We start from the raw sequence: 142803 nt of genomic DNA, 5'->3' as shown, positions 1-142803 counted from the left end.
GCGGATGAACGACTGCACCTCTTTTAAATTCACTTGTGGGCCCTTTGGGAAGAGTCAAACAGAAGCAGCGGCATTCAGAGCAGCAGAGCTGGGCTGGGCTCCTCACAGTATTTCTGTCTAGCACATAAATGGAGAGCAGACCCCAACAGGTCAAGTACAGCTGTTGTCTGAGTGCTCGCCCTGCACCTGATGCTAATGGAGCTGTGTGCATCAGTGGAATGTGGCCCACAGCATTGCATGGGATTATCTCCTTTTAGAAGCCTGGTGAGCAAATCAAAGGTCAGAAATTCCCACCCCACCTTCCTTAGATGTTAAGGAATGATGTTATTCATAGCTGGCATTATCTTCCATAATACATCTGTCATTATTCAGACTGGGGCTGGCCAAGGCCACACTGTGATGTGTGTCCTCCAGCCACTGCCTGCCCCATTCAAAGCCAGCTCTTGAAGGGCAGCAGTGGGGATGTTATTGGAGAGCAACTCCCCGGAGGGGCCTGGGTTTAACTTCCTCCGGGCTCTGCCACGTCTCCAGTAAAGGCCTTCATGACAGGCTGGAACATGTCACTCACACCAGGATTGTCCAACCTGGTGTCAGCCCTTTCTTTGAAGACTATAAAATGTTTTTTATGGTTATCAGATACTTTGGGGGGATTACTGGCACTGTGTTGCATATCCTTTCTGTGGTCTTTCCACCATAGTGTAACAGAACAGCTGTTTTCCTCCTTTGGGGTCTGAGTAATGGGATCTTGAGTTCTTGTCTGGAAGCCACCTGACACTTTTTGGTCAGAAGGGCCACAATACAACAGTGCCAGGCCAATAACCTTAGCGCCACAATCTGCTGTCCCCTTGTCACTGCAGGCATGTGGGAGCAACCAGGCTTTCTCCCATGCAGTCAAGTTGGATCATTTCTGCTCCAGTAAATCTCACCTAAAATCACTAACATTAGATGAGACACAACATGCAAGTATGCTAGCAGGCTTAATATCCTCTATATCCTCTTGTCATCACGCTTTGACCTAACTGCTAGAAATAAATATTTTGCCCCAAGAAATCTGTTGCTTGATGTGCTCACAGTTTTCTACCACCTTTTGCCCAGGGCAAGCTGATGAGGCGTTGGGTCTCTGTGTTGCACAGCATGTCCCAGATGGACCGAGCACATCTAACACTGCCACTGAGATGTAAGAGTGGAGCTGTCCCATGGCTGAGGGCAGGTGATTCAATGGGATCAGAAAAAACAGATGACGGTGAGCCTGGCAACTGTGCTCTTCGCTGATTCCTCAAAGTTGTCCTGTAATTCTTCCCACATTCAGAAGGAGTTGACCAAAGCCTTTTCTCTTGCCTTTGCTGAGTAAGCTACACATGAAGGTGGCTCCTTCTACCTCCCCCTATTTCCCAAGACAAACATTTCCACCTTCTTTACAGCCAGGTGTGGCAAACCACCTCCAGTGCTGAGCCAGCATGGCTGTGCGTTCCTTCCCTTATCACTGCTGTTTGCCCAAGAGCCTCACCTCGAGCAAGGAGATCTGCAGGCCTCCAGCTGCGCTGAGCACAAAGGTCATTGCCTGGCCCAGGCTACGGTCTAATGAATGGAGTTTAGAGCTGCGCCAGGCTGTCAGGTTAGAGCAAGGGATTCGAGCTTCAGAGCTGCTACATCAGCCCAAGCCCCTCCACCAGCCTGTGTTCCATGCACAGCCACATCAAGGTTCTTCTGGAGGCTTTCAGGCTGAAGAAAGTGGTTAGCAAATGTCTGGATTTGGCTTTTACTTTGTGGAAACGTTGCCTACCTGGGCATATGGGAAGAGGGATCCAAAGAAAGATTTGGTGGAAATCTCCAGGACTTCTTGGCATAACTTAGTCAGGACAGGGGCTCCATAACTTAGTCAGGACAGAGGCTCCATCAGGACATCTGGGCACCATGAGACCTGGACCCGATGGCCGTTGTGTAGGGCAGCGTGTCTGCCCACATCGTACGTGTCCATGGCACAGTCAGAAGGCTCTCTGTTTGAAGAAATTGGTGGAAACCATGACAACAGACTGGGATCTGAGTACATGGAATCTCAAACTAATTATAAATGGAAAGCCATCCTAGGTGCCAGCCTTTGTACTGGTGCTGGTAACTGGTTGGAGCAAAGCACTATTGTGTTCAAGAAACGTTTAGATGTTGGGACATAGTTTAGTGGGGAAATATTGGTGATAGGTGGGCAGTTGGTCTAGATGATCTTGGAGGTCTTTTCCAACCTTGGTGATTCTATGCTTCTATTCATTGCTAGCTTGAGCTCTTCAGTTTATCAAAGAGGGAGGTAAAGAAAAGATTTGATAATAATCTTTACCTACATGATGAAAAGATTTCTCGCATCAAAGAACTCTTTATGGTATCGGAGAAGAACACAGAAGCAACAGGCCTGGGAGATTATTTACAGTTTAAATTTATCTTACTTAAAGGTGCATGTTTTAAAATAGGGAGCAGCTGAAGTGAGCAAGGGCTTGGGCTGTGCTGGCAGCCCTCGCTGCGAGCTTTGCACAGCTGTGCATGCCGGGACACAGGAGACAGTGTCGGCAAGTGCCCAGGACAGCTGGTGTGGCAAAGGGTACAACAGAGACATGGGAGCAGGGAGGCTCATGTGAAGGACAGCAGGGGCTGCAGACTTGGTTTGGGGATGTGGAGAGTGTAGAAGGCAGGCGTTGGGCTTGTACCTCTGGCTGAGCATGGATAGGATCAGGCCTTTGTTTTCTAACTTGGTCTGTTTGCCTATGGCAACAATGTAAAAGATGTTTCCCTACTGGAACTGACATGTAAGCCTTCATTTCAGGCATTTCCAGTTCAGTTCATTATAATTTTTCAGCCAAGTTGTAAGAGCACAACCTTTCAAATTAGTTTCACAGATCAGCAGTCCTTAAAGTCTTGATTTTTTTATTTTACTTTTTAAATCAAGTAGTTTAAATGAAACATTTAAACTGTTATAGCTTGGTACATACCACTGTATGAAGTCTGTACCTAATGATGCCGCATAACCAGCTCTTGCTTCTTTCCAGCTTTGAGACTCTCCTCTAAGTGTTACTCTCTCTTGCCTGACTGGAGAGATGCGCTGAGTGTTTTCACAGAAGCATAATTCATTCTCTTTGGTTTTCTCCTGCAGTTTCTAAGCAGAAGCCAGGCTAAAGGACAGAGTGAAATAACAGCCCTTTGCCTGTGCTGCTCAACACCAGCCGCAAAGCAGGAAAAGGGATTTCCGTTCCTCCCTCCCATGGCACTCTGAGTGTCTTAAGAGTAAGCTTAAATCTACTGGGACATGATCGTGGGCTTCCTATATCCACATAAGCTCAGCACCAGTAATTCTGACTCCACCTCACTCCCCTGCAAGTAACATGTTCTGCCTCTGCAAAGCTGTATGTAGCTGCTTCTAGACATGTGTTTTCTGCTCTGTATTTTCATAGCACATTGCTCTGCTGCTGCACTGTGTGCACTCTGGGATCTTTTGCAAAAAGCAACGGGATCCAGTCAACTGATGTAAACCAAATAATTCCCATGATTTCTCTTGCCAGATCCCATTTATCCACCAGTGTCTGTGAGCTAGACCTCAGTATGTTCCAAGTGGTCAGGAGCTGGCAGGAAGCACCAGCAATCACAGCAATCCTCGCAGCTGAGTTTGCAGCAGGCTCTTTGGATTTCTGCCTTTCAGTCAAACAGGGACTTCAGAGTGTGGTTAATGGGGTATTTGAGAAGGAAAAAATTGAAATCTGACAGATGTTTTTCACTGAGCTCTTCTTGAAGCAGCAGACTGCTGGGGCCAAGCCAGTGCTGCAGACCTGGGAAAACCTGCAGCACGTAGTGCTTTTGGATGTCTGAGGTTGCTTCCTTCCAGGGGGATCGTCCTGCAGCACAGCCCATTCCTGCATGCTGTGTCCTAGTGCTCATTCTGGGATGTGTCATTCTGGGATGCGTCCTTGGCTTCTGCTTCCCTGACCGCAAGATTTCACACACAATCTGAACAGCAGGAAGAGCTTCCCGCTTTTCCCAAGATGAAAGAATGAAATCTGCTCATAGATAACTGAAAGGCAGAGGGAGATCTCCATGATGTGCTCAGAAGCACAGACAGAGAGATGCACCACCCTTCTCGAGGCTAGAGGCGAGCTGTGAACAAGGCTGGCATGTTTGTAAGAGATTTTAATTACAGTTGCTGCACATTTGATTGCGCACGTGGCACGGTGTGAGAATGGTTCATACAGGTGTTAAATGTATCTTTAGAACACGAGGGAAACATTGGTATTTTTATTGAGAAATCTAGAGATACATTGGCTTTCATGATAAAGCAAGGATCTCAGCATGTATGAGACTCAAAAGCATGAATGGAGGGCACGTGCAAAATGGAAATGAATGCATGAGATTAATCTGCATGCATTTGAAAATAGTAACAGTACATAATGCTGTGCACAGCTAAAATCTATTTTAAACTGTTTATATAGTACAGAAGTGTATGTTCTCAGGGCCTCCAGTTTGTCTGTGTGGGTTGGTCAAAAAGTTGTGACATGCTGAGAAAGGCATTTGAGTCTTGTATTCTTTTTTTTTTTTCTTAAGCAGAAAAAATGTGGGTTTAAAAGAGGAGAACCTGCAAAATGCTTAGAGGTCATAAGACAGTTGTTGCCTGTGCTCTCCAGGACATGCATCAGCCTCACCAACCTTTGAGCAACTGGATCTCAAAGCTACTGACCACCTCCCTCTCTGACATTCCTCATGAGCTTTTTCACTCAAGCCTTCTCTTTTTTTTTTGTCTCTCGGAGGATGTGGGCAGCTCCATGTCACATCCTTCCATGGGCTTTTCTCCCCCTTCCAACAGAGAGGAGTGTTACTGAAGCACCTTGCAGATCAGCACACTGTACACTGAAAAATAGCCAGTTCTGCAGAAACATGCAGAAAGAGGCATATCTTCACATGCTTTAGAACATTTCTTTTTGCACCATGTGCGTACTGTGATTTGGTATCATCTCATACTGGTGCAGGACTAAAAAACTAGGCAACCTGAAAAGTGAATATGTGGTTTTAGATCTCATGCTCTTTTGTATGTACCACAATAGCAATACTGGGCAAGCCCATGAGATGTCGACTTCCCAGCTGGAGAAAAGTAGCACATGGCCATTGGAGGAACAGGAGTCAACATGGTGTCAGGTGGGTGCGAGCTGGAAGTATAAGAGCTGGAGATATGAGAGGTGGAGCAGTGGCTGAAAAGAATCTCTTACAGGGAAAATAATGGTGTACTAATGCATGTAGGAGAGAAAAATCTATATGGCAGAGAAAGGGTAAGTGAGCAAAACACTATCCTACCAGAACCTTCAGCCATGTTAACTACTGCTGCACTATCATATCAAAAAGCTAACTGGGGAAGATTCCAGCCTGCCTGGTGCTCTGCAGGCCACCATGTCACCTGGCCATGCAATTCAGCAGCATTGGCTCTGATCTACTTTTACACCAGCTTTGCATATCCTTCCCGAGGATATTGGCTTCAAACTCGTAAGTCTTTCAACCTTTAGCTGCAGAACCAATCTCTTCTTTTTCATGTGTGCCTGTTAACACTGGTCTGCATCCACAAAATTAGTGAAAACATACCCACCACTGACAGGCCTGGAGCATCTCCCCTACCCTTTCCTTCACTTGTTAGATGTGCCAGAGGTCATGGTCAGCACCAAAAGAAATTGCTTGATAGCCACACTCAAGATACTGGCATGCATACTCCTCACAAGCAAACAGTAAAGGGCAGCCCTTGGCCACCAGACAGCGACTGGATGCTTGGGATGAGGTTTGATCAATGCAATGCTGGATCAATAGTGAGCACGCAAGAAAGCAAGCAGCAAAATGATGTGGCAGGGAATGCCATTAAGAGGGCCTGACAGATGCCAGCAGGAACTGATTCAGAAGGAAGATGCAGCCCCACCCATTCTGCCATAAGCAAACTTTTGTTTTCCAAGTGTCTTTAATAACATATGTCGAAATGTCAGGTGCTTTGTAGCAGGGAACTGTGCTGGGGACACCAGTCACTTTAAAGTGAGATAGCCCACACTAACTAGCAACAAAAGTCAAATGCCAACAAGTTGCTGTTGAGCAGAACGGGTATTTTGATATAATGCCAGAAAGTGCATCTCTGTCCCTGAACAGAAAATGATGGGGACATAGAATTCAAAGAGATCCAAAACAAGCATGACAGCAACTAACAATAAGGACTACCAGACAAGAAAACAAACAAATGATTAAGAAATAATCATACAGAATTCCACCCTTTGTTCTTAAATTTATCTGTACACAAAATAAGATGTGGAATTTCTTATACTTCTATCATATAAAGCTCTCTTACCATCATATTGTGAGTGACTCCAGCCCTTCTCATTCACTCCTTTTCAGCCTGCTGTTGTTCACCAAACCGATGCTTAGCCTTAAATTAGAACATTATTTCTGATCAATCATGCCATCATAAAAAGTAAGACTTTCCTATGTATTTACTTATTCATCTTATTTGGACTCTACTTAGGGACTCCACAAGAATTAGAATGCCTGATCTATAGCAAAAGGAGCTGTTTCCTCTCCATATGACATCACTACACATTTCATTGGATTCTAGTGTCTGAAACATTTCTGTAAGGATTGGCTTGGACATAATGGTAAGCTCCTTGCATTTGGTCTACATTTAACTACAGAGAGGCACTACTGATTTTTACTTTATTTTAATGCAGAATATTTGGTAAAATCCATGAGCTTTGAGGGTTTCTTTTAAGCTAAAAAAATAACAAACAATCCTAGAACAATTAAAGAAGCGCTCAGAAAAACAGCAGAATATTTCTATTTATTTCTAAACACAACATTTCAATCTAAATTTTAACTTTCCTTCATGTACTCTGGCTTGCTTTACCTCACATGGGAGTAGCACAAAGCACAGGAAGTCCACAAGCCGGATAATCTGCAATTACAACTGCTTCATTCTGACAGAGCTATGCGAAGCATCCCACACACAGCCAGCTCTGCCTCTCCACCAGCTCACCATATCCGCCCCGCATCTCTCTGCTGCCCTGCATGTGTACGTGTAAATATTCCCATTGGTGTGATAAGCTGGTTTCATGCAGTGAATAAACTGCAATATCATTCATAGCAAATGGGGAAATTTTCTTTTTTATCTTCATAACAAAAATGCCAACTATGGGGACTCATTCTTTTTTTCCCCCACAATGGGTTCAATTTCCTAATGGTCTGTTTCCTAGAGTCTTAATCGCAGAGCAATGATTTGGGCAATATAGGAACCATGCTGCAGCGTAAAAGGCGACAAAGCAGCCAGAGGGAAGGTCATGGTCCTCTGTGCCGCATGAAGAGCTCAGTTCTGCTGGCAGCAGCAGCAGAAGGTTCAGAGAGCAGCAAGAACTCAGCAGCCGAGAAATCCACGTTATTGGAAATTCCCATCCAGCCAGGCGTGCAGCAGTGCCCAGTGCAGGGACACGACCCTGGACAACAGTCTCCAGTACCAGTGCTGAGGTCAGCAGCAATCCGGAAGCAGCATCAGCCAGGAGAAAGGCTGCTTGTTCACTTGGCAGTCTTCTTTCTGATCAGAACAAAACCATATTCTGAAAGCCACCTGCTTCCAAACTGCCCACCCCTCCGCACAGCCCCATAACCCAGCCAAGTACTGCTGCAGGGATTCTCGGCTGCTTCTCCTGTCTCTCAAAGGGAAGGGCACACACCAGTCACCCAGCCTGACCTCTGTAATATTTAAACCCCTCTAACTCCTGTGTGCTGTGCGCACATGGGTGACACGGGAGCACTCCAGGGCCGCAGGCTTGCTGCCAAGCCACAGCAGCTGCCTTCAAGCAGCAGAAGCTGTGTGGGAGCAGGAGGACGTACGTCCTCAGCCGCTCCTGTTTCTCGCGGGCGCGCGATGAAGGGAGGCACGGACTCTCGGCCTTCCTTCGGGACGCGTGACGTCAGCAGAAAGCCCTCGCTCCTTCCCCAGCCCCGCCGGCACCTCAGCGCGTGTGAGCCAGCATCCTCGCAGCCAGCTCCCAGCAGCCCTCCCCCGCGCAGTCCGCTTTGCGCACAGCCCCGCGCCCGTTCCAATTAAAGAGAAGCGCTCTTCTCTCCTCCCAGCCCGTTCTTTCAATCCAACTCCCCCGTACTCGGCGCGGCCCCGCTCCCTGCCCTCAAGCGCTCCTCCCACACTCCGCACGCCGCCCCTCCCCGCCTCAGCGCGGCTATCGATGCCGCACTGCCCGCGTTATGTAACGGCGCGGCGCGGCCATTGGCCGCCGAGGTCGGGCGGCGCGGGCGCTGAGGTGGGGCCGCGCATGCGCGCCGCTCGCTCCCTTCCTCCCTCCTCCTTCTCTCGGGCAGCGGCGGCGGCTGCAGCGGGGCCGCGCGGAGCCGTCTCCTCCCGCTCGCCAGGGCCCCCAGGCCGCGCTCCCAGCCGGGTGAGGGGAGCGGGGCGGGCGGGGAGCGGGGCCGGGCGGGGTGCGGCGAGGCGGGCCGGCCGACCGACCGGCCTCGAGGGGACGGGGGCGGCGGCGGCCCGGACGCGGAGGCCTCCCCGCCGCAGGCCTCGGGCCCCGCGAGCGAGGGGAGCGGAGCGGGCTGCAGCCGCGCGCCGCCTTCCCGCCCTCCTGAGCGCCCCGGCCGAGGGGAGCCGCGGGGAGCCGCGGGGCCGGCGCGCTGCGGCGCTGCGGGCGGGCCGGTCGGTCGGCCGCGGGGCTGGGCCCGGCGCTGCTCGGCGGGGCGGCGGAAGCGGCTGCGGCGCCGCGCTCAGGGCCCCGGAACCGCCCGCTCCGCTCCGGTTACTGCAGGGAACGGTCTGCGCGGGGCACCGAGCGCAGCCGTGCTCTCGTTCCGCGGCGCGTCGCTGTGCGCTCCCGGGGCCTGGTGCTGCTTTATTTCAGAACGGCGGGCCGGCGTGCTGCGCTCCGCGAGGGTGTGCCTGGCGGCCGGAGCGGTGCCGCTCTGCGGTGCGGGCACGTTGACGGCTGTGGGTGTGCGCGGCTTCTTATCTTCGTTATCGAACTTCAGAATAGATTTTAGTCGCTTTCTTAGTATGCTGACGGTTCGGGTAGTCTCAATTCTCCAGTAATTAAGGGTTTATTCCACGTGTTCCGGCTTCATTAACGTAACTTGCAGCATTTAAATGCTGCTGTTTTTCTGTTTTGCAGGCATCGTAGGGAGGTTGGTATGTTTGAGCAGATGTTTTTGTTTGTGTTTCCTTGTTTGTGTCATAACTCAAGGCATCAGCTGTCTGATGCAGAGTCGTGTGACCGAGCTGCTGCAACGTTCAAGTTATGCTCTTTTCAAGGGACCAACATACAAAGTAACACGCAAGTGCTGCTTGGGGGTTTCTGTCAGTAGCCCCTAAATTTTGAAGGATTTCTCTAATGCCAACAAAATAGAACCAAAATAAATTCCACAGTTCCTCTTAGTGCGTGCAAAGCAATTGGCAATACCTCTACTTCTTTCTCTCTTTTTTTTTTTTTTGTAATGTGGTTGTGATGTTCTTGTTGAGCCAAACTGTACATGAAGGGAGTGAGGCCCTGGCCAGGATGTTTCAGAGTCACTAATATCTGCTGAAACTGAAACAAAGGCTGATATTTTCAGTTTAACTTACCACTGCTTCTTGTGGAAGCTGTGAATGCCACGTGTATTTCTGTACACTTGTTAATAAACTGGTGTTTATCAACTTAATAAAAAAACTGGTGTTTTCTTGTGTTCAGACAGATTTGATTAGTCACGTAGAAGGCTAATAGCTATGGAGTTACTTGGACTTATGAATTTCTTTGGAGAAAGTGATGAGAAAAGCTGAGGGAGCACTGAAGCTGTAGTGTGACTCTTCTCCAAAGGGCTGGGTAGCGGTGTTATACACCATGAAAAAAAGAGACCGCAGCCTGGGTTTGCAGTGGTCGCAAGCTGTTTTGAGTCAGGATGGTCCTGCTTGGATTTGAGCGCTGTGATGCTTTGTGTCCAGGAACTTATGCAATACTAGTGAATTTCCAGATGCAGACGAAGCTTCAGAGAAGCTTCCATTTATAAGAGCTGTGCTGTGCTGGATCTCAGTCTGCAGGAGGGTGAACAACCTATTCAGTGGAAGGCCTCTGTCCTTGTGGGAAGGACTGTGTGGCAGACCAGTTGTGTCCATGTCCATGCAATGTGTTCTCCTCAGCAGCAGACGCAGTGCATAGAGGGGCGATAACCAGTCAGCCAACCTGTTTATAGCATGTAGGCCTTACTAGTTGTCCTTGAAAAATCAGACTTCAGTAGCTGTCCTGAGCTTGTATGGTAATGAGCCTTGCTTTTCTGTGAGCCCCACAGCTGGATTAGGTGTGGGGCACGAGGGACTGTAGGAAAGATAATAGCTGGAAGTGGGCTGCTGCCTTACGTAAGTCTGAATTCTGTTCTGTTGATGTGCCTGAATCCTGCCTGCTGTCTGCTCTGGGGGTGGGCTGTGAGCTGAGCTGGGTGTCCTTGTGGGCTGTGTGCAGGTGGAGTGCTCCTGCTGCAGAATATGCTGCTCTCCTCTGTGAAAGGTTTTTGTACCTTGTTTCTGTTTGTGGTGGACCTTCTAATGGCAGGTGGCAGTGGTGTCAGCTTCCTTTGTGCTTCTGGGTCATGTAGAATAGTGGCTTCTGGTGGAGGCAGCTTTATGTCCTTTCAAGAAATATGTAGGCATGCCTGTAAAATCAGCTGAAAATTCCAAAGGTGGCCACCTCTAAAAACAGCCTTTGATAAAGAAGGATGATGCATCATTCTTACCATTCCCAATTCCAAAGCAGATTATAAACAGGTACACCAGAAAACAGCAATACAGCTTGGGGAATAGTGATAATTTCCTTTTCTTGAAACCTATTCCAAGTTTCAGAAATAAGAATTGTCTCCGTTAAACGTTTTTCAAATTTATATGTTGAAGCTTTTTAAAGGAAGAAGCCTTAGAATGGACTAGAGAACTATTGTGTCTCTTCAGAAAACTACTGAAACCAGAGGGTCTTCACAAAGTAAGGAGCTTGAACAGATGCCTGTTGTCTATGAATTATGGGAGTTGTGGGTCAGAGTGCAAGGGCAGAGCACATGACTACTTACATTGATAGTTGCGACTTCTGAGTCAGATAGCAGCAGTAGTTTCTCACACATGCAGACTAAATGTCTTCTTTCTGTTTGTAGATATGGCTCGTGGACAGCAGAAGATTCAGTCGCAGCAGAAAAATGCCAAAAAGCAAGCTGAGCAAAAAAAGAAGCAAGGGCACGATCAGAAGGCTGCAGCCAAGGCTGCCTTGATATATACCTGCACTGTCTGTAGGGTAAGAGAAACTGAAGACAAAGTATTACTGTACACAGATGTGTCTCTAGTAATTGAGATATGAGAAATAGTGAGAAGCTGTGTAGTGATCTGTTTCAGGTAGTTTTATTGCCTTTTGAATTGCAAGGATCAGTGGGCACTGTTAGTATGCTTTGCCTAAAGTGTAGGAGGTTTGAGAATACTTCCTGATCAACCTCTAGATAGGCCAGTTCCATCATACAGAGAAGATCTTTCTGTCTTAACATCCGTGGTTATCAATGGTAGTGTAAAGAGGGAAAAGTGATATTACGTGGTGCCAAAAGTTTTAGTGCAAGTTCAATATACACCAGCTTCTATTAGAATAGATGTCTTAACAGGAAATCAGAAACTGGAGCACTGTTTGGGTTATACTTCTCTTCTGGTTGTTTTTTCTGTACATGTGCCCATTTGAAGCTGAAGTATTAATTTGTCACTTTCACTTTAATGGTCTGTTTTAGGATAGATTTGTCACTTTGAGGGTCTTAATTAGGGTTCCAAATTACGTTCACAAGTAAAATAAAACATGGGGGGATAACAGGTTTTGTTGCATCCTGTAGCTCTTGTACTGTGCATTAAGTTAAATGTCTCTCTCTAATCAGACACAAATGCCGGATCCCAAGACCTTCAAACAGCACTTTGAAAGCAAACATCCTAAGACTCCACTTCCTCCAGAACTGGCTGATGTTCAGGCATAAAGATATCTACAGGTCATTACTTTTATCAGATAATCATTTAAAAATTAAGGTATATTATCACTTGTTTGTTTGGTCTTTTTTTTTCCTCACTCATTTGGACTTGAAAGATGCTTTATTTTTTTAATATAGAAATTAAGTATAGCTTAAGTTTATGCCCCTGACCCATTCTTACATGGTTGAAATGGTTGTCATTGCATGGAAGACCTTTTGAAAGGAGGTATTAACATTTGAAATGGTCGTCCTTAAAGTTGTAGGAATATTTTATTCTTCAGTTAGTGCTTTGAAATGTTAGCTTCCACAGTTCTTGCTTGGAACAAAATATTTATGATAAATGTGCCTGTTGTTAGAAACCATGTAATGAAAGCAGAATTGTTTAGCATATTTCTAATGATTCAGCCTTTTTTTGTTCCTGAAGTTATGCAAGTGAATGCAGGGGTTTTTTTTTCTGTATTCAGATACAAGATTGAACCTCTATTTTCTCTCTAGAAGGTTTCTTAACAGCCAGTTGTTAGATTGTAATTGAAAGAAGTTACAATTAAAGGCTGAAATAAGGTGAAATGCAGAGTTGTGGTATTTCTTTCACTCTAAGGTAAACAGCGTTGTGTAACAGGTCAGCTTAACTGAGTTATTCTTATTTTTTATAGGTGAAATCATGGCACCTATTGACTCTTCTACTGTCAGACCTTACATAACAAACCTGCAGCTGCTTTTCTAAAACTGTTGATCAGCAAAAATGAAGGGGCTACAGAAACATTCATATTTTTATGCTGTTCCCTCTTGGGCTTCATGCAAAGACAATTGTGGAAATGTACAGTTGTGCCCTCTTTGGAAATCCTGAAAAATCAGTCCATACTTGTTATAAAAACAAAAAAATTTTTTACAATTGTAATTATATTGATGTTCATATTGTGTAAAATAACTCATTTAATAAAGTAGTACTTTGATTTTACAGTATCACAGATTAAATGCTTGTAGAAGTTCTGTTTTAACTTTCTGCATTATCTGCCTTATAAAACAATAAAAGACAAAGTGGAATCTTCCCCATCCTGCTAAAACACGAGCAGTATCATTCCACTGAAAGTAATGTACATTACAGTAAATTAATTTTAACGTGAGAGGGAAGCTGCTCGGATTGACTGTTCGGTGTGGTGCCTGCTTGAGCTCAGTCACTGATGTTCAAGTTACTGACTCAAGAGGCACAGCAAGCTCCCAAGAGGCTGCAATAGTATTGTGAGACTTTGTTCTACGGTTTTGTCCTGTGCATTGGAGTCTATTTTTACAAGCCATTTCAAATGGGATTCCTGTACTGTGAGGGCTTGAGCTAGTTCCTTAGAGTCTTGCACTGAAGAGACTCTAGTGATCCTTAATAGTTCGTAGTTGGCCGAGGAAGCTGGGAGGTGGTAAAGTTTAATGCTTTTGTGTATACTGGCTTAAAAGATGCTCGCAAATATTAGTTTAAAAACAGTTCTACTCTTAGTTGAAAATTTAATTTGAGAAGATTTCTGGAGTTACTCGAGCAGTCAGCCACAAGTGTTCATTCTCAAATGCATCTGGTTATTTTAGTAGCGGCTCTTGAAGAAATACGTAAAATAGCCGTTAATAACCTTTATTTGCAACCAGCCTAAAATAAGCCTGTTGGAAAAGAGCCGAAATAACTGAAATGATATGGCTAGCTTAAAAAATTGCATGTGATTAAAGTTGCATTGACAAGAAAAAGCTGGATAATAACTCTCCAGCCAAGAGCATTTGAGAAGCTAAACATAATTAGCCTTTAAGTGTTCTGGGCTCAGTTCTAATCCCAGATGTACGGTGCAGAAGTAGTGGAAAAACATCTGATTTGTTCTGGAGGATCTGCTATACAAAAAAACAACCTATCTTTGGCATTTGGAGGGGGCTTATTTAAGAGCTTTCATTTAGAACTCACAGTAAGAAGCACCACTAGAATTGCTGTGATTTATTGTGGTTACAGGAGAAGTAACAATTCTGGCAGTCCGAGTAACCCTTACTACACAGCAGGATTGTACATCTGACCCTCACATGGCTTCCTAAAGTCTAGGACCATAGTCTCAAAGACTCATTCACTTAAAAGAATGCACTTGGTATTTTATTATATAAAGTCAAAGCCTTCGTCTTCGTCCACTCATTTGCTTTTTAATGAACTACTTCTGTGAGACTAGCTTCCTGTCCTCTTTGCTGTGACAGTTTCTGTGTAAATACTTATTTTGACACGAAGTTTTTCTGTATTATAGTCACTCCAGGATAACCCGAATACCACTTAACTTTTATAGATAACATTGTTCTCCTCTGTGAGTAATCCACTACTGCACTTGTACACCTGACATCAGAATGTAACCCTTCATTTGATTTTCTTTGATGTTATCAATAAGTATATCCCTACAAACTGGTTCCCACAGAGTAAGAGATCTGCTGTATGGAGGAGAGGTACTTAAATGTTCTGATGCTGTAGTTTGTCTAAAATATGCCAAGTGCAAATGGATACAAATGTTTCTTGCACTGTTTGGTAATTGGTAATCTGGTTTTACTCTGGAAAATGTTCTGGGATGTATCCCTGTAGTTTCATCTTGAGGTGAAGTATATGTTCTATTCTTTCAATTCAAATTGTGTAGCATTAAATAAAAAGATTTTGTTTCATAAATGCACTCTCTTAATGAGCGTTCAAGAGCTGGAAAGCTGCATCGGTAGCAAGATGGTGAAGTTAGAATTGTATTTTCAAGACTGTGTGATGCTCAATTAGAAAACACCTTATCAAGTAATGTTTTTTTTCTGTGTAGCTTCTAGAAGGCAAGAGTGATTTTCAGGTTGTTAAGACCCCTCGTTACAGTAGCTGCAGTCTCAAATACAAGAACAAGTGAAATCTACAACTGAATTGTTCTAAAGGTTTTATGAGTGTAGTGGGGATGCTCTACTAAATGAGGGAATAGTTCTTATCTAGGATATCTGTGATATTCCTTTTACCTAAAAAAAAAAACAGAGGAAGGACTAGGAGCCCTTCACCTTTTCCTGATCTGAAGAATGACACCCTGTTATCTGGCTAAAGACACAGTTGTGCATTGTAATGTGTCTGATGAAAGATAATAAAAATAAAATGTAAAATGTCATATTTTCTGCCTGCTTTTAAAAACAAGTATTACTGCACTTACAAAATTAATGTCATAGCTTTGGACTGTCCTGGGGCTTGAAGCCACCTAACTTTAAAAGAGAAAAAAATCGGCATGGAAAATTTCCCATGTTCCCATGAGAAAGATTCATCTTTGTGTAGTGACAGTTTTTAGGTGAAGTATTGGTATGGATATCAGCTGTCACGGGTGCTTGTGGAACAACGTTAAGAAATGATTGGGGATTTTCAAAAGCCTACATCTCTTTTGGGAATCTCTGAATTGCATCTGAAATCAAATTTTAGCAGGGCTTCAAATGTTTGTAAAAAATTCTGTCTATTCCAGAGAGTGTGTTAGCTTGTGTAGTTGCAGTGAGGTCATCTCAGAGTCTCGCAGTGATCAATATCAGCAGTTTTGCATTTTGCCTTGCCTGGACTCACAGAGGTAACGCAGAGGTACAGACACTCAGATTTAGCCTCTCTATGATATTCAGGTTTCTTGCTGTCAAAATGCTGTGTGAAAAATCTGAAATAGAAGTGGAAGGCAGTTGCTATGTATCCTTAAGGAAAGAGCTGGCTTTATGCAGTGCTCTTGGAACGCCCCTGGAGACGATCCCCTGTGGTTATTTGCTGTTAAGCTGAAAACACTTCAGCTCAAGTAAAGCTTATGACCAGGGGCTGTTTGCAAACCACATAGTAATGAAGGAATGTGTAGCATTTCTGTAAACTGCATTGAAGTATTTTCCTATCTTGATAAAATGAGGTAATGGATAGAATTTCTTTTATTATCAGATACCAATAGGCTTGAGATGTGTTTTGTTTCCTGTTTTCACCGAAGAAAGTTGGGGTGTATCTGGCTTTCCTAAAAGGATAGTCTTCCTGAATGCTGACCGGCGAGGTCAATCAGAATTCACAAAGGCCAGCTTGTATTTCTGTCTGCTCAGCCCTGTTCTGCTGTATGTAATACTGGGGCCTTGATTTATATGTTTAGAACCTGGCAGGTTTTGCAGTGGACTTGAATTTGGCCCCAAAAATCAGATTTGAATATGTATGCAGTGTGTGATTTTCCATATTCTATAGAGTCATCAGAGATGCTGCTGTAGTCCAAACAGTGGAAAGGTGTGAAGTTCTGTCTAGAATTTTCCTGTCAGTGTTTTCAAAATTATTTGGAAATTGTTAATGCATTCTCTACTGTCTTTTTTTCATGTGGTTAAGGTACAGTAGAGACAGTGTGAGGGAGCTGTGTTATCAGGGTAGTTTTCAAAGGTAGAATAGGTTGGATATATATGTTCTACAATTCTCTGATGTGGCTCTTAGCAAAGGGGTTTCTGGGAAAGGAGGAATCAGCATTTGTCCCAGCACCATTATCCAATACAAGTCCATTCAAGCAGCCTCAAGTTTTTCAGGAAGTACAGCACAACTATCCTCTGAAAAATACTGTCCATAGCATGTATAAGGATCAGTACAACACTGATGGGATGGTGAAAATAGTTATGTTCCCTGTGCTTAGCTGTTCCTAAACTGTAAATGATGCAAATATAAGTAAATGTAGGAGGTCTTTCAGAGAAGTAAGAGCTAAGGGAAATCTCAAAAAGCTGCATAGTCCATCTCCTTGCTCTGAGATTGGGTCAGTTCTGCCAACACTAGAACAATTCCTTTTCTTTCTTGTTCTTAAATGCTTCCAATGAAAGGGATCCCATGACTGTAAGCGGTGTGTACCACTGTTGAACCCCACAGCTGGAGGCTCTTGCAGTAAAAGTTTATCCCTGCTAGTTTGGTGAATTATTTACTGTTAGTGGCAATAGATGTGACAAATAGTGTCCTCATTTGAACACCGCTGTTATGTCCTAGTAGTCTTCAGTAAACCCAGGTAATTCGTGTTCTTCACAGTACATCTTCTAAGTCTAGAAATTGTGCTCTCCTCTGGGTCCTTCAGTCTGACCATGTTCTTAACTCATGCTGTCCAAAATGTGACCCAAAGTGTTGACAGAGGCCAGTGACAGTGTACAACTGGGACTTGCAGACATCAGTTCTATCAACACACTGGAACTGTATTTGCCTTCTTCCAAGTGCATCACGCTGGGGCCACCCTAATAATCTCCACTTTCTGTCTATGTATTTAATGCATACTTACTGTCTTTAGTGGGCCTCAGACAAATCTACCAAGACAGCAGCATCCCAGTCCTGTCTCCTGTACTGTTTGTAGCTCATCCAAGTATGGTTTCAGTAGGAGGTCTTGCGGAGGTCCTCTTTCAGTCTGCAGTCTGAATAGTGTGTGGACATGTAGAATGGGATAGATTCTACACAAAGCCCTTCAGTTTTTTGCTTGAATATCTTCCCAGGCTCCCAGCCAGCCTTGGTACTGACTCTCCAAGAGCACTGGTGGTCGGTATGGATCGGAGCTTACAGCTTCACCTGTGAGGACTTCACCCAGTGACCATGTCAGAGGCCATGCATCCATGGCACCAGGCCTATTTTCACGTGAGATGGATGTCAGCAAGGTATGGCATACCTTGTCCCTGACAAATCTGGGTTGGCAGACTCTTGCCTACTTCAGTTGACTTGCAGAGTTCCTTGTTTCTTCTTATATCCCTTGTATTTATCCCTCTGCTATCTTTCTCCGTGCTCTGTGTGAGGAAGATGAATGGTCCACGTTCATATGGGTCACAGCTGGAGTATTGTATGTCAGGTGAATCACCTATTCCCAACACAAATACCATCTAAATCCTCCGAATACTTTAAGCCACTCTTTCCATTTCTTAGCATGCTTTCATTTTCTTTCCTTGCCTATCAAGTGATGTACTTGATCTTAATTTTATCTGGATATTTATAGACTGTTTGTAGCTGCCTTTTATAATCTTGGCTGTTTTATATTTCTGATGATGAAGCTCTTTGCCAACCACTGAGCTGCCTACAGACACATTACCCACCTGCCTGTCAGAATGCACAGAGACTGTAGAACACCCAGATTTTTGAAAGCACTTCTCAGTACCTCTTAGCCTTTTGTGTAATGGGGCAAAACCCAAACCTTCTTTGTGTCCTACCTGGTGCTTGCAAAATTAAAGTATACCTGGAGGACAAATGCACATTAATTACACTTTATATTCTCAGACCTACCAGATGGGCCTTAACTCTTAGCTTCTGCCTTTTGTGCCTTCAAGTTTAAGGAGCCACTACCGGCTAATCATTTTTACTCTCTTTTGATACACGTCTTTGCTTTAGTTGTAAACAACCACTGCATGTTTTGCAATAAAATGGTGCTTTATTTTGAAATATTGTGGATCTTTTGAAGAGTGAAAAATGAGTGATTCTTTCCAAATGAAAGAATAACTGAACATTGATGTCTTCTCACAAGAACAGTTTAAAGTGTTTATGTTCTGCTGGTATGGGAGTTCTTCTCACAGTCACAACTATCTGTTACAGTAATGCTTAACACAATGGCTCTTCCTGATTTTGAAAGTCATGCAGTTCAGATTTTGTGCCATAGGACTGTGCATGGTACAGGAACTGACTGGAATAACTGCCTATGCCATTGAACTCCTCTCCCTCCACACAGGAACAGGCTGAAAAAATAATTTGAATTTGTGACTGGGTTCTGCTTGCTGGTTTTTATTTTTAATTTAGATGGTAAGTTTAGATTATGATGTACAAAAACTGCTTAACGCTTCTAAAATACGTTTTCCAAAAGGCGTCTGCTGCAGTAGTTGGCTTGTACCAAATCAGGCTAAAAGGTAGCATTTCTCTTGAGGGCTAAGAAATACTGCTATTCAGGATCGTGTTAAGAAATGGTACAGAGCTGCTTGGTGCCGCTGTAATAAATCACTCAAAGAATTTGCTATTATGCATCTGAAAAAATGTGACACTGTTTGGTTCATAACTTTGCCACTTACTAATGAGGAAAACTTTCCAGCTTTTAGGCCGCTTTCTAAGTGGACAAAGCACGCCTATGTTTTCCTCACGTACAAATTTAATTCTGTGCTCTGAAGTTGGTAGGAAGCTAGTTTTGTTATTTGATAGACATTCATAAGCATGTGCAGAAGCCTACTAACTTGATGCCTTACTGGGGTCAGTTTCACTGACTTCCTGCCCAACATGGCAACACAGTTATTGTCGGCATAAGAGATGCACCAGGCTAATGTAAGGATCACATACAGCACAAGTGCCGGATATGACGGGCTTCACACGCTGTAATTCATAAAACCATAAGATGTTTTCAAGCTGCAGTCACTCAGCCCTCAAAATTTCATCTGCTCTGCCCTGCTGTTTTATCATTAGCCTTTTCATTGGAAAGGCGGTGTGGGCAATGTGACTGTGCAGACCTCACAGATGCTGATGCCCTATGGACAGAGATTTGGAAACTGCTGTCTGAGGCACTTGCGAAATTAATTGTCTCTCTTGCCTGCTGTGTGGCTCTGGGTGTTTTCTCAGGGCTCAAACATCTCTGTGTCACTCCTCCCATTTCCCAGCTGGGATGAGTGAATGGGGAGGAGTGCAGTCGTGTCACAATGAAACTGTCCAGCATGAAGCTACTGACTGCTAAAGGGGGTTTGATTGCACTGCCTATTTTTAGCTGGTGGTGGCCTGACTTCACCTTTCACTGCTGCAATGGGGTAAAAGCAACCTGACTTTTGCAGACATGCTTTCCTCTTGAAATGAGGCTCAAACAAATACACCAGTCATGTCCTGCTTTCCCTAGACCCTGACTTTTAAGCCCATTGGCTGAATACAGCCAAATCTGGCAAGAAGGGAGGTATTGTAGAGGCAGCTCTGTGCTGTGAGCTTTGTGAAAACAGGCAGATGGACAGAGGAAATGCTCTCTATGTCATTACTGGAGAGAGCGCAATAGAACTGCACAATAAACTCCCACAATGCTGGGCACCAAACACTTGAGAAATGCCAAAACCACAAGCAACATTTCCACCAGCGCTTGCATTTCTTGAGTCGGGAAAGAGAACACAGGGCTGTGCACCTGGTTCCAAGCGCCTGCACCAAATGTGTTCAGTGTCAGAGCTTTGGCCTCCTTCTTCTGCTGCCGGCTGTGTGCCCTGCCATCACCTTTGACCCAAATAGGGTATTTGGTGGCACTGCCATGGGACGGCTCAAACTGGCAGTCTGACAGAAAATGATCCCATTGACTTTGCTCGGCAAGTGAGATAAGTCAGTCCTGGGCAGAGCCTGCCAAGTCCTGGTGCAGGGGAAGCAGGGTGAGCTTGGCTGGTAGTGTGAGATAGGAGATGAGGAGCCTTTCCTCTTCACCCTGGCATGTGAACTGTGGCTGAGGGGTTCCAGATCTTATACTGAATGTCCTTGTACTGTATCTTGAGCTACTTGAGCTTTGACTGCTTCCCAGGGAGTCTGTATTCCTGTACAAGATCAGCAAAGAAAACCAGCTTTTCCTTGATCACTGCTTTGTGTGAGGGGAGGAGCAGAGGGAGAGGTTGGGTTTCAGCAAGGCTGCAGGAACAATTCACTCTGCCTTTGCTTACATGGGATGTTTGAACACTTGAGACTGGCTCAGAATTGACTGATTGTTAATGATGGTCAAGGTCCATTTAAAGGCAATAAACTAACAATGTCTGGAATTGCTTTATATGGCACCTGCAGCAGATACTCAGCAATCACTGACACATCATTCCCCTAGCTAATGTGGTAATGAATGTGCCAAATCCTTGATTGATTCCTTTTCCATCCCTCCCTGTTGTGAATTTGCCTACACCAGATCTCCACATGCTGTGCTGACAATTACCCAGGTACTCATCTATCTGCATACTCTTGAGCGGACTTATTTAGAATTGGTGTCTCAGGAAGGGAAAAAGCTGGACGGAAATTTAAACAAAGCTGATGCTGAGACTTCATTGTCAGCAGGGATGTTTATGAACTGCCTTTGACCAGAATTTGACTTCAGCAGGTCAGATACTGGAGAGCTGGCAGGGAGAGAAAGGAAGTCCTTCCATTTCCAGTGAGCTCCAAGGGAGGAAACGAGCAGAAAAACTCAATGAAGCAGTCACTGCTCAAGAGGAGACCAGAACAGAAGAATTGGAACTGCAAAGAATACCATCAAAAAATGAAGGTAAGCCATGAACCCAACAGCCAAAAAGAGTGCGGCATCCTGGAAGTTCTTTACAAATGGCTATGATTCTTAAACAGCTACCAATCTTTACCAACAACTCATTGGCTTAATTGCTAAAACTGATCATGACAAAATACTGAAACGTCATTTTGAAGGTTAGCATCCAGCTTCTTAAAACTAATAAAACCATTAATGTGTTCCTGGAGAGTGAATGCAAGACCTGGTGGTTTCTTCTTCATCCTTGTTTCCATCTTTTCAGCTAGTTTTCTAGGAGAGCTGTACAAGTCTTTTCTCTTCAAAAACATGACCCAGCTACTGTTTTTGCTCCCAGTAAATCCTCTATCTACCTCTTAGCTATGGAATAAATTGCAGTCTTGCTCTCTTCCATTTCCATTTGCATGTCTAGCTCTGCTAGTATGTAATATCACCAGCTCCTGAGCCAATGCTCACCACACCACGCTCACCCCAGGTGAACCCTGCCCTTCTGACACCCTGCAGGTCTGCCTTGCTGAATTTCCAGCACCTCCTGCCCAACCTGTTTGCTTCTCCCTTTTCCTTGGGCTTCAACTCATTTCAGCTTTCATTTAATGTCCTTCTGTCTAGAAAAAAAACAAGCCGCTGACTTGCCTTTCTCCTTGGCACGGTGCAAATGAGGACACGTCTGTATGAGTGGCCATGTACCCAGCAAATGCCCAACAAGCCGGGGAGCAGCGCTGTCCAGGTCACCCCTGGGCTTTGTCCATCAGGACAGGAAGCTCATCTCTGTTTTGCAGCCCTCACCCTTGCCTTTTGTGGCAGCACTCAGCAGCCTCTCATTTATTTAATGCACTGTGCTCCTCTATACCTGTCATTGTAATAGGAGACCTTTTCAAAGGTTTTGCTTGCATTTATGTTCTGCTTTCTCCTTTGTTTTCCAAAGTACTTTTTGTGCATGAACAACTGGGTGCTACACTTGCTCGACTTGTTTGTGGCTCTGCATGACCGCAGTTCACATATCCTTTGTTATGGGGCCATGAGTAAGTAATCAGCAGTGCAGGCTAGGTGCTGATTCAGCTCAGCCAGAGCAGGATGAGCCCCAAACAGCGAGCTTCCTCTGCAGGTGGCATCTCTTCCTGTACAGATCCTTTCCCTTTAAAAAAATGAGAAGCTGCACATGATCACAATTTATAAAGTAATGTTTTCAGCCTCAGGCTCTTGCCATTTGGGCAGAGCTACAGGGATACTCCTCCAAGAGGCTCTCAGGGTATTCCCCTACTATGCTGATGTATATTAGCCCAACAATAACCTATTGAGTAATTAAAACACCCACAAAAGTCGGAATACAAAGCTTCCTGTTTCAATCTGCATTAAGCCAGTTCACCAGAGTGGCACAATTAAAATCTTTGGGCCAAATCCTCCTTGTCTTCCTCATGTAAGCAACGCTTTGAGAGCAAAGGGATGAGTGAGAGCAGGATTTAGGCTGTACATTAATAATGTATATCCTTCGGCTGGCAGGGAAGGGGCTGGCAGAACAAATGGAAGCACCCTGGGGTAAGAGGAAGAAAGCTTCGGCTCTTTGCTACCAATTGCACAGGCATGAAAGTATGTTTTGTTCCGCTATTAAATACGGAGATTTGGGGTATAATACTGTCTCCTTCCATTTTCTCCTCGTGGCAAAGATGAAACTGTCCACAGCTAGAATTGTTCTATTTGGTTCTCACATGCCAGGAGCATTCATTTTGACCTGCAGCATCCAATCCTCCCTGGTGGTTCCCTCTGGAGCTGCCCTGGCAGTAAGGAGACATTTGCCTCTGCTTTGTATCTTGTGGGGCTTTGCTTTTCCTTGGCCTGGATGTGCTGCCTTGTGTGCACTGTGTTTATTGTTTTTACGGGAGGAATTCTAGACAGACATTATCCAGTGAATTCAATAATAGGAGAGAAACAACACAGCAGCAAATTACCTCAGATTCTGCACAGTGTAATAACACTGCACTTGTAGCATCCTTCCAGCCATTTGGTAGTGATTGCTGTAGTTAAAACAAATTCATAATGTTCTCGTCTAGCTTCTTCCAAGTACTCCTCCCTATTCATTACAGGCTTTTTCTCTGGATGGTTTTTGTAATCTTATCATACCTGGTGCTTTTTGTGTCTCCAGAATGAAGCCAGAAACTCCTGTGTTAGTGCTGAAGGTTGTCACAGGCAGGTGTGTCATCTGCTCACCTCCACTTGTCAAAGTAAGGCTCAGACAGGAGCCAAGAGCTGCTGTGATCAGCGCATGGCCAGTCCTTTGGTCTCCAGCACCTGATGGTGGTTACCACACTAAAACACAGCAGGTGTGGGGGTCTCCATGTCTGCACAAGCTCTAGGCAACGCTCAGGGACTCCACCAAGGTCCTCTGGCCCCCTCCAGGACCTTTGGCCTCCTCCAGATGTGGCAGGGGACAGGGAACAGCTGAGATAGAGGAAAGAAGGTGACAATGGATGAGGAAAGGGGTGATGGCTTTACTTAAGTGATGCCTTGTTGGATGCGTTTCATTTCTAAAAGCAGTGCTGCTGAACAGGGGAGCGCCTGGGTGCTGTAGGGCCATGGGGAGGCAGTGCCCAGCCTCACACAGTGGCACAGAGCTGGGGACATCCCATGGCTCTGTCTGGGGAAGGCAGAGGCTGTGCTTGTGACTGATCTACTAACTAGCACAGCTGGGTTAATTTGTTCCTGATGTAATGTTTGTTTCCAGTGATGCTTTCTGCTCTTACTACTAACCAAATCTAACTCAGTAGAGTCCCTTTTCTGGACCTTACCACTCTAAGATTTGGCCAGATTCCTCAAATGTCACAGCATATACTGTGGTGAGTAGCATTATGCTGGCATTCTAGCCTGCTCTCCTGTGCTTCCGTCTTCCTCAGCTCCCTCCCCTGCTGGGGAAGCCCTCATTGTCCCATTCCTTCTGGGCTATCTCACCTTTCTGCACAGGCTGCTCAGGGCCAACTCTTCCTCTCTCCTTCACACACCCCTTGTGCTAGGGATGTTCCTGAGCTGCCCCAGCACCCTCCTGCACAGGGTTGCCTGCTTCCCTTTCTCTCTGTGCCTCAGGTGCCCAGAAAATCCCCCTTGATGAAATGTGTAACCTAAACCCTCCTCGTCTTCCTCCAGAAAGCCACTGAGCCTGTGGTGCCACACAGCACTTCCTGCAGCAGCAGCAGCAGCCCTGAAGCAGTGCAGCTTTGCACTGCAGAGGGGAAGTAAGGAAAGGACTCCACCAAGCCGGAACAGCGAGAGGAGCCCGCACAGGAAAAGTGATTCAGCTGCATGCAGCTCCCTGCCATTACTCCATACAGTACGATTGAGTACCAGAGTTCACTCCTACCTCTGTGAAAAGTGCCACAGGCATTTTATGGAAATTTCTCATCATGAAGACACCAAGAAAGCTCCGCTGAGGTACTACAAGGGATGCAAAGGTGACTTTAAAGCCAGCAGAGCATAACCAAGCATTATTTCCTGGCCATCCCCAGGAAGAAGTGGCTCAAGATGTCACAGGACAAGGCATGAACCCACCACACTGCTCCTGTGTGGGGTTTGGTGGCTCTCCCCAGCTTTAGCTGTAAGCACAAAGAGGTTCTTTGGGTTTGCATTACTGCTGCTGAGTGACGAAGCTACTACTGGAGCTGGGAACCCTCAAAATTCATCCCCAAAAGCACCAGGACACTTTACTCCTGGCTGCCCTGCCCCAGGTGACAGCCCCTGTGGCTGCTGGGAATGTGGGCTGGGGCACTTTGCGAGGGTGGTGCATAGGGGAATCACATCCTGACAAAAAATACAGTGGCTCCCCAGAGGATTGCCGGCTGCAGCATCCGTGCCAGGCAGCCACACGTACGCTTGTTGCTGCAATGTCCCGAATGTCACCATAGAAACTCCTTCTCCAGGGCTGGAGATGCACACACTGCACTGGGCTGTGTTCCCACCTCTAGCACATACCTCCCCAAGCCTCTCCGCCATGTGGTGGGGCAGGATCATTTCGCAGGGAATTATTTAACCTTGCATATCTGAAATTGTCTAGAATTTAAAATGCTAAATCAACAGAAGCATTTTAGAAGTGCAAATGCTGTGGTTATGTAGGGAGGTGTAGAATAAGAGTCTGCCTGCTGCAGTGTTTCCAGGCTGTAGTTATCACAGAGCCATGGAATGGTTTGGGTTGGAAGGGACCATAAAGCCATCCAGTTTGAATCCCTAACCATGAGCAGGGATACCACCCACCACAACAGACTGCTTAGTGCCCATCCAGCCTGGCCCTAACGCCGCCAGGGATGGGGCACCCACAGCTCCACTGGGCAGCCTGTGCCAGGGCCTCACTGCCCTCTGAGTGAAGAATTTCTTCCATATATCCAATCTAAATCTCCACTCTTTCAGTTTTCAACTGCTGCACTGATCTTGTCACTAGAGATCCTGGTAAAAAGTCTTTCTGCACCTTTCTCATACGCTCCCTTCACATACTGGAAGGCCACAGTGAAGTCTACCAGAGCCTTCTCTTCTCTGGGCTGAACCTCCCAAGCTCCCTCAGCCTTTCTTCATGGGAGAGGTGCTCCAGCCCTCTGATCATCACTGTGGCTTCCTCTGCACCCACACCAAGAGCTCCATGTCTTTCCTGTGCTGGGGATCTAGGTCTAGAGGCAGTACTGCAGGTGGTAATAAGGGCAGAGCAGAGGGAAGAATTGGCACTTGCATGACTGAATTCCTAGCCAGTTCTTGGGCAATATGGTGTCCCACACTTCCAAGATGGCTCCAGTTGCAGAATTCAGTGTGATTAAAGTGCCTTGACTTCTGAGTGACCCAACCAACAGGCAAGAGAATATGTAAAGTGAAGGAAGACAGGTAGAAGTGAACACACTTGCCGTGTGAAGAAGGAAAGAACAGAACCTGTAGGGCAGTACCCGTGTCAGCACCACAATCTCATCCCAGGCTGCACTTGCACAACAGGGCTGTCACATGACAGCCCTGAAGTGACCCTTTAATTCTGCCTCCCTCTGTTTAATTACTTTTCTTTATCTCTGGATCATATCAGCTCTCTGGCCTTCACTTCCATGCCCTGTTCCTCCCTGCCTTCCTCCCATTTCTTCCTGCCCCCCAGCACAGCCAGCCCACCCCATGGGAGTGCTCAGTTAAAATACAGCAGTAAATCATCTAGCAATAAGCCTGGGCCTTGCTCCAGTGCCTGCTGTAGGTCATAAGCTTGGCATCTGGCACAGCCAGCATCCCTTGTGCTTGCTGTGTCCCCATGTCCCTGCCAGCATGGGGCAGGGTGCTGGATAGGGTTCTTTCTATTTTGGTTCCTCACCATTCTCTTGTTTTCAGCTTTTCCTCTGATCACTGTGGACCTATGGAGCATAAACTCAGCCTGACTGTGCCTCATCCTCCTCTGCCATAGGTCACAGACCACAAGGCTTCTCAGTCTGTCCCCTGGGATGTCTGAGCATGAGCATCTGCATCCCCAGCAGAGGCTGCACCTGGTCCCTGGCCTTCCCGCAGGGCCCTGCTGGGGCCAGCCCTGGCAGAGCGGCTGCAGGGGATGAGCCACCCCTCTTGATGAGCCACATAGATGCTAGCATCACTGCACATACCTTGTGTTGCAAACAGAAGTTTCTGTGCACCTAGCTTCCCTCTCATCGGGTACTGATGAGGTTTCTGTATGTAGCCACGGTGCCTTGTGTGGCAGATGGTGCTGGGTTAGATTTGCATTATTCCTGTTCTGCTGATTCGTCTCTCAAATGTGCAAACTCATGTGCTGCCTGGCTGTGCTTGCTGCAGGGACCCCACACGGACTCTTTCAAAACAAACCTCCCTGGCTGTTTTCTGGGGGCTGCAGCTTTGTCTGAAATTCAGGGCGAGACCTTCTGCTAGTCCTGAAAATCAGTATTCAGCCCAAGCGCTCCCTGACCAATGAGGCAATTGGAACATATTGATTTTCATTTCTGACTAAATGGAACAGGCTTCTGTTCTACCTTGTAATTCCTTGTCTGGAGACCAGTGCCAAAGTTGGGATGCCGGTAGTGGATCAGCACCAGGACTGGGGCAGGCAAAAGGGCACAGGTAGGGCACGGAGCTGTGGGTCCTACAGGAACACGTCACAGTCCCTTGGTTTTGAGCTTGTTGCAAGTGATCATGGTGTGTTTCTGTAGTAGCTTCAGTTCTGTGCTCTACCTGTGCCCTAGGGAATTCTGACTTGCCTTTCTCTTCTGCCATTAAAATGGAAGGAAAATTAATCCTTTAGCAGACTGCTCTAGTGTGTTCCGTCAATGATAATCTCAATGTCATCACCAGAGGGAAATCAACTTTTTACATGGGTAAATAGTGATAGAACAAGGGGAAAGGACTTTTAATTGAAAGAGGGAAGATTTAGATTGTGTGTCAAGGGGAAGTTTTTCACAGAGATTGTGGTGAGGCCCTGGTACAGGCTGCCCAGAGCAGCTGTGGATGCCCCATCCCCAGAGGTGTTCAAGGCCTGGTTGGATGAGGCCCCTGGCAGCCTGATGCAGTGTTTGATCGAGCGGTTGGCAGCCCTGCCCATTGCAGCAGGTTGCATCTAGATGATCCTTGAGGTCCTTTCCTACCCAAGCCATTCTATGATCTTGCTTGCTCCCCCAAGAGAAAACAGCACACGTGACAAGGCCGACCCATTCATGGTGGCACTGCCACCGCACCTCACTCTGCTTCATCCCCAAATGCCCTGGCACTTCAACCGATGTGCAGGACCATGTCTGACAGCCCATGAGGAGCTTGCTGAAAGCTGTGCTTGCAAGACAAGGAACAATGGCAATGGTGCAGGGGAACCCCATCCTGTCAGAGCAGGAACCATGTGCATGCTGTGAGTAGGCCATGTCTGCTCCTCATCAGCAGGCCAGACTCATCGGAGGGACATGAGGATGTGCCCTACAAGCAGTCCGCGAGATCTAGTTGCCTTCTGGACCAGCTTGAATCAAACTAAAGTGACTAGAAACCACATAAAATATTAAAAAAGGGAGGGGGAAGGATCCCAAAAAAGGGCCTGTAGGGTTTTCCTCATCATAGAGGGGAGAGGAGGTGGCACCTGTATTCTGCAGCATTGTTGTTCTGCAACCATGCAGGTCCTTCTCCTCCCTATGGGTTGTCATCAAGGAGTCTGAAAAAAGCATGGAAACCACTAAAATGAAGCCTTCTTTCTCCAGTCATAGCTGTGGATCTGATACTGGGTCCTGTCTCTCCCCAAATGCCAGATGGCCCTGGTTTCCCTCAGAATAGAAAAAAAAAGGCATCACTCTGTGCCCTTAGAATCATAGAATCATTTAGTTTGGAAAAGACCAGTAAGATCATCTAGTCCAACCATGAGCCCATCCCCACCTGCCCACTAACCCATGTCCCTCAGTGCCACATCTACATGTCTCTTGACCACTGAAGAGGGATGGCAGCTTCACCACATCCCTGGGCAGCCTGTTCCAGTACCTCATCACTCTTTCTGAGAATAAATTTTTTCTTAATATCCAGCTTGAACCTCTCATGGTGCAACGTAATGCATTGCCTCTTGTCCTACTGTCCTTCCAGTGCAGGGAGTTGTCCCACGGTCAGCCATCCACAGCCTTGGCGCTCTTGCTGATACTGAAGGGTCTCACCACCCTGCTCATGGATCCAGCACAACATTTCATTCTCTGAGGCCATCAATCCCTGCCCCAGCAAGGATGCAGCAGGGCCTATCTTATGCTCTGTTCCTGCCTCCTGGAGGGACCTCAGACCTGTCCCTTGTTTCCCACCCTGTCCCTGTCTCCATACTTTTTGCTCCCTGGCAGGCCCAGGCCCCGCTTCACTGCTTGATTCATCACACCCTTGTGTCACAGCCCTTGTGTCACAGCCCTTGTTTTGTTGCTGCTGCTGCTGCCATGAAGGGCGTAATCAGCCTTGCAGACCTCATCTAACCAAGCTGTCCCAGAGCTACCGCATACTGCAATTAATTAATTAATGCTTGAGTAGTGGCAACACTCGTAAGCATTGGTCTTGTAAATAGTGCATAAAAATAGCATTTTCCCAGTCTAGCAACCAATGAGAATATTAGAACTCTAACTCCTATATTTTCAGGCCTATTGAAACTGTACTGTAAATTGATGGCTGCCCTTCAGGACCTGGGAACCACTACAGAAGGGTCCTTTTCTGAAAACTTTTGTTAGAAGCACGTACTTATCCTCCCCTTAGACTCTCCTATGTTTTCAGCTTGAATATTGATGGGTAAAGGTGTGAGCTTTGGATGCTACTCAAGCAGGCTCAGCACGACACACAAGATATAGATGCTGACTGCAGGAAGAGCTGAGCACCTACCACATGCTGCAAGTGGACCGTACCTCACCACTCATTTTCCTGCCTGTGACCCCTTGGTGATGATGTGCCATGTACAGACACCAATCATGCTACCAGCATTCAGCCCGCCTCTCTGCTGAGGTGGCAGTTCTTCTGCAGGCCACCCAAGAGACATCAAGCTCCCTGCAAAACATCATAACCCCAAGATGCTGGTGGTTGTGCTAGGTTTGAAGTGGAGACCCAAACATCCCAGGCATAAGGGTCACCATGAATCTTTTCAGCTTTCCCTTCCCTCCCCTCCCCTCCCCCCCTTCCACCTCTTTTGAAAGCCTCATTTTGGCTCCTGGCACAGCAGCTCACAGTCATTTCAGGATAAGCATCTATATGTTATCGTTCACTCCAGGTGGCTCACTCTGAAAGGGAGGACAAACTTTTGCATTGAGAGACTTGTGTCACGTGCCTTGAAAGCCAACTCTTCTTCTGTGAGAAGGACTTGAAAATCATCTGAGACTGCTTAACTTGGATTGCTTAAGTCACCACCACTTTAAAAACAAGTAGATGTGCCCATTTAAAAGGAGAGTTTTCCTAAATACATATTTTTAAAAAGCAGGCTGTACCTGGAATAAAGCAAGGTACAGATGCTTCAGAACTCTAGAAAGTCTCCATGGGCAGTGTATGTATTACACCCATGTTCCTGAGATTATTAGCAGTTTTTCAGGCTGAGCAGCAAAATAAGAGGCAATCTTGATGGAGTGTTGTGAACTGCAGATGGACATCAAGGAAAATCTCCATGGGCATCCTGCATCCAGCAGCCTCTGCCTCCTGCCTGAGAGCCAGTCCCTTCCCTCTCTCTATTAGACATGGAATTTAATTGCTGCCCATCTAAGCTGAGTGAAGGCAGCCTGTACAAATGCTGGCTTCAGCCTCTGCAGAGCCAGCAACACACACTGCTGCATTCAGACATGAACCAAAGGCAGAAGCCCTTATCCCAGCTTTTATCCCAGCAAGAATTTTGCCAAGTACTTCCTAAAACCTTCAGTGATTGTACCCAGTAAAGTTCTGCAAGTAATCCACATTAGGATGAAGCTAAACTGAAACACAGGTGAAACACAGCGGTTGAGACTGAAGAGAAAATGGAACTGGGGAGAGAAATGCAAAAGAGAATAGACAGAGTAAGTACAGGCAGATGTTGTCATGATGAATCCCACATGGCTGTAACAAAGTGGTCCTGAGGTTGTTGTGTTAATGCTTTAAAAGCCCAAGGGGATCTAGACGAGGGCTGTGTTCTCTCCAACCCACCTGGGGGCACAGATAAAATTTCTTCTCATTCAAACAATGATAAATAATTTCATCCTGGTGTGAGTATGGAAAACTGCGTCTCTCCCTGTGCCAGGATGAGGACAGCACAGTGTTACACAATCCCTGGTAACTGAGCCAAACACTCCAGGAATTAAACTTGCCAATGTCCTGGAAAGCTGGATTGTAGGGAGCTCACACCCAGTACTGAGAAACATGCACAGGACTCCAGGCTGTGGCTCTCATGTTTAGTTCTGTTGTTTCCAGGACTGTTGCTGCATGTAGATTACTTGTGCTTGAGACTGACCACCACCCAGTAAGTCCAGGGCATCATGAGTGGGGAGGCAGGCCATTAAAGTGAGGTTGCTAATTACAGCTGGGGGTTAAAGCCATTGCTCCAACACATGTGTTTTAAACAGCCACTGAGCACAAAAATTACAGCTCTGAGTATTAGCGGCCCACGAAGCCATAAGCATCCCCTGCAGGAACGACTGCCATTGAGAAGAGGTGATGTTTTCACACAGATGGTGGTGATGCTCTGGAACAGGTTACCCAGAAAGGTTGTGGATGCCAAATCCCTGGAGGCATTCAAGGCCAGGCTGGATGTGGCTCTGAGCAGTCTGATCTAGTGGTTCATGACCCTGCACATAGCAGGGGGGTTGAAACTAGATGAGCATTGTGGTCCTTTTCTATGCCATTCCATGATTCTATGATTCTGTGATATTGATTTTCTAGGCCATTCTATGATTCTGTGATATTGAAGCAGTTTAAACATGGGGTGCCTGTGGAACAAACACTGACTTGTATACTGCTGATCTGCCCAGCTCCCTGAATGCTGATCAAGGCTATGTCCATTGTTCCTCAACCCTACTATCATGTAAGGAGGACAAGTGGCATTCTGTTTCTCTCCTAAAGAGAGAGTGTCAGCATGGTCCATGTGATGCAATCCATGTCTGACTGTGGAGCCGGGGGAAAGGATTGGGACCCTGCAGCGGCTGGGTGGCACAGAGTGGAGCTGGTGCACCAGAGCACAGTGTGGTGTCCACACCAGCACCCAGAGCTGGGGCTGCCCTGGAGTGGTGAGGCATTGGCACAGGCTGCCCAAAGAGGTGGTGGGATCAGCATCCCTGGAGGTGTTCAAGAGAGATGTTCATCATTGTAGATGTGGCACTGAGGGATGTGATCAGTGGGCATGGTGGAGATGGGTCAATGTTTAAACTAGATGATCTTACTGGTCTTTTCCAAACCAAATAATTCTATGATTCTGCTTGGAGATGCTGGTCAGGATGATGAAGGCAGTCACCTTCCTTGGATGCCCACGGTCCCACTGGGGTCAATGTGGCTTCCAGGATTCTCCTAGCCACGATTCCAACAGTTGCCTGAGGGTTTGATTCCAAAGAGTGTGCTGCTTTCTACTTGGAGAAGACAGGAGGGGTCACAGCTGGCACCCATCGACTCAGTCATGTATCTCAAGAACCTCAAATACAGAAAATTCAGCTTCTGTCTCTGACTGAGCAATGGCTGGGACAGCCCAGTGTAGGTGCCAAATTGCCCCTAAGTGTTTTGACCTTGGGGTAGGATTTGCCTGTGATTTCCCTCAGCTGTGAGTGATTTTAGAAATTGGTTGGCTCTCCTGAGCACCTTCTTCCCTTGTGGCAGCATCCAAGGCAATTCTCTCCAGCCAATCTGCAAACAAGCTGAAGTACCAAAGCACAGAGTCCTGGCTGCTGCTTGCCTGCCTGGTCTCCATCCAGAGCCTGAATACGGTCATCTTGGGATGAGGAGGCAACCCCATGGTCTCAGCTGTGAGCTCCCACGCCATTAATGAAATTTCTTTCCTATTACCACTACAGTGTTTAGATGTAGACCTGCATTAATGTTCTGCATTTCAGTGCTAAGAGAAAAGGTCCCTTTCCGGGCATTTAGCAATGCACACACACAAGTGGTTGTATAATGCTTTACGTCATCAGCGTACCAACTGCAGCAATCAGGTATAATGCTAACAACTGCCACAAAATGTAAAAGTCCTGGAGTGACTGGGCAAGCAAACAAGCCATCATTACAAAGGGTTTCAATGGAGGTGAGTGGTGTGCTTCAGCAGTCCTCTCCTGGGTCCCTGCTGGGGTTAGGGCCTAGGGACAGCAGCAATTGAGTCACTGCACAGTCTGAAGGGGAAATGAAGCCCCAACCCCACCTCAGCTCCCTCCTTGCAAAGCAGTGACTGTGTACCAGCTGTGGTATCTACCCATAGGTTTTCATCACCTTCCTTGTCTTTATGCCAAGGTAAATTTGGACAATTTTCGTTTATGTAACTGGCTATCTCCAGCGAATGAGAAATAAACTGGATTTTACCTGGACTTCCTGCCTGAGTGCTTGGCCACAAACTGCTCTCACAGACCTCTAGGAAGAGGCTTTTAGGTGATGCTATGCTCCAGCAAACTCTTCCTCTGCCTGGCTTACTTAGTGCTGTTCCTGGACACCAAGCCTGCAGTCAGAGCAGCTCTGCAATCACTTGCAATCAACTGACCTAAATCTACTGGCACTTGCTGAAGCAGGTGTCTGAACCTGAGGGGTGCAGCTGACAGCTGTTCACCCTGGAGACTAATGGCCAGGGACAGCACATGTGGAAGTCCATAAGACTTTCCCATGGGCATCCATTGCAGAGCAAGTGAAAAGAGAGGAGAGGTGATGAGAGGTGTCAGAAAGGCAGGCAGCCCTTTGCCTCCAAGGGAAAAGGTCTCCCCTAAGAGGATGGCAACACCTGGGGCAAAGGGGAGGTGTCTTCTTGCTATAAACCTTTCAGATGGCAGCAAGCAGGCTGGCCCATGAATGTGCCTGGAGGATGAGAGGTGCAAGCTTGAGCACCAACCACAGTCATGCCCTCTTTTCTTCTCATGTCTGTTAGGCTTCTTTGTTCCTTGTAAAATGGAAGCTTTGGCACTGACTGTCCTGCGTGGCCTAGGAACTTCTGTGATGTTGGCTCTGAGGATTTCAGTAGCTTCTCAACTGGAGTCATTGCTGGAATGAAGGGGCTGTTGGTGCTTCACACAAATCAGAAGAAATTGTCTCCAGTGAGGTGAAGCAAATGCACCTCCACTCAGTCTGCTCTCAGTGTCCCGTTACAACACACAGCCTAGTCAGAGGGTTGGTGTTCCACCCTGGGTCCCACAGAGGAGATTGCCCCAGTGCAGCCCTGCAGAAGTTGTGCCAACATGAAAGCAGGTGAGCTGGAGAATTATAAAGAAATGCTATGAATTCAGAGTACAGGATCCGAGCTTCTACTGCACCCACATTGGGAGCAGGATGCCACGGTATCATATGCCTCACTTTTTGACAGTGATATAGGAGCAAAGAAGTGCAGAATCACAGAATGGTTTTACTTGAAAGGGACCTCAAACATCATTCCAACCCACCACCATGGGGAGGGCTGCCAACCACCAGACCAGGCTGCTCAGGATCCCATCCACCCTGACCTTGAACACCTCCAGGGATGGGGCACCCACAGTCTGTGCCAGGGCCTCACCGCCCTCTAAGTAAAAAAGTTCCTCCTAACATCCGGTCTAAATTTCCCTTCTTTTAATTTAAGACCCTTCCCCCTTGTCCTATCACAATCTGCTCTTTCCCAAGAAGGAATCCCCAAACCTCTCTCTGAGATCTGTTATTTGTTTTCTGTGTCCTGTGCAGGCAGTTCAGCAGTTCTATCAACAGAAAGAAGGCATCCGCCTGGCAACATCCCAGGCAGACTGAGGAAGCAGTGCATGTTCACAGCAAAAATCCTTATGCTGTGGTTACTTATTAAGCTATTCCAATTTATTTCATTCTGGTCTTTACATCTGCAGCTTTTGTACAGGACTACAGACATTCTAATGATCCAAATCTGTGAGTGATGCTGATGGTTGGACTAGAATGGGCACTCAGTGTAATGTAATTGAAGCACAAAATGTCTAAAATTATGAAAACCATTTTATAGTTTTAGCCTTCTGCGTGCAAAAGGCCTTAAAAATACATTAAGTCCCACATGACATTGTGCATTTATCCAAAAGTCCTAGGTCATAAGTATATGCAAGAAAACAGAGAAGGTGATACATCTTGTAAGACAAGAGTTCGTTTTGCTTCCCATAGCCATCTGAAAGGCAGGTGGGTGATTTCTGCTATGAAATAGGAGCCTGTGAGTCTCCGTGGAGAGGACCACCCCAAGGATGAGTCATCCCACCTACTCCAGACACCTCGCTGAGGAGGCAGTGAGTCATCCATGAGTGCTTCTCTCTCTCCATTGATTGCAGAGGAGATAGAGACAGCTGACACATCAGTCTCTGGGTGACTGGGGCTAGGTGAATTCTGCCCCTATTGAACAGTTTGATTCCACCTTGTCTGTGGTTTACTGCTGAAATGAGGTCCAGTCACCTTAACTCAGGTGAAGCTTATACTTGGGCATCCTTGTCTCTCCTTTGCAGAGAGGGCATGATTCTTGCAGTCTCTTACCACCTCCCATGAGAAATGGGCCATTCTGCCTTTAAACCAGGGTGGCTGGCATAGCAATTAACGAGATTTGAATTTCATGGTAGCACTGAGGCTGAAATGGTTCCTCTTCTCTGCATTGAACTCCTGCTCACAAGTTGTGTACGAATGTGAGTCTCTTCACTTCACTCAGCCTGATGGAGTTTGGTTCTGAAGAAGAGAGCTCTAGAAGCATTTGTCAAGCTGAAAGCATTTACTGGAGAGATCTGCTCTCTACTGGAGTCTCAAAAGCCTTTCTAAACTGCAGATGCCTACTGAGAACACAAAGGAAGCCTTCCTGTGGGGCCATTGTACCTTGTTCACCCTGGCTCCCATTACTTTCAGTGAGGTTTGTTAAGGGGCGGGCAGAGGACACAATACCATGTGGCAAACACATTCTGCTACACGTAGACTCTTTTCATCTACATGTTGCTTATTTGGCCTCCATAGAGAGCCAGCATCATGCCCACAGGTCTTTATGGGCTCAGTGTGTTCATTTAGGTCCCTGTAATGTGTGGTAGGCCCTGATTTTTCCTTTTAACAAACTTTCTTGCATTTATCTACATTGAGTTTCCTATGGCCTCGTGTTGCCCTTCAGCTAGCTTGCTTTTGATTCTTCAAAGCTCTTCACTCTTGTGGTCTCAATTTTACTTACTTGAATACCTTCTTGACATCTATGGATATATTTACTTGACTTTTATCATCCATCAATCACCAAAAAGAAAAAAGTCTAAGTTTCAGAAAACCTGGTTGCACAAGTGACAGAATGCTTCACGTTCTGCGTGGATAATATGGATACTGCCTTTCAACTGTGCTGATAATTTTCTTACTCTGATCCCCTAATTCAGGCCCAGTTAATTCTGTCATAGAGCTTATCAGGGCTTGTGCACAGTGTTGTATCTTGTGGACCAGCAGATATCATTCAGAGGTTCACATTGTTTTGTGCTGAAGCCTCTTAAGGAGGTTTATTTTCTTTTTCAGGATCTTTAAACAAAGGGGGACTGAAATGAACATTTCCCCTTAGCATTCACATCTCCACTTGGACATGCTCGTATGTTGACTTAAAGGTCATGTTTACCCTTCAAAATGTCTGCCCAGAGTTCTGCCAAGTGGCAACACAGCATCGTCAGCAGAGGAGAACCAAGTCTGGGGAATAACTGTTTTGTTGAAGGATGGCACATGCTTGTTAGAGTGGTAATTTGCAGTGGTCCATAATCCAGTAATCAGATGGTTAATTGCTGCAGTTCTGTGCAAGAATTAATTGGGACACCAGGTGCTTGCAGAGCATGCATTAGGTAGAAGATGCTGAGAATAAGATGCTTCTGTGTGATTGCTGCTCTAGCCCCAGACTGTGTTAAATTCATTAGGCTGGAAACAGAGTGGTATGGAGAACATTTAAGAGGGTGAGAAGACGACTGGCCTCCGGGCTGCTCAGTTGTTGTTGTGAGCTGTAAGGGTGTCTCCCCTTCTCCCGTCTGTTCAAATAAGTGTGAAACATCTGTGAAACATTCTCTACAATATGCCAGGAGTTTTTATACAAGTCTTTCATGTATCAAACCTAGCTGCATTATTTCCCACGAACCCTCGTTTGTACACCTCAACAGCCAAATGCCAATTACACAAAGGGAAGCTACCTGATTCATCATTAAGCCTTTCATTTTCTGACAAGGCCAGCAAGTACTGGCGTATTTTCCAATAACCTCCTCATTCCTAATATCCTGTTCAAGGTATTCATACAGCTTCCAGTGCCCGTGAAATCAGGAGCTATAAAAAATAACCAGAAATCATGCTAGTATCTGTCACTTGCTATTCTTCTGTTTTACAAGCCTGTCATCCCGTTAGGGAACATAAGATACTCTGTGTGATGAGTCCAATACCAGAAACAGACAGCAACTTGTCAAAATGAACATTTGCAGACAACCCACAGCACAAAAATGTGTTGGGTTTTTTTTTTTCTGAAGTGTTTGAGAACACTTACAAATAACAATTACATTCAGGAAAGCCTGAGAGTAGCATTCAAACCAACCAAGTCTAAACATGTATTTGTGACTCAGTGAGCACGATTTCATATTCCAAGTGTGATGTGTGCATGTTTACGTACAGCATTAACCATACAATTTTTTTACCTATCAGTGCAATCAATTAACATATCAGCCTTTTGTTTTATTTTCTCTGTTTCTCTGGTACTATAGGATCTGGGGTGACCTTTATATGTGTACATCAGGTGCTCTTGGAACCAACCTCAGGCATTGAGACTGACCAGTTTAACAGCCATTAAAATCCACCTTCTCAACGTCACAGTCTTTCAGGAAAGGTCCCAGGCCTGTATCTGGTCCTGAACTGCTCCTAGGAAGTTTTTTGGAGAGTGCTTGCTTCAAGCCCAAGCATGCTGGGGAGTATTCAAACAAACAGCCATTTGATAATTTAGCACTTTTACTCTAAAATATCCAATAGATTTTAAAGTAACATATTTGATCTATATAAAACATATTATTTTATATAAGGCTCAAGAAATATTAAATATTACTTCTTCTTTTAAAAAATACAACAGAGACTGTCCAGTTCCAGGGCCCAGGACATCCCCTTGCAATAGCTCTCATGGCTAAATGGCTCAGAAACCTGTGTCTTACAAATACCCCAAAAAAGAATTTGCCGTGGAGCTTCCCCCATGAAGAAGTGAGGCATAAGGAGCTGAGTCTAGCTCAGAGCAGGAGGAGCATAATTTCCATTTGGTCAAGGCAGAAAGCCAGACTGCTCTAAGGTGCCAGTTCCCTGGGTGACAAAACAACATCTGAATCTCTTCCTAAAACCTGCTCCTCTTTCATGGTGGGTTAGCAAGACCTGCATGCCTTTAAGACCAGGATTTGCTGTTGAATGCGGGGCATTTGAAAGAACTGAGTGCAGACCTTTTGCTTAATGTTGTACAGGTAACCAGATGCACATCAGTGACAAGAATCACTGACAGAGGGTTGAGGCTGAGGGGGATGATTGTCCCCTGCTACTCCACTCTGACAAGGCCCCCACTTGCAGTACTGCCTTTGGCTCTGGGGCCTCCAGCACAGGAAAGATGTGGAGCTGTTGGAGTGGGTCCAGAGGAGGGCCATGAGGTTGCTGAGAGAGCTGGAGCACCTCATCTACAAAGAAAAAAAGTTTGATTTCATCATGTATGGAGTCAGGCCACAAAGATGGGATCCAAAAGCTTTGCTTTCAGATGCACTTTTGTTGCTATCTTCCCTAAGGGGATAAACATCTTCCTGTCTGTCAGACTGTGGTTATGTTAAATGCTTTAAAACCACGTCTCGTAATGAACGCCACTGAGAGCATCAGCTCTGTACAACAGATGGCTGCAGAACAGAGAAATGCAGGGGATGGTCCTGAGCTGTGCTTTCATACTACCTGCCTGCAGCTGACTCCCAAATGCCCAGTGCATCATTTTGACACTGAAGGTTAAACTTCAACCAGCGTAACACTCCAGCAGAGATCCTGCCTTCTTGAGATTTAAAGTTTGGAACTGTGATTTCACTCCTCATACATGAAGCAGCTATTTTGCAGCTGTAAGTATATATTCTGCACTACTCATGACAATCTTTTTAGTTAGTATCATTTGGAAGGACTCCTTTCTGGGCATGTTGGAAACCTAAAGATGGGACAAAATCATCTGTCTTTCAGTAGGACACAAAATGAGCACCATTTCAGAACTGGTTCATAATGTTTGTGGAGGGCTCAATTCCACCACCGTTAGTCATGCTGAGTAGTTTCTTATTCCACAAGTAGCCTATTCATCTTCGTTAGATTAGTCACAGCACAAGGAAAGCAGAACTGGACTCTGAATAATTGCAATTAATATTCTGCTTTAAAAAAAATGCACTATCAATTAATATTTCCCAGTTCCACAGAATTTGGCAAATATGTTTTCAGTATGCATAAATCTTATTCATTTTGTACATTTTCTTTCTATAAAACATATACTGATGCTTTGGCAGGTTCCACTGAGCTCTTTGGTATAGCTTTTTGTCTAGTCATCATTCACTGTATAAACTAAAGGGAAGTGTCAGCCCAGAGCAGGCATACCTTTACCCTGCTATAGTTTAGAGCACTTGCAATTAGGGCCTCATTTCTAATGTACAGAATTAAGAAGATTACATGACTGATCTACTGACATTTAATAATATCTATGTAGGAGAGTGTGGAGTTCTTTCATACTGTCTTATCTGTGCTGGGTGCCAAGTTCTGTTTACTCCTTATGGTTGAATACAATGCAGTTTTGCAATTAGTAAATCAAAACTCTCCTCCACTCTTTCATGCTGCGTTGGTTCTCCTTCCCTGTAGGCCGTGGCTCCTTCTGGTAAATATGTTGTTGGTAAATACATCGCAGCATATCAGCATACATGTATTGCTGCATACAGGTAAGGGGGTGTCGTGAAGAGACCACCCCCAAAGCATACTTGATGGCATCGGGATCAGAGGGGATGACTTTGCTTCAGCTGTTGACTGAAGGAAGGACTTATTCTTTTGGGTAGAGGATGGAGTCCATTGGTTGGAGATAGTTCTCCCCAAGTACAGCAGGCATTGGCCTACAAAAAAAAGGCAGGAGGTTGTTCCAAAGTTTAGCCCTGCTGGTCCCATGGCAAGATAAGGATGTGAAGGGCTCGGAATCAGAGCCCATCATAAGCAAGAGTGTAACCAGCTTAGTGAAAGGTTCAGCACACGTTTCCAGAGGGAAATGGAGGGACATTCACCTACCAGCAACAAAGCCCGAGGAGATTGAAGAGGCTGAGACACCCAGGTAAAATCCGAGTTTGAAGTCCACCAGCTGCTTAACTGCTCCAGCCTGGCAGAGGCATTCCTGAGCCATTTCTAAAGACAGATCCATGGTGTGACTCAGTACCTCAGGAAGGAAGCGCACTCTGTTTGCCTGACATGCCAGGTACATGCCAGGCCTTACTGGCACCGAGGCAGGTTTCCAACGGCAGTTATCTTTAGCTGATGAACGTTTCTGGCTAGCCGCCAAGGGAGGCTTCTGCAAGAGCCTCTGAAAACATCTGAACGTGTTCCATCTGCTGGCCCCTGTATCTACAGTGCTTTCAGGTGCCATTCAATGCGGTCCAAGTCTGCGCTCATGTCTAAAAGCTTGCCTTTAACAGGCAACAAGTGAGCTATAAAGGTTAGGGGAAAATCTGAACAGGGTGTGTCTGCATCTGGCCATGCAGAATGCTTAGGCAGTTCTCTGCGTTACTTCTCCTGTTGAAGAGTGCACTTGTTTGCCTTACTCAGAACACCATTTCTGTTCCCTGCATAAATGCATCCAGACACACACAGTCATTCCCTCTCATACAAGTAGCTGATCTCTATGAGGTTACCTGGAAATTAAGGAAAAAGACCAAAAATGACAAAACAGACAGATGGCTCACCTCTATTCATTGCTCTGGGTATTAGGGTGTGTTGGACCACAGTCACCCTGAACACAGAAAGCAAGCAAAAGGAAAAGGTTTGGATGTGCAAAAGAGGTACATTCAGTTCATGGTACTGCACTGACTTACACAGATGACTTTACAAAGGAGTAGCTTTTGGGAAAACAACGTCAGCATCCTTGAACACTGAAAATTTAAAATCCATGAGCACAGAAGCTAAAGAGATGATCAGACCTTTTCAGCCAGTCATCCAGAATGCAGTATTAATTTGCTGCTCTACCAAACCCTGAAATGCCATCCTTAATAGATAGGGAGTGATTTGCTAAGTTTGATGTTATTTGCCTCTGGGATTTATAGAGATAACAGCAAGATGAGATAGAAGTAACACTTGAACCTATAATATCTTTTCTCTCTGAGCATTTGAAAGCACTTTACAAATAACAGTGATCTTTCACTGATGCATTGTATGCCAAGAACAAGATCAGCTCAGGAAGATGGACAAAGAACCACTTCTACTCTCCTGCTTAGCAGACACAATAGGGAAGAAACAAGAACAACCCTTTCTATGACTGCTTTTCTTCATAAGTATTTGTTTTAGAGAACTGCCTGTAAAATGATTAAGAATAAATGATGCACAGAGATACTATTTTTCCTTGTAGAAAAGATCTTCCCATTGGGCCAGTACTGGCACTCTATAACAGCAATGCTTTCTATAATCCCCAAAGCTGCATTTTCGAGTTGCTGACACTGAGCAGCAGATCTGATTTGTTTCACATAACAAAGACAGTATAATTTAAGTTGCCATGTGAATCGAGAATTAATCCCACACACAAAGAGATATGCAATACCTTTTATTTAGCTTTGTGCACTGAAAGTGTTCAAAATACTGAAAGCTACCAGTGAAGAAAAGATACATATTGTGCCATTTCTTTGAACACAAAAGACATTCCTTTAGGCTGTGATTTTCAGAATGGATGAGTCCATATAAAATATGTGCTTATTTTTATAGGTTTAAAGAAAACATCTGCAATGTGGCTGCATTTTTAGATCTTTTATCTTATTTGGCATTCACACAAATGGAGGGGTTAATGAATATCCAGTCTGCTGATGTATCTCAGGAGAAGCATTCTATTGTAGCAATGGAACCTCAGCAGATATCTCAGTCACCTGTGAGCATACACGTGCAAGACTGAAGATCTCCATATTCACTCTCACAAGGGCTGCCTTTAGAAGACCTTCATTTGGGCAGTGGTTAGCCAGCATTTCCGAATGACCCAGTTCCTTCCTGAGAAATGATTTCTGAAATCACTTCATGCAGAGGCAGTGATCCTTACATCTTTAAAAACACTTCGAAAAGAACACCAAATTCAATACTGCATTTATCTGTCCAGATTTTCTGTGCTGGCTCATAAATGCCATACACTGAAGAGAAAGTTCATTCCTGGCATGTCTTATCAAATAAGGGTTAATGACTTTTATGTTGGAAAAAACATCTAACAGGCAGCTTCAAAAGTCTCTCCACCAGCCCATTCCTTGCCCATTTTTACTTTAGGAATATTAGCCTTTGCCCACCCTTCCCACTGACAATAAGGGGAGGCAACAGGGAATCTCACAATGGGGACAGCCTGGTTGGAATTGCTCTCCTTTGAGCAAAATCCTCTCTGAACCCATAGGAGGACAGGCTCTTCTCCTCAGATGTTCTGAGAGCTTCATTACGTCATTTCCTCTCCTGGAGCAATGCCAGTGTTTCCCTTTCTGCCTTCTTGAAAGGATATTCCCTATGTCTAGCCCCCCATAAGGGAGGTGCTGGTGACTGTGCTGGGTGAGGAACAGCGTGGCAGTGATCCACAGCCATAACCTTCTGCACAGGTGCCCACAGCACTCTGCAGTGTCACAGGGAGCTTTTGTGGGGTGCAAATCCTCCCTGAATCCCGGTTGTCTTGCACAAAGGTTTGCAGGGAAGGAGCCCTCTGCCCCCTCATCATGCACAGACGCTCTGACTCACCGGACTCAGGATTCCCATCTGGATGTCTCTTTGAGAGATGGGTCCAAGCCAAGAAGTTAGTCTATTCTTAGCCCTATCTCCTATAAAGATAGTTTTCCCCACAAAAATCTTCCTTTCAGGCATCTCAGAGAACACCTGTCTCCAAGCAAATACAGCAGCAGGAGCGGTATGAATCCTGTTCCCTGCTCATTTTAATGAGGTGTTAATATCAGAGGCTGACACAGATTATGTAAGTGCTAACACTGCTAAGCAAAACCGTGGAAGAAACAAAAATAAATGGAAGTCAAATAAAATGAACCCTATCACCACCAGTGCCAGCTGCAGGAGCAGGAATGGTACTCAGAGGCAGAAAAACATTCTTGCATTTCTTGTGCCCCAGAAAGGATGCCAGCTGCTCGCCAGCTTTCCGACCAGCACCCTTTCATCTCCACCCCCACGGCTCGGCCTGGTGACTGAGCCACAGAGCCACACCACTGCCACCTCCTCTGCACCCCTGTCCCCTGATTCCTGCAGGAGATTGGCACCTGGCAGCAGCGGAGAAGCAGCAAAGAGGGAAGCCAGAGGGGGCAGTGTATATTAAAAAACAGCCGCAGAGCCTCTGAAGCAGTACGGAACAAGATTGTGCAATCAGTGGCTTGTGCACCCATGTGATCTTGTCGCTGCGAGCCAAGGTTTTCAGAGGGAACTGAAAGGAATGAAACACCCACTAGATTCTGCTTCGGATCATCTGAAAAGCTCAGCTGTTTCCCTCAGCCTCTTCTCTTCATATTTTACATTTGCTCATCGTGCTATTTCTCCACAGAGCTCATGGGAAGCCAGGCTCATTGCCAGATCTGTTTGTACACAGTCCCAGGGTAGGTTTGGGTTACTGGCTAGCTTCCTTGTCCTGGCATTCCCTGCATCTTGGGGCTGTGAGCTTCCAGCAAAAGGCTGCTATGGCCAGGCAGGGTCAAGCAAGCACAGATGGGATCAGCTCTGGCTGTAAATGTTTCTGCAGGCTGCTACCCTCTCAGGGTGATGGGGATCACCTGGAGAGGTAATGTTCTGCAGTTCCATAGGGTGAACAAAATATGAAGGCTGAAAGAGGAGAGAAAAAAAAGGAGAAATCTTCCCCACTACATAGTTAAGACAAAGAAAAATAAGTCTGTACAAATAGGGGAAAATCACAGCGATACATACCTGTGTGTCTAGTGGTTCCTGTGCTGGGCTTGTGAGTAAGAACATCCAGGTTCACTGAGATTCTTGTCTCTTGGACCTGTGTGACAAATACCTGAGTCTTTCCCTTGTGTAGGGAACCTTGTGTACCTTGTGTACCTTACATCTTACTCCAGCTTACGATGGGATCTCTGTTTGGTGCTGTGTCTCAGCCAGGGTTATCCTGTGGGACTGTTTGCCACCCACACGTGCTTCCTGTGGAAGCAGCAGTCAGTCGAGGTGCAGGGACACACGAGGGGCACAGGGAGTGGAAGGCTGCAGTGCTGGGCCAGCAGCTCCAAAGCAAAACGACAGACTCCTGGAGAGAAATCAGCTCTTCCAGAACCTGATTCTTCTTTTCCTCGTGCAGATGTCTCAAGATCAGTAAAAAAAAACATTCTTCTCTCTTGTAGCCTTCTTCTCTCTGGCTACAGAGGGAGCCCATCTATCTGAGACAAGAGATGCGGTAAGCACTGAAGTTAGGTGAAATTAATCCCTTTGCATCTTTAGAAATGAGGACAGTTCCACGCAGGTCTTGACATAGGGCCCTTACGTGTGGAGACAGCTCTGTGTGAGACACCCCTGTGTGCAACTTCATACCAATGTGCATGTGAATCATCCTTGAGATGATGTGAACAGTTCCCTTAATCCCACTGTGGGACAGCTGTAACACCATATCATTTTAGTACCTAAAACTGAGTGAAAACGTCAGATTCCTCCTCAGTATTCACCAGGATAATGCCCAGAATACTTTGGGAGGAGCTGCAGAGCCTCCGTGTGACACTAGGCCTCTTCTAGAAGTCAAGCATGTGCCACAATTTCTTGTCTCCTTTTTAGCACAAACTGCCCTTGATTAGTCATCGACCTGGTTTAGAAATTGCACTGCTACCATACAAGAAGGGTGTAAGTATTTAAATATAATAGGCTGTGATCATTTTAAAACTGGCCTAGATCTAAGCCCACAGGGGGCAATAACTAATTTGATGGAAGTTGTAACTTCTAAATAGATCTAGCTGAGACCTCTCCAGAGTTCAGCTGTGGGCTTCACTGTTCCAGCACTGAACCTGAGCTGAGTACCCTGACTGTTCCACAGCTCTTTGTGACAGATCAAGGCCCATCTGGGGCGCAGCAGAGCAGAGCTTCCCAATGGGCATCCTTGCCCATGGGAACCATGAAGCACATAACAGGGGGCAAGGAACTATATTTTTGACTCCAAAATCATTGAAAAACTGCGTTTTTGCACAATTTGGAGTCAAACCATATGCAGCTCCATGGTTTTGGCTGTGTTTTGCCTTGGTTTTTTTCCAGCTAACTTCAACGGTTGCTGATCCAAAAGGTAGGAGTAAGTAAAGTCACCGCATGTTTTAAACCTTCTATAATGGAGTATCTTGTGCAGAATGCGAGTCCTGTTTTTAATGTCATAAGTGCTTCCCACCTTTCACTTCTTCAGCTTTGACAAAGTACATCTGCACACTCAGAACTAAATATTGGCCTTTTATCAGCAAGTGTAGCATTGTCAAGCAAATAGATATGTGTATCTGTAGTGAGTTTGTTTGCATTAGCAGATACTACTTCTTCACATTAGCTGGTACTCCTGCGGCCTCTCAACCAGGAAATCACAGGTGCTGTCTTTGTATAAATATTGAACAAAACTTTGTCTGATGGTTGATGGCACTTAGGTGCTGCTGAACTAGAAGTGTCACTGTTCAGATGGTACCAGAACTGAGATTTCCTTGCCCATCTCTGATATCTGCTGAAGTGGAAATCAGCTGTTGCCTCAGGCTTTTTTTCAGATTTCATCTCCTTCAAATCTCATCTCTTTCCTCTCCAAAAAAGATTCTAATGAAAGCTTTGAGTGAGGGTGTTATTGCTACTGTATTTGCCTCCACATTGCCATTTCTATATCATACTGTAAGTGCTATGAAACAATGGTAAAAGGAACAGTACAGCAAGTGCTAGTGGTACTGAATTCTAGGATCATCTTTATTCATCACAGACAGTAATAAGGCATTCACTCTGAATCCAGTGCTATACAACTGACTGAATGCCCAAATGTAGGTGAGGCTCACCTGTAAAAATGCAATAAATATCAAGTACAACCTATTTGCTAACCACCTTTCTTCCATCAAATGAAAGCAAAAATGTTTATTAGTTCATTTATTACCGTCTTCCTCACAGCACAGCCAGTATTGCAAAGTCTACAATCATTATCATAGAATGATGATCATCATATCATAATGATATCATCATTATTCATAATGAATTCCACATTCCCCTGGATCCTGCTCATTAGAACTGTATCATGCTCTTTCTTGCCCGGAGGATAGGAATAATGTTCAAATCTTGAACATCTCCCCCAGGATTGGAGAGGAGGAGGGATGTGGCTTGCTTTGTGTGCAGATAGGGTTAATTTTTTCCTCCTTCCTGCATTCTTTCGTGCAGTCATCCCAAGGGGAAGTGTCATATTACCTCACCTCTCATTCCTAGGTTTCTAAGTTAGACCTGGATTTGAATTTCTCTGGCATTAGAGGAGTTGTGTTCAGTATTCTTGTTTGGGTCCATCTTGCAATGGAAGGTGGTACGTTCATAAGAAGGGAGTTTGATTTGCTTATTCCAGTTCCAGCCCATCTCATTTTGAGCAAATCCTGATGTTTAGTCTCCCCCGCTTTTGTGCAGCTGTGGAATATACTGAGACAAATCACTGCCTTAACGAGGAAATAAAGCATTGCCTTCCCATAGGAGGATTTCTGAAGACAGAAAGACAGGCTGCTAACACTGCAGCCTTGCCCTGGCTTGTCTACACATGAAAGTTGCTTTAGAATAAGCTAAGGATTGAATGTAAAGCAGGATAGGCATTCCACAACTGCTGCGTGTGTTGCTGAGATCTCAGCAGAAGCAAAGAGTCAGAGTAGCTGGCTTCATGCTGAATCAGTGGGACTGCCCTGAGTCTTCTTTAGCTATGTCCAACAGAAAGAAACAGGCAAGGGGTTTTGAGGACTTTGTATGCAGGATAATAGACACAAAAGCATAGTGAATTATTTCAGACTAGTCAGAATTAAATAAATAATTGGGTTGGGGTTTTTTTGTTTTGTTTTTTTGTGGGTTTTTTTTGTTGTTGTTTTGTTTTGTTTTTTCCCCCAATCATAAAATTGAAGCAATGAGATGTCTCCAGAACTTCTTTCCTTCACCTTTCAAGTCCTTGTCTTGGAGTAATATGAGACAGCAAGAAGAAAAGGCAGCTTCAGACCACTTTGTTCTTCTCTGGATAGCTTCATTTCCCCTTCTGCCCCTCCATCCCTTTCTGCTGTCTGCTGCAAAAGAGGAGCTAGGCAGCCACATGGATATAAACCCCATCTTGACGATGCTGGCTCCTGGCCTTTCCCAGTGCCACCTCTGCCTCTTGCAGCAGTGGGCATCTTTTCTGAAAATAGATTCTGGTAAACAGTTGGACTGCCTGAACTGTGAGACTCCCACTAACACATCCGATTGGCTGATAGTAACACCCAAATGTAATGCTCCTTATTGTATCCTTGGTTGCTTGCTTTGGATAAAACTTTCTTCTGTGTTAACATTGTTCTGCTGCACATCACGGAAGCAACACTTGGAAGTGACACCTGCTGGTCTTATTTGGCATTAATCAAAGCCATAGGGGCAGAATGGGCCTTAGGTACTGGGGCTGTGAGGGGAAGAGCAGGGACTCTTTATAGCCTCTGCACATTGCTGCCATGTAAACATTAAGCCAGCATCCCTGCAGTAATGTGGACACTGTCTGGGTGGGCCATGACCTGGATTTGCCACAGCCCCATGCTCCTTGAATGGAATGGTTTCCTCACTTACCTCCTATCCAGAACTTGCTAGAAAACGTCATATACTTCCAGAGGGAGAGGGCAACACCAGTAATAACTCATGGGGCAGGTGAAGTGGGAAGGAACACACACCCCTCTAGCACTTAAACTGATTTTATTTGAGTGTATGACAGCAATCTGAAAGCACCAGTTTCACCCTATGTAACTCCTATAATGAGTACAAAGGACAGGTCCTCACACGTGCCAAGGTCACTGCTCGGTGCCCTTCTCCTCCTGAAAATGGGATGGCCATCACCTTCTTGGTCTCCTCCCCTCTCAGGTCAACGCCCTGCTCACCAACTTAGCCTGCCATGTCCTGGTGCCCACCAGCTGCTCCAGCCCCTTGTGCTGACCTTTGTTGGCAGTGGGCCCTGACCTTCCCAGTTCAAGGCTGGGGAAGCTTTTGGAAGGGCACGAAACCACAATGGCAGCCAGCACTACCCTACCAGGTCCCATTCTTCCAGGCCAGCCCTGAGCATGACATTGTATTTCATGGCTCAGACTGCCAATTAACCCAATTAATCAGCACCCCATGGAGGTGTTAATGAGGGCTCTCCAAGTCCTTGTTTGATGGTGTGCTCTCTGCTTCCGTGAGGGAAGCAGTATTGCCTGCCCACAGTGGGTGAACATCCTTGGTTCTGCCCAACTTAACAGATTACTGAGGTTTTGCTTTTGCCCAAAGGATAAAGAGCCAGAAGGTCTGTGGCTGCTCTGGACTGAGAGCTTTTTTACCTTTCATGGTAAAAGTGAAAGCCAGTAAAGAAACAAAACATGGGAGCTGGACACAATGGCAAAAGACATGTTTTATTTTGGGGAGATAAGCTGATTTTCACTAAAATTAGTGCAGGTAAGACTTGAAAGGAAAGGGTTTTTTGATGTGAAAAAAAATAAGGTTTCATTTTGAATGTGTTGAAGTACAGTGTTGAAACTAGTAAAATTCAGTGAATTTAGCATAGACTTACATATGTTTTTAACAACCCCACCACGCTCTGCTGGCCCCTGCAGTGTGATGGACTCCCCATTTGGCTGAAGTAAAATCAATTTATACCCCCCAAATTTAGGAAATAGGAAATATTTCCCTTGTATTGAAAAGGATGTACTGTTTTGTCTTCCCTAGAATATAATCAGAGACTAATGAACAAATAATACCTTAGAAGTGTTTTGGACATGCTCTTCTATTCCGGGACGATGGACTCCAAGGCTATGTCTTTACTGTGAAAAAAATATGTCTAAACACAGCAATAGGACTCAAGTTCAGACAGGCTTTCCTGCTGTTCTGCCACAAACTGACTAACAAAGCAGAGGTTGTGTTCAATTTTTACAGTATTTGCAGAAAGTCATTTAAAGATTATTTTGGGCTTCCAGGGAGAAGCTGCATTGTATTACCTGGGCCTCCTTGAGTGAAGCATCTCCAGTAGTGAGCAACAGAGTGAAAACTGTATTTAAACAGACATAACATCTTTGAAGGGAGATGAAATAAAAGCACAATAAATCACATCAGGTTGGTGAGTGTGAACAACAAACACTCCCAATACCTCTCGCTCAGTACACTGGCAGTTGTCCTGATATGTTCTCTTCTAGACAGCTGTTCTCTCTGTGGCAGGCAGCTCCTCATCTCTCCTCTCACTGCTTTCCCAGGTACTTTTCCTCCACTCAGGAGAATGCAGCCATTGAACATGCTGATATCTTGCTTCTGTTTTCTGTAGGAAGAATGCAATTCTTTAGTCAAACACATCAATTCTATAGAGGTAAAGCTTCAAAAACAGACATACACACAGTGCTCCAGTGAAGAGTTACCATCTGCCTTCCCCTCTCCTCCTCCTCCTCAAAGGAAGGAAGAAAGAAATTTCACGGGAGCTTAGCTCTTCATTACCTGCTAGCTCTGACATTCATGAGATTCCCTGCAGGAATTTTCTTGCTATCCAGGCAGGATGAACACCCACAAAAATTGGCAAGGAGATGACTTTTAACTTGTTTTCAAAAGCTGACTCTATATCAAACAGACAGTGTTTCTCTGGTATCAAATTTTGGTTTTGCTTTCTCCTGAAAAATAGAGAAGGCAAGAAGCTATCCTACTGGTTGCCTTGAATACTAGCAGAAATATGATGTTTCAAGGATCAAAAGGAAGACAATTTTACCTGTCAAAGCCTGAGGTTGAAGCTCTGCTTTTGCCTGATAACATCTTCTGTAAGTCCTGAAAACGCAAGGCAGAGCTTGCTTTCTGTATAGTCTGCTCCCCTGCCACTACTTCAGAAACATAGGCTGCCTGCAGCAGGGAACACCCAAATGGCAAATTCAGAGCTCAGCCACTGTGCCAGGAGAGAGCTGGTATTGCTACATCAGTCGTTAGTGTGCAGAGTTACACATCCAGATTATATTTTCATGATGGAAAAAGTTGAGTCTAGGTGCAGAAGAAAAAAAAAAAACAAAAAAACCCAGTAATTTAGGGTTTTTTTTAGATTGAGAAAAGTTATACCAACTTCCATTAGGGAGAGAAAAGAAAGAAAGAGAAAAAGAGAAAGACTCCACCTTCCTTCAGCCTGTGTATGTTGAGTGAGGGAATTTACTTGCTTTGCAGAACTGTACAGGCAGTGCAAGCCAAGACTTGAGATAGACTTGACAGATGACTGAGAGCAGAGAAGCAGCTGGGAGAGAAAGGACTGCTGTAGAAGTGTGACTGAAGAGTTACTCAGCATAGGAAGGTACACGTATTCTCTACCATTATTAATGTCAACAAGTTTTCATTTGTCAGTGTAGGGTATGGACATTACCAAGAGTTGCACAGTTCTTACAAAGTTTACTTTTGGGCTTGAGTAACTCAACAGATGTGAATTTTGGAGAGCAGTGAGAGGTTCTGTGTTGGCACATAGGAAATAGTATTTTTGGGAGACATCAACCCAGATCTACTTGAACCTCGAGGAAAAACAAAACTTGCTGTACAGTTCATACACTGCTGATAGGGAATTTGTTTCTTTAGCGTGGCCCCTGTCTCAAGCTCAGCAAGCAAAACACAGGGAGGAACTTGCGCCCAACAGAAGTACACGACTGAGGCTTTTATTGCTTACTGCAAATTTTCCACAGCTCGAAGAAACAGTTGCAGTCTATTGCATCAATAGGAGTGCAATTTACATTGGAAAGTGAGAATACAATGTTTATTCCGGGGAATTATCTTGATGCCACTTACTATCTTGAAGGTAGTACCCTTCTAGTCATAAGCAATAATTAGCAACAACTCATCAACTTTAGTACCTCCCATGGCAGACAGGAAAACTGTGGCTGTTGTCTCTACTGTCTGCAAGTATAGAACACAAATAAAGTCCTGAATATTGGCAACAGTGGGAGGGAGAAAACTCTGATGTTTCCACAGATAAACACCTTCCACTGCACTGCAGGAATCAGTTACCTTCCACCACCCCACCCTGATGAAGATTTCTAAAAGGCCACACATGAGATTTTTACTTACGTTAGAAAATTCTGCATTTTGACAATCTTTACTTCAGGTTCAAGATGGATTAAAAAGTGGCTTCTCAGCATCCCTAGACTGGACATGGTCTGGCAGTAGGAAGAGACTCCTCCACTTTAATTCACCCACTGTGAAGTGTTGGACACAAACTCCAAATCCACATACATTTTTAACGGTAAAAATCTGCATTTCAGTACCTGCTGAGAATCCACGTAGAACAGCAGAAGTTTTGCTAATAGCTGTGCACACAAATTCCCTGCTGGATGGAGAAACATTTCATACCAGCAAATGGAGGCCTGCTGCTGATACAGTTGAACCATCTTTTTAAAAAACATGAGCTATCCAGCCAGAAGGCTCTCTTGCTTGTATATGTTGTGTCTACCTTGACTGTGGGTTCCAGGAGAGGTGCCAGCAAATCTGTGTCAGTGAGAATACTGATTTTCCTGCTCCCGAGCCAGTGGGGCTGTGCCACAAAATCTTGGTGCTCAGGTCCTGCCTACCACGGTCTCAGTCCACTTCCACTGCTCTCTGAGCAGGTTTTACAATGAGTGATGTGAAATGTCTCACCTCAGGCAACTCATCAAAGCATCCCTCAGATTGATGGAGCTGCTGGGAAAACCAGTATTCCGCAAATTAGACACCTACTGTAAAGAGCAGTGTTCCTCAGTAACAGACATGACGAATGCTATGAGTAATGATAGATCCATGTGTTAGCAGTACCTGGTGTCAGCCACCTACTGGCTCTTTTCTTCTTTTGATAGAGGCTTTTCTCCTGTGGTTATGTACGAGATGTACATTTCGCATGTGAAGGTGGTTGTCTCTGCAGAAGCAAAAGGAGCAAAAGGTAGAAGCTGTAGGGTCCTGACTGCAACTGTGAAACAGACTTGGCATTGACCATCAAGCTCTTTGCCTCAGTTTCCCCATTCATAGTATGAATAATGTCTATGTTGTAATCATGCTGCTAGGCAGAGTTCATTCTCGCACAGTGGTGCTTTGGAGATGCCAAGCATCCCAGCAGATTCCGGTACCATCAGTGTACCAACGTTTCTACACAGTGAACAAAAGCAGGCACAGATGCTAGCATAATGTTATGTATTTTGGTTCAAAATGAAATACAAATCTTGCCTTCTGTCCCTAGATTTCTTGTCAAACATTCATTGCTTCACATGCTGAAGCAGTTAGCAATACAAAGCATATTTCTATCCTACTTTATTTTATTCTTTGAACAGAACTCTGCATAAAAAAAGTGAAGAACCATGATTGAATCTTAATACAAAAAAAGGGCTTAAGTTACATTCTCCTGGGATCATCTGTAGCAAAGCATAATAAGTTTCTCAATATCTGACCTAATTATATCTGTCCTTCTAAGTTTTGTTTCCCATAAGAGCTGAATGTCTATGGTTAAAAATAACGTTTGAAACTCCTCCAAGTTCCAACAGAACTTTTTCAGCCTCTCTCAAATTTAATATCTATTTTAAAGGTTTAATTTTTCATCCAACATTAAAAGTTACAGTTTTGAGACTGGCATTCTACTCTGTTATCCAGCTCCTAAAAATGCTTTGGTTAGATAAGCTCAAAAAATAATAATTATATTACACATGTTTATTTCATCGTGTCAGAGAAACACTGCCACTGTTGAAACAAGTGACATGGAGGCGTGGAGGGAAGGATGACTCTGATTGAAAAGAGATTGGCTGTGCTACAAATACATCTCCTGGGACACGCTGAGGTCTCTGCCACACAGCGTCGGGCCATTCTGTGATGGCTGTTGGCATGATTTGTCCCTGGGCAGGAATGACCAAGGGTGATGCAGGTCCAGGCCCCTGCAACCTGTCAGTTCTGCTTAGAGCTCCCTATATCCATGCAAAAACTGCTGAAATTTGGATGTTAGAATCCTTTGCACACTTCTCTTTCTGCTGGCCCTGTTACTGGGGGGCTGGCATGGACCCAGGGCTGGGAGTGCCCAGAATTAGGATCTACCTCAGGGGACAGCCTGACACTCCTGGGGTACTGAGAGCCCAGAAGCAAAGCATTCACCCTGCTGACCAGCACCAGAAGGCTGAATTCCTAGCATATGCCAGGGGTGGTGAAATCAGGTGCAGTGTGTTTAAGAATACAAGCAAAATTATAACTAATCTTGCTGCATTCCCAGTGGGTTGTTAATAAATAACATTACACAGCAGCCTTCCACGTGAAGAAGACAGGAAGGAAAGCAGCCTACAAACAGAGATCCAGGCAGGACATAGACGATACAAGTTCTGCTTTCTCTGTTAGAAGACCTTTTTGGCTTGCAAGGATGTGGAAGGAGAATCTGGAGATGAGAGTGAGCACTGCAGGCAGTCCCAGACCTTGCCCAACAGTAGGAGTCCTGCACACATCACCCTGCACTGGCCAGAAAGACTCATCCCAGGACTTCATACATGGCACTGCCTGGCCATGGCACATGCAGGGACAGAGCTGCCTGTGCACAGCTCAGCTCTCAGAACAGTCAGCACCATCTGTAATTGCCCAGACTTCTGCTTCGGGGATCTGATGGCCTTAAGTGTCACAGCACACAAATGGGAACTGTTGGAAGAAACAGAGCAATGTGAGACTCAATGTGATTTCAAAGATATGCGAGCCTGGTGTTTTTCCTAGTTTGTATTGCAGGTTCAAGGCCGAGGCAGGCTGCCTGAATCCTCAGAAGAGGCAGTTTGCTGTGTGAGGGCTGTGCAGAGGGGCGCAGCAGCTCCTCAGCAGATTCTGCAGTGAGGAGGCCAGTCCCGTGAGCTGCTAGAGAAATCCCTGTGGGCTGAGCTGGGCTGAGCACTCCAATCTCACCGACCTTGCTGTAACCAAGAGGCCTGTCTGCATGTGCGGAATGCAGCTTCGAGCTCGGCATCCTAATTTAGCAGAAGCATCTGACTTTTCCCTAAGAACTCAGTAGACAGGACCATACCTTTGCTGTGCACTGCCTGAGGACAGCATGTGGCGGTGAGTACCCAGCATCAGGAGCCACCCACCTTCTGCCAAGGGGAATAGGGGCAGAGCCACCTCCAGGCTCTCAGGAGCTCCAGCAAGTGAAAGTTGCTAGCTGGGGGACAAGGAGCCAGGCTCAGGCTGCTCCTGCCACAGGAAAGGGGAAGGAAGGGCAGCACTGAGGCGGAAAACCAGGCCTGCTGCCTCTGTTGCAGATAGGAAGAGAGAAGGCAGAAGTAATGCTGTGGGATGGGGCCCTGCTTTTGCCCCACACAGCAGCTGCTGCCCAGGCTGTCAGCACTCCTCCTCCAGCAAAACCATGGTGTTACTGCTGAAAGTCTGGCTCACACCATGGAGCCCTCCTGCTCTTCCCCGTGGTAGCATCTCATGGTGTTTGTCCCAGGAACAGGAAATGCAGAGCAGAGGAGGAGAGAAAGGCATGCAGCAGAGAGAGGAGTTCCTGACATGGGGTGGCAGCTGCTGCAGTTTGGGGCCAGAACAAGTCAGTAATGCAAGGGAGAGACTCTGCAGGTGTAGTACACACAAAGTGTCTCCGCTGTCTGTTTTCCAGCTGTTCTCCATGGGCAAGGTGTTGAACTGAGTTTTTTGACTATTACTCATCTCTTTGGTTTGAAGAGTAAAGCAGAAATTAAGGATCCCAGGCACTTCTTAAAGTTCAAATAGCCTTGATTTTGTAAAACTGTTCTTTTTCATGTAGATATTTTCTGATAAAAGGCTGGTTTGTGAGCACTGAGCACAAGACATTCTTTGATGATATATCACAGTCACTTTGGGAAGCAATAGATGCAAAAACTGCTATTATAGAAAAGCCAGTATAGATCTATCTTCATATAAGAGGGCTATAATTTTACTGCTATTAGGCATCCCATATGGAGAAGGAACTGAGGAGAGGGCATCTTTTTCCATAAAATTTTAACATTTCCAAAAGCAGGACAGTCTTACGTGACGATGCTGATCCGCAGGAATAGGTGCACACAAACGTTCATTTGCTTCTAGCAGGAATGTCAGAAACTCATTTCTAAGTTGGGCACTTGCACCTGCATGTGTAATGTTCCAAACATAGTAGGTACTTCTGCTTGTTTTCCTATGTTTGACTTCGAAAATCTGTTCCTCACTAGATTGAACTCAATTACTTCCCAAATATCCTCTTAAATCCCAGTTTTCTCGTGTTGTTCATAGAGGATTTCTGAAGGATCAGTTCCATTGTTATGTTTTCCAATGTTATTTGTTTTAATTGTTTGTTCCATAACATTTTTCTGTCCTCCCTTTCATTTCTATCTGATCCCCCGGTAAACTTTTATAATCCTGATGTGCTGTTTTCATAGTTTCTCCAACGATCTCTTTGAAGAGACCAGACAAGCTAGACCATCCCTGGAGTGATGTAAAACATTTGCCTAATGTGGACATTACAAGTGCCAAGAAATTCCTGCTTTAGTGTGAGCATTTCCATCCTGCATTCACATACATCAGCAGCAGTCAGGGAACAGTCTGCCCTCACTGGAGACTCCTCGCTCTCATAGAGGCATTCTTGCCCCTCGAGGTCACAGCATCTGCCTCTGCCAGTCCCAGCAAAGGGCTTTCCACCCCCAGATGTCACCTGCCAAGAGCCCATCACAACAGATTCTTTTCAGCAACCTATGAAACAATTGAGATAGCTGCTCTTGGTTTATTTTTGTGGCTAAATAGTGTCCAGATGCCTCTTTTCAAATAATGGTATTCTTTTTATTTGGTGTCCAGAGAACCCAAGCAAGACCAAAGCAAAGAAGGTCTAAGCAGAGAGGCATAGAAGTGGGATCCTCTCCCATGGCAATTCTGGATTTCCAGCAGAGCTGCTCCTCAGTTGCTATAACAGCACTTACACAATTGCTGCTCCTCTGCTCCACCCTCTGAGGAGATTGCAGCCACCTGAGCTCAGCACCCTGCCTCCCTCATGCGCAAGGGCTGCACACAGAGCAAAGGGGTGGTGTTGTGCCGTGGGGATGGGGAGAACCATGCAGAGCCCCTTCCTGGGCAGGCACCTCTCTTCCTTCCTTCTCAAGGGGAGAGGAGAAGAGAGAGTATCAAGCAGAGCACACTGCAGTGGTGTCTCGATACACAGTCAAGATGTGAAGGCAGATGTAAGGCCTTGCAGCCCATCACACAGCTGGCTGGGAGACAAGAGTCTGCCCACGGTGCCCTTTGCAGCCCATCAACCCTATGCAGAACAGGGGTCCTCCTGTTTCCAGCTGCTGTGGGTTTGCTGAAGGGAATGAAGATTTGTTCTCCTACCTCTATTTGTGAGAGCGTTCAAACACAAAAGTTAAAGCCAAGCTTATCCTCTCTTTTCTTTACATAAAAGCTCCCACTCAAAGCAGACGTGTTCTGCAAACTATTATCTTCTATATTGTTCAGAGTGGTTCTAATTTTTCCCACGTTGCTCAAAGCTCTATCCTCAGGTGACTGTTCTCTGAGCTTCTGCAGCTCTGCTTTACTTTTCAAATAAGATTTATCCATTAAAAAACAATTCCACTGCTTTTTGCAGCTATCATTTTGTCACATATGGATTTATTCAATAAATGCTTTTAATAGCAACATTTCTAGGCTTTGTTTGTTGAGAGCTGTCAGGCTTTTACAAGCCAGGGTTGGCACAGGAGCTGAATAGCCTCTTTGTACCCAGGAGAGTTCCCTGCTGGTCATGACAGAGGTCCTGCACACACAACTAAATGAAAGGAAATTAAAAATATGAGTATCTACATAATTCACAGCCGGTAAATGGTGCAGAATATCAGGCTTCCAGCAACATCCGGACCTCGGCAAATCTTTTAATAAAAGCTGAGATGTGGGATTTTAATCTGCAATTCCAAGATTCACCCAAAGATCTAAAAGCCTAACAGAAGTATGGGGAGGGGGGAACTATATAAAGGCCATCAGGAAGAGCAATTTCAGCCTATCCAAGGGCACTGGGAAATAACAGCTGACAGGACAGAAAGGAGAGGTCAGGACCAGTATGCCAAAAATCTTGGGTTCCTGGGTCAGCCTGGAGTCAGGCAGCACAGCACTGCTCCTGTCCATCGGCCGCCTGCTCGGAGCACGGGTCTGCAGCACTCTGGTCTCAGTGCGTGTGGCACCCACCCCAGCAGCTCACTCACGTGTCTGCTGAGGAGCTGTAAGAGAAGAAGGCTGCTCTGAAAGGGAGCCAGTCTCTTCCTTCGTTCTGTTTTCCCCATCCCTTGCTTTTTTCTGAGTTCTTCAGATGTCCGTTGCTAAATCCTTGGCCCAAATTCTGCTCCTTGAAAGTGGTGCAGCACTATGTTTTGCTATGGTGAAATGAAAAAAGCAAAGAGAATGTATTGCCTAACACACTTTTGTAGGTTTCCAAAAATTATAAACTGCTTTTGGTGCCTCTTTGGCCTTCCTTCGATGAAACGTTTAATACATTCAGACATCAGGAGGATCTCTTTTTGCTCCTCATCCTCCATAGTCCCCCTCAGTCCCACAAGGACTTACTAATTACATTCTCTCAGTACCCTGTTATCTCCCCCTGACTATCTCTCTCTTCTGTGCTGCAGCTTGTGTACATTGTTGAGAGGAATCAGAGAGAGCAAAGAACCAAATAAAAAGATCCCTCCAGGAATACAGCGTTCGATTATACAAAGAAAACCCACAGTCAGATTGCTCATCCTTATTTCCCAGAGGATGCCTCAAACGTCTTTGTTCCTTGGCTTTTTTAAAAAGAATTTCCTTTTCTGGTAAAATCATTTTACCTGTGAACTCCAGGCCGGGCTTTTGGTCACATTTACCCACACTCCCATTACAGCAGTCACACCTCGCTCTGCCTCTAACAAACAGCTTTGGGTTGCTTTGTGCCCAGGCTCCAGGACCTTCCTTCCATCAGCTTTGGAGTTCTGGGGGGAGCCCAGCTTCACACAGCAGGTTTTTCTCACCAATGACAAAGTGCCATAAATGCATTCCTGCTGATAAAAGTGATGATGAGATCCCCAGAGAGGTCAGGAAAGGAACGAGCATGGGGCCCAAAGTCCCCTCTCATCTCTCACAGTGAACTACCTGCTTCATGGACAAAGAGCACCTTCTGCTCCCAGGGTTCAGCCAGAGCCATCCTCCCCAGTGCCAAAGTTAATATAAATAACTAACTGTATAACTCTCAGACATATAAACGAGAAGTACAGTAGCATACATAATTCACCACGCATTACAAGCTGCTTTCCTGAAATCCACAATTCCTATTACTCAAATCGTGCTATATGTGTTTTGATATGTACAGTATTTTGCTTTCATGTAAAAGCTGTAAAATGGAGGCAAAAAATCTATCTACCCTTACACTTTTTGCTGGGAATCTGATCTTACCTCTGCTTTGCTGTCCTCCCAGCTGTCTGGGAAGTGTATTGTTTACACTGGAGCTCTTCCAAGATTAATGGCATCATCTGTACAGTTTTAAAAGCCTAATCTTGCTAAATCTCTTTGTATTGAGAATTGATTGTGCCTGATTTTCATTATTTTAATTGTTTAATGTATTATAATTAAGGCTCAGTTAGACCCAACAGATCTCAATTCAGCTCTCTATCCGTCATATCCATCTGCAAGCTGCGGGAAGCACAAGACAAGAAGGGTTGATCCCATGCTGGTTGTTCATTCCAGAGACCAGGTACTATTTTTTGCCACTGACTTATGTTTAACTGCAGGCAAGTCATCTGTCTTTCTGCTTCTCCAGGGGCCTCCAGCTTGCTGTGCTGACAGCCTAACTGGGTCTTGGTACAGGCTGACATCTTTACACACAGTGTTATGGCAATAACAATGACAACCCACAGCCCTCCCCATATGCAGCTGCCAGCTAACTGGAGCAAGCTCCTGTTTATGTACAGTACAGGAAGAAAGACCCCAGACACAGAAGCTTCTGAGTATGCATGTAGCTTCAGCATTAAGCACAGACACCTCCCTTCCCTTCCCACCCACCTCTTATCAAGTTCTGGAAAGATTTAGTGCAGGCACGTGTAGACGGATCCCTTCTGCCTTCCATGCATGATGCAGCCCCATCAGAGCCATGCCAGCCACATCCTGAGCACGCTACTGCTGCCAGGTCCACTGCACAGTCAGTGGTGCAGCCTCAGTCCTGCTGCAATCTTGCACCAGGGAGAGAGCCCCTCTTAGCCTGGAGTTAAGAGCCAGATGCTGCTTCTGGAGTGAGCTGGAAGGAGAGCAAGTGGGTGTTACATTTTCCTTTCAAACAGTGAAGGAATTCCATAGAACTGTAGATTCACAGAATGGCTTAGGCTGAAAGGAACTCAAAGACCCTCTAGTTCCAATCTCCTACTGTGGGCAGGGTTGCCACCCACTAGATGAGGTTGCTCAGGGCCTCATTCAGCCTGGCCTTAGTTTCCTTCAGAAAGTTGCCTATCTTCTCTTCCCTATTACCTTAACTCAGCTCTTCGATCAGCATTTACCCAGGATGTATTAGATCCAGATTCAATTCACTCCATCTTACAGAAGAGAAATCCATTTCTATACGATACACTCTTGATACTGGGCTCCACAAGGAGATCTTTAGCTAAAATTTGATCGGACAAGGGGTTCTGCCCTCAAGTTGTGACAGGGGAGGTTCAGGTTGGATATCAGGAAAAACTATTCTCAGAAAAAGTAGAGAGGCATTGGCACAAACTGCCCAGGGTGGTGGTGGAGTCACCATCCATGGAGGTGTTCAAGGGATGTGGAGATATGGCACTGAGCGATGTGGCCAGTGGGCATGGTGGGAATGGGTCAGTGGTTGGATGAGGTGACCTTACTGGTCTTTTCCAAACCAAATGATTCTGTTATTCTATTATTCTATATTTGTACAAAAATTAACAGCAGAATATCGATTGCTGAGATCAATCATGGATGCTGGCCAGGGTTACAGCCTCGTGGTGTCTTATCCAGTGAATACTATTGTGCAAATCAAATAAGCTCTGGTTAGCTTTCCAAGGAATATCAGTGTTCCATAGCACCTTCCTAGACTCAGTAAACAGTATGGAGAAAGACTGAAACCAACATACAGATAACAAATCAAACCTTAATTCATCATAAAAACAAGATGGGAAGAGACAAAGAGATGCAGAAATCTGCCATTTTCACCTCCACGCAAAAAACACACAGGGTAGTGCCTCTCCAGCCTGATAAAAGGCGTTCCCTTCAGCACTGCAGCCAGCACAATGTGTGAAGCTGCTTACTTGACATAAAGGAATGTGTGCTCCAGAGAAGATGCAAGAGGTGTGATGCTGGAGGAGCGCATGCACTTGATTCAGAAAAAAGCACACACAAAATGAATTAAAATGAATTAAATCCTTTCAAACATTTACAGATAAATAGTCTATTAGAAAAACATAATCAAAATAATATACTGCATATTTTTGTAGCCTCATTTGGGGATCCTTTTCTATTCCCCAAATATTACATAGGGTCATTTTTTAGGTAGAGATACTTTTTTTTTTTTTTTTTTTTTTTGTAATTTATTTTTTTCTCCGAAGAAAAGGCAGTTTTAAATTACACGCATGACAAACTCCTAAACTTGAACTGGTTTTCAGAACAGCAAAATATAATCAGAGAGTTTGCAGCGGTGAGGCCAGCAATTCGCACAGCCAGCCCTGAGCACAAGCCTGCCGATGAGTTGTTCTTTGTTCTGCTGTCGGCAGAGCTGCTCAGCATTTCTGACTCAGGTGGGCAGAACGCCGCACACCCCAGTAGCCATGACCACAGACTGGGAGGGACCCAGAGGGAGCTATTGTTGCCAAGGGAGCATTTGTCAGAGCAAGAAGCTGGCTGGGGAAGGGAGGAGCAGCCCAAAAGCACCCAGCAACGCTGGTCTGTGGGAAGAAGATCATGGGGGGGGAGCGAAGGGGGGTGAGGAGATTTTGGTTGATGCATAAACACACCAAGGCATAGAAAAAGGGAGCTGAATGCGGCATATAGCCAAACGGATGTCTTGCAGAGCTCTCTGAACATCCCCCTTGAGCTGCTATTTCTTAGGTGAGGTCACCTTGGACAGGTGACACTCCAGAGATGTAAACTGTTCTGTGAATGCAGGAGTGGTGCCAGGGGCTGTGCGAGAAGGGCATGCCCAGCAAACTCCCAAATCCCACACTGTGCAAGTGGCAGTAAAGGTCTTCAACTGACAGCTGAGGTACAGGGATGGCAGCCTATTTTCTCCCCCAGAATCTGGAGGAAAAGTCTTCCCCAACTTTGTTCCTGCCTGTTTCAGGGTAAGGTCTGCCATTGCAGATCAAGTACATGTGCACCAAGAGCTTAAATCTTTCAGACAAAATCAAACTCTTAACCATGGCTTTTTTTTTTTTTTTTTTTATCACCACCTATATCTGTAGGAGACAAAATAAACAGCCTGGAGAACTTCTTGTTTTGTCAAACAATCATAGAATCCTTAGAGTTGGAAGGGAGCTCTGAAGGCCATCTACTCCCTGCAATGGACAGGAACAGCACAGCTAGATCATGTTGCCCAGGGTCTGATCCAGCCTCATTTTGAAAGTCTCCAGGGATGGGGCATCAACCAAAATTTCTGGGCAAATAGTTCCAGTGCCTCACCACCCTCACTGTAAAACACTTTTTCCTTACATCTCACCTAAATCTACCCTCTTTGAGCTTGAAGCCATTTTCCCTTGTTCTATCACCACAGACCCTACTATGACTTGCTGGTAATAGCTGTATGTTTGGTGCTAAATAGCTGTTACACAGCTAACAGCTGTTATGTTTGGTGCTAAATAGCTGTAGCATAGACAGCACTGACTCCTGGATTCAAGTACGCTCCACAGAGCACAGAACCTCCTGCTTGAACAGCAGCCATACTCTTCCAGATATCTACCCTGTGTTATGATCTGCTTATTAATTCCCCCATGTGCCTCTGCTTTCTGGTAGTCACAGGATACAGTACAGAGTTCTTCTGTAGTTGTGATTTTTATTACTTCTTTTTACACAGCTGAATTCTGAAGCTAGAAATGCTTCAGACTTCTTTTATTACCCTCCTTCCTTTTTGTGTTCACAGTAGCTGGAACATTTTCTACACTGCATTTTAGGGGTTTAGATTCTGTCCCCAAATCTTACCCCTCCACCTGTTATTGCGCACTGGCAAAAATGTCCGTATTTTCCTTAGAAGAGCAGCCAACCTCCAATTATGAGCTTTCCTGGTACAAAGCACCATCTCTAAAAACTGGGACTGGTGAGCACCTCAGTGCCCAGCCTAGCAAGTCTTTTTGTTGGCTGTAGTCTCCATGTGTCTTTTTGCATTTGCAGGCATGCAAAAGTATCACCAGCCACAGAGATACTTTTCCTGTGAATGAAGTATGAGGAAAACAAGGTTGTAAAATCTGGAGCTGACCAACACACTTGGTGAACTTCCTGAGGTATTCACAGCATTCTGAAGTTCTTGTGCAACTACCAATGCTGCTTGCTTGCTGCTTATCATGTTGTAGAGATCATTTGGTTACAGCCTAGCAGCTCTCTTTATTAGCCTAGCCAGAGGCCTACCAAGTTCGAAAAAACGTGAATGCTTAACTGAGAAGTGAGGCATTAACTATTTGGGAGGTAACAGCACCCATAAACTTGGTAGTCTCCTTCAGCAGTTTAACTTACTTCACATAAAAACCTCAGTAAAACACGAGAATCCAGAAGTTAGGGGAGAAAAAAAGTGTAGCTCTCCTTTAAGACCTTATGCCTGAAGTTTTTACTTCAAAATTTTTCCCCAAAGCTTATGGCTCAGTCTGTGCTAGATAAATGACAAGAACGATTGGTTTGGTAGCTCTGGCCATGGCCTGCAAGAGACGGAGAGGGATCTCAGTCCCTTCTTCAGTCCGGGGTGTCTTCTATACAGCCAAAGGCATTTGCCTGAGAGCTTTGTCCCCACAGAAGCTTATTCTGCAGGACTGGGAGTAAATGTTGATTTGCTGCTGACCTTTAAACAACTGTAAAAGGGTAACAAGGCCACACTGCAAGCACTTCCACTAATTTTATACTTCCTGGGGTTTTACTATTATGTAAAACCAGGCAGGTTTCACAAGCAGGGACACTGTGCAGAAGAGCAGCTTTTATCACAGGACATTACTATGTGTGTACATATTCTCTGTTTTGACATGGACTCACTTGTGCTGTCCTGTTGAGATAACTGCCCAGGGAAGCTCTTTTAAAACTTTCTCATCTACATAAGGTGTCCATCTTCAGGAAAAGTCCAAAAGGAGACAAGTGTTTTTTCTTTGTTGCTAAGCTAAACTAATTTGTAAAGAATACAACTCTCACAGTGTTTTATAGAACACTAAAGACCCTACAAGACAGTCTTACGCCTCTATACTGTAGAGGAATATACTGAAAACTTTGTAATGTTGGGTTGGATATACTATTTGACCTGTGAGTACAGAGTTTAAAATAAGGAAAGAAAAATGCATTTAATGCTTAACTAGAGTTCTCTAGATCCACCACACAACTGGATCTTTAACATGTTGGGTAGCTGGCAGTGGGCACAATAAGAATAGACAGATATTTAATGAGTGTGTATAGCAGAGCAGGAGATTCTCCTCTCAGGATGGCAAGGGGTCAGTACCAATTAGTTTTGTTACAGCTCTTGACACGAGCACATCTTAACTGCCCAGCTGAACTTTTTGGATGAAGAAACAGCCATTAACTGGCTCCCAAGAGAATATATCTGAGACCTCATTACTAAATCAGACAAAATCCGTATGCTGTTAAGTTACAGGAGTTGATACTGAGCCAGGAGGATCAAGGGGGAATACGAAGATAGTAACAGACTCCGGAGATTCTGGGAGGAAAGAAGGTGTTCAGGAAGGGAAGGAGGAAGAAGAGGAAAGACAAGACAGCCGAGTTGCTCTGCAAGAAATAAACCAAATGAAGTGGGGTTTGATTTATGTTTTCATGAACTTGTATTCTTTGTCTCCTAAAATCTCCTTTGCCATAATAACCTTTCATTAACTTGGCTTAGTAGCTCAGTGGGTAGTAATGGTGATAACAGGATGGTCGGACTAGATGATCTTGTAGGTCCTTTCCATCCTAGTGATTCTATGATTCTGATCGAAGATTCTCTTCTGAAACCCACCCTCTGTGTAGGGCACATGCTGTGCTCAATCAAAATCGTTGAGCATACTCTGGCTGGCTGGCTGGCTGCTCTCAACTGCTATATAAAGGCTAGCTTCCACCTGCCTTTCCACAGTGCCGGCATTTAATTATGCTCCTTGTCCTCTGTACAGCTGTAGTTTTTCACAGACCTTATTTATCTTGAGATTGCAGCTCATCTTTCAAATCTGTTGAAATTGAGTACCAAAGTGTTTGAGGGGAACTGCTGAATGTACAGAGAGATAAACAACACAATCTCATAAACTTAATTTCAAAGGCAACCAGGCTAAAAACTGCCAGTTTTTAATTTCTGATCCTGTTCATGCCAAATGTTGTCTAACATTCAGCAGCAATCTGTGGCCCTGAGAGCCTCTTTCAATACCCTATCAAGAATATAAAATAAATTGTGATAAATGTAGTCAGTATAAAACAAAATGAGTTGAAATTGGTTGCTGGGATGCAAAACTGAAGTTGACAGGCAGTTGAGAGGAAACTTGCATGAAAATGCTTATTTCATGTATTTCTTTGGGGTTTAGCAGCCTGGAGCTGTCAAGATGGTTTTGCACATGCTCAGCAGCAAAAACAAGGGAACAAAGAGATTTTAACAGTGAAAAATGTAAATTCCTACAGTATTAAGCGAACCTTCATAGAAATGCTATTAATGCCTGTAACTCGAATAAAGTTCCTTAAATACACACTTAGGGGCCCAAGCTTCCCTTGTCGAACTGCATTCTGAATTCCTACACTAGCCTGTTATGACTATTTTACCAAAGGGTTGAAAAATCTAAATAAAAGGTATCAGCAAATTCTCCTTTAGCCATACCTCCGAGACTTTTCTACTCTAGAAATTGTAGGTCACAAAATGATGTTTGAGATGTCATATATTCCATTTTAGTATAATAATAAACAAATACGTAATTATCCGTAATTCCTTGGATTGCCTTTTAAAAACATAGGTTCAACACAAATTGCCTGTTCCTTTCAAGAGAACATGTTTTCAGTAAGAGTACATGCGCTTAGTGAGAGTTTGCATACACTACTGTAGTTTGCAGCTACACTACTTCATTCTCAAGTTCCTTTATAGATCCTCAAGCAGTACCCTATGAAACTTGCAACTTACATTTTTATGAATGACAAGCACATCAGCGTTTTTTTCTGATGCCTCCAACTCTAGCAGCCATCATATATTGCTAAAGAATGTAAATAAAATAAACAATTTATCACTTTAAAATATCAGACAAACTAATTCAGAATAAATGCGTACAAGATGAGATTGACTGCAATTAAGTGACAGAACAGATACGAAACAAGACAGTATGGAGCCTTCTTCCTGACAATCAACGTTAAAATAACATTAGCTAGTAAGCTCAAATAAATAAAAAATAAGTCCAAAAATAAATCAAAGTAAGTATAATAGAATGATGTTAGTCTCAAGTTTGCTTCAAGACATCCTGTCTCTTCTGGTAACACTTTTTAAGTATTATCTTGCTCACTCAAGAACAGTTACACATAAAGGAAATGAATAGACACTGAAGAGAGTTCCAAGTCCCCAGATCTCAATGGCTATTGTTTGCAAAAAGCAAATATCTGTTTTCAGTTGTAAACCAACAGAATTACTCAGGATTTAGTAACCCAGGGTGAAATTTGGGCCCATGTAGGGTACCAGGACAAGACCGATGTGTGGTGAATTCATCAATTCTGTATCACATTTACTTGAACTCGCACCTTTGGCCCCAGAGAACCCAAGTCCAGTCAGTGCTCCCAGTACACCATAGAACAGTGTGCTCATTTCAACACCATACATCTTGAAATAGAGAAGAAAACCTACGTGATACTCTCTTTCAATATATCTTCGGAACACACAAAACCTCAGCATTAGCCAATCAGTTAGAAATGAGAACATAATAAAATCGTGATATATAAACCACATACATTTCAATGCAGGCCTCTGTTTAGGCAAGTGGTTTCAAACACTCACACCAAACCTTTTTCTTGTTGTTGGTTGAAGATATTCATTTGATTTCTTCACAGCTCTGAAAAGTGCAGTAGCATCCCTAAAACAGTCCTTAGTTACATCTCAAAATAGTCTGATTAATCAATCTTATTCAGAAGTGTTGTACTTTCTTCTTCCGCGCAGCTTTTCGGTTTGCATTTAATGATCCAAAATCAAGCCAGGTACAACACAGAAACAAGCTGAATTTTCCATGGGAAAGTAAATACACGAGCACCAAGACATTTGTTCTGAAAATAAGTTCTCAGAGATTCAAGAATTTGTAATTTTTATACTCAATGTGTCGGTGCTCAAATGCCACAGACACACTCACACGCCCATGGAGCTACACTTTACACACAAGAGCCTTGTCAGCCAGGCCTCTCACATTAACCCCCAGCTAACCGGAAGGACACATGCAATCATGCACTGACTCCATGCACATACACATCAGTCCATATCCAAAAGTGTTTGAAGATCTAAATCCAGTGTACAAGATTATGGAACGAGGACTTTGATTCTTCAGCTAGATGCATCATCTTTAATAAAAATGGACTATGGATGGAGAGGTGAGGGGTTTAGAGAGGTTTTCAGCACATCGTTGGTAAAGCAGAGGGAGAGAGCACGTGAGACCCAGCAGTTGTAACTGCTTTCCATTTGGTGATGGAAAATAGTACCCTTATCCACAATGTATGTTTTTATCACTGGCACCTGACACAGTCAGAATCTGAGCCACTTTAGACCATCAAAAAAAGAAAGAAAGAAAGAAGCAAGCAAACAAACAAAAGTCTAAAATTCATCCTTCCTTCAGTAAAGTCTCTGTTTGGTCAATCTACAAGAATGCCCGGAGGACAAAGCGTGTCAGTTGATTCAAGAGCCCAAACAGACTACACAAGAGAGGAATGAAGCATCTCATCTACTAATGCCATCAATAAAGCTTAAAGTTTGACTTGTAAATCACAGGCTTCGGATATGGAAAGAAATGAAGGTATCTAGGACAGATTCCTAAAACTTTTGATGTAAGTTTTAATCCAGAGAGGTGGTAATTCTCTGAAGATTTTGCTTTTGCTAACTGGATGGCAAGGAGCTGAAAGCCCTACAGAAGCTAAAAAAGATGGCAAAAGGATACCCCTATATACAACATCATAACCTGAGAATCGGCCATAAAAGCATGCAACAAATTCACAACAGCAAAGATTTTGAGCAGCAGCTGTTAGAAAAGTGGCTCAAGACAGAAGGACCCCACAAAACAGAGCTGCCATCTTTCCTTCCCACTCCCACTAGAGGCCATAGATTTGCAGGATCATCTCTCAGTCTCCAAGAAGTGCCCTTTGCTAGGCTGCCTTTCCTCACGTCCCTGTTCCAAGGAAAAAAACAGTCAGTCAGAACATCTCCATTTTCTCCAGCAGCAGCAGCAGCTGCCTTCTTGCACCAGATCCAGCAGCACTGTGCCTCCCAGCCCAGCAGCATTCACCAACTTGTAGGAGCTATTCCAGCTGACTTCCTGGCTGGAGTGAGGGTAACCTCCCCCAAAATCCCCGCTCTACTGAGCAGATAACCCTCCCTTGCTACTCATCCACTTTTAATCAGATACAGTTAAGCACGGAAGAAATGACTAAACACTTCCAGGGAAAAACGATGACAGGGAAGAAGAAAGAACTGAACGCTGTGCTCCAGGGAGAAGGAAAGATATCTGGGGCTGTTTTCATTTTTCCCCACTCCATTTCTTTCTCTCATGTAAGAAGAAAGTGAAGTGAGAAGCGCTGTAAATAAGCATACATATATATACTTTTATATGCTAATGTGTCTAACTCCACAAATGAGTTCTAGCTCCCAGCTGCTGACAAGTATGCCTGAGAGCCTGAGATAGTGAAAGTGCAAGTCACCGAACAAAGAGCTGCGTGGAAGGCAGCACAGAAAATGCTGCTGAAGAAAAGGGAAACTGCTTAAAGCGTTCCTTTTTAAGAGGCTGAATTCCTTGATCAAAACGGCAGCAAGAAGACAAAAACTAGCATTCCACACTGGGGGTAAAGTGCAGGAAATATAAGAATAGCAGACAGCAGGAGAGTATCTGTTTGAGAGATGGCATATGCAAAGGTGAGTAATGCCTAATTCCTTGGGTCGGTTTCAAATGGCAGCGTTAGTGAAACCCAGAGAAGTGGAAATGGTGTTTGGCAAAAATAGCCCACTTAAAGGTGAATGAGTGCAGAGCCTGTCGACGCATGGGGCTGTTAGCAGACAAAACTATGCTTAGTGGCTATTAGGGGTGTTGCAGGCAACGTTCCATTCAGTCCAAAACCAGAAATAATGGAACGAAGTGAATGGAAAGGCCGATGTTTGCCTTCTGCAAACCTACTAACGCTGCCTCCAGTGCTGCAGCCTGCCTTACAGGGGGTTCTCCTATACCTCCTGGAGATACCAAAAAGAGATGTTTACCTATGCTTCATCTGACATGCACTCCAGCAAGAATTTTTTATGCGCTTCCAAGAATTATTATTTTCCTGGTACCAGTTAATTTTTTATCGTGTTACCACAAAACATTCAAGTACCTCTGAAAGTGTATATTCTATATTTGGGTGGTTGCCATTTCAAAGAGAATTTTCTACAAAATAAAGGTTTAAAGCTTATGTTAAAAATGAACTCTCAAACATAACTTGAAGCAAGTTGCAGCAAATGCTGTGCCATCATACCATCTGTGTTCATGTACAGCTCTCAAGCTCTCCTCCTATTGCTTCCTAAAGCAATAATGATAAAAAAATAAAAACAGATATGATGGAGAAGCACCGTGTGTGTTGGAATACACGATGAACCTGAGCTTTACCACGCTTGTTACAAAAACGAACTCCTTTGTATCTGCATACTGCAACAAAGCATCCCCAGGGAAATAAAAATGAAGGTTATATTCTCCTTCGTGTTTAGATCAGTGATCTTCTCACCTGTCCCAGCCAGCAAAGTCTGGTGAGCCCTGCTCTACCCAATACCATTCTGAACACCGCTTTTTTCAGCTCCTTTCTCAAACATCCCAGCAACGTTCCACGTGAAAGTGAGTGAAATTCTTTCAATGTTGGAGTAGATGGAAGGCACCAGAACGGTTGAGAAAGGGGGGAAAAAAGCACCCCAGTGTTAAATCATCATCTAAGATAACAGAAGTTGCTGTAACAAACCTCAGTGTGTATCTTAGGCCACAAGAAAGGGCAGTAAGAGGTCCATATGCCAGCGCTATAGGTAAAACTTCACTGTATAAACGTAACAGTTTTTATATTGCACAGTTTTAGAGGTAAATGAAAGTCCTATTCTTAAGAAATCAATTGTGTAATGCAGAGCTTAATATAGAGCCTTATCTGACATTTAGCCAAAACGCAGGACTGTTGTTTTTAAGATTCAGAAATAAAATTCCCATCCTGGCCATTTGGTCATACTTTCAGCCTGCAGAACTGCACCGGTACAGAGGGAAAGGAACAGAGTGCTAGCGGCAGGCAGAGAACCCGCACACACTGTGCTCTAGTAGCGCTCCAGCCCAGCCCTGTCCAGTTACTTGTCGAGAACACAAGCGTGCTCACAACTTCCTCTTGCTTTCCGAGAATCACCTCGCTCCTCCTATGCTATTCCCACGCGCTGCCCTACCGAGACATTTTGAGGACTCTGCCAACACAAACACGCGTCTGTCCCGCACCGGTCGTTCGCGTGACCGGTGAAACACACGGCCGAGAGCCAGGCCGGGGCGGCGGGGCGAGCCGCGGTGCCGTTCTCCTCCAGTCCCCGCTCCGCAGCTGAGATGCGGCACTCGCCCACGTGACCGCCGTGCGAGGCTCCGTGTCACATCTCGCACCGAGAAGGAATAGGGTGGAGTGCTGGCTGGAATCTCCGTAAATACGAGAGCCCGGAGGCAGTCCACGAGAGGGGATCTCCCTCTTCCAGCGGAGATGCTTCTGCTCCGTGACGGCTTCAGTGCGGGTGTCTAAGGGGAAACCTCCCGACCCCCCGCACACGGGGCGGCCCTCCGCACAGCCCCGCGGCCTGCCGGCCTCGCACCCCGTGCCGCTCCCCGCACGGCCACCTTCCGAGCCGCGGCCGGAGCGCGGTGTTACTGCCGGCAGCGCGCGGCACGGCTCGTCGCGCAGCCCGAGGGGAGGCGGTGAGGGCTGAGGGCACGGCGCGCGGGACGGAGCAGCCGAGCGAATGCGGGCTTGCAGCACCTCGGTGAAAAAATCAAGAAGCGTTTCCGGCACGGGCAGCGTGCAGCGTTCCAACACCCCTCCTCCTCCCCCTCGGCGTCCGCACGCCGCAGGCCGCGGGGCCCGGGGCACCCGACCCCGGCGGGATCTGCCCCCTCCGCTCCGGGCGCCGCGGCGAGCGCGTTGCGACTCGGCGACTCGCGCGAAGCTCGGGCCGGGGGGGGGGGGGGGGAAACACAAAGGCGGCACAGAGAGGGAAGGAAACGAGGGGGTCCGGGGAACGCCCACTCGAGCCGCAGCCCCGGCGACGGCTCCGGGCCGGGCGGCTCGCCCCGCGCCGGCGGAGTGACAGCGGCCGGGGCTGAGGGGCGGGGCGCGGCCCCCGCGGCGGGGGAAGCGGCGAGGGGCGGCGGGGGGAGGGGGACGCGCGTGCCCGCGGGCGGGGCCGCGGCGGGCCCGGGCTCGGCCTCCGCCCTGAGCGCCGCGCGCCGGGGGAGGCGCGGGCTCGTGCTCGCGCCCTCGCCGTTGCCATGGCGCCGCTTGACGTCACGGGCGGTGCGCTGCCCGTGCGGTAGCGGCGCGGTGATTGGCGGAGACGCCGTGTGTGGCGCTGGGAAAGAGGCTGCAGCGCAGCGAGCCGCGAGACAGGCACAGTCCGCGCCGGCCGCCCGCCCCGAGACACCGCGCCTCGCTCCCGCCTCGCGCAGGTAACGGGGCCCGCGCCCGCCCGCCCGCCGCCCCGATCCCCGGGCCGAGGCGAGGCGGCCGGCCGGCGGGCAGCGCCGAGCCGCTACCCCTCCTTTCGGGCGGCGCCCGGCGGGGAGGGAGCGGGGCGGGGGGGCTCGCGGCGGGGGGCGGCGGCAGGTGAGGGCGGCGGGGGCGCCGCGGAGGGGAGACGGCCGGCTCGGTTCGGAGGGGCGGGGGCCGCGGGGTGTGGCTGCGGGGGAGCGCGGGAGCCCTCAGCGCGGCCCCGGGGGGGTGCAGCTCGCGGCTCCCCCCCCATCCCCCTCCTTCCCGCCGCCGCTCCGGAGCCGGGCCCGCGGTTCGCCCCGCGCTCGGGACGGGAAGGCGGCATCCTCCTCCTGCCGCCGCTCCGCCGCCCCCGGCGCTGGGCGGAGGTGAGCGGGATTAAGGCGCACGGAGGTGGGCTGGGCTGCGGCGCCCAGCCGCCATGACAAAGGCGCGGGCGCGGCGCTCGGCGGCGGGCGGATGCGGCGGGCGCGGCGCGGGGAGGAGAGAGGAGAGGAGGGGCCGCCCTGAGGCGGGGGCCGCCCGCCGCCCTCCGCCCTCCCCGCCGCCCGCGGCTCCATCTTACGGCGGCGCGCGGCCCTCCCGCAGCCCCGGCGCTCGGCGGCGGGCCGCTCGCGGCAGCGCGGGCCTCGGCGCTCCTTAAAATGGCTCCTGAGCGCTGGGCGGGTCGCCGAGCGGCGCTCCGGGCTCCCGCCCCGCTGTCGGGAAGGGGCTGCCGGAAGCGCCGGGTGACCGAACGGCTGGAACGCGCTCGGCTTTTGCCGTCCGTGGGAGGCAGCGCGGCCGTTGGTCGCGGTTTCTTGGTGTAAAAATGACAAAAGGCTGCCGGGTAAGGTGCGGGGTTTTGTGTGTGGAACGCGTAAAGCATCCTGACCGAGCTGAGATGAGCTTTGAAGGATGATAGATCCCAAAACGCGTTGCCAGGGCCTCCGAGGGGACCGTGCCAGGTACATAAAAGGGTGGGGGTGGGGAAGGACCGTTCTCCCCGCCCCCCTAAACAGGCACCGGGGTCTCTATGAGCAGCCCAAGCCTTGACTGGATCCTGGTTACAAAGCATCCCCACCAGCTCGTGCTAGTAAAATACTGACATCGACGTAGTATTTCTTCCCAATTGTAAAAACTTCTTTTTGTCTCTGAAGAATATCTGGGTCAGAAGGCCAGCAAAGCCCAGCTAGAGAAGGGAGGCTCACACTGCCGGAGGTGCGGTCCTTCACACTTAAGGATCTGCTGTGCTCTGACTTTAGCGTGTCAGATGTGGGGTGTGATTGGCAGATCCCTCTTCCAGTCCTTTCTGGATGGAGCAGTAAGATTCCGATAAGGAACAGAACTGCGTGGTACTGCTTGCCTAGCCTTCTTTTTGTCCTTGTGACAAAGATACTGTTGGCTATTTTCTTTATCAATTTAGTTGCGTTCATAATTAGGTACAGTTGACACCACAGCTTGAATGCGTTCTTAAGAGAGAATGATGGCAAGCAACTGGGATCGTGTGTGCATTTAAGATAGGAATTATTTGCTTCCTGTTTCTTTGGATGCTTTTGTTTGCATTTCATAAATAACTTAAACCATTTAACAATATATATATATATATTTTTTTTTAGAAAGAAGCAATGACTTAAAGTTTTTTTTGTGTGTGATTGAGTGCTTGTGTGCCTCGCATTCCAGAATTCAGCTGTACTTCTTACAGTTCCAGGCTACTTAGAGGATGGCTGCTCTGCATGTGAAGTTGAAACATCTTTGTCCTTAACCAATGTCTTAATAATGCCTCACTATTTTTCCTCTTTAGAAATATCAGCATGGATAAAAATGAGCTAGTGCAAAAGGCCAAACTGGCTGAGCAGGCTGAAAGATATGATGACATGGCGAGTTGCATGAAGTCTGTGACCGAGCAAGGAGCCGAGCTGTCCAACGAAGAGAGGAATCTTCTCTCTGTTGCCTATAAAAATGTTGTAGGAGCCCGTAGGTCATCTTGGAGAGTCGTCTCAAGTATCGAACAAAAGACGGAAGGCGCTGAGAAAAAACAGCAGATGGCTCGAGAATACAGAGAGAAAATTGAGACTGAGCTAAGAGACATCTGCAATGATGTGCTGGTGAGAAATAATGAAACTGTTGATCTGTTTTAACTTAGAGTTGCAGGGTGAATGGTCCTGGGTTCTGTTAAGGCTGCCTCTATCTGGCCTTTAATTAAAGCTGTGGTGTCCTACGGCATTTCTAAAGGACAAGATTTGAAAACTGTCTAACTCTTATTTTCCTCTAATATATCAATTCTCTTATATTAGCACTGGTAACCATATTTCCATATATCTGGGGAGACACGTTGAAACCTTGTGTTAACTTCTCGTAACTATTCCCTTAGATGCAGAATTTATTTGAGACTGAAGCGGGTCATGTTTGATTTGGGGTTTTCTCCTCCAGCCCTCCCCCACACAGTGTGTGTGTCCCACATCACACTGATTTCTGTGACTTTAAGATGCTGCACTGGTTGTAAGAGGTAGTTCTTACTCTACGGAAATTGTGCCCCTCCCTGGGTAAGATGATGTAATGTTAGTTATGACTCAGCCATGCAGAAAGCTGTCTGCAGGAAGAGGCAGTAGCAATGCTACGATAGCCTCTTAAACTTTAGGCTTTCAGAAGTAAACAAAAAAGGGGGGTTCAAAGCTAAGCATTTTCTGTGACTTGTAGTTATGTTCAAGTCTACATAAACTATTGCTTGGTAGATACATATTTTCAGTGGGAAACGGTTTCATAAAGTCTGAACCTTTTTCAGATGCTTATTCCCCATTGTCTGTTTTTCCGACTGCTGGTACCAGAAGTGCTCCAGCGAGCACATGAGCAGAGGGCATCCTATCCTGCCAGCTGTGAGGCAGCTGTTGCTGTCAGCTGGACATGGGCCCTCCTGGTGTATCATCCTGTGTGACAGGGTCACATACCTGGGTGTGACAGTGGTGTGTGATAGGAGGGAAGTCTCAAGTAGCTGAGCATGTGCTTGAAGACCTGATGTCAAAGTAAAAGTTCCATTAATGGATAGCATAAATTTCCTATGTTGTGTAGGATAACTAAATGCCATGGGTGCTAATTGCCTCTAGAAGGCTGGTTCTCCAAGAGAATCTGGAAGTCAGCTGGGGTAACTTTTGAGACTTGGCTTCCAGCTTAGGTTGGCTTCCGCGATTCTGGTAACGCACCCTGTTTCATTATTTTGTGAGAATAACTCTTAAACTTCCTCTGTGAAAATGGAAGTGCCGAACTTGCATGTAGGGGAGAAAGCTGGCTTACCACTTGTGTGAAGTGGTAGCTCATCTGTTTAGGTCTAGAAAATAGAGATTTTAATCTGATGTTGTAATTCCTTATTTCTTTTCAATTTTTATTAATTTATTTTATTAATGAGGGTGGGTGCTTCAGAGTGATCTGAGTTTCTTTTGTAAACTAAACTTGTGTTGAAAAAATAATTTCAATTATGCCGTTGGGCTTAGAAACCCTTTTTAGCAGAACTTAAAGTGTTTGCAATTAGATTTTTTTTTTCTGATAATGGAAACCAGATGAAGGCAAAACTAGCTTGCTTTTATTGTGTGTGCTAAATACGAGACTAAAACAAAAGAAATCCTAGTTGTTGAATCTGCTGCAGTAGCTGACGTATCTGGGAGAGGGCAACGCAGGAGGGGAATCTTGCTTAAATCTGTTTCATCTCAAAAAGACTTGAATTTCTGTGTGTGTGTAACTAGAGAAGTGTAAAGCATTCAAATAAATGAATATTCTTTGACTGTTACTACTTCTAGGCACCTAATGTCTTACTCATTTTCAGTGTTGCCAGTCCAGTTTTTCTTAATAGATTAAGGGAAAATTGCTGTCCAGATGAAGCAGTGCCTCAGGCAGTGATTTACAATAACTAAACCTAAATCGAAAGAGTCATTTTAAAATGTGGGGGGAGGAGTGAAATGTGATATTCAAGTGATACGATTTTAAAAATGCTTACAAACAGCATGCACTAAACTTGAGAATTGCAGTCAAGGACTAGATTATATGTTAAAATGTTTCTTAGTTGAATTGTCCTATTCACATATGTTCTTGCCTAGAAATGCGACTGACTGTATTGCTTTACTTGAAATCCACTTCGCTTTACTGGAGGGGCAAAAAAAGTAGGACTTCTTTTTCTCTGAACAGGAGTCTGCATGCTGCCATATGCAAAGGAAGAACTAGTTTTTTTTTTTTTTTTTTCAGAAGATTCTCTAACTTTTGCATAGTGTAGTCTGGTGCATAACAGCTCACAGGAGTGAAGAGTAATGCTTAGCAAATTATGGTTTTTACTTAGTATGCCATTAACCAGAAGTGTTGAATTTTCAGAGTTTTCAGTCATGAAGCCTATCCATTTCAGTACAAGTGCAGCTTGAAAACTTTTGTATCCTTTATTAAGACTGTGTATCTGTTTGAGCTGTTGTCTTCAATCGCTTATTGGGTTCTTAAGTAACATTTAATGCCCTGGAGTGTTACATCATGGCTGAGCGTGGAAGTGACTGCTGTTCAAACTTCTTTGTTGAGGGGAGGAAAGCAATTAAGAGACTGTGACTAGTGAGATGCAGCCAGGGCTGGCTCTTTTGCAGCTCCTCGCTCTTCCCTCATTTGTTGGAATCAAACCCCACTGGGTTGAAAGAAACAGCCCTTCTAACCCACTTGGTGCGGAGTGTGTACCAAACTGTGTCTGGGCTCTGTTTCCAGCTCTGCCACTAATTTAGGGGATGAATAAATAAGAGTGGTTAATGCTGGACTTCTTTCTTGGTTTGTAACTATGAGATGGAGTGATTAAAAAAATATTGGCTGTTACAGCTGTTTTTTTATGCTGACCTTGCTACAAAAAGTCAGCGTCCGTGTCTTTGTCATCTCCTAAATGTTCCCGTCCTTGAGCTTGATGTGGAGAATCCTTACAGTTTTCTAAGCAGGTGAACTCATCCTCCTGTTTGGTGTTGCAGAGACATCAAAACTCTTGATCCAGCACCAATTCTGTCAGATGTGTGCTGTAGTATATTTGGGCATATTATAATTAACTCCAGTTTTTCGGTTGGTGTAGTAGCACTGGTAAACTGCAAATAATTGTGACCTTGTGTGTAATGAAGACTGAATTTCCAAATACTTCAAGAATAGTGTGGGGGAAAACATCTACAGATGCTGCTTGAGCATGGCAATGCACGATATATTTACTTGAGTATTACAGAAAATTTCCAGCCTCAGTAATTTCATATTGATACAGGAAATTAAACTCTTAGTTAAGTAATTTTCCTCATGTTAGCTAAGCGTGTGCTTCACATCCCGTTTCACTTTCTGCAGTAGAAAGTATGTCTGAAATATGTCTGTATAATAACCTCTTATTTGTCATATTAAAAAAAAAGATGTTAATTAACAGGTGTGGATTTTCTTCAAAATGCTTTTTTGCAGTTAGTGGGAATCAACTGTAGCTGAAGTGATTTGCATTACACTTACAGTAAGGTGAGTTTTCCAGCTAATGAGGATTCTGAAATACAGAGAATGTATAGAGAGATCTTTGCATGGCTGGTATTTGATATTTCTAACTGCTTGCATGTTGGTTTTCAGGAGATCTGAAATATTGTAGTCTTTCAGGTGGCTTCTGATGTGACTTAAATGTAAATGAAAAAATGTAAAACATGACCAGCATTTTTTGGTTACTATAAATGCAGTTCTAAATGGCTGCCTTCTGTTCTATAGGCTGGCACATACAGCAGTAGTCCCTTGCATTTCTTCCAAAATGTCTGGTGTGATTTGTCTTGTTTGTACCCCATGCCCAGTCTTCTGGGTGATCTGTCTTTCTCCCCCAAGTTCCCTACACTTGCATCTTAAGTGGATCTTTGCTCGCTGTGAACAGCTGCCCTTTCACTATTTCTTTTCTGTTTGGGTCCTTCCTCTTACTGTCTGAAGTGCCTTCCTGAAACTGTCTCCATAGGTGGTACATGACATCCCCCCTCCCTGCCAGAGAAGCTTAAAGATAATTGTGCTGTTCAGGACCCTCTAAGCAAGATGCTGTTTGCTTTTGTTGCCAGGTTATTATTTCATAGACCCATTTGAGTTGGAAGGGACCCTTAAAGGTCATCTAGTCCAACTCCCCTGCACTGAACAGGGATGCCTACAGCTAGAGCAGGTGCTCAGAGCCCCAGACAGCCTGACCTTGAATGTCTCTGGAGATGAGGCATCCACCTCCTCTCTGGGCAGCCTGTTCTAGTGCCTCGCTACTCTTACTGTAATAATAATAAAAAAAAATCTCCTTTCTTATGTCCAGTCTAAATCTCCCTTCTTCTAATTTGAAACCATTTTCCCTTTGTCCTTCTTCCTAACATCATACTCTAAAGCATAAAATGGTGCTCCTTGTCTGCCTGTTTAGATTTCTTTACGTTTTCTAAGTAGAGATCTGTAATGGTGGTTATTCTTGTGAGAAGAGAAAGTGAAGTTAAATCTCAACTAAATGACTTCAGTTGTGCAATTCTTTCACATGTACTTTTTCTTTCAGGGTAGTTGGGGGAAGGCTTAAGTAACCAGTTTATGGGACTGCAGTTCACTGGGGGCTGAGAGCAAAATTCCATTTGGAATGCATCTAAATGGCTTCTTAAAGAACATAGCACAGAACTAATGCTTGTTGCTGTTGTAATAACAAATTCCTCAGAGACTATTTTCTAAATGCTTGCAAACACCTGGTATGTTACTGTTTTAACATCTATAAAGCCTGCTCCTGTGTGGAATAAGGAATGTCCTCCCTCCTGCAGGCAGCCATATGCTTTTTGATGCTTGTAGACAAATGTGTACATGTGGGCCATTCCTAAAGCTCACGGTGTCCTCCTGATTGTCAGGGAATGTGGCTAGCCTACAGAGTGGTGGTAACAAGCAGAGGTGTAGACTGATTATATTACACAAACTCCAGATGCTTTCATGGCATTTTTTTTGTTAGCACCCCTGCAATATTGTCTAAATTAATACATTTAGTTCAGTGACTCCTTCAGACTTAATTTTTTTGACTCTTCGAGAGACCTGTGCTATGTAACAGATCTGTCTTGGGGTGGGAGGGAGGGGTGTGGAGGGGGGACAAAGTTGGGAAGTTCAACTCTGCTCAAAACAAGTATGCCTTCATCATTTGTCAGTCTTGTCCAGTCAGATTTGGAGTATCTTTGAGGATGGGGATTATAATAGGCTGTCCAGAGAGGTTGTGCAATGTTTGGTTATACATACAGTTAAAACAAAACCATATCCATCTGTGAAACCAGAACTCCTTGCATTCCAGCTCACCTGCTGCCTCTTGCACTAACAGACCTTCAGGAATAGTCTGCCTCCCTCTTCCCTAGGCAGCTGTCCAGTCTGCTGCAATAAACTCTTGGTATTCTCCAAGCTGAGCAAACCCAGCTCGCAGCCGTTCCCCATGTCATGTGCTCCAGCCCCATAATCATCATGGTGGTCCCCACTGGGCTTGTCTCAGTATGTCTGCCTTGCACTGTGGAGCTCAAACCTAGCTGTAGAACTCCAGGTGTCCTCTCCTGTTTCTAAATTTAATATTGAAAAATGTTAACTGGTAACATGTTAGTGATGTGTGTGAAAATAAATCATTATTTGTGTTCCAAAAATTGCTTATCTGAATGATTGTTTTTAAGATACTGCTGGGCAGAATATAGGTAAGGTTTTGTCCTTCCCAGGATGATCAAAGCTTTTAATCAACTCTCCACAACCAGGTTTTTAAGTTAAGGTTCTGCAGATATAATTCCTCAAGCACATTGAAGTTAAGAGGCTGAGATGATTTGTATCAGCCTCATGATTTCACTTTGTTAATCCTTTTAATCACTTTCCTGGTTGTAGTTACACCCCTTCAGGTGTTTCTGGTTTTGTCATCTTTTTTTTTTTTTTTTTTTTGCAGTGCCTAAACTAAGGCAATTTCTTTTGTGCTTTTTCTTTTTCTGAAGCACGGGTGCTATATTGTACTGTCCCTGCCTATAGCAAGGGTTTGTAACGAAATGATCTTACGTGTTCCTTCCAACCCAAACCATTCTATGATTGAAACTGCTGAAAAGCTGTTGAATTAAAACATCCGTGGATCAGTTCAAATGAAACTGATTCTTAGTTATCAGTCATGCAAAATTAATCTGTTGGTTTCTGTTCATTTTATGTTGTTTGTGTAACTATCTGTAAATAGATGAAACTTCAGCTCATGTTTGAGAGGATTTTTCAATTCCAGCTTATGTAAGTAACTTACTGGTGGATGGGTCCCAAGAGTAAAGGTGAAGCTGTACTTAGTAGTCTTAACAAGAAACATGTCTATAATGTTGTGGGGTTTTTTTTGTGCACCTATTTATCATAAAATTGGATAAGTTGTTTTGCATAAATGCTAACAAAGACTTAAATATGCTATTGTTGCTGATACTTGTATTTGCTGTGCACGTGTGTGTATACATGTATTTGTGTCCTCCATATAATCTTGGATTGGTTGGATGTAGAGCAGATCTTAATGATAAACAGCATCTTGCTGATTTCACTTCACTTTGTGTTAATGCTTAATAATTTACGTTAATGCTTAATAACTGGCTTTGATTTCTTTCTTTAAAAAATGGCAAAACCTAAGAACTACATGTAGTGCTTGTACTGTTCAGTAGCTTCCAGTTAACAGCTGATTTACTTGAAATCAATCTTGAGTGTTCATATACTTTAAAGCACCAAAGTAATAAGCAGTAAAATAAAAATTGATCATGATTATTTTCTGAACTTGTTTTTTTTTTAACTGAATGCTCTTGTGTAGTTGCTTATTTTTGATTGAGGTCTGACAGAAGACTTGCAGTGCCTGTTCTAATCAGCAGTAGTAAGTCATGCTGCTGCTGAAGAAACCAGGACGTTTTTAAATCAGATTTAATGCAGATGAAATGAAATAAAGTAGCAAGGTTTATTTCTGGATGTTATTACCCCTTGTAATTATGCAGGTAAAGAAATATTTAACAGCAGGAATCCCAGTTCTTCAGCCTGTAACTGATCAGATCTTCAGTCTCTAATTGATTAGCTTCTCCTAGGGCAGAGCAGGCTTACATCACTGCAATGGTATTTTGGTAGTAAAGTGCTTTTATTAGCATTGTATGCTATAAAGAACTCCTGATAGATACGTTGCTTAGTGCAGTACACTGCAGGTTTCGGGTCTCCTCAGAGATCAAGTTACTAAGTATAAGTTGTTCTTACTTCTGTTTCTTAGCAAGGATAAAGTGTTACATCATGTTTCTAGGGGCTGTTAATGGTATCTCTTCAGAGACCAGAACTGCAGAATCTCCAGGCAGCTCCAGCAGTGTGTTCCAGTTTGCAGTACAGCCATGAGAGTTTATGTAGACATACCTGTCTAACAGAAATTCTCATCCAACTCGGGTGGTTCCAATTCTGGATTATCACAAGTTTCTTAGGAGGAGTTCTGTGGCTTTTTGATTATTTGTTTGTTGAAGAGCAGTGAGAAGTGCTTTTGGCACCTTACTGCTTGATATTTCAAGTCCATTCAAAAATCTGCCAAAAGCACGGGGAAATGCTGCAATTGGTTTTGTCTCATTGAGTATTAATGCCTATAGCAATGCCTTAATAAAACCTTGGAAAAATAATTAGGATTAAAGTAAATTCCTTATTGGCTGCTGCTTTGTATACGTATTTTCTCAGATTCCACTAAATTGGAAAGGTGTTTTCACTTAAGAATCAGAATTCAGTTCGTTTGCTGTTATGTGTTCTTCAGCGTGCTTTGGTAAAAGCCTGTGGCAATTAGTATGGGTGAGTTAGGCTTCTGAATAACCTCTAAGAATATGTCCTGATACGAAATACATCTGTTTTCTATGCCATCAATTCTAACTGTAAGACAGTGCTAGAAGGAAGGAGCTAGTGGCAGGCATGAAGGTTGAGCTGAGGAAGGCAGGTCCATAAGGAGAGCTCCGTGTTTGGCTGTGGAAGCCTGGTGTGAAAGATGCTGCTCCTCATCGCTGCAGTTCCTATGCCTTCCTTTCACTGCAGATGGGCAACGTGGCTGTAAGTGCAGGATCTTGGCGCTGAACACCCCCTAGGTGTTTTAGTGCATACACCTACTGACTGACTTAGTTCTAGCCCCCGGTGCACATGTGAGCATGAGGATGATTTTTTCTGGGTGTCCTACTTATTTCTCCCTTGTCTTCCTCCGCTTGCCCATATGTGACACTGCTTTTGTTCTCTTTTTACAGAAACACATTTAGACTGTTCTAACAGGATCTTCTGCATGAGCTAAAATGTACTGCTGCTCTTCTACACAGGATTCCTTTTTCTCCATTAGTCCTTTAGTTCTTTTTTCCCCTTTATTGTCTTATTACTCTTTATTGTCTTATTACTTATACTCTTATTACTCTTTGTTTCTGTGATATTTCCCCTTCTAGTTCTTCATCAGATAAGCATTATGCTTTGTCATAATCAAGTGTACCTTTTTCTGCTCACCAATGCCAGAAGTCCCTATGCATATTGCATATCCCACCATTGCTTGACCTCTGCAGCTGAATCCCTGCCTACAGGATGGTCTGTGCTTTGTCCCATCATCCCAGAATCTGAATTTTTCCCCTGCTAAGACTCATCGTTCTCACCTCATCTTTTCTCTCCTTGCCTGATTCAAGCTGCTGCTTGCTTCCTGCGTGGGCAGCCAGTTTGATAGAAAGAAGGGATAATGGGTACAGGCAGCAGACTTGTTTTCAGCTGTTCCATCAGATCTCCAGTGCAATAGCAGCTACTGGTATTTGTCAGACTTTAGCATATACCTGTTCTGCTGAGTGAATGAGTGGGTAAAAAATCTTCAGCTGGCTTTAAACAAGAGACTTTGTTTTTGGCCAGAGTAGAAGGCTGGCAGCAGAACAGTCCTCTTGTGGTGTTTGTGGGTTGTTTTTTCCCCTGTCTTTCCCCCCCCCACCAAGAGTTGGAGGCCATCCATGAGGCAGCAGTCCCAGAGCCCTGATACTCAACTCTGAGTAGAACTGTCATCAAAAGCATCCTAATAGGCTGTTTCAAAAATGCTTGGGAATGGACTGTTTGAAAACGTCCCTCTTAAAAGTAAGTCATTTTCCTCTGATGTTTAGATAGGTGTGTTGAAGTAAAACTGCTGGCCACAGATGGCTTGGTTGAGTCCTTTGTAGTGAGCATGTGTAGTGTAGCTAATTGCACATAACATTTCATAGCCTGTGTAACTTCCCTGGCTGTGGTGTTGACAAAAAACATGCACAGAAAGCCGAACACTCGCTTATTATAGGAGAGATAGGTGTCTTGAACTTGTCCAACACACGTGATCTACTTCAGTTCTGTCATCAAAATAGAAGCATGTGAGGAAATAAGTGCAGAAAATCTCTGTAAGCTACTATTCTAGTTAGGTAGTTGAATCTGCTCTAAGTACACATAGTTCTTCTTGCATTGTGTGCACCTGAAATGTTGATCCAAATTAGTATGTTGAATGTCTGCCTGTATGTACCTGACACTTGACAGCTCTTGAAAATACTTGAGCTCAGCTGTGCAGGTAGGGTATAATGCACCAAGTCAACATTGTACAAACATTCTGGATAGCTTGTGCCTCAGACTACAAGTGAATAGCTGCTTCCCTGGAGCAGTGGAACAGTAGATGGGCTTGGTACTCTCTGGGTATCAGCTGGTCAGTGTATCAATACTGAAAAGTTAAATCGTAGGATTCACTGAGCTTCAGTTGGCTGTAATTGTGTTGCTTGTTCTACCACAGTGCTTCAGCTGTATGTTGCTCTTCTTAACAGCCATCCCATCTTTCTTGTTCTTTCCCTCCTCACCTTTTTGTAGAATGCAAAGTAAATAGCTACCTGGATGGTGTAAAAAGTGCAGTGAGGGCTTCTGATTCTTGCTTGGAAATGGTAACTTCAGATCAGTTCAAGGGTTTATCTAGTGGTCCTCTGGGGGGGGGGGGGGGGGGGGGAGAAAAAGAAAGGCAGACTTGAGCACTGGAGCTAAGCTTTTTTTTTTTTATAATTGAAATTGGGAAGTAGATTTAAGAAAAGTTATGCTTCCTCATGCCCAGATATGTCAAAGAAGCTGCAGATACTGAACTGTGGCCACTTGTGTAGAATATAGACCTGGTGAAGGTTACTACACTCTTTGAAACCACGCTTAGCTCAGGAAGTCCCTACACATGGATGTAGGCCAACAGCAGCATGGTATTTTTCTAATGGAAGCTTCTCTGGGGCATTGTTAGAGGTGAGGTAGTAGAATAGTTCTGTTGGCCAGTGCAATCATGCTGGTGTTCTTGTCATGTCCTGAAAAAAATATAATGGCATGTGGTCTGCATCATGAAAATATTAGGCCACTGTCAGTTAATATGCTGTGTCAAAGAAATGGGTTTTCAGGCTGTGCTTAAAAAAGATATGCAGTTTTTTCATGCCTTCTGGGTGACTTAAAAAAAAAAATAAAGAGCTCTTCCCTATGCCACATAACACAAATTGATTACAATTAAAATTAGAGCAGAACTGATAACCATTTAAATTGGTTAATACTTCTAAATTTATTCCTTTTAGTTTTTGCAGGCAAATAATTTTTTTCTTTGCTCTCTAGAGTTTATTTTTTTCACCCAACTACCTGTCTCACTAAAAGTTAATTCTCAGTAATTAGAGAACTGCTTGTTCTCAGTACTTAAACTGTAAGTTACCTGCTCATTTATAACTGTATTGTTGTAGAATCAGGTGATTTTATTCTTACGGCTTGTTTGTCAGGAGGGGACTATCTTAAATGGAGAAGAATGAGCTGTTGCAATCTTCAGGCACTTGAATAATTATGTAAAGTTCCCAGGTAATCAGACTGCTGAAACTGAGCTTTTAATAAAGGGAAATACACATTATATATATATATATATATTTGCTGTGCAATATATTATATATATAATATGTCATATTATTATATTATATATTATATATATATATATATAATATATATATATATATATTAATATATATATATATATTATATATATATTATTATATATTATATATATAATATATAACTATAAGTAATGGAATAAAATTGAGGTATTGGTTTTCTTTAATGCTTGTATAGTGGATTTGGGAATAGTCTTCTGGGCCCAAACAACTCATTTGCCAGAGATACAAATACTTTCAAAAGGATATTTTGAGGCTGTAAGGAAAAAAAAAATCTATTCAAGTCTCTATGGGTTGGCTTCCTGTTTTCAACAGAAGTCCTCACCACAGCTTGACAAACTGAAGCATATATGTAGGTCATTCTGGAAATAATGCCTCCTATTTAATTCCATAGAAAATACAACAGATACAAAGAGCACAATAGCAGTGCTTGATAGAACAAATTCTCAGCTGCAAAACAATATTTTTCAACATGATCACTGCTGTTAGCCAGTTCACCTGGGTGAACTGCTAGAGCTGCTCTTCATTTTGTGGTGTGACAGCTGTGCACAGCCATCCAGAACATGACTTGTCTTTCATGTTGCTGTTGCCACTGCTGAAAAACCCGCCACCTCCCTGTGCTGACATCCCACTGTTGGGTCTCCATGAACATTCAGCAAGTGTTGGTGAGTGTCATTGTGTGCCATTTTTTCTGCATGGAGGAATTCAGTCATATGCCTTTGCTCCATGCACACTTCTGTGTCAGATGCTTTTCTGTCAGACTGCCCCTCTGCTGCCATCTGTCACACAGCAACAACATCTAACAGTGTACTGGTGGGAAGGTTCAGCCTCTGCTGCTGTAGCATCAATATCTGCTGATGTCATGGGCCAACATAATAAAATGGGAAGCATTAGTTTTGGAGCGCCCTCATAGATTTGCAGTCAAAGCTGGCAAGCTTTTTGTAGAGGGTGTTGTTTTTTTTTCCTTTTAAAGACTGAATCACTACTGTTGTACTTCTCTAATACTGAGCTTAACTCTTAAGACTTGCTTGCAAAACTGCAGGAACAAGTCCGTAGGGGTTTCCTTCAAAATAGGCTCAAAACTCATTGTGCTTATGATTAATGTCATTGAGTATGTCCTGCTCTAGCTAAAAAACTTAATTAAGAAAGTGAACTCTTTCTAATTTAGTGTTTAATATAAGCCAGAGTTGAAGTTCACTGGTGGAATAAAAAAAAATTGTGCTGGTACAGTCTGTTACATCTTTTGAGACAAAGGCTTTCTCTGCTGCATACTTAGTGAGGGACACACTGCATTTGTGAGATTGCTTATCTGTGGTATGTGTGAGCATAGCTGGCATCTTTGAGCCTGAAAGCACTGTCTGTCCCAGTCCAGCATACCAAAACCTATTATCCACAATTGTGATTGCTACCAGTTGGGAAGTACTGAAGCTTGAGCTTTTCATTGCTAGCATACCAATAGGAGTTGATATTCAAACTTAATGCATATATGTTTAACAGACGGAAAAATAATTTTTCATTGAAAATCATCTTGGAAAGAGTGCTTTCAACTTTGCTATGAAAAGTATTCAAAGCACTTGTACAAGCTGTTACAGGTTTTAGCTGCTCTGAGATGCTGCTGCATCTGTCTGCTCGACTGCAATGCCACGGTTCGTTTTACAGCAGTTAACTTTTGCTGTCATATTAAAAGCTCAGGCAAGTACAGTTGAGGAGTCGTGGGTTTGGAAGAGGGGTGGCTTTTCCTTGAGCAGGTATTTCTGCTAGATTGTTGTTTTGGCATTGCAGCTGCCTAGGGCATTGTAGTTACTGCATAGTAATACATGTATAAAAAATGGATAGGAACTTGGCACAGCAGGTAGAATGTCTTAAACGAACATGAGAACCAGGCTACCACGTAGGTGTAACATACCCTTTCTCTATGGACTTCCCTTAGTGGTTGGGATGCCACGTGCATTGTGGTGATGTGGCTTACCTAACAAGCTTCTTAGTTACAGATGAGCATGTTGGAGCTGTTGTGGACTGGTTATTACCACATCAGTGACCCATACAGTGATCAACTCTGCTGATAAACAATGTCACATCAACTGGTGAGGGAGAAGAAGATAGCCTTTTATTAGAATGGTTGAGTGCAGCATTGGTGGCACTATTGAATTGGTTCTTGTCTTATCTGTAGGAATCTTATTTTGGGGCAAATACTGAGATATGGCTTCCTGTGGGAGAAAAAGTTGCATCTTACAAATCAGCTTTGCAGTTAACTTGTCTTTTAAGACAGAATTCCCCAGAAGCTGGAGGGGGAACACCATTGAATAATGTCAGATTATTGTGGGTTTTTTTTTTACCCCCTCTTGTTTTATGGTGTATTCTGTAACTGCATTCTAAAAGGTTACTTATTTTATTGGTCTGATGTGTGACTTCAGTAGCCACACCATGCAGATTGCTGCTGTTACTGCAGCTCTGGGATGACTGAGCATACTTCAAGTCTTCATGCTAAATTTAAAGGTGTTCTGTGTTTATAACTTCATGCCTGTAAAGGGGAGTACATCTTGAAATGAAAAGATCAGTACAAGTAAGAGAAATTGAATGTATGTCCTACCTGATATCTAGGTAGGAGAGACTTCCTTCACCCAGGTAGACTTGACGTAGCTTATGCTGTGTGAATGAACAGCTATTCAAAGAGATTTTCCTAGGTCGTCAGTCTTCAACATTGGCTTAGAACACTTCTTGCCATGATTCTTACTCATTCTCCAAGCAGCTATTGCTCTGCTAGCATCTGTCTGATAATTAAGACTTGATTGATAGCCCTTTCTCCTCCATGTCTGCTTGTATGATTTAACCCATTGAGTTAACTCACTTGAGACTTAAGTGAATTTTAGGTCTGGAAACTTGGTTGCTGCAGTGGGACTGAGCAGAGCTGTACTCTTCAGTCAGCTTCCTTTGCAAATGGAGAACTTGTTTCTTGATCACTGCAAATACCTTGTCAGGCCAATTTACGGAGTGTACAGAAGGAGGGCAGCTCCCCAGGGTGTTGGGAGGGTGGGTGCAGTCTGCACCTGTCTTAACTGCAGTCCTATAGAGACAGCCTTATAATAATAAGCCTTACTGTTAGTAGTTAAGAACCCTCAGTTGTCATTGAAGCCTCTGCCTTGGCAAGGACGGTTGGTATCGTAGCTGTGAATGCTGAAGTCCTGTAAGGATAAGAGCAGAGCTGTAAGTAGTTACAGAGAGCCAACGTGTGCCCTGCGTACCTGGCGCCAGTTCCCCTGTACTGCTTGCGCCAGTAGTGCTATGGCAGCAGAGGCACTGAGCCCTCCTGGTATAGTTTGTGCCCTCCAGAAAGATGCCTCTGGCAGCTTGGCAGCCTGCTTGGCTCTGTAACTGTGCTTCTGCTGTCTTGCTCGTGTCACGTTCCCTTTGCTGCCAAAGGATCATCTGTGCTGTCATTCTAACAAGAAGCAAGAGCACAGTATTTCTTGATGTTCTCTTGCACTGTTATAAAGTGAGGTTATGGGCCAGCCCCGGCCATGCTGAAAATAGCAATTAGTAGAGATGACTCTTTCCCCCCATTATGTTGAAACAAATGAAGCCCACTTAATGTGGGTTATTTTAATCTAACCGGAGCATAAGCGTGGCTGAACCTTGTCTAACTTCTGTTTCTGGAAGCCTGGCTTCTTCATTGCCCTGTTTGATGACAGAGATCTACTGTAATAGGTCACTTCATTTTGACAGTTTTCACATGAGTTTGAGTCTACTAGGCTAAATATTCATGATCTGTAGAAATAAATGAGCAGTACTTAAACTTGTTCTCTCTCGTTCTTTCTGTCTCTGATTAAGTTTTCTGTAGCTTGATGTCAGCTGGCTTATTGACCAAATCAGTGCTGCAGATGCCATCAGAGTGCAGTGGTCACAGCCTGCTGTATTCCTGTTGTACCTATCCCCAGAGCCTATCACAGGAGACATGCAGCTAACACAAAGGTTGCTATCTACAAGGAAATGCTGTAAGGTAGCCATAATTCTGTGGGGTTGAACTGCATTACATCACCCATTTCTATGGAGTCACTGGAAAGATGAGCTGAAAACAGTAAAGGAAAACTGAAATGCCGTTCATCTAGCTGAAAGTGGGGGGTGAGGGGGAAGACATCCAGAAATTCTTAGAGAAAAATAAAACATTAAATTGTTACATAGCCTTAGCAAAGTTTATGTAACAGCTTTTGATTTCATTTTGAGTACTCAACAGCTCTTCTGCACTTATTCTGGTTTTTAAATAACTGGCTTTTCTTTCAAAGTCTGACTTCAAGCACTCACTATCAAGAAGTTTGACAGGCTTGTACCTTAATTTGACTAAATGTGTTGGAGCTAGTGATTTTTTTTCTTCTTTTCATCATAATAGAACTCCTGCTAAATTACATGACTGCCTCAGCTGGTAACTTGCCATGTTAATTTAATAAGCAGTTAGAACAATCTAGAAGAAAAAACTGGTCTTAAAAAACTGGTGACCTGTAGGGGGGATTTGGTGGGGTGACTCCAGAGAGCTGTGTTTACTGTGGAAGGGATGGGCAGCTCCTGTTAGGGCAGCATGTAGTCACATAGCTGAACAGCTGTTGATTCAACTGTCTAGAAAGGCAGGAATCCAGATTCACTGTGCAGTTTCTCTTTGATTCTAGTGTAGAGTTCCACTTAATACTAATTAAAAAACAAACCTCATTAGCCTGGCCTAGTTACCATTGCCTGTGTATGTAAGATATTTGGGTCTCTGATTTGGGAGCTGATATTTTGAATCCTTTTATCATCTGTGGATGCAGACTTCATTCCATTGTGTACACTCTGCCCAGACTCTTTGGATTACATTATTTTTGTCAGGGCCTACAGAAATCCTTCCTTTGGCTCTTCAGCATTCATCTGTTAAATGAACCGACTTCTTTCCTGTTATCCCTATAGAGTCACAGCATGGAACATTCCTTTTAGTACCCAGAATTGTGATCCAGAACACGTTTTTTCTTAGCTGAATATGCTATGTAGGATGTGACAAAAATAGGCAGAAGTAAAGCTGTCTTGACTTTGAAATAGATGGTAGCATAATCAAACTGTTGGTTCAAAAGCTATGAAAGTATGCATGTTCAAAACGCTGTTCTTTGCTTCCATTTTAGTCTCTGTTGGAAAAGTTCTTGATCCCTAATGCTTCGCAAGCAGAAAGCAAAGTTTTCTATTTGAAAATGAAAGGTGACTATTACCGTTACTTGGCCGAGGTTGCTGCTGGAGATGACAAGAAAGGTATTGTATGTCAGTTGTCACTACATTTTTGTTAAACTGTATTGCTTTTAGTGGACAGCAACGCTACTGTAACTTTTGGAATACTTCATTACTTCAAGATGTAAATTTCTTTAGTAATAACCTTCCTGTTTTCTAAAAAAAAAAAAAAAATCATAGGCTGCTGTCTTTCAGATGAGTTATGAAGGTTTGTGTACCTCTGCAGTTTGAAGCAGGAAGCAGATGTGCAGTTTGCAGTCATAAAATCTCAAAATCAGATCCAGTGTATGCATACAAGAATGTGCCTTATCACTGAAATACCAGTTCATGCTTTTTTTTTCCTGGATATGAGTATTGTTTTTATCTTTTTGCAGGGAGTCGCTGTAGCTTTCTGAAATGCTTTTTAATGCTAGTTCTCCCGTGTTTCTGCAGCACGCAAGAAAGTCTGTGTAGGTTCAGTGAGCAGAGAGACTAGAATACACCTGGGGAAGAAAATAATTAATAAAACAGATGTTGGTGTTAAGTAAACATCTTCCATAGCCATGGTAGTTTGATTTCTAAATGGTTTTTATTTCCTAGATTTGTTATGTAGCTTGTCCTAATAGCAGGTAAGTTGCCTTTACTCAAGTTTGGTAAGTAAAGTTAAAATACTGTACTTAACTGCAGCAGTTAAGCCACCTGGTGTATTGAAGAGGCACCTAAATAACACCTTGTCTTTGTGCAGTCACCTTCAATTCAGGAGAATATATTACGTAGCACTGTTCACAACAAACTCCAAGCCATTTCCTGGAGCCAGTCTCCACAGAATGCTGGATAATAAAGTTACAAAAGCTAGTAAGATAAGACTTAGTAAACTAGGGTTTGATTTGACTTCTGGTGTTTGCTGCATGCAAGCTGACCTCGTCTTGGTGACTGCAGAATCACATGTGTAACAAATATGTTTGTTACTGTGTACCATAGCAGATGTATTTCTGATCAGTAAGCTCTCATTTACAAACTAGAAGGTATGTTCTCGTGAGGGTAGTTGCTGACTATAAAGTTAGACTGTGAAAATCTTTGTTTAATGTAATTTTAAACTTCATTTTTCTTCAGCTCAGTTTCCTAGCTCAGCAGTTACCAGTGTATGTTCTGACTTGCCAGATGAAGAAAAAATTTGGAAAGCCCATCTGGCTCGTAGTTGCTATGGCTCCTCAAGTCTTTTATCTTGGAGGTCTTTTTTCTGCATGTTAGCGGTGATGCATAACCTTGAAAAAGGACCAACTGATAATGACTGTAGCAAATAATGGCCATTTAGTTAAGCAGATTTTTTTTACAGCATCCATATCAAGCTCTCAGTTATAGGAATTGGATTTTTGCCTTCGTAAATCAGCTTACTGTGTTGACCAGGGTTTTCTTATGGCAATCTGGTGGGTGGGAATGTCAAGCAGGTAGCCTCACCCTGCTGCTTCAGCCTTCAATTTTGGAGCTGTATAATGTTATCTGAGGAGGACAAGGTTGAAAATCCTGCAGATTTCTTACACTGGATGACTCACTTCAAAATAAACAGAATAAACCTAATTTTGCTATAAATTCCATGAATCGGTGCTCTTGCCTTGTCAAGTAAGGAAAAAAAGCAGGCTTCTTGGGAGCTTTTCCTCAAACATAAATATCTAACATAAAATGCTGAAGTTAATTGAAGCTGCTTATTTTTCATGCTGCTTGTTTTGGCTTTCATAAGCAGCACCATTTTCTAAGACTTTCCCAATATGGAAATAGTGAAACACCTCCCACCGTTTCTAAATTTAACTTCCTGTAAAACCAGTTCTTCTCAACCATAGTGTGCAGAGTGCTGGACGTTTTCAGGGCAGTACAGCAGTTCTCTGACTTCTGAAGTGCTCACGTGATAGCAGTGAATTAAGAGGGCCAGAGCCCTGCATGAACGTGCAGAGAGGAGTGTCCTCCCTCTTCCATGATGAGAACAGTTTGATGCTTTAATGTCTGTAAATCTTCAAAGCTGAAGCAGTATATGTTGTGTATCAGAAGTACTCAGAATCTGAAAAGAAATACTGATATTTTTGAGTACTTAACCTAAAGATCTTGTTTCTGAATACGTGTGACTGGCACTTAGAAATCACTCCAGATGTATTTCTGGTTTGATCCAGAAACACCAGGATGTGAATCCTTTTTCATATGAATCAAATTACTTCCTGCCTACCTCTTTCTCAGATATGTAACAGTCTTTGAGAGTGTAGAATAATGGTCCCTTTGTTCTGAGTGTCTATCTCCTGTGGTCATCAAGGGCATAGTCCAACTTCTGAGCTATGCTGGGCCATATTTACTTCAGGTTTAGGTATGCCACACACTACCTTTGCCAGACAGTTTGAATGAGGAATCACAAGTGACTGTTAAGGAAAAGCATAGGGGTTGTCATTAGGATTTCCTGTGACTCGAATGTGCATCTCTAATGCTTTGCAGTATTTGAAGACATTGAAATTGCATTGCATCAAACCTGTGTAGTTAAAGCTTCAGTGTTGTATCTCTTTCCTGTAGACTGTGGGTTTTTATGTTTGTGAAACACTGTAAAAGTGTTGTAAGCACCTGAGCTGTTGTTAGTACAGGCAGTCACAGTGTAGCAGAGATACTGAAGTCTGTGACATAGCAATAACTAAATTTTTAGATGATTAGAAGAAGTGGAATATTTATTCCATTTATTAAATTACAGATTTAAGATAACGTAAATGCTCATTAACAAGTGTTCACTCTTAAGATAATTTATTCACACAACCACAAACCGATTTTATGTCAGAATAAGTATTTGAATTACTTACTTGCTGTGGGCTTTGTTTGTTTTATCCTAAAGGGATTGTGGAGCAATCACAACAGGCGTATCAAGAAGCTTTTGAAATCAGTAAAAAGGAGATGCAGCCAACACATCCTATCAGATTAGGTCTGGCCCTAAACTTCTCCGTGTTTTATTATGAGATTCTCAATTCCCCAGAGAAGGCCTGTTCCCTTGCAAAAACGGTAGGTCTGTGGGGGATGGAAGGGGGGAATTCCACTGATTTATTTTTTTATTTGCATAACCTTTTGTTGCGTGGCTAATGAGCTTTGGGTGTCTCTTTCATCTCTAGGCTTTTGATGAAGCAATTGCTGAACTTGATACATTAAGTGAAGAGTCATACAAAGACAGCACGCTAATAATGCAGTTACTGAGAGACAACTTGACAGTGAGTATTGTTATATTTTACAGACTGTTGGTAGCAGAACTGGTCCTTACAGCACTGAGTTGTCCTGTTCACCCCTAGCTATGGAATTGTCTGTCACTTACAGATGAGTTCACATTGTGTTTCTGAGTGTATATCTTTCTCCTGCCCGATCTCCTGTATCTATAAGCTAACTACCATAGTTTTCTAACAAAAAACAATTCAATCAAATGTTTCAGTCTTTTTATTGAAGCAATTTAGCATGTTCAAATGACGTGGTTTGGAAACAAAAGTTACCTTTCTATTGTAACAGCACTAGCGAACACAGTTGCATTTGCCACTTTGAAACTTCAGTGTGATTTCATGTAGCTTGTTCAGTGTGCTTGCACTGTATGAAGACTTCATAGCAAATCCATTTAGGGGCCTATTGTTGTGTAATTCTGGCTTGTTTTTAACTTGAGTGAAGCTGAAATTGGAATTGTTGCAAGTCAGGCTGTTTGCAGGGCAGTCATAGGACAATCTTATTCCTTTTTACTTGGACTCAGCTATTTGTGGTGTAAGATGGGGGCTGTCACTCTGTCAGAGTAAACAATCTTCATCTTGTAGTGTTTTTTTAACCTACCTCAAACTGTAAAAACGCAAAGATAAACATCTAAGTGAGACAGTTTAGATAAACAGCAAGCATGCAGTGCTGTAATTAATGACATAGTTCACTTCCCAGTCATCTTGTGGAGAAAAGGGAGAACTACAAGCAAGAGTACAAAAAAATAAGAAACTCCTCTTTAGTTGCCAGATATAACTCCTTGTTCATGTGTTAAATGCATCTAGTGCTGGAGACCTTTGCAAATATCTGGACTTTTCTTACCGTAACCAAAGTGAAGTTGTTCAGTTGCATAAAACTGGAGCTGCCATATTTTCTGTTTGTAAGGCTTTATTTGCCTGTTTCTTGGAACCTTTTCCACTAGAATGGCAACATGATATATTTCTGGAGAACTACTTGCAATAGTTCCAGCTGTTGCTTACAAAACAAATGGCAGAGATGTCTCCCTTACAGACACTGAGAAAGATACAGAATTGGCTTCACTCTGTCTGTGCTGTCCCTTGGGTGAATTGCTCAAGAGCTCTCCCTTGAATGAGAGATCAACTGAAATAGAGAATAGAAATGACTTTAATTGCCAGCTTCCTAGTGAAAATGACATACTTCTTGCCATAGCAGTTTAAGACAGCTTTGCCTCGTCCTGAAGCAGAAGTTGAACTGAGTTTCCACGGTGTACGTGTTACCTTAGCAGGGCCTGAGAGTTGATGTCAGGTTTTATTATAAGGGAGATTTTTCTAGGTAGCTGCAAAATTCCATATCCCTGTCAGATGGATGCCTCCTGTGTTACATGCTTAGTGTGATCTGCGTGAGTATTGCTCTTACCTTAATTCATGTTTTTTCCACAACTTTTGATGTAACTTCTGACAAAGACTGCAGTGAATATCCTAAGTGTAGAAGGGTCTGGTCTGATAGTTATGCAAGTCTTTCTTAGATGCAGGCTTTTGACAGCGATTTGGCATGCTGATCACTTACGTGTAGTAACAGCTTTCTCAGTTGTTAATTCTTTCTAGACTGAGTTTCATCTGTCTGAAGAAGTCTGTTGGGGAATAAAGGCAGAGAAGTGTTCAGAGGATTTTTTTAACGTAGCAGATCAAATTTGTTTTACTGGGACTGCTATATATTTTGTCTTTGAGTTATGAAATTGTCTTGTGTGTTTTTGGGAAATGGGGAGTATCTTTGCACATTCCTGTTCCCCTGAAGGCTTTTCTTCCCAGCTGATTATTTAAACTCTGCTTTCAACTAGCAATCCTCATACTAGACTGGCTCTTCTTAGTGAACAAAGGTACATATGTATCTCTAGACATTCTAGAGGTAAAGCTTTAGAAATGAAGCATCTGATAAATTTCTGATTTAAATTTTTCTTCCTGCATTTCATAGAAATGCATGGAGTGGTGCTGAAATAGTAATGGATTTGAATGTAGTGTAGGGGTTAGAAACAGGCAAGTGTGTTGCTGTCTCAAGTAGACTGTCTTGTTCTCAATACCTTCAGTAAGAAGTGTTTAGGGCAGCTACTGTGTGTTCTTTGTAGTAAGAACAAAGCTATTGGGCTTGCACAAGATTTTCTATTGTCCTGTAATTTTTGAAAAGGATGAAGTGTTTCTGGTGCTAATTTTCCTTTTTTAAGCATCATATGAGACCTGCAATAAGGTAGATCCCAAACCATGCTAGAATGTGAGTAGACAAAGAATTAAGTTATTCTTGGGTATTACTGCTTACTACCACAGAGTGTGAAGGACTCAGTTAAGGCTGCTAAAGCTCCAGGGAAAGATTACAAACAGCATTAGGCTGGTAATAGTTTGTTCACATAATAATGATTCCTTTGCTCTAGGTGTTGCCTTGGAACTGATACTTGGTTTCCTAAGTGATGCTTAACTTTGATATATGGCTCCTTAACATGTTTTATGGAGCTGAAAATAGGATTTAGTGTATACAACATATTTAGCCAGATCTATCGTGTCGTCTTTCTCTGCCCTCCAGGTTTGGAAGCACTGCAGACTTCTCTTTAAGCAACTGTTTATATCTGTAGCCAAGGGATAGTGATTTTAGTGAAATGTGCTGTGTAGTTTTTTTTTTTTAATTAAATACAAAACAGGCAAATCTTTTAGATGCCTATTCTGAAGGAAAAAGTAGCATTCACTCTTCTGTTGGGCACGATGAGAGACTCTTGCTGAAACTTTTCCTTCAGAAAGATGTGTAAATCTCACTTGAAGTCTCAAGGAAACAAATATTGTTAGTTTCTTATTCGTATGCATCTGTTCTTTATCTGGCTTCTGCCTGCTTGTGGTTGTAACATTCTGAACCATGTGAATATGAAACCTTGGTTTTGACTGGTCATGAACGTCCTTGTTAAAAGCAGTGTAGGGTTAGGTCACCTAGAACTAGATCTACATGTAGAAGTAATAGCCATTCATCTTTCCTGCTGTCTGCAAAGAGCAATTTGTGGATGTGCTTTTTTTCCCTCATGGCACTTAATATAAACTTACAGTATTATTAACAAGAAAGCTAGCTTACCAAATGATGATTGCTGGTTGTGCAATATGTAAGATATTAATATTTACTCTTTTCTTTCCCAAACAGTTGTGGACATCGGATACCCAAGGAGATGAAGCTGAAGCAGGAGAAGGAGGGGAGAATTAACCAGCCTTCCAACTTCCGTCTGCCTCATTCTGAAATTTACACAGTAAACCATTTGTCATCCATGCTGTCCCACAAATAGTTTTTGTTTACGATTTGACAGGTTTATGTTACTTCTATTTGGATTTCTATATTTCCCATGTGGTTTTGTTTAATATTAGGGGAATAGAGCCAGTTAACATTGGGGGAATTTCTGTCTTCATCTGAGGTGGCCAATATAGGGTTGTGAAATTTTTATACGAGTTTTACATGTTTGGCATAGTACTTTTGGTACATTGTGGCTTCCACAAGGCCAGTGTTAAAACAGCTTTCTGTGTCAAGTGAGGAAGACTGCTTGCATATTGGTCTGTTATGGTGGAAAAAAGGGATAATTGGTTGCAGCCACAGGTGTAGTTAGCATGAATAATCAAGTTGGAGCACACATGGCTGTGAATAAACTGATGTCCCATAGATATTGCATGTCAAGTAAACATGTGAAATCTGTGGAATATGCCAATCAAGTGTACATCTCTGATTGCAGCTGAAGTGTTCCTTAAGACAGTTTGATAACCCAGTCAACTTTCTCTAGAGAAGGACAGAGAAACGGTTCACATTCCATTATTTGTAAAGTTACCTGCTGTTGCTTTCATTATTTTTGCTACACATTTTATTTGTATTTAAATGGTTTAAGCAACCTAAGAACAAATGTACAAGTAAAGATGCAGTAAAAATGAATTGCTTGATATCCATAATGACACTGTATATCGAGCACAGCAGTAAAACAAAAACCCATGTATTTAACTTTTTTAGGTTTTTTGCTTTTGTGATTTTTTTTTTTGATACTTGCCTAACATGCATGTGCTGTAAAAATAGTTAACAGGGAAATAACTTGATGATGGCTAGCTTTGTTTAATGTCTTATGAAATTTTCATGAACAATCCAAGCATAACTGTTCAGAACATGTGTATTAAGTTGATGTAAGTGGAATAAAAGTTTTATGAATGGACTTTTCAACTACCTTTGTAGATTTCATGTGATCTCTTTCCACTCTTTAAAGTAGTAGCAGTATTATTATATATGGATTAAATATGGAAGTAATTCTGTTAAGGAGAATCTTAACGCACACTTAAGCATATAGGTGACTTCACGGGAGTCAACACTGAATATTTCACATCAGATTTCTGACTGCTCTAACTTGCAGCTTTTTAGGTGGCTATTGCTTTCTGACTGGCTGGCTGGTATTCTGGGGAGGTCTTAAACATACAGTCTCCGTACTTTGGGTCAAATGCATATGCAGTTATTAAAGACCTGACCTCTGGATCAGTTCCAGTCAGTGGAAAGTCCCCCAGCTTCCCTTTCTGAGCTCTTCAAAGGACAACTGAGCAGGAGCCTCCATAGCATTCAGGAGGTTCAGACTTCCCTGCTCAGCCAATAGAAAGGCTCCATGGAGTAATGCTGTTTTTCCTTTCCTTGTCCCTGCTGATGTCTGCATGGATGGTATTCACAGAATAACTATGGTGTTTAAGGATATTTAGTTTAAAGCTGAAATAATAACAGGAAAGTAGGCAATTTTCAAATCGCATCATGTCTGTCAGGAGCTGAGACTGTTAGAAAATAGTTAAAATCTTCCTATTGTCGCGAAGTATTTATGTAATCACCATAAAGGGAGCTTGAGTGGGTTTTTGTTTTCTTGATTGAGCTGCTCATGTAAGCAGAGATCTAAGTATTTTGTAATATTAGGTACCTTATATTTGGGTGGAAAGCTGCCTTAGTGTCACCACGTTCATCTTGATCCTGGGAGGAATGAGATGAACCAAGCTGCTGAAAGGGAACAGGATTGCCTAGAGGTGGTCTTAAGATACAGGTCAAACTTAGAAATTCAGTACAGGCTTTTTCCTGCTTTTGTGTTTTTATAGCAAAAGGTTAAAACTCTTTGATAAAACACTTTTGATGATTGCATTCAGTGTGTGATGCTCTGTTCGTGGAAATAGCTGACTCTTATCCAGAATTTAAGTATTGAGATAAGTAGATGAGAGGGGTAGGATAGGTTAAGCTTTAAAATAAACATAACTAGGGACAATAGTAACCATTCCCAAAATGGGAAGTTAATGAACTATCTGTTACAGGTAATGAAAAATAGAATCTGTTGAGGAACAGGAAGGAAGAAAGAATATGGAAGGTAAAGGTTAATGAGGGTTTATAGGGGTGAATTTATATATTTATATATATTAACAATTTTTTTGGGGGGGGAGGGAGAGGATGGTGGGGAGAAGAAACCATGATTACCTTAATACATAAAAGTGCCTGTTAAGAGGAAAAAACAGTAATTGATTACATTGACAAAACAAAAGGCTGTCTGGAAATGACAAGTTGGCAATCCATGGATAAAAAAATCCTTCAGGGATATTGAATGCACTATCAAAAAAGAAGGATCATTGTTTTTTCTGTAGCAAATACAGGTGGTTTCTAAGGAAGTCCTTCATGGAGATATTGCCTGCTGGAAGCACTTCCAAGCTGCGTGGTGAACTGCTTCTCTAAATGTTAAAGCTATACAAAATAGCTTGACCTGAAATTGCTGCTTTTTTTCTTAAACCTTTATCCAACTGCTTAAGAAAGTTCTGAGTTAATAGGTTTCTGTGCAATTACTCCATATATCTGGAGAAATCAAACTTTTACTAAAAATTAAAAAGCATGCAACTAAATGGACACCAGTGGAATATAGCATGAGCGTTTTTTCTTTTTATCTTTAATCACTAAATATGAAGGAGCCTTTACATAAAAGGTCACTAGATTTGTTTTTTTTTTTTTTGAAAGCCTTTTCTTATTGAAGTATCTAAGCTGATCCTTTAAATACCATGAAAGATTCTCCCTTGATTCTTTATCTCCTACATTCCACTGCTAGAAAGTGATCCACAATATTTGATAATGGAAATAATTTCCTGTGTGAACAATTAGCTACCTCCTATGGCAAGCAGATTTTCATATATTTTTAGTCAGAGGTCTGACATTGAGGGCTTTCTTGAAATGTGATGGTGTTGCTTCATGCGGTGTTTCCTGCTCTGAAACAGTCTTTGAGCAGAAAAGGTTTAGAGTCCATCAAGCCTTCAGTGCAGTATTGGCACTGCATGCAGTTAAAATACTAAAAACTAAAATACTGTTGATAGAGGAACTGTGGTGCTTACAAACTGCAGTCCAGATAGCTCAGATTGAACAGGTAGAACAATGGAAAGTTGAAATGCTTAGAACAGAACCACGTGTTGCACTCAGAACAGCAAGTTGTCCACCTGCTGTGGTGCCTTTCTGGAGGGAGGCACTTCTAGGATGACAGTGTGGGAACGTGGAAGCTTCACCCAAAGGAAAGAGATACAAGTTGGAGATACTGCAGAAGCAATCTCTGATAGCCCAGTTAGTTACCTGTTATTTATCATGCCTCTTGCTTCTAGCCCTTTTGGATGGTAGATAGCTGAGCTAGCCACATCCTGTATTGGAAAGACTTGTGTGTAGCTGGCAGTGTGACTGGGTGTGCTTCCTTATTTCTGGTAGTTTATGTCTCATCAAGGTCCTGGTGAGCTGATGTTTCCAGATTCTAAATGGAAGAGGGAGGAGCAGCCTTGTGGATAAGAAATTGTGTTGGAAATTGGGATCTAGCCTCTGTTCTCCACCCTTTCTTAGAATTTCTTATGGTAAGTTGCTTTTCTTTCTTTAGTGGTGCAGTTAAAAGTTGTTGGATGACTCAAGGTACCAGCTTTCTGACAACGTTTACTCAAAGTACACTTTCAGAGAGGGGAAGCTGTTTGCTGGTGATAGAACTTGAAGTGCCTCAAAATTAATACAAGGAATCTGTTGAAAGTGAGAGCTATTCTAAACAGCTGTAGCACTTAAGCTGCATTCATAGGTCTTGCATTAATCTTGTGGATATGATTGGGAATAATTTCTGCCCTCATCACCTTTAGAAGAATTAGTGCTACCTGGAGTAAAATTAGTGCTCAGCTGGAGGAGGAGGAGCTGCTCATTGTGATGAGTAACATCCAAGCCTAACATCCAAGCTTTTCCACTCTTTGAATGGTGCAGTAAAGGTTGTTCGCTCAGTTTATTCTTCTGTTTTAATGTAACAAAAATACTTTTCTTAAGGAATCTTTTCCTACCATCATCTAGCCTAGTCTGAAATCTGAATTAAAAGAAAAATCATTTTAAAGATGTCAAGTGCTAATTGCCATAACATCTATCTCCTTTTAAGAAATGCAGAAGCGTTCATGACAAGAGATGGATTCAGTATGAATCCCGAAAATGAAGCTCGATTCTGTGGCCTTTACACGGTGCTCCAGTGTCACCTAACTCTACTTTTGAGAGGAAGGTGACAGGAAAGTGCTCCAAAAACTTCTCATCCCCATAGTTTGGTTTACAACTGAAAGTGGGAGCTGCCCTCGTAGTTGGCTATCAGTAATATGGTCTCAGGATGAGAGATTTTGGGTTGGTGTGATTGTTGTTGAAGTCAGCACTTTGCATTAGCACTGGCTGGGGGAGTTGTGATTGAAATCCATGTTTGGCTTGGAGCTTGGTGTAGGTGCAAAACCGCGGTTTCCAAATGAATGCTACACATAGTATTAATTATAGAGGTGTTGGTACTTTTTGAAGAAGAGAGGGGACATAAGGACATGCTTGTCATCCCATTAGCTCTGACTGGTGTGGGAGTACCCTGGGGTCAGAGGACAAGGGTGTTGCTGCTGTCACTCACCTCCACCGGTTAGATCGAGTGCTATTTGCCCAGAGACATCCCAAGGGACCAGTAACAGTTTGTCAGCATGTATAAAATTGCAGAGCCAAGTCCCAAGCTGCTGGGAACTGCAAGAGCCTTGAAGAAAGAATTATTAGAATATAAATCCTTATGACTGTAAAATACCTTTTAAAATAAATGAATATGAAATTCAATTCCATTGAATTAGTTCTTTACCTTTCAAAGGTTTCATGTTCGTTGTTGAGACACGTTGTGATCTGGGCTGAGGCTTTCTGCTGGCTGCACAACCACACAGCAGGGAAGAAGACTGATCCCCAACCCAGTGCTGTACAATATGGTGCTTGTCCATTGCACTGAACGTTTTTAAAAGGCTCACTATAGCTTAACCTTCTGGTACAGGGTAGCTAAGCTGTTCTGCTGCTAGTGTTAAGCCATTTAGCTTCAGCATGTTTAATTTCCACCTCTGCTCCCTAGAGGAGCTGGAGAACCCTTCTAGGTCAGTAAGGTTGTCTCTGGAATGCCTACAAGCAGCATTTTAATCAGGGACAGTTTCTCTGACCAAAGACACAGTTGTACCGTTGCCTCTGGTTGCTTAATGTGTCCTTGGCTGTCCAGAGGTAGCAGAGCTGTATGCTTCAAACAGAAAACACCAGACCTCAGCAAAACATCTGTATGCGTGGTTTTTTGAGACCTGTTCCTTTACTTGGTTTCACAATAATGTTCAAAGTAGGGAGAAGTTTGATTCTGAATGAGATGTCAGCCAGACTGGAAGACATAAGGTACTTCTGTGTGAACCCAGACCATTCAGCTCTGATGTTCTCATCCTGCCATGTGTCTGTGGTAGAAAGATGGGTTCAGCATATATTAAAAAACAGTTCCCTGCAGAAGTACTATGTCATTCTAACTTCACCAGTTTCAGCTGTGAAGGGGTGATGGGTTCTTTCATGAGAGTGAAAAGGAGTCAATTCCTGCAGCAAAGCTGTTACCTCTTAATAGCAGGAAAACAGAAATACAAACCCATTACCTAAAGCAGTGAATGTTAGTAGCAAGTGACTTCCTCCAAGATGAAGCAGCTGCTGGTCAGCCTGCAGTTCTGGCATGGATTTTTTAGTGCTGACCTGCCGTAGCGTGAGGATGCGTGTTACTTGCAGCTGCCCACCAGTGGCAGTAAAGAAGCCTAATTTTGCATAGCGAATTTTGTGTACTCTTGATCTTTTTCCAGTCTCTTTTATTGGATTCAGAGTTATTTATGTGCTGGATCTCCAGCAAAATGGAAGGTGGCGTGGCTGGGGCTGTAGGAACAGCTTGCTTTTAAACGTTAGAGAGGATAGGCCTGTGGTGTTATATATTCTGGAATTAAATAATTCTATTATAAAGAATCCAAACACATACGTTGGTGCGGCGAGCAAAGAAATTTCTACTAACAGGCCCACAACAAAAGGAAGTAAGAGGACTGCTGAGAGAGAGGGAAGTGAGCAGCAGGAAGCCAACCTCAAAGCATATTGGGGCTTACACTGCCCAACATCTGCGCACGGCGGTGAGGGAGATCAGAGCAGTGCATCAAGGGAGCTTGTTCCTCCATTCTGTAGGACTGAAGGGTTTGGGGAACTATTCACATGTGGCCTTGTGAAATGAGAATTTTTAGAAAGAATATGGCCTATCTCCATTGGAAATTCAGGTTCTAATTAAGGCTGTATGGGTATCTGAAAGGATATTTTCAGACTGAAGGGACAGAGAGCGTTGCACAAATGAGGGTTTTAAAGGAAGCTCCCAACTGACTCTGATTTTTCTTAAATAAAAAAGCTGCCGGTGCCTGACAAGTGCTGGGGAATGTCATTGGAGGTTCAATGCTCTCTCATTTTCTATTATTGCAGAAGGAAATTATTATCCTGAGGGGTCGCTCAGCAAAGAGGGTTTTTGCTTCAGTGGCCATCAGAGTGATATAATACACAGAAGGAATAATTCTTCCTTGCTCTTAAATCCGCAATATAAACAAGGCTAGAGATTTTCAATGTGATTGAAAAGTAAAACCAAAATCAGCCTTGATGTTCCCAGCTGCAGTGTGCAGGAGCCCAGGACTGCCCCCAGCATTACAGCAGCACCCTGTGCACAGTTGGAGGTGAGGATTGAGGGGCTGCTGTGATCAGGGTTGGCTGTCCTGCCACCAGGTGCAGTGGGCAGATATGGGGAGAGAGGTAGAATGGGCCAGGAGAAAAACCTGATAGCAGCCTCTCAAGTATCTGAAAGAGGGGTACAGAAAAGAAGGGGACACACTCTTTAGCAGGGTCTGCTGTGATAAAGGGAAATGGTTTCAAAATAAAAGAGGGGAGATTTAGATTGGATGTAAGGAAGAAGTTTTTTTATGAAAAGGATGGTGCGGCACTGACACAGGTTGCCCAGTGAGATGGTGGATGCCCCATCCCTGGAGACATTCAAGGTCAAGCTGGAGTGGCTCTGAGCAGCTGATCTAGCTGTAGCTGTCCCTGCTCATTGCAGGGGAGTTGGACCAGATGGTCTTTAAGTGTCCCTTCTAACTCAAATGATTCTGTGAAAAGGAAAGGTTGGATAAAGTTTCAGCGAGGGGGAAGAAATTGTGCTGGTATTTGGGATGCACTGGGAAGTTGTTCTAAGGTGGGATAAACATAAGTAACAACTGAAAACATCTCCAGTGGAGTCCTTTAATAGTATTTTGATAGTACATCATGTTCCAAACCAAAAGAAATGTAAAAGATGGGCCCAAGATGCCTTGCTGTCATTATGGGCTTACTTAATGATCCTGACTGAAAGTACAGTGAAAGACTAGAATTCATGCCCATGTAAACAGTCAGTGGTGGCAGAAGATGTGCAGAGGGGCAGTGGTTTCTAACAAGCACAGTTACAAAGCCTGCAATGAGCTCGCAGCCTCACCAGTCTGTGCCTCCCATCTCTGAAGACCCACAGTTGTTCCTGAGTCAGCTTCTCCTGCATCCCAATAACGCCCTGGGACTGGAAACAAAGGGAAGTGGAAAAGATGTTGCTGTGCTGGTTTCAGCCAAGAAGTTTTTGTTGTGTTTGGGGTTTTTTGGTTTTTTTTTTTTAGAAGAAACTTCTCTGGCCGAAGATTGGAGTCTGTAGGGTTGCCAGGAGAGACTTCTATTCATAACACAGATCTTTTAATTGAAATGCTTGATTAAAACAGTAATCAAACAAGGAACTGCAAAATGTAATTTAAACCTTATAAAATAATCTTTCTGAGGCAACAGGAACTGAATTGGAGCAGTCTTAAAGCCACGTGCAATGCGCAGAGCAAAGCTTCCATCACGCACTCCTAAGGTTCCAGAGGCAAATTAAGAATCAATTAAATATTTTTCAAGAGGAAATAAGATATCCAGGAGGAATGAGCTGGATGACCTTTTCCTGATTCAAGAAATGTCTGTTATGCTCTGGTAATACACTTTTCTTTCAGCTGTTAGCTCTCCAGAAAGAACAGCAGTACTGTTTTTGTGATATTAGGTTCTCATTAATTGTGTCTTCTCTTTTGTGTGTTCTTTTTTGTGTGGAATGTGCTGGGACTTCCAAGGTGTGAGAGGCTTAAACTCCTTATGCTAATGCTGTATGCTGTGAAAGATAAAACTAAAACAAACAACAGCAAAAATCAAGAGGCTTTTGGCTCTGATAAGGCAATGCAGTGGCACATTGCAGCAAGAGGTACAGTCTACCTTTTGAAGGATGAAAGTGTTGCTTTCTTGTAGGTGGAAAACCTAAGCTCCTGGAGTTGGTGAATGGCTCCTGGTGAAGGTGTCTGTCCCTCCCAGCCTTTGCTGCAGCCCTGCAGGGAACCCAAACTGCTGTGGAGCTGAGTTGGGTGCACCAAGGGATGGGTTTCTCACATCTCAGAACTTCCAGAAGAGGCAGAATTATCTGAGCGTAGGGGAAGGTCTCTCAGGAGATGGCTGTGCTGCTGGTAATGGCAGCATGCGCTGTGTGGGGCTCCACAGTGGTGTACAGAGCTCACGCCAGGGGGGCTGCACTCACTGCAGATATTCAGTCAGTCTGCAAAATTCCCCCAGAGACTGGGCACCATTCTGAGGTTACATCTCTGTTGGCCAGTGCATAGCAGCTCCATCTGGCACACGGCTTCGGTGGCACACGGCCTTGGGACAACTGCCTGGAGCTGCCATTTCCCTCAAGCTCTCTTAGAGAAGCAGCATGTGCTTTCTGTCCAGACTTACCTGTAGTCTTTATTTTTGTGTAACTTGTAGGTCAGAATCGTTATCTGTCTCATGATGGCAAGCATGTGATGTGCCAGGTCAAGCAGCAGGAGAAGGGTGTTGGAATCCCCGCATCCAACGCCATCTCCAGCTTCAGAGATGTTACTGAGCATAGAGGCCTCTGGACAGCATTCCTCAGCATCAAGCCACAGAACAGAAGGGACCAGGGTGCTGAAATGGGTTTGGTACTGCAGGTGGAAGAGAGCAATGGGGAGCTCCCTCTTCCTGCTCTCCATCTGCCCCCAGGATCATGCTACATACACCACAGGGCGATAAGCCAGCCCCATTTGGTGGCTGAAGCTGGAGGAGCTGTCCCTGCATCCTGACTTGTGCCTGTGCTTAGAAGTCTGTATCCTTGAGAGAAGGCAGCTCTGTGCTAATCTGTAGGGGAGAGCTCCTGGGAAAGGCACCCTATGCATGGCTGGAGATGAAGGTTTGTTTGCACTGTGGGATGATTCCTAAATCTTCTGTTTTATGGCTGGTTCCCTTGCATCTAGCAGCTCCTGCAAAACCCTCCAGGTTTCTGTTTCTTCTATACTTGTCTTTTGAGTAGAGGAAAGTGTACCCCCCTTTGTAATAGCTCCCCTGGCAAAGAACCAGCAAAAGCTATTTCTTGCTGAAATTGCAATCTCTGAATAAACAGAGGAGCTGTGCAGATAATTAAACCCCTTGATGTTTCAACCTGTCATAGGTGTGAAGCAATGCACTAAAGCAAAATGACATGCAAAGCTGCTGGGAACGAGCATTCAAGCAGAATAAGCATTCAAGAGCCCTGCAAATGGGACCTGGGCACGTTTCTCTTATTGTTAGTTCAGAGCTGTCTGCAGCATGTTGATGATAGATGCACTGGGAAGTGTGCTCAGGACACTGCCCTCATCTCACTGCTGGGCCTAGGAAAGGAGCCATAGTCCTCAGAGCCACCTGCCTGTCTCAGGGGTCTTCCTCTGATTCCAAGAGATCAGCAGGGAGCTTTCAGTGCCTTTCAGAGGAAATTGTAGAATCATTGAAGTTGGAAAACATCACTAAGATCATTCAGCCCAACCATTAGGCCATCCCACCTAACCTGTGTCCCTCAGTGCCACATCTCCTTGTCTCTTGAACACCTCTAGGGACAGCAACCCCACCACCTCCCTGGGCAGACTGTGCCAGTGTTCATCACTCTTTCTGAGAAGAAATGCTTCCCAATACCCAACCTGAACTTGGTGCAACTTCAGGCCAACACCTCTCATTGCTGTTATCTAGAAGTGACCCTCACCTCACCACAGCCTCCTTTCAGCAGTTGTAGAGAGCTTGAGCCTCCTCTTTTCCAGACCAAACAATCCCAGTTCCTCAGCCACTCCTCATAAGACTTGTGCTCCAGAACCCTCAGAGCCTCGTTGCTCTTCTCTGGACACACTCCAGGGCCTCACTGTCTTTCTTGTAGTGAGGGACCCAAAACTGACAGCAGTACTCAGGGTGTGGTCTAACCAGTGCTGAGTACAGAGGTACCACCTCCCTGCTCCTCCTGGCTGTGCTATTTCTGATACAAGCTAGGATGCTGTTGGCTTTATTGGCTGCATGGGCACTGTTCTCACTCATGTTCAGGTAGCTGTCAACTGATACCTCCAGATCCTTTTCCTCTGCGCAGCTTTTCAGCCACTCCCCCAACTGTGTAGCAATGCATGGGGTTGTTGTGACCAAAGTGCAGGACCCTGTGCTTGGTCTTGTTGAACCTCATACAACTGGCCTCAGTCCAGTGATCCAGCTTGTCCAGATACCTCTAAAGGGCCTTCCTACCCTCAGATCAACACTTCCTTCTATGATGGGGTTACACTGTCAGCAGATAAAGAGCAACTGATATCACCTACCTGGACTTCTGCAAAGCATTTGACACTGTCCCACACAACATCCTAGTGGTCAAATTGGAGAAAAATGGATTTGGTGAATGGACCACCCACTGGATAAGGAATTGGCTGGATGGTTGCACTCAGAGAGTTGCGGTCAACAGCTCAGTGACCAAGTGGAGAATGGTGATGAGTGGCATCAGTATCAATGTTTGGACTGATTTTAACATCTTTGTAGGTGACACGGACAGTGGAAATGAGTGCACCTTCAGCAAGTTTGCAGGTGACACCAAGCTGAGTGGTGCAGTTGACACACTAGAGAGAAGGGATGCCATCCAGAGGGACCTGGACTGGCTTGAGAGGTGAGCCCATGCCAACCTCACGAAGTTCAACAAAACAAAGCGCAAGGTCCTGCACCTGGGTCAGGGCAATCTCAAGCACAGATACAGGCTGGGTGGAGAATGGCTTGAGAGGAGACCTGAGGAGAGGGATTTGGGGGTCTTGGTTGATGAAAGATTTAATATATGCCAGCAACGTGCTCTTGTAGCCCAGAAGGCCAACCATATCCTGGGTTTCATCAAGAGAAAAGTGACCAGCAGGTCAACAGAGGTGATTCTGCCCCTCTACTCTGCTCTTGTGAGACCCCACCTGGAGTACTGTGTCCAGTTTTGGGGCCCCTAACACAAGAAGTACATGGAGCTGTTGGAACAGACCCAGAAGAGGGCCACAAAGGTGATCAGAGGTCTGGAGCACCTCTCCTATAAGGACAAGCTGAGAGAGCTGGGGCTTCTTAGCCTAGAAAAGACTCCAGAGGGGCCTTAAAGCAGCCTTCCAGTACCTGAAGGGGGCCTACAGGAAAGCTGTGGAGAGACTTTTTATAAGGGCATGTAGTGACAGGACGAGGGGAAATGGCTTTAAACTGGAAGAGGGCAGATTTAGACTAGATATTAGGAAGAAATTCTTTACTGTGAGGGTGGTGAGACATTGGAACAGGTTGCGCAGCGAGGCTGTGAATGTCCCTCTCTGGAGGCATTCAAGGCCAGACTGGATGGAGCTGTGGGCAACCTGGTCTAATGGGAGGTGTCCCTGTCTATAGCAGGGGGTTGGAATAAATGATCGTAAATGACCCTTCCAACTCAAACCATTCTATGATTTCTCCCCACTTGGTTTCATCTGCAAACTTACTGACAGTGTAAATGGACTAGAAGCTCAATGAGGCAGAAAGCACGTGTTGCAACTAAAAAGAGAAAGAATCATGGCAATAGTTGCAATTTGCAATGGATGCAAAGATCCATAGTTCTGCTGTATTTCTTTCCAGGGAGCAGTGGACTATCTTGGGAGTCCTTTTGTGTAGTTACACAGTCAGAAAACCAGTGCAGGCAAAAGCTAACCTACATTTTCTGTTGGATCAGCCAACAGTTATAATGTGGTTCATATACTGGTGCCAGCTCAGGGGCACAGGGCAGGCCCTTGTACAGGGTTGGAGCCCGCAAGCCCACAGCCCTGTGCCAGGGAGCAGAGGATGCTGCTGGGGACCCAACACATCCACACCATTGCTGAATTACTGCTGAATGTAACTGAGGACACAGTGCTGAGTCCCACACTTGCTGCTTCAATGCCAGATATAGATAGTTACTGAGCCTAAAAATGCTCTTTTTTTTTCTACGTCTGAAAAGAAACTGGGCTGGGCAGTAGAAAATGCCCTGATTTATTTTCTTTTCCCTTAAGAGTGAGAAAGGTAAACTTTTTTTTATAGCCAGTATGCAAAAGGTGCTTTTGTCAGAGAATAGATTGTATCCTTGTGTTCTGTTATTCTTCCATGGGTAAAAAAAAAGAAAAAAAGAAAAAAAAGGGCTGATGAGACCTCAGTATTTGCCACAAGGTTCTGGTTGTAGTAACATGCTGCTGTGACCATGATGAGTTGAGGATACAAGCCAAGAGAGCTTTCTAAGGAGGCACCACTAGGTTGTGTCAGCCCACATTTAGACTGTAAAATTGAGCACAGCATTACTCTGTGTCCTTTGTGTCAAGATTGGGAATGGGGACAGAAGGGGCAGGGAACTTCTCTTGTCATTGCCCTGTGATGTTTTCTCTTATGACATTTTTTCATTGAAACCAGACCACCACCAGGGTCCTTCTACGGAGCTTCACCCCAGCCCACCTTCAGGAGAAGCACAGGGCTGCTCACACTGCTCTTGCCATGTCCCAGAGCAGGTGGTGCTCCCAGCAGCCATCTGCAAGTGGAACCATGTGGTAAACCATAGCAACTCGAGGGAAGAAAGCTGCTCTGGGAGTTCCTCATATTTCAGAATTGATGACAAACACGTGCAGTAAGACAAAAAAAGTATTTAAGATCTTTGGTGAAGAACGTTGATTTAAGCAAACTGTCACCAGCAGGTGGAGAGAGATGATCCTTCCCCTCTGCTCAGCATCGCTGAGGTCATACGTGGAGTACTGTGTTGAGTTTACAGCCTTCCAGTATAGGAGAGACATGGACACATACTGGAGAGAGTCCAGCAGGGGGCTATCAGGTGCTGAAGGGCCTGCAGCACCTGTACTGTGGGCAAAGGTAGAGAGCTGGGCCTGCTCAGCATGGAGGAGAGTTCAGGGGGATATCATCAGTGTTCGTAAATACCTGAAGGGAACGTGCCAAGAGGACTCAGCCAGGCTCCCTTCAGTGGTGTCCAGTGCCAGGACAGGAGGCAGTGGGCACCAACTGGAGCACTGGGACTCCCTCTGAGCACCAGGCAGCACTGCTGTGCTGTGTGATGCCTGAGCACTGGCACAGGCTGCCCAGAGGCTGTGAGGTCTCCTCCTTGGGGATGTTCAGAAACCGCCTGGCCATGGGCCTGGGCCCCCTGCTCTTGGTGTCCCTGCTGGAGCAGAGGTGTGCCACCTGCCAGCTGCAGCCATCCTGGGGTTCTGTGATCTCTGTAAATAAAGTTTGGCAACAACACTGAACCAATGAAGCTATGGTAAAGTTTAGCAGTCTTACTCACTGGAGCCGAAAAGAGAAGTTGCTTTTAATAATGGGAAGGGAAAAGTACAACATGGGCATGCTTTTTGGGGCCATCGTCCTTTAGGATGACCCAGAACCATCAGAGTTTGGCCCTGAAGCTGGGCTGCAATGTACCTCCTGCAGTGTCATCTACACTGCCCCCCGCAGCCTTGTGGACGGCTCTCAGCCCTCACAAAGCACATGTTCTATCTTTGTTTCCCTGAGAGGAGCCAAAATGCTGCCACTGCCTTCCATGGCCTTCAGAACAGCTCAGAGAAGATGAGGCTGGAGCACAGCTTGTGTCCTCCCCGCCTTCTGCCTGGCTTGGTTTTGGATGGCCTCCCTGTTTTGGATAGCACACCAGTTAGCTCAAAATGAATGAGACAGATAAACAAACACAAATAAGCCTCGTTTCAGAGACGCTCCTTAGGAAGTCCTCCTTAGAAAGCCAATATACCCAATAATTTATCAAACCTCTGCACAGTAAAGCAGCAGCACTTCATCCTCCTCCACAGAACCACACTGAACTGTGTACACTTTGAACTGCCCATATTTTCCTATTGGAAATTAAATCCAGAATGCCTTTTGTGTGCTAGTGATTACTTATACTGCCGAAAAAGAGATTATGAGATCACCAGAACTTATAGAGGCATAAAATGAGATGGTTTGGGATGTGATGAATAGTGTTCACAAAGATTCAGGCGACCACCCAGGAGTTTATATGACTGACATCATTTATTCCTTTGGTAATTCCAGGAAAGCATTGGGATTCAGGCGAACGGCGCCTGCTCCTCTCATCCTGAGACTGGTACATCTCTCACAGCTCATGACATGCTGTTTTGACCAAGTGTGCTTTCTGAGTTTAATCTGCATTAAAAAATCCAAAGTATTATAAACACCTCTATCCACATCAAAAGCATTTTTATTTTTGCAAGCTTTTTTTTTTTTTTTTTTTTTTTTTTGCTGTTATTTCCTGCTTGGGCTTCCCAGCTCCATCACAGCTGTCAAGAGTGCTCCCACTCTGCATGGGGCCAACACTCATGCTCAGAACAACCCTGACACTGTCCCAGTGTTTGGTTCCCAGGAGGGTCAGGGACAGCCATGGGACTCCTACATCACCTTACCCATATGTGCTAGAGGCTGTGCCAGGGCCCATCCAGCCCTGGTGCTGTCGTGCTGAGGGGTGTAGGGATCTCTGCAGTGTCACAAGCCATCTAATAACCATGTATTCTTACAAGGTAATTACAGGTTTCTTTTTGCCTTCTAAAATCAAGTGCTACCTCCTAATTAGAAATAAAGAGAATGGCAATCCTAATTATCAGGCTTTAATTGGGCAGGCAGATGCGTGCACGGACACACCAGGGCTGTCTTCACTCTGCTCCCACTCATGCCACCCAATAGGGTCTGCACAGCACTAGGCTGTCCCTGTCCTCTGGCCCAGGACAGAGGCTGGAGGCAGTGACACTGGTGCAGACACAGGTGAGACCTTGGGGTGAGCAGTCAAGACACGCCATGCAGATCCAAGGAACAAGAGGAACCCTCCAGCAACCCTCAAGCAGCAGTGCCTGCTGTAGCCTGAGGTGCAGTGCAGAGTGCTGCTGGCACCATCTGCAGACACCTCAGCAACTCACACATTGCCGTCCTAATGTCAGAAACATAAATTGCACCACCTCTCACCTGCTCACTTCCTGGTGGAAGATACTGATAGCCAGGGCCGCCTCCTCCCTTTCCCACCAGGCAGTAGCCATAGCCAGCAGTAAGACCCTGCTTGGCCTTCTTGTATCCAGCCTGAACACCCCCAGCTCCTCCCAGACATCTTGTTCTCCAGCTCCACAGCGATGTCCATAGCATCTGTGGAATGCATGCCTGTCTCATCAGTTTCTTCTCCAGAAGGCCCCAATGCTGGGCAGAGTCCAATCTGAGTTTGGAGAGGGTCAGACCTGTCATTTTCTCTTGTTCCAGGAGGGGCAAGGCAGGCAGAAGTCACTCATTGCCTTGAAGTCAGGGGATGTTGCTGTGAGGATTAACACACCTATCCTGCAGCTCCTGTCATAGCAGGGCTGAAGCACTAGAGATACTTGGGATGGAATTGGGAAAAGCCTTGCAAAGGTGAGGTGATAAATACAGACTGATGTGGGGATTGGAACCGGGCGGGATATCCTGATGCATTTCAGTGCAGAACTGCTGCAGCAGCCCGTGGGCTGAGCCTGTGCATTTAGGAGTAAGACTGGGAGTCTTGCAGAGCTGCCTCTGCCACCATGTAGGCTGGTTTGCTGAAAATCAGGGAACAAGGAACCAGTGCGAGCAGTGAGGCGAGGTGCATGCCAAAGGCAGGACCGTGTGCCAGCTCTTCCTGCCCAGAGCAGAACCAGCATTCACAGCACTGCTCTGCAGGATGGCCATGTACCAGCAAGAGCCTCAAAACCCTGTTTCTGGACCTCATCCCCTACTGACACCTCTAGGTGATGCACATGTGCCCTGCGGAAGGCGATGGTGAGGGGTGACAGCACAGTCAGAAGGAGGCCAGAGGCTTCCACCCACTTCATGGGAAGGAAGCAGTGGTTTTTGTCAGCAGCAGGAGGGGAAATCCAGCAAGGCAGCTGCTTTGTCAGTGCCTGAGCCTCCTGGGAGCACGTCATCTTGCTAAAACAGGAGCTCATGTGCTGGGAAAGTTAAAAATCGAATTGGGTTTATTTAGTCACTGTCCACATGCTGGCAGTGGGAGTAGCAGTTCCGGGAAGTCCTCAGCTGAAATGGACGTGGGAGTCCTGGGCTGCACTGGGCAAAATATCACCAGCAGGTGGAGGGAGGTGATTCTTCCCTTCTGCTCAGTACTGTTGAGACACTGGAGTGCTGTTTCCAGTTTATGGCCTCCCAGTATAGGGGAGACATGGACACATACTGGAGAGAGTCCAAGACAGGATCATCAAAGTGGTCCTGTGGGCAAAGGTGGGGAGAGCTGCTCAGCATGGAGAAGAGGGAGTTCAGGGGGACATCATCAGTATCCATGAATACCTGAAGGGAAAGTGCCAAGAGGACTCAGCCAGGCTCCCTTCAGTGGTGCCCAGTGTCAGGACAGAAGGCAATGGGCACCAACTGGAGCACAGGAGCTCCCTCTGACCACCAGGCAGCACTGCTGTGCTGTGCGATGCCAGAGCACTGGCATAGGTTGCCCAGAGGCTGTGGGGTCTCCTCCTTGGGGATGTTCAGAAACTGCCTGGCCATGAGCCTGGGCCCCCTGCTCTGGGTGTCCCTGCTGAGCAGAGGTGTGCCAGAGGGGCACAGAGGGCTCTGCCAGCCTGTGACTCTGTATATACGGGCATGGATGTGATGCTCCTCACAACTGCTGAGGACAGGTTCCTTTGCACTTATACACACCATCACATCCCGTCCCCAGCAGTGTGGACATGCAGCTGGCCATCCTCAAAAAGCACTCTGGCAAACTTGGACACCTTGGTTTAGAGGTATGGCTGACCCCAGGTGCCAGCATGTTGCACGTCTGAACAAAGCATCTCCTTCCTGTGCCAGAAGAAAGGGGAAAGCAAAATCCCAAGATATTTCAGACTCCCTTCCACAAATGGGTTACATACTACAGGTCTGCAAAGGAGAATGAGGTGCCACCAGCAGCTGCCACAGATGTTCATGGAGGAACAAAAAGTGAAAGATATATATATATATATATCCCTGCAAGCACACTGCTGTGGCAAAGCACATGGGACTGCAGAGAGCATTAATTAGCTATAAAGCTCTTGAGCCAACCTTCTGTAAATGGCGTCATACAGCTGTAATTCTCTGCTCAGCTCTCTAAGAATGCTGCTGATAGAAACTTGTTCCCTTGTGGATTATTATTGGATTTTAGAAAAATGTTACTTCTGCTACTTCTGGTACTTCTAGAAAACCTTATGAGATATAAGGGGAGTATCTGGGCTCTGCTGAGTGCCCCAAACTCGGTCCACCAAAATGACAATGTGCCCATACAAAGCACATGGAGAGTCGTGTGGAAGTCAGCACAAGGGACCAGCCCCTCACAATCAGGCCACCAAAACCCATGAAAGAGGAGCCATCAGATGGCCAACACTGCCACTGGTGGAGGTGGCTCTTCCAAATGACGACGTGGTGAGCCACGGTCCAAGTGGCTGGCTTCCAGCCCATGGCCCTCTTCTCTATAGGCTGGTTGTTGCTGCCAACATTTTATGTTGTTTCGGTATGTGTCTCACGTACTGAATGTCTTCTTATTTATAGGAATTAAGGAGACACTTCCTGAAAAAAAAAAAAAAAAAAAGGGTTTCCTATTAGAGCAAGGCAATGATGACAAAGCAAGAGATATCTGTTGGGAAGAAATACAGCTTGCCTAGCAAAACAGCTATCCTATTATCTCATCACCATAGCACATAGAGGATAAGTTATAAATAGCTTTTGTGGTGATGCCTGGGATTGCATCTTGGCACCACTGCCCCCAGTCACCTCCCTCTGGCTCCATCCCAAAGTGATGCAGACAGGCAGGGATGTGGCTGGGTGGAAAGTACCTGCCAGCACCCTGACCCTGCTCTCCAGGGAGCAGCAGGCAGACGTAGCACTGACACACAATCCTACTGAAGGTAAATGGAGAACAAGATTCTTTTGTTAGGAGATTTGGGTTTTTCCTGGTGAAAATAGCTGAAAGACACAGAGGAAAGAGCTGGGAAATGGAGAAGGTAATTTGTTTCAATTGGTTATCCTGATATTTGAGTTGACACAGGGCATAATGTAGCTTTGGCTACAATAATCCTTGTTGATAGCAGGAAGAAAGGCTTTATACTACTGTTATGATACTGGATGGAAGAAAGGCAGGGGAGAGCCAGGAGAGCCCTAGGGGCTGATCTTACCCCACACTCAGGGCATCATTTATTCATTTATAATGGGAGGATTCCATTAGCTGTACAAATGTGTTTGTGGAGAAGAGTGAAGGAAAGAGCCTGTACATCATCCTGTTGCTTGCACATTTTTTTGAAGATGTTGGAGACAGAGATGTATCTGAGCATTTCAGTGCATGACCCTCGCGATACAGAGCACACAGACCCCCAGGTCCAGCCTGTTCTTGCAGAGTGGTTGCAATGAGCTCCAATCTTCTGTGCTTCAGACTATAACACATTGCTGAGGGCATGCGTGGCAGATCAGCCCCAACTGATGGCAGTAACTTGGGAGCCCTGGTTATCTGAGACATCTCGTCTTGCTCTGGGCCAGACCACGCTCAGCAGATGGGTAGGAACTTGCTAATTTAAACTGATTGCTTCTGCATCCCAGCAAAAGGACTGCATTTAGCCCAGAGACTGCTTGTTCTAAAACCAAGTCATATTTCTCCTGCCACCTGTGCCTGCTGCCCACACAGGGCACGAGAACCTCATCTCTCAAGTTGAGGGAGAAGAACTGACTGCATTTCCTTCACTCCATGGAGCCACTGCATGTCCCAGCAGGACTCCAATAGCTTCACCACCTGCAGTAGAATCTGGTCACTGCAGCACTGCGTGGTCATCTGCTCCTGCAGAAGAGAAAGAGCAGCTAGGCCAGAACTGCCTGGGTAGGAGAGAACTGCAAGGAGCCCACTGCCAGCAGTGATCTGGGTGAGGGGCTGTGCCACTGATGCACTGCTCTGCTCCAACAGTGGGGCTCTTCCTACAGCCCTTTGGGTGACATCAAAGACTTTGTGTGAGTTGCCCAGATGTGCTTGGGGATAGCCAAGGACTATAACCTTCCCTATGTCCACACAGTCTTAACAAGGACTTGGCATCTCCAGGGATGTCCTAACCTGCGTTTTCCTTTCCTCATGATTCTTTGCTCCATTGCACAGCAGGGCAATCGGGGCAGGGCTTAATGGGTGCAGGGTATCAAACAGTCTTTTCTTCAAGGAAGGAAGCTGCACAACCAATTATGCATTCCTGCCTTCTGCAATTTCTCAACATGTACCCTCATTTTCTGATAAAACAAGCAGTATGTGTTGGAGCCACTGTTCTTCCTCCAGCAGCTCGGGTTAGGGGGCAAATCCTGGTGATGAAACTAACTGCTTTCATGTGGATACTGTGATAAGAAGAAAGGTGGGATGAAGGTGGGAATGAAGTGCGGGAATCTGCAAGCTCATTGTACTCATACCTACTCATTCATGCCTATGTAGTGTGCACCCTGGGCAAAGAGCACAGAAGCATCAGCCACAGAGATGGAAGGTGCATCTGGACAAAACAGGCTCATTTCTCTGGAGAAAAAAAAAAAAAATAGCACAAAAAAAAGTAGTAGAAACCAGTCTATGCCCGTGTGCATGTGACCATCAAAGCCATAGGCTACCCAGGGAAGTGGTGGAGTCACCATCCCTGGAGGTGTTTAAGAAACATTTAGATGCTGTACTGAGAGACTTGGCTTAGTGGGGAAATATTGGTGGTAGGTAAACATTTGGACTGGATGATCTCGGAGATCTTTTCCAACCCTTGGTGATTCTATGATTCTATGACAGTGCTTCTTATCCTGTTTATGCTATATATTTTCTTTGGATAACCTTGGAAATTACAGACTGAATATCTGCTATTTTTTTATTTTCTACTCTCTCCAGTTTTAACTATACCTGTGCTACTGCAATTAAATACCACTAGCCATTTAATGGTTAATGTTTTATTTCAAGCAGCAATACATTTAGCAGGGACCATGATGGAAGAGTTTGCCCTTAGTTGGTTTTTAAAGCCCTTACTTTGAGCTAAGCCTGTAGTGCTGGGCTAGGCGTAGTCCTCTTCCATAAGAAGTCTTCTTCCACCCTCTTCCCATCAGAGAAGGTGTCTTACCTTATTTTTGTGTGACCTGGCCTTCTAGGTTTGAGGCTGCACTAGAGGAGCAGATCCATTCCAGCAGGCAGAAGTTGCTGAGGGGCCAAGGATACCAGAGGATAAATGGCCTGCATGGGTCCTTGGCCCACATGCTGTAGTTATCTGGGTGAAGAGGAGAGGTCTTGCTTTACTGCAGCCTAGCTCACCTCTTCCTGACTTTATTTCTGAGCAGGCTTGCATGAAACCCAAGAAGAAGGAAGCTGACCCAGAAAGAGGCATGGAGGCAGCTATATGAGTCTCTGCCAGGCAAAGCTCATGCCCTTAAAGGACACAAAAATGTTTTATCCAGTGCTGACAACATAGTGGCAGTGGCAGCTGGATTCGGGTTTTCAGGAAGGCCACAGACCCCCCATGAACTTCCCACAGCAGCTGGGCCTTGTTTTGTCAGGCTATGTTAGGTGCCAACTCCTGCTTCAGGTATCTCTCGGGGCTCTCATGAAGTGCTTCATGCTCTAGAGGAGGGTCTGCTCTCCCCTTTTGACATCCTCTTTCCATCAGACCTCTTCTCAGGCCCAGGGTCCCAAACCCTCCAGACATGTCATCGCTCTTCAGCCCTCTCACAAATACTCAGCCCTTTTTCCTTTCCTTTTCCTTTTGGGTAAAACAGAGTGACAGAACAACTAGTAATTAATTATTCCTCCAGAACTGTGCTCCCAAAGAAAGAGTTTCGCAGGAGGCCAATTAACATTTTATCAAGGCTGGAGCACACTCCCTTTGTACCCGGGCCTCACACCCTGCTCCTTATCTTTGGCTCTGTGAGCAGATGTAGGCCACTGAGACACCCAAACTATTTCACCGCAAAAACAAACAGACAAAACCCTTCAGAGGAATTTAGTTGGGATTGTGTGGTCTGAAGAAGGGGGAAAAGCAGCAAGGAAAGGAGCAGGAGAGGGAAATAGTCTTTCATTTGGTGGCAGCAAGCCACTGTGTACATTCAGGAGCTGGTGAAACAACCAGTGGTCACCCAGTGCCCTCTAAAGGACGGCTGCACAGGCCTACTCCAAAAAGACTGGATTTGGCCACACTGTGTTCCCAGCTCTAACCCAAAATGCACTGAAAGTCACTGACACCACAAAATACACCTGAAGTTACAATACACAAAGGCAGGAGCCTACTTCCCACCTCTGACAGGTCAGAGCTGTACTATAAAGCAGTTATTAATTGCAGTGTGATCCCTTCAAACTGAGAGAAAAACTCTGCTGTGGTGGGGAGAAGGGATCAACTTTGTCCAGAAATTCACGTCATGCTATGGGCAAGCTGGCTGGCTCCTTCCTCAAATGAGGGATTAATGATAAAAAAAAAATTGATCTTCAGTGTTCGCAAACTGGGTTAAAAGCAGTGTGTGATGTGAAACATAAACTGATGTAAACTCCTCATGGTGGATTAGATTTGTCCAAACAATTGTGATGGGTTAACCTCAAAGCAGGTTTTATGCAGGTTCTATCCAGGCCAGGGCTTCAAGGTGCCTAGTCCAGCTACCTTGGAGCTTTTGTAATCTGTTTCTTCTTGCTCTCCACCTGCCTCTTTACTCTGATGCCATCAGCTTCCCTCAAACAGAGCCTTTTGATCCTCTGCTTGAACTTTCTCTCCAGGCACTTGCTATAGCAGGTCTTCTCCTCCCTCAGACTTCAGGTCTTATGTCCTAATCCTACCACAGAGGTTTGCCTGGACTCTCCTGCAACTGATGTAATGGTTTGAAAAAGTGGGCAAAGCACAAGAGGTGCCCTAGCATCAGGACAAGGGAGCTCAGCAAGCAAATGGCCATGAACAGAGATGGGTCCAGAGTGGCCATCTTGTCACTACTCCATCTTGTTCATAGCCCCAGCTTGGTTTCACACAGATTTGTGAATCTGGGTACCATTTCATTTTGCCGCTTCATACATCACTTCCAGTCCTCACGCTTCTCTTTGGCTCCCTGTGTGAACTGAGATAGTTAGCTGTGGGCTGTTGGGGCTTGCAGGGCTCTGCTGGAGGAGCTGCAGGCAGACATTTCAGAGCCAGAAGGGATTGGCACCAGCCTGGGCTTCTGATTCCAAAGTTGCAGGACTGCAACAAATGGCTGAAGGGCCTGGAGTGAGACCTGCGATAAATGTTTACAGGTAAGCAATGCCCAAGGAATAAGAAACACAGAACTATGTCCTGCATATGGGCAATCTCACATCACTGTAGAGCTTAATTTGGCCAGCTGCAATTAAAATCCGTTTTTTCTCTTAGGTACCACATCTTCATGTCACTACCATCAGCCTTCTATAAAGGGAATACACACGCAAAATCCCTGCAACACAGAAAGGCCAGCACACTATCATGCCCATGTTGAGCACACAACCAAGCTGTTGTGACTCGCCCTGGAAGAGGGAGCAACAGACTCCAGCACATGCTGGCACAAAGTCGTTATAACACATACATGCTCATTCAGCAATGCCCATCTGAAACACATTATCTGATCATGCCAGAACTCATTCTAGCCTGACCCACTTACTGAGCCAGCTCTGCAGGACCAGGATAAATGACCCCAACACAGGCCCTGCAAGAGAGACATGACTTTGTTAGGAGAAAAGTAGTTGAAAGGAGAAAAAAAAAAAAAAAAGAAAATGTCCTGCACTTCCACTGGGAATAGAATGAGAAGAAACTGCATGAACAGGAACTTAGGTCAGACATTAGGAAAAACATTTCCAAGCTAAGAAGAGTACAGTGCTGGAACAGAGATCCTTGGAGATTACTGAACTGCCATCCTTTGAGAATATCTATGAAAATGCCTGAAAAATCTTGGTCAGAGGTGACATAGTGTCCTCACTGGGGAGAGAATGGACTAGGACACTTATCAGGCTTCCTTCCTGCCTGCCTTTTTTTTTTTTTCCCCCCCTTCATTCTGTATCTTTAAGAATCTGTTAGAAAGTAGGTGTTTGCATAGAAGTATGGTAATGTTGCTGCTCCCCCAAGTGCACAGCAATTACCAGTCATTGTGAGGCACTTTGCGGGTACTCAGAACAGCAGCATAATGCTCAAATATATTTGCTTCAAGTACTTTGGCTCTTTAGGAAGAAATGCTATAACTCCTGATGAAGGGAGCATGCCCCTCAGTTAAGCAATTCTGATCCAGAGCAGCTGAGCCTCCAGACAGGGCCTTCCCAGCACAGCTCTGCTCCCAGGCTCTACTCCAGCACCTCCTCTTCTGTCCATCTGTCCTTCCGACCCTGACAGTGTATGCCAAGGCTCTCTTCCAGTGAGGTGTGGGAGGCAGAGTACACTCCTGAGACATGAGGGGAAAACTGCTGCACTATTTCTGACCATACTCAGCACCTTCCCATTCCCTCAGCTGCACTTTGCACTGGAGAAACAACTCCCACTACACAAACCTGCTGCTTTGTTTGCTTCAGGCACATTACAGCATTATTAACCACCTCCCTCATGTCAAGGCTGCCTGAGAATGATGATGCTTCCCCTGTTCTCTGCAAAAATGACTTCTCCTTCACTGGTTCAGTAAAGGAAATGGCTCTTTACGTGGAAGAAGATTGCATATTAAATAGCCACTAAAATAAAAAAGCAAAACTGCTCTTGCCCATGCCCGAGAAGATCCAAAATACATAGCCTGTGAGGTTTAGATCTAGCTTTCCATTTTACGTTTTTATTTTTTATTAAACAAAATACTCAGAATTTGGGACCCTGCTCAGAAGTTTATCTCAGCACTGGAAGCATATTTGGACGAAGTTAGCTGCCAAAAGCAAACAGCATTATCAAGCAGGCCCTCGGTTTAAAGAAACCTTCTAAAGGTACACGTTCTTCCTTATCTCTTTGACACAGAGCATCAAGGTTTTAGCCTTCACAATGCAATGTTAGCATGCAGTGTTACACTGCAGCTAAACTGAGAAGGAAAATGCTGAGATGTGAAAGAGATCACGCAGTTCCTCAACCCAGCAACACAGCATGCAGATTCTAAACAATGAAACTTTTTCCAAATCAAATATCAACTGTGTCAATTTTAACAGGTATTGCTCTTCAATATTCGCACTTCTCAGGTACAATTTAAAAATGCTTCCTTTAGCTAACTACAAAGCTGGATTTGCATCATTTCCACCAGCTCCACCATACATCAAAAAGCCCTAATTCCTAGGCAATGAAGAGGAAATTCATTGAGCTCTGAACACATCTCAATAATTCCACATTTTCATGATAAACCAGAATAAATATAATCACATTCACAAATCGCAATACTGTTGGCAGAAAAGTAAGATTCTTGTATCTGTGTAGACCTCTGAATTACAAGGGATCTTTACCCAACTTCCGTATAACACTTTAGAAAACAGGTATCCTGCTAGTTTTAATTATTAATCAATTGCTCTTAGTGAAAAATAATGCATGAAGTTTGATCATTTTTCTATTTTCTACAAACCTTTAGCTGAAAGGAGACAATGTGCCCACCAGGTAAGTCCTACTATCTGGATTGTGAAATACTTCAAAGATTTGTAAATAAGGAATTATTACTCCTCATTCAATTCCTGTTTGGCTTGGATCCTCTGAAGCTATCAAGCACTGAATGATGTCTTCTAGCCACATCCCAAGCTTCTGGCTTCAAAAAAGCCATTTCTATAAAGAAGACCAACTCTAGGCTCAGTTGTGCATGTTTAAAACCTGCAATGGAAGCCCAGCTGATGAGACAAATGTGCTACAGGAGCTTCCACCCGACAACATGTAGAAGTGGAGAGCAGCAGAGCTGAAATGGATCTTGGAGAGTCCAAGAAGGGCAAAGCGGGCAGCACCACCCAGGGCCTTCCTGCCAGGCTACCTTTCTCAGCCTGGCCCTCAGCTGGGGCTCTAAACTGCAGCTCTGGGCGAGCAGCAGCAGGACACAGTTTGTGTAATCTTCCAAGTCCTCTACAAGACGGACCCCTAAATGACCAGCACAATTTGCCAGCAACAGAATCTAGACCTCAGTTCAAACTTAGTGTCCCAGCCACAAAAGCATCCTTTCTTCTTGCTTTAAAACACCTAGGCCACATCTTGAAAAGTAAGGTAAATGTTTTTGTTATAGGAGGACAGGACAATTGTTCTGGGCACTGCCTAACTTACCTACCTCCTATCATGAAGCTTTTTTCTCTTGTAAAGCAAACTCACATTTCCAGTTTAACAATTTATGTCATTATAGGGAAGTAGAGTGTGAAGACAGCAACACTTTTATTAATGTTTACATCCCTGTTTCAAGTCAAAACTGCATGAGCATAACCTACAAAGACAAGAAACATATTATTTTGGTGAAAGAAGAAATAGTAGAAATACTTAACTAGAAAGCTCCAGAGCTTTTGAACTATAATTTGAACTTTGCCAGATATCCATCTGAGGTTAAGATGGATATCTTAACTTCCCTAATAGCATTCAGTGTCAAAAAACTCTGATGTCTGCCGCCATCCAGGAGTGCCGAGGACAGATGTGTGGGCAAGAAGAAGTAAGTAAGAATAAAACCCAGGTACCAGTGACAGAGAAATCATGGGGAAATGAGACGTGGTGAAAAGAAGCAGGAATGGAACAGTACACAGCACATCCTAGGGAGGGCATTATAAACCAGAATGTAAACTAGTGAGTGTAATTTTTTTTTACTAGAAAAATTGGAGTTTAAATTCTAACACGTCCAACCGTGCTGGAAGGTGCTGCCGACACCGTCTGGCTTACTGACAGAAGCAACCATTGCTACGGCAGGGCCAGCAGCCAAGGGCGAGTTCACATCAGCCACCTTGACGCAGAGCCTTGCCTTACCAGCACGGAACGCCTCTGTGGGCAGGGGGTGAGCAGAGGGCCGCTGCTGGGAGGCACAAGTGATGCAGGCCCGGCTGTGGGCTGGGGCCATAAGGAGCAGAGCCGCAGTGCTGGCGAAGAGGAACCTGCGGCCTGAGATGGCGAATGCTGGTGGCAGGAGAATGAGACAGGACGCAGCGCTTCCTCTTTCTGCTGGAACTTTTATTGAACAACAACAACTGTATTACAGATTAAAAAACTGCTCTACCCAAGGCTTTCACAAACGCAGGGCGGCTGCTGGCCTTGTTCGCGCACTCGCGAGCTCAGCACCATGAGGCACAGCTGACTGCATTCTTCCGTAAGAACCTGCACTCGTGAGTTAACAAAAACATACAGAAAGCCTGCCCATGTTCACCACAAGCCATTTAGGTGCGAAGAACCGACAGAAAGCACACGGGACGTTCCCACACCCCCAGCACCGTTGCTTTCCCCTGGGGACCGCCACAGCCCCGAAGCTCAGTGCAACGAGCCGAGCAGCCAGGCACGACCCGCTCCCGCCGCGACCCCGAGGCCGTTACAAGCCCCGCCCACCGCCACGCGACGTCAGAGCCCCCCACACCGCCCCCCCCACGTGGCGGAAGGAGCCGCTGTCGCGCATGCGCCGGGCCGTCCCTTTCCGGCCGGCACGCGACCTTCTTTGCCCTCCCGCGCGCGCGCGCGCGCGCGCTCCCTCGCCTTCTCCCCGCGCGGACGGCCCCAGGCACGCGCGGGGCGGGGCGCGACGCGGCGCGGCGCACGCGCCTCTCCGCTAAACCCCTCCCGCTCGACCCTCGCGCGTGCGCGCGGCGCTCGGCCGGCTCCCACCGCCCCACCCCCGCTGCGCACATGTGCTCCGCCGTCGGCGCGTGCGCTCTGCCGCCGAGCCCCCACCGCCCCCGGTGACGTCGCGAGGCGCAGGCGCCTTCCCTCCCGGCCTCTTCCCCTGCAGCCGCTGCGCGTGCGCCTGGGCCGGCGCCCCCCGCGGCCGCCCGCCTCCCCCCGCGGCGGCGCATGCGCCGTGCGCGCCGTCGGTGCGTGGCGTGCGGAGCGGTGGGGGCGGGTGGGGGCGGGGCGGGTATATATAGTGCGCGGCCGGGGCGGCGGCCTCCCCCTTGTCCCCCGGCCGCCGTCGGAGCTGTGTGCGCAGTGCGTGTGCTCCGGACACCCGGACACGCCGGCCCGGCCCCGCCGCACCATTTATTACTAAAAATACTAAAAAAGCCAAAAAAAATCAAAAAATCTTAAAAAAACCTTTTTAAAAAAAAATAAGCCTCCCTTCCTTCCACCTCCCGACGACCTCCTGCAACCGGCCGGTTTGATATAAAAGAACCCGGTGAAGCGAAGTCCCGGACCCGGCGCAGCCGAGAGGAGACACCGAGCAGCCCGCCCGACCCCGCCGCACCGCATCGCACCGCCAGGCCCGGCCCGCAGCGCCCGCCCCGCCGCGCCGCCGCCGCCGCCCGCAGCCGTTAAGTTTCGAATCCGCCTCCGGAGATCCCCCCGGCGCCGCCGTCGCCTCCCGCCGGCCGCTGCCCCGACGGAGCGCCCGTCCGCCGCGGCCCCCTCGCCTCGCCAGCGCCTCCCCCTTGCCCTCCCGCGCCGGGAGACGGCGGCAGGATGAACCCCAGCGCCCCGAGCTACCCCATGGCCTCCCTCTACGTGGGGGACCTGCACCCCGACGTGACCGAGGCCATGCTCTACGAGAAGTTCAGCCCCGCCGGGCCCATCCTCTCCATCCGCGTCTGCAGGGACATGATCACCCGGCGCTCTCTCGGCTACGCCTACGTCAACTTCCAGCAGCCCGCCGACGGTGAGCGAGCGCCCGGCCCGGCCGCGGAGCCATGTTACCCCGCCCCCCCCCCCCTTCTCTCCCTCCCCCCTCTCGCCCGGCCCGGCCGCCGCGTCCATTTTCCCCGGGCGCGGGGTGGGGCTCCGCCGGGCGGGGAGCGAGGCCGGGAAGTTGGTGCCGCCGCGCGGCCTGGGGCCGTCCGCGCCTCGTGGCGGGCGGGGGGGCGGCGCTGCCGGGAAGCGAAAGGGGAAGGCGCGGGGCCCGGCGCGGCGGCGGCGGCCCCGGGGGGCGGCGGGGCCGAGGGGGGCGGGGAGCGCCGCCGTGCCGGCCGCTCCGTAACGGCCGCGGCGGCGCGAGCGGGGCTGGGGCGGGGGAGGCGGCGGGAGGCGGGCGGCACATCGGGCCGCCGCACGGCCCGGCCCCGGCGCAGGCCGGAGCGATGCGTCGGCGCTGTGGCGGCCCGTCACGTGTGGGAGCGGGGAGCCGCTCGGCCTCCCGGCCCTGCCGCATCCCGGCCCGCCCCGCCGCACGCTGACAGCTGCTCGGCGGCTTGCTGCCTCTCCGGAACTCTGCGGTGCTCCCGTTTCTCTGAAGTTACATCAGTAAGGAAAGTTCCCGTGTCGCTCTGGTCGCGTCTCTGCTGAGTTCAGCGTGCCAGGGCGTTCCTATAAAGGGACACGTCTGACCCCCGTAAAGTTCTGTGGAATCCGATTACAAGAGATAATTTGGCCAGCGAGAGCATGTTCGGTTTCAAATAATGTCAACTAAACAGCTTTCCGTTATAGTGATTTTATTTTCAAGCATATGAGAGCGAGAGGTCTGAGTTACTACCTTTTCAGGCACTTGAATTGTCTGCCCGTTGGAATTGGCCTCAGCACACAGCTGCCATCAGGGTGGGATCTCTGATGCCCTGATGGTGTCGGGATGGGAGGAGCGGAGTAAAAGTTACCCTTTTTCGTGAAAGATTTCAGTTGTTTTCAGCCCTCTGACTTCAGAGAGCTTTTCATCTGCCCAGCCAGTGCTCAGAATCATGGAATCTGAATGCTTGCCCTGCCACACGTTGCTTTTAGTCATTAAAAAGTTACGATGCAGGTCACTCAAAAAGGAAAACAGAGGGTCAGCACTGTGGTATGATAATGTCAGGGCAGAAGCTGAGGGTGTTCCAGATGCTTTTCCTCCTCGATAATGACAGAGCTCTGTAAAACAGGCCTCACCTTTGTGGTTAACTGAACAGCCCCAAGCTTTGTACTTATTTTGTCATTTGTCACATATGGGAGTCAATGGAGCTTTTCACCTGAGCAGTGCTTGCTCAGACAGAATATGAAAACAGGCCTTTTATGAAAAGGCTGTTTCTTCACATTTTTAGGTAATTTTCCAAATCTTGCCCTCCGTGCACCCCAGTTACCTGGAGGCTCTTGCTTGGGGTGCACTGCAGTGATACCGTGATCATAGTTTTGCAGTGAGTTTAGAATTTGATGTTTTTGACAAATACCTAGAAAGTGTCTGCTGGGCGCACAACCCATTTTCTGAAGCCTTGAAATAACAACTCTGAGGAGAAAAGGTTACTCTTGTCATCATACTGGTTTCCTTTTAATTCCATGCTAGCTGCCTTCTCCTGGTTTAGCCTAATTTTTAGCTACACCCCAGTCTGTGCTCATTAAGCAGCTGGTAACTACTAGCTGGGGCTTAGGAAAGCGTTGGGAGGTGCATTTGAGTTAGCAGCTGTCTGAACTGGGGATCTCACAGCTCTTCCCCAAGCTCCTTAGGCTGATGACACACTTGTGAGGTATGCGCACATTTCACACTTGTGACTTCTCTGAATTTGAGTCACTGTCCAGAGTAAAGCCCAGGAAACGTCATTTCATCACTGAACTACACCTATTTTTGAACAGTTTCCCTTCAGTTTGTCAGTGGCTGCATTTCCAGAGCTTTATTATATTGTTTTATAGCTATACCTGAGTAGATACAGTGCAGCTCAGCGCTGAGCATGTTTTCTGTGCGGTGGTGAAGTTGCTCTGAAGTCGACCAGCCAGTTGCTGTGACTGAAATGGGAACCCTGACTCATTGCATAAAGCTGGGCAGCATCAGCAGAAGTGTAGCATGGGTAGGTGTGTCTGCATGTCACAAGTGAACTGCTGAATGGGATTGTCCTCTGCAAACCAGCACGGACTTCTGTGGCAGCCAGCTGAAATGCAAAGAAGCAAGCCAATTTTACTGCCTACCGATTTTAATGAGAGTAATTTATACCTAGTAAATTGTGCAAAATATTCGAGTGATGTTTTAAAGTATATTGTGGTGTGGCAGTGTGGTGCTGGTTAAGCAGAAATCTTGACATTCCTTGGCCGTGTGCTCCAGAGAAAAAGAGGAGCAGAGATTGCCATGCTGTCCTTGTTCTGGATAACTTGTATCAGGCTGAGATACAGCTGGCGGTTAGTGCGGAGCAGGGTGTTACAGGCGGGGAAGGACACCTTTGGTTGGAATCAGATGTCTGGGACTTTGGGAAATGTGTCCGGGAACGCACATTCTTGAGAAGTGTCAGGATTATTCTAGAAGCAATTAGCACAAATTGGAAAAGCCTATTTTCTAGTAAAAGCAAGCCCTGTTGCTACTTCTGGAAATAATGAGCTGTTTATTACTGGCACTTTTGCTGGTGCTGGCAGTAATAGTTCTAATGACTTCCAGGGCAAGGCCGGTGTTAGATGGTTCTACTACAGCATGTCCTGATGTCCACAGTTGATTTTGTTTATCGGGTCTTTTTAGTAATTTAAAGTGCTCTGCTGCATTTCATTGCCCAAAATCAGTGACTTAGGCTGGCTCTTCTCTCCTGCTTTACTTATAGTAAAGTTTGTGAAATCTTCATTGGCGTATAAAGATTGATAATACTTACATCTTTGTCATTTCGCCACTAAATCAGTTATCTTGCTACAGTCATGTGAATATGGTAACAGTATCAATAGGCATTTTTAACAATAAAGCAACCATTTACCTGGTTATCCTTTTCAGATGTCTTTCAGGAAATATAATCTTAAAATTCACTTGCAATCTGAATCACGGCAAGAAAGGCGATAACGCAGTGTACCAGCTAACCAGAGGCTGATTGCAAGTTTTCTTGGCCATGGTGTCCAGTAACAAAGCCAGATATGTGAGCAGCACTTTAAGGGAAAAAGAGATTGAGTTTGACAATGTGGCTGGCCTTTAGTGCTTCTAAGAAAAGCAAATAACTGACACGGTTACAGTTTTTCTTTAAATTAATACAAAATGATTTCAGTCTTGTTAACATCTCAGTGCTCTCCTATGCGCAGATGGCAGTGAAATGAATTGGTGCAGATGGGTATGAGTTCAGGTGTGTATCAGAACTTTTTCTTACGTTCTTCCAGACAAGAACAAAAATTAAAAAAAAACTTGTGTAGGAGATGAGCTCTGCCATAAATTAGAGCTGTCTCTTTCTTGCATAAATAGCTTGTTGACTTAAAAGATCACAGGCGTGTGTCATTGCTTTGAAAGGACATAAGAAAACTGAGGATGTCTTGACAGTTCCCTGCCTAAGTGTACTGAGGTCTTAAATTCAGGCTTTGAAAAGTTAGCTAAGGAGTTCTACTGGAAAAGCTGCTCCATTGGAGTAACAAAAGCTGGTTTATGCTACTGCATTGTGCTGTTTCAATGCTTGTTCCTTCTTTGACCTTGTGTATATTCAATTGTGAACTTTTAATGTATGTTTTTTGAGACTTTTCTAATTTAAATACTAGTTTTACATCTCTTTGAACTGTCCCTGGTCTGGAAGTCCATCACAGATATTTTTGTTACTGAAGTGCTGTGTGAAACAGTTGCTTGAACTGCACCTGGCAAAGCAGTTCTCTCAGTTTATGGGGATGTTGGTGACTTAGGCACTGGTATGTTAATGCTGGCAAAAGGCCCGGTGTGGGCATATGTTGTACCCCCAGAAACATTTTTATTGGAATGGTACACACATATGTGGTCTAGGGATGGTCAGCTGAATTTTACAGATGTTAAAACCTTTCCTCCTTTGAAAATGGGTCAGAATTGCCATTGTTTGATATATTTCCTCTGTGAGGGTCACTCCTTTGCACAGCAGGGTACAGTCACTACTGCTACTGGGATTTCTTCTGTTTACCCAGCTGACCTGTGCACCTTCCTTTTTCTTCAGTGCTGCCTTAGCCGAGAAGGTACTTGCCAATTTTTACTTGCATAAAAGAGCGGATTTTGTTTGCCTTGAAAGTTTGGGTATGCATCTTGATGGCTGTGGTACCGGACTTAAAACAGCTGAAGTTTTCTGAAGGATTGTACTTAAAATGCTATTCTTGTGCTTCTTTAAGTAACCTTAGTATTTCCCACTAATTCCACGGTTCTTTTCCAGCTGAACGAGCTTTGGATACTATGAATTTTGATGTCATCAAAGGCAAACCGGTGCGCATTATGTGGTCCCAGCGTGATCCATCTCTACGCAAAAGTGGCGTTGGAAACATCTTCATCAAAAACTTGGACAAATCAATTGACAACAAAGCTTTGTATGACACTTTTTCTGCTTTTGGAAACATCCTTTCTTGTAAGGTTAGTGACAAGCTATGGGTGCATTTAACAATTTAACATTAAAAAAAGAATTCAAATTATGCAGGAAGCATTCCATGATTATTACAACAAAGTTTTTCTCTAATAGGTGGTATGTGATGAAAATGGATCCAAGGGTTATGGATTTGTACATTTTGAGACACAAGAAGCTGCAGAAAGAGCTATTGAAAAAATGAATGGTATGCTGCTTAATGACCGCAAAGTGTAAGTACATAAATACGTCGTTGGAGATCAACAAACTGAATTCAAGTTACTCTAGACACATATCTCAAGGCTTACTTAGAAAAGGCAGGTTGTTCTGAACACTTCTGGTTCTAAAGAGAATTTAGAATTTGAGTGCTAGCAATAGTAGGAGCTGCATTACCTACTTTAAGGCAAAATAAGTTCAGAAAACTCTTCCTAGAGAAGAAGAAAAGTTTTATCGGTTGCCTTATGAGCCGATGCTCTGATGAAGATTTGGGAAATTCTTTTATGGTGTTACTGATCCCAGATGAAGTATAGCCCATGGGGTATTCTGGACAGTAATGATTTCTTTATAAATTTTTTTGATAGGTGTGTTCTCCTTTTTTGAGTGAAACTTGGAGCACCCAAGCTACTCAATCTTGAAGAGTAGTCTGACTATATGAAATGTTTTTACGAGTGTCTGTTAATAGACGCCCAGGGAACAGGAGTAGGAAACAAAACTTAAGGAAGCAATATTTTTAAAACCACAGTTACTCTCATATTGTAGTGAAAAAACAGATTATTAGGTTATTGATTAGTGATAACTAGGCCGGATTGGCGGATGGCTGCCTCGGAGCTAATTGATCATTATGGTGTTTGGAATAGTAATCAGAAATCAGCATTAGTCTTGTAACTTCTGTGTTAGACGAGTTCTTTGTAGTGCGGGGTGTTCAGTCTCTCTTATGTTTCTGACCTTAGCCAATTCACAGTGGTATTTGACTGCAGAGCAAGTTGCACTATTTATTTCTCCATGCCTTTTGAGTGAAGGAAAAAAAAAAAACAACTTTGCTTTGACAGAGGTTAGGTACATAAGGGTGTGAGGGAGGCTAGTTCATATCCCCTGCTTAAAAGCTAGGTTGGCAAATGGTGAATGATTTCAAGGCTGCCATGTTTTCAGTGTGGCAGAGAGATTATGCTGGTATCTAGAATTTCAGTTTACCTAGCGCTCTTTCCCACTGTCCATATCTCCTGATGTCAAAGGCTGTACAAGAACGAACAGTGTTGCCAATAACTTGAAAGCATTTTTGCTCATAATTGCGATAAGTGCACCGATATGAAAAAGATAGGGAAATTGGTTTTGATAGCTTTATCTTGAATATTTTATCTCAAGAATTTCATGCCTATAATGAATAATGGGAATGATTGAGAATAAAATATGATGCAAGAGGATTTAAGTCATTTTTTAAATCTTGACACGCTTTCTTAATATACCTTTTCTGTTCTCCTGGAACCAGATTTGTTGGAAGGTTTAAATCCCGCAAGGAACGTGAGGCAGAGCTTGGAGCCAGAGCAAAGGAATTCACCAATGTTTACATCAAGAATTTTGGAGAAGACATGGATGATGAGAGACTTAAGGAACTCTTTGGCAAGTTTGGTAATGTCTTATGCTTTGAGTTTATATAAATACTGCTGAACTTCAACTTAGTTTGTATCTGTACAGTGCTTAGTAATAGGAGCAATCAGGTAGCTGTCTGCAGCTTTATTTAACAAGTTAGTCCTTATTACAGTTTGAATTTGAGATAGTAATTAATACCCACTACAAAATTTTAAATAACTGGAATAGAATATAATCCTCCTATCAGCTTTCTGATGATCTGAAAATATTGTGTAAATAGTCTCTTTAGTGGATTTTGCAAATCTTGAAGTTGCAAATAGAAATGTTTTGTGTTCTGTGGATTGATCCTAAGGGTTCACTACAGGATACATTACAAATGAGTTTCCTGTTGCTTTTTCACTGCTTTGCAGGCTAACCTTTATTCAGAGTATCTGTGCTTTCCTTATTCAGTTGCATTGTGGTGGCTGACTTAAGAAATTGCAAGTAACTTCACCATGAGCAAGCCATTCAGTTCTGTCTTGACCCTTGGTTATGCACAGGGCAGAATTATTGTGGGGGTATATCTAGTAATGTATCTGATGTGTTACTGTTGAATTAGGAAGTGGAAAACTTCCTTTATCCAGTCACAGACCCTCACACTGGTCTATAGGCCATATCTATTGTATCATCAGCCTTCTGGTTTTTATAGTGTTTTTATTTTTCCTCTGTCTTGCTGGATTCCAGTGGATGTCATGTAAATGGAGGCAGAGCCTTGTACATAAGATCCTGTAGCAGCCTTAAGTAGCGTTCACAGGAAATTACTTTTTACTACTGACATATCTGTGGATGAAATGGTAGCAAATTTAGCTAATAGCTCTTGCAACTGAATTTGGACGGCAGTTTTACAAAGGTTCAGAACTGCTGAGCTGAGATCATTTTGCCAAAGCACATAGAGCTAATAGAAGAGTCTCCTTTCCGGCCTTTAGTACCTATTTCAAAGAGTGGAAGCACTAGCACTTCAAATGTTATTTTTTCCATTAAAAATTACTGAATTCACTTTGAAGTTAAATTCCTATCCCATTATGATTGAAAATGCAATACAAAAGATACTCAGTATGGCAGGTGTCAGCCATAAAGGCTACAGTTCAGTATCTGGGCAGATCAGCAGTCTTATCCTAATGGGTGGCATTTCCTAGATACTGTTGTTGATGCAGGAATCTTTTGTGGTAAAAAATGAAGAAATGAAATATTAAAATTTCTAAACAATATTCAAGACATGAAGAGAACATATGCAACATAAAATATTTCATTGACATTTTAGGTCCTGCCTTAAGCGTGAAAGTTATGACTGATGAGAGTGGAAAATCCAAGGGCTTTGGCTTCGTCAGTTTTGAAAGACATGAAGATGCCCAAAAAGTAAGCTTTTTGTACTTCATCTTAGGAATTCTGATTGAAAACCGAACAAGAAGTGTCAGTGAGCACTTAGGAAGTTTGTGAATAGATCAGGAGATATTTGCCCAAGGGCACTGCAAAACCAGATATCTGCTTTCTAGACAACTGCATGTAGTTTCTATCACTTAAAATGCTTTTTTATGAGCAAAATGAGTTCATTTGTGGAGCCTATTAAGATACTCTGAGAAAGCTGTAACTGATGTAGAGATGAGACATTTTGAATAATGTAAGAACCTGTTGTAGCTGGGCTTAAAGATTTCAGTGAGATTTGGATTTCTTCATACTGGGCAACACACAAGCATGGTAAATTATTACATCTCTGCAAAACACAAATGAATCACTGGATCTAATTTGGTTGCACAAAACACTTGTGCAAGTGCAAGGCAGAAAGGATTGCTTTTTCAGACTTCAGTACTGCAAAGTCAGCAGGAAGGCTATTAATTTTATGAGTACATTTGGCACAGCTTTAAGAAAATAGTCAGCCCTGTGATGTTGCTTTTACCTTGAAGAGTAACTTTGGAACAAGGTCCTATTAATTTGCGTATGTGTCTATAGCATGCCAGTATGCTGTATGATTTAATTCTTTGGCAACTGGTTGCTTTGTGTCAGTTTACTATGACAGGAAGGACATAGAATCAGGAGGAAAAAAACTCAGCCCAGAAGAGATAAAGGCAACAAATCAAGCTTGCTTTTCAAAAGACAGTTCTGTAATTTGTTTGATTTGTTTGTAGTGCAAGTAACCATGCAAGAGATGGGAACAAGTACTGTCTTAAAAGTATATTTTTCTGTCTTGCATACATTCATAAGTGAATTGCTTCTCTTACAGTAGTCAGATGTGCACATATGATGTTTTAAATAACATGGAATACAAATATCTCAATAAATACAAAACACTGCTAACCTCTTGTTTATTACTAAAGGCTGTAGATGAAATGAATGGAAAAGAGCTCAATGGGAAACAAATCTATGTTGGACGGGCTCAGAAAAAAGTGGAAAGACAGACGGAGCTGAAGCGTAAATTTGAGCAAATGAAGCAGGACAGGATCACCAGATACCAGGTTCCCTTTTAATTCAAGAGAACTAACTTCATTTTTGTATTTATGTAGGTCATGTGTTTTGAAAACTGACTCTTTATTTTCTTAGGGTGTAAACCTTTACGTGAAAAATCTCGATGATGGAATTGATGATGAACGTCTTCGAAAAGAATTCTCCCCATTTGGTACAATCACTAGTGCAAAGGTAAAACTTACAGATTGGACTTGTGCTTTAATTGATGAGTGGAGAGGGAGGAATGAGAAATGTGACCCAGTCACCTGTCATTGTTAATATTGTTATATATTCATGAACACCCGTTTTCTTTATTTTTACGTATTTCAGGTTAAACGCATCATACCTTTCTTGACATAAACTGTGTATTGACATTACTGAAGAAAAATGTTATATTTTAGTGCATTTGTGTACTCAGTTTTACCTCGCTGAGGTTTTTATTTTTAGTGTATTCACTAAATAATTTCTTTAGTGTATTCACTAAAGAATTAGCTCGTCATTAAATTACATTCATTTTTATAAATCCATTCAGTAAAACAAACCTGTGGTCTCACTTGCATAATAAGCTGAAAAAAGGAGCTTGTGTAAGTTGAATAGGACCAGATGTAACATTTTCTTGTCTTACTGACAGGTCATGATGGAAGGTGGACGCAGCAAAGGATTTGGGTTTGTCTGCTTTTCATCACCAGAAGAAGCCACCAAAGCTGTCACAGAGATGAATGGTAGAATTGTGGCTACTAAACCATTATATGTAGCTCTAGCCCAGCGTAAAGAAGAGCGCCAAGCTCATCTCACCAACCAGTATATGCAGAGAATGGCAAGTGTAAGAGCAGTCCCTAACCCAGTAATCAACCCCTACCAACCAGCACCTCCTTCAGGTTACTTCATGGCAGCTATCCCACAGGTACGTATAAAGCTGAGTAACTGAATGCTTACTACTATATATGTAATTTGTTTAGATTTAAAAGTAAATAAAACAATTAGCATTTATTCATAATTTCAGCATTGTAATTTTGTAGCAGAAAGGTGAGTCACTGCTCAGCACGCCCTCTGAAGATAACAGGGTAACATAATGTTTTTGCATCTGACAGACTCAGAACCGTGCTGCATACTATCCTACTAATCAACTTGCTCAACTTGCTAGACCTAGTCCTCGCTGGACTGCTCAGGGTGCCAGACCTCATCGTAAGTCTCTTCTTTGCTTTTCCAACAATGGTGATCAACACAATAAGCCTTTACCTTTGACATCTTAGATATGTTTTCGTGGAACCACAGTATGAGTCTTTGCTATGGTATTACTTCTGAACTCTTCTCACCATTTGCTGTTTCAGTGTGTAACGTAACATATCTTTCCTAAAACACAGCATTCCAAAACATGCCTGGTGCTATCCGCCCGGCAGCTCCCAGACCACCATTTAGTACCATGAGACCGGCTTCTTCACAAGTACCACGAGTCATGTCAACACAACGTGTTGGTGAGTTTCCCTTCTAATAACTTTTAAGTATAAAACCTCTTTTTAGTTCTGCTGATTCAGAGTCTCTCAAACATTCATAAGTTCTTTTCTAGCTCTTACTAGATTGGTAAGCTGGTCTCTCCTTTTGGCAGTTGTGTAGAATACTATCCCAGCAAAGACTGAAAATCAGTTTTCTGCTGTGGTCCCCATCTCATTTCCTGTAGCGTGCGTTTCAATAGTGCTGTATGTCAGCTTCTGCCATTTCTAAACATCGGGGTGACAATTGCAGCTGCTTTTTACACGTGAAAATTCTGAAATGACACAATTTTAGATCTTAACATTGAGTAGCAGAACTATCGTGTGTCCAGAACCTGCATGTCACTGAATGAACTAGATCTAATTGTGTTGGAGTCTTAACTCTCTGATAACATCCGAAGCAGTGGGTTTCTTTAGCCATATACTTCATGAAGGTGTCTTTTTTAGGATTGCTATTGACAGCATGCACTCAGGAAATCCAGCGTCCTGTGAGGTTAGAATGAAATTAAATCAATACTTAACCAAAAGTGAATGTTTTCTTGCATATCTTTAAATAGCACGTAGGAAAAAGCAACTCGTTAGTGATTATGGCTATGAAGTGACAACCAGTAAACTTCTAGCTTTGAAGCTTCGATGTGACACTTCTGCTGAGATGAATCAATAACACAGTACCTGAGTTAGGTGTTCCTTTTTGATTGGTTAACTTTTGTACAGGGCATGCTGAATTAAAGATTGAATTATTCACCAACAGAATTATCTTTTCAGCTAATACATCAACACAAACAATGGGTCCACGTCCTGCAGCAGCAGCTACTGCAGCCACTCCTGCTGTACGCACAGTACCACAGTACAAATATGCTGCAGGTGTTCGCAATCCTCAGCAGCATCTTAATACACAGCCACAGGTTGCCATGCAGCAGGTATGTAATTTTAGGAACTGGTCATGCTTTTGCTGGGTTTTCTGCAGATTAAGGGTGGAAATGTGTATGATTAAGAGTTTCCTTTGTTTATCTAGAATTCAGGCTTTGCGTTATGGCACCAGTAGAGTTTGGGGTTTTAAGTATGTTTCAAGTTCACCTGCGATGGGATGCGATCCTGTGTTACTTTATATTTTCTAGTTTGATACCTTAAACTGAATTTTCCTTGTGATTGCTCCACAATGGAACGGTTGATGCTTATCTCCAACATCGCTCAGTCCGAACCAGCTTTGTTTGATTAAATTGACTTGGATGTAATGTATTCCAGGTTTCTGACAGTGTAGGCATTGTTTATGCTGAGTTGTGTAACACTGGATATTTGAAGCTGCAACTAATTATAAGCTAGAATTTAATCTCTAAATGGTGTAAAATTAATTTGCAGCCTGCTGTCCATGTGCAAGGTCAGGAACCCTTGACTGCTTCCATGTTGGCTTCTGCCCCTCCACAAGAACAAAAGCAGATGTTAGGTATGTACATGGTATCTTTATGACTTGTAGTAGAGTACTCAGTATACTTCTGCTACTAATCTTAGAATACAGAATAAATGGTTTTCAGGTTGGAACGAAGAGACTTGTGTTGCTCTTTTTCCTCCAATCTAGGCTGTCCTCATCATATAAGATTTCTCACTCCAGATAACATTTTTTCTCTCTAGGTGAACGTCTATTTCCTCTTATTCAAAGCATGCATCCTACTCTGGCGGGTAAGATTACTGGTATGTTGTTGGAGATTGACAACTCTGAACTCCTTCACATGCTCGAGTCTCCTGAGTCTCTTCGTTCGAAGGTAGGTGGACTTTTGCCTTGTGATTTTCACACTGATTTAACAGGTTCTTATGCTGGCACAGTAGAGTAGGCAACGTGCAACAGTGGCCCGGAATGTGAACTTCCAATATCTTCTTTTGGTGGGTAGTAGTCATTTAAGCTAGCATGAACTGAGACTATGAGACTATGATGTTATTCTTTTCTTCTTGATGATGCAGGAATTGTTTGTATGTATAATTCAAACCAGTTTGTTAACTTAAACAGAAATAAGCTTCCCTTTATTAATTTTTGATGTTTTTTTACTTACCAGGTTGATGAAGCTGTAGCCGTACTACAAGCCCACCAAGCTAAAGAAGCTGCTCAAAAGGCAGTTAATAACCCTACTGGGGTTCCAAGTGTTTAATAAGTAAGTTTTTTGAGTAATGTAGTGTTGTAGGTTAATGAGGGCAGTAGTACCTAGTCCATGGCAGTGGGCTTCTGTCATTTGCAGCCACAGAAAGCAGCAGCAGCTGTGGTTGCAGTTATAAAATAGTTTTGTGCTCCATTCTGTTCAGTTCAGCAGCTCTTGTTTAGCAAATGCTGCTGGCACTTCATCTCGTGTATTTAGCGAGAATGGGAGCATTGTTTTCTAACAGCATATTTAGCTGGTGCATGCCTGCAAAAAAATGAGCAGTTCTGTCAGACACTACTATTTGTACTGTAGTTCAGGAAGAACTTGAGTACATTGTGGAAGTAAGCTTAAAATGATGCTTAGCCCTATTTTCTTAATGTATGGAATAGCCTATTTACATGATAATTTATTTACGTATGCCGAAATTTAAAATCACAGTAATTAAAAACTAAATTACAAATTTTCTTGATTTTACGTTTTAGTCAGTTTAGCTTTAATGCTAATTACAATGTTCTCTTGGTTATCTTCTGAGAGGTTAGTATCTGAATCTTACATGACAGGAAGAAGCAAAAGGTGCTATTCCTACAGTTTCAAAAGGGGAAAAATGTTGAGTTGAGGATGACATAGGAGTGTATGCCCTATCTAGTCTGGTTGGGCTTTGCATGCATGTGAACTTCTCATGCTTATAGCTAGTGGTAGAAAAGGCCTGCTTTTAAATTTGATTACTTAGCCTTCATTTTTCTTGGTGGTCTCCTTTCTGCAGGCATGAGATGGCCTTCTGGAGGCAGAATGAGTCATGCTTTTCCCATGTTTTTTGGGTTTTTTTGCTACTGATACTTTCACATTGGAGATAACAAGTGCTGAACAGTTGTCTATGCTGAACTAAGAATGTTACTGCTTGTGTTCTATGATGTTTTATGGAATTTGAAAGTACTGTTACTAATTGTTAGAGCGTTTGGTATGCTGGCCTTAAAGATGACCTGCAATCAAATTGTTACAGTAACAATGGATTGTGCCTAGTCCAAGGCCAGGCTGTGCAGCATGCTGTTCAGTTGTAGACTCCTTTATCTTAACCAAGCATCACAGACTTGAGACGCTTTATTTCAGCATCTCTAAAAAGTGGGGCACCTACCTCTCTGATGCAGTGCTTGTAAAGAACGTTGGTGTGAGTTATACTCTGAAAGCCCATAGTATTTTCAGGTATGCAGTTGCAGAAAGCATGTCAGAAAGGAAGGGGCTGCTTTGAATTCAAATCCTCCTAACAGCACTGTTTTTGTTTACAGAAAGATCCGGGAACTACAATCTAGAACTTCGCTTCACCGAAGAAAAAAAAAAAACTTAAACATGGAAAAACTATTAAATATTGAGAAAAACATTGCAAAATATAAAATGAATAAAAAAAGGAAAGGAAACTTTGAAGTCAATGTACAGAGCAATGCCGGGGCTAGTAAAACAAATGCTAGTCCTAGATTACTTATTGATTTAAAATTAAAAAAAAAATAGTAAAATAAAAAATACAAATTAATGTTTTATAAACCCGGGGGAAAAGAATTTTCAGCACAGTACAAAAATTTAAAGCATTCCTTTCTTTAATTTTGTAATTCTTTACTGTGGAAAAGCTCAGAATATCACCACTGTTTTAGTTGACAGTGGGAATTGATAGCTGAGCAAAGAAACGTAATTTGGATTATAAAATTCTTCGTTTAATAAAAATTCCTTAAACACTGATTTAATTGTCATGGTTTTTTGTACGTTGTACTTCTGACAAGGCCTTTCAGAATACCAAGTTAGAATCCAGCTTTTTTTGTAGCAGAATGTTATAGCTACCTGTTACTGAAAATATAAGCTTAAGCATTAAACAAAAAGAATAGCTAGATCCACATCTGCGTTTTAAAATCCCTAATAGCACGCTGTCTGGGCTCTTGTCAGTGTCTGATTAGAAATAGCCCTTTAAATACTACACCTTGGTTGGTATGAAATGTCATTATAAAAGGTTTGTAATGGGATTCTGTAGCACACCACAATCCCATGTGGCACTTGCACACTGTTCTTACAGTGTTTGGAGGAAGGAGCAGTCTCCATATAGGTCAGCTGCTATTCCTTTGGAGTTAACCTTGAACCTGAAGATGAACTTCACTATGTCTGAGGTGAAGGTAGAGCAGTATGGATAGAGGTGAATGAGTGAGAATTGTCTGCAACAGTGTTGTATTCAAAGAATACAATTTCTGCAGAATTGCAGGCAGGGAGGTTAATGAGCTGTTGATAGAAGGCTATCTGAAATCTGTTTTCTGGAGGAGGATGTCAATGTTTTCTGGACCTATTGCTGCAATCAGAGGACTGTAGTATGCTTTCTGAAATGCCCTCCTCACCCCTAAAAATAATTAGCAAGAGTTGGACTTTATTTCTTCCCCTTCTGCAGAGAACTTCAGAAAGGATTTTTCTTTTCACTGAATCAATTTGGGAAGTAAGCCAGCATAGAGAGGTGGTCTGGCACAAATGAATCCTTTATCCCCCACATCACAAAAAATACGGTAGGATGAGCTTGTACAGTTCTGATATTTAGCCCCCTCCTGATGGAGGCAGATTGGTCATCCTTTAGTTTCCAGTCTTGCTGAGTTGTGTGACTGCATTTAAGGATTTCTGAAAGTTGATGGTAAATTCCAAAATGCCCCAATGGAGGCCATTCAAGCAAGATGTATCAATGGGTAAGAGGTAGAATGTACAACCTTAGTGTTCCTATTATTGACCTTATGTAGAAGCTTTGGAGAGAGTTTTAAAAACTAAACTTTTTAGCACCATAGTAAAAATGTGAAAGAATTGGAGATGGACCTAGAGACCAGTCTATGCCAGGAGTGTTGAGGCCCTAGAAGGAAACTTGAGAGCCTGCCTCTTACCTGGGGAAATAAGAACTGAGGTAACGGGCTTTCACTGAGTCTGCTGGAGTTGAATTTTTTTTTTTTTGCATTTTAAACAATGTGCAAGTTATTTAAACTCTCATGGGGAGACAGAGAAGGGAGGGAAAGAGAAGTTGTTCCAGCTTTGTACTGGAAGGCTTTTGTGGGTGTGTCAAGCAGTAGCATCTGCACCAGCCTGAAATACCAGGTACTGTTTGTGATAGAAGAAAATAGAGAATAGGGCAGTTCAGCAGGGGTTATCGTGAAGGCTTAAGGAAATGAAACTTTCATTTTTTCTTCTACCATAGGTTTTTTTTTTCCCTACTCCTAATTACTTTCTCACTGTATATCAGACATGTAATCAGACTATTTGATAAGTATTTTTTTGTTTTAGAGATGGCATTAGTATCTCTATCAGTGTATCTTTTGAGTATCACTACTGCATTTAAACAATTCACCATACAGAAAAATCCATTTATTTAGTGGCGGTTGCTCTGGGTTAGAGACAGTGTAATAGGCAGTCACTTATGCTACATTCTCTCATAGCATGTGTCACAGGCTTACACTGATCCTTTACAGCCATGCAACTGCTCAGTGCTAAGCTGATTTTCTGAATCTTCCGGTATTTCGCTCCTTCCCCATCTTCCATTCTCTAACCAGAGTGAACACTTCAGAATTCAACAGTGGCCAAAAGCCTGCTCTTCAAATGAATGGTGATTTGAATGAATGAATGGTACTGTATTCCACTGTCAGCTTTCCCATGCAGAATGTGTTTTTATGTGCAACTCAAAGTTTGGAGCAGAGGTAATTTGGATGTGTGCATTCTGCCCTACGGAAGTCTAGGAAATGGGATTTTTATTCCACTAATGCTAGGAATGATATTACTCTCTTCTGCAGTAGTTCAAACCGTGTTACTGCATGAGTGAACTCTGGCAGCTCCCCATGTCAAGAATGGGCTCTTGAAATGCAGTTTGAGGTTGGAAATGCTACCTCAGCAGGCAGCTCTGGGCTGAATTTACTGAAACTGAAGGCTGCTCTCAAAAAGGTCTCTGTTCTTATCTTGGTTTCCTTTTTATGATACCAGTGGACACTGAACTAAATTGGCCAGTTTCCTTTTCCCCCCTCCCATTTTCTTTTTAATCAGCTTGTCCTTTCCTTACAAAGGGAGATGCCATACCTTAAGTACTATTGAATCAATTAGCATCATGGCAAGTGATACATATCACACCTTTGCATTGAATAGCCGTAGGAAATCTATGAATTCTGGCTCAGAAATGCTGCAGGTGTTTGACCAAGTCTCAAGACCATCAAGCCAACTTGGAAAGCATCTGCAACTCTGGTGCTAGCAAAAGGGGTCTGTCTGTATACTGGGCCCATGTTCATGTCAAGACTTGGGGCCTGGGGGAATCCTCCTTATGCATTACTCCCATGGGAACCAATTTGCATTTGGGAGCCTGTTTCTTTATTTCTTCTGAGCCATGACTGTAACTCACTTGCTGCCTTGCTTCTTTACAGATTTTTCTCTGTAACAGAAAGAGCATACAAAAAATAAAAATAGACAACCAAGGGTATGATTCCTCGATGAGGCAGGCAGAGACTTCAGCAAGGCAGCCATGTAACTGCCATCACTTAGGCAACTGTGGGTCTATATAGTGAAACTATTTCTATGAAGGAAGGCTTGTAGTCCCCCTTACTTTCTGTAGGATGTGGTTAATAATGGCAGATATTAGCTGTCTCCAAATGAAAATGCAGTTGGCAGCATTACAAATTCTTAGAATACAAGAGTTGAATACAAATTTGAAATAAATGTTTTTGGCTACGCTGAAACCACAAGGTGTGAATGTAGTTGCAATGCCCTTTGAAGTAGTTGGGCAACAAGAACAAAGAAAATATTTTCCAAAAATAAAATAATTTGAAACATTTCTTAGCTTTCTCACTTGTTGAATTAAGGTTGAATGTAATTATTAAGGGGGAAAAAAACAACTACAAGCCAACATAATGGGCCTGTTGCACATTATGTACTAAGAGCAGGATGTCTCTGTGCCAAAGAGTCTCCTGTTCCCCACGTAATCTGCTAAAGAAACATCCCGAACCAAGTCTTGTTCCAGCTGGCTGTTGCTGCCTGGAGATGCTCTTTTGATAGCCCTGAGCAGTCTTTAGAGTATTCCGTGTGATATCTGAGCACTCTGAAATAAAAATGCTGCCCTGGGCAGGTTAGTTTGTTGTGTCACACTGCATCAACACGACCTTGCATTGTGCATGGTCCTGGTTAAACCTGAAGTCAGTAGATGAGGTAAAATAGGCATTACAGTATCAAGTGTGCTCCAAATGCGTTGCGTTGACTGGTACAAGTAGAAGCTTGCTTAATTCTGTTCCTTGCCTCTGTTAGATTTGCCACTTTGGTTCCCCCTCCCATGGTTTTCCAGGTAAGAACCAGATTCATACAGATGGGAAGTGACCACCAGCCTAGAACCACAGCCGAAGTGGAAAGCTCCTGTCTGTGGTCTGGAGCACAGATCTTCCCTCTGCCGATACTTCGCGTATTTTCCACCAAACTCTTCACACAGCCCCCTTTCCTCACAGTGCGTGCAGTTGTGGCTTTCTGAAGCAGCCTGTGAGTGAAGATGCATGCAGGGGCCTTGCCCAGGAGGGGATGGAAAGCTGTTCTGGAGCTCACAGGGTGTGGGTGTCCCACCTCCAGGCCCAGCAGTGGCTGTGGCACCAGGAGCTGCGGAGCTGCCTCGTCAGAGGGCTTTGCGTGAGCACTCCAGAAGTTGTCAGACCGGTTGTGTTTGGCTGTAGAGATGAGAGAGGAAAACAAGTCATCAAACACGTTGCACAATGTTATTTTACTTACTCTCTGTTGCTTTGTTTTGTTTTTCTAGAATTCCCACATTTTGTTCTACTTTGAAAAATGTGTACAAACCTTGTTCTACTGAGAATGGGTTTTCCTCAGGTCATGGTATGAGTCACAGCCTTTCCAAAAGATATTGTTCTCTCTTGCAAAGAGCCTTGTGGTGAGGCCATCTCAGCAACAGTTTGTTTGCAGGAATAAGATTCCATCTGTGTTATATCCATATTGAGTAACTCATCTGCGTCTCCAGAAGCACAACTTGGGTAAATCCACAGACAGCAACTGGTGAGCCCAGGGGTGCCCCCAGAAGGCTGGAGCTCAGCCTGGGAGCAGCTCGAGCATTGCCCGGGCCAAGGGGTGAGGCTGTGGTGAAATAGGTTAACCAAGGCCAGCATTCTGAGTTGCACCAGCACAGCCCAGGGACTGTGGGCAGCAGGAAGCTCCCCGTGGTTCCAGCTATCTGAAGGTGATTGTTCCTGGGTGAATCTGCACATCTTTGTCTGATTTGTTCCTAACCAACTAGCTTCTGTCCCATTCCCCTCCATTCTCCCTCTGGCTTTGTCAAGACAGGGAAGGACAGCATGTGACGCTGAGATCTCCTGTGGGAGCCCAACCTCCCCAGCCTTTGGCAGATCTTGGCTTCTGGTGAGCCCCCACCAGCTCTCCTACCAGTCTGCTCCATGCTGCCATCCACCCTGAGCAGCCTTAATTCACCTCCATAACTCCATTTTAGGGCCCCACTTGATAAACTCTCATGCTGGCACTAGGTTCAATGGATGCTCTTCTCTTTCCAGCCCCCTTTCTTCCCAAATGCATTCATGGGACCTCGTGGCAGCTGAGCAGGTTTGCCAGCAGTGGGGATCAGTCTGTCTCCCCGAGACCCATGTGCCTGTG

General features: G+C 44.6%; 3 protein-coding genes and 1 long non-coding RNA gene across 6 annotated transcripts; all 4 read left to right on the top strand.

The window, feature by feature from the left end:
* Window positions 1-8288: 8288 nt before the first annotated feature.
* ZNF706 (zinc finger protein 706) lies at window positions 8289-15003 on the top strand. 2 transcript variants are annotated; one of them, XM_031591093.2, is made up of 4 exons: window positions 8289-8438; window positions 11164-11300; window positions 11917-12061; window positions 12657-15003. In XM_031591093.2, exons 2-3 carry the CDS (start codon window positions 11166-11168, stop codon window positions 12010-12012), a joined length of 231 nt encoding a protein of 76 aa, XP_031446953.1. In that variant the 5' UTR covers window positions 8289-8438; window positions 11164-11165; the 3' UTR covers window positions 12013-12061; window positions 12657-15003. The 2 variants fall into 2 exon arrangements, with proteins under 2 accessions (XP_031446953.1, XP_031446952.1); XM_031591092.2 differs by having other exon boundaries at window positions 8290-8438; window positions 11917-12024.
* Window positions 15004-60709: 45706 nt separating this feature from the next.
* LOC149918682 (uncharacterized) lies at window positions 60710-64330 on the top strand. Its single transcript, XR_016465265.1, has 3 exons — window positions 60710-61010; window positions 62451-62560; window positions 63898-64330. It is a non-coding gene; the product is annotated as an uncharacterized LOC149918682 (long non-coding RNA).
* A 6685-nt stretch (window positions 64331-71015) lies between these two features.
* Window positions 71016-96719, top strand: YWHAZ (tyrosine 3-monooxygenase/tryptophan 5-monooxygenase activation protein zeta). 2 transcript variants are annotated; one of them, XM_031591090.2, is made up of 6 exons: window positions 71016-71149; window positions 72976-73279; window positions 89221-89344; window positions 92160-92323; window positions 92431-92526; window positions 95678-96719. In XM_031591090.2, exons 2-6 carry the CDS (start codon window positions 72986-72988, stop codon window positions 95735-95737), a joined length of 738 nt encoding a protein of 245 aa, XP_031446950.1. In that variant the 5' UTR covers window positions 71016-71149; window positions 72976-72985; the 3' UTR covers window positions 95738-96719. The 2 variants fall into 2 exon arrangements, with proteins under 2 accessions (XP_031446950.1, XP_031446951.1); XM_031591091.2 differs by lacking the exon at window positions 71016-71149 and adding an exon at window positions 71445-71560.
* Window positions 96720-123234: 26515 nt separating this feature from the next.
* Window positions 123235-137889, top strand: PABPC1 (poly(A) binding protein cytoplasmic 1). The gene is made up of 15 exons (XM_031591088.2): window positions 123235-123940; window positions 128295-128488; window positions 128595-128710; window positions 129964-130103; window positions 131365-131459; window positions 132416-132553; window positions 132639-132734; window positions 133174-133446; window positions 133634-133727; window positions 133907-134017; window positions 134798-134952; window positions 135392-135476; window positions 135662-135792; window positions 136081-136176; window positions 137445-137889. Exons 1-14 carry the CDS (start codon window positions 123748-123750, stop codon window positions 136171-136173), a joined length of 1914 nt encoding a protein of 637 aa, XP_031446948.1. The 5' UTR covers window positions 123235-123747; the 3' UTR covers window positions 136174-136176; window positions 137445-137889.
* Window positions 137890-142803: the final 4914 nt, after the last annotated feature.

The sequence above is a fragment of the Phasianus colchicus genome, chromosome 3 (assembly GCF_987193195.1).
Source record: "Phasianus colchicus chromosome 3, bPhaCol1.hap1.1, whole genome shotgun sequence".
Taxonomy (NCBI): domain Eukaryota; kingdom Metazoa; phylum Chordata; class Aves; order Galliformes; family Phasianidae; genus Phasianus; species Phasianus colchicus.
Note: the sequence above shows the minus strand (reverse complement) of the source record. Positions and strands in the feature narration are given on the sequence as shown.

What these genes read in the sequence shown, in the direction of transcription:
- ZNF706 (XM_031591093.2), top strand. Translation starts at nt 11,166, where the DNA reads ATGGCTCGTGGACAGCAGAAGATTCAGTCGCAGCAGAAAAATGCCAAA. An exon ending in ATACCTGCACTGTCTGTAGG is followed by an intron (nt 11,301 to 11,916) that starts GTAAGAGAAACT and finishes CTCTCTAATCAG; the next exon opens with ACACAAATGCCGGATCCCAA.
- YWHAZ (XM_031591090.2), top strand. Translation starts at nt 72,986, where the DNA reads ATGGATAAAAATGAGCTAGTGCAAAAGGCCAAACTGGCTGAGCAGGCT. An exon ending in TGCTGGAGATGACAAGAAAG is followed by an intron (nt 89,345 to 92,159) that starts GTATTGTATGTC and finishes TTTATCCTAAAG; the next exon opens with GGATTGTGGAGCAATCACAA. An exon ending in TACTGAGAGACAACTTGACA is followed by an intron (nt 92,527 to 95,677) that starts GTGAGTATTGTT and finishes TTTCCCAAACAG; the next exon opens with TTGTGGACATCGGATACCCA.
- PABPC1 (XM_031591088.2), top strand. Translation starts at nt 123,748, where the DNA reads ATGAACCCCAGCGCCCCGAGCTACCCCATGGCCTCCCTCTACGTGGGG. An exon ending in GGAACTCTTTGGCAAGTTTG is followed by an intron (nt 130,104 to 131,364) that starts GTAATGTCTTAT and finishes TTGACATTTTAG; the next exon opens with GTCCTGCCTTAAGCGTGAAA. An exon ending in TCATGGCAGCTATCCCACAG is followed by an intron (nt 133,447 to 133,633) that starts GTACGTATAAAG and finishes TGCATCTGACAG; the next exon opens with ACTCAGAACCGTGCTGCATA.